Source organism: Ptychodera flava, chromosome 16 (genome assembly GCF_041260155.1).
Source record: "Ptychodera flava strain L36383 chromosome 16, AS_Pfla_20210202, whole genome shotgun sequence".
In the NCBI taxonomy this organism is placed as follows: Eukaryota; Metazoa; Hemichordata; class Enteropneusta; family Ptychoderidae; genus Ptychodera; species Ptychodera flava.
In genome coordinates, this window is record NC_091943.1 from 7,332,318 (window position 1) to 7,443,319 (window position 111,002).

Genomic DNA, 111,002 nt, shown 5'->3' on the forward strand with positions numbered 1-111,002 from the left:
TATACAGTGCCTATCTTCAATACTGTTACAAAATATTGCTGCTTCTTGTCATCAACTGATTAAAATAAAAAAGCCAAACTCTCATATGCTGAAACAATACATTTTATACTCTACGATGTTAAACTGATGTTTTACATGCGATTGTGTTTGCTAAAAGACATGTATTAGCTGTGATTACGCAGCAGTACTATGCAAGGCGTATCGATAGCGCTCAGGTCAAGGGTTATCGCTACAGATGTGTTTTGATGACCCTTGACCCGAGTGAGATCGATCGATAGGCTATGGCCAAAAGTACCACTGCGTAGTCACAGCTAATTGTTGGTATAGCAGCCATGAAAGAAAAAAGGTTTCCTCACGTAGTTAAGCTATTTCAAGGTACAATACAATTAATTTCAAATGACGATAATAAAGATGCTTCAAAAATCTAATACCTTTTACTATTTTGGAGAGGAAACTTACCCTTTCTGGTCTTGCTTCCGCACGATCACGACTTCAGCGTGCGCTTACAAGAAAAATGTCGCAACTTCCGTTTTGATGCATCATGGGATAGGAAAAGGCACCAAACTTGAACACCAAGTGTTTAGAAGTAGAACGCCTCTTGCACGCCGATGTTAAAATTAAAACGTTCATGGTGGTTTTCAGATTTTCTTTTCTAATTTTTGAACTTTCAACCCGTAATAAACGTGTAAAATTATTTTGTATACTTCCTTTTTTAGAAAAAATATGCTTTCAGCAATTGTCGGCCGGAAATATTTTTCACTTAGTGTGAAATTCGTTACACAAAATTCCGTGTACGTTTACCGGACAGTGAAGCAATTGTAAATTTAATATAGTCATTGTAAAGTAAAAAACACAAAAGATTGTTAATTGTTTCACAGTATTGTAAAATTTCTGTGATGCTCAGTTTTTGAACACTTGAAGGAGATGTTGTTAACACTACGTGTTCAGGTTTAGAACATCATTGTTAATAATATGAACACTAGTGTTAACAATATGAACACTAGCCGTTCAAATTTGAACACCGACATGTACATTTTGAACGCGTAAAGACGCGTCCACGGTCCGCTTTTTTTACAGTGTACCTGTATTAGCACTTTGTATAGTCAAATTCCCAAGGCAAGTTCTTTAAATGCATCCGTAAACTTTTTAGATTTATTGGTCTAAAAGCCAACTTGAGTTAATCCAACTCTGGCAAGGTCAATTGCTCCTGTTGAAGAGCACACAAAATGCAATCATGAGAGAGTAGAAAATTGTGAATTCTGGCTAATTGCCGTATTGCACAGTGACCTACCAAAAATTGTTTCAAAACTACAAGACCTATATGAATTAGATGCTACTCAAAATTGACAATACCAGAAGATTAAAATATTCCATCAAATAAATGTTTTAATCTCTGAAATTTGGGTGTGATAATTGAAAATTTGGTTAAAAAATAAATAATTCCATTTGGTCACATATTTTTCTTTTAGTCTTTACTATGCAAAGTTTTACTTCTGTATCATTTTATAATAAAAATTTAGAAAATCAAGCATGGTGACCCCATCTTTTTTCTTTAATATTTGATTATTCTCATATGCCAGAATTCAAAAATTTCTCTGTTTTCTTCCATGTGTTGCTCTCTGGCCTGATCTTGTGTACGAGTGAGTTTCACTGTCATGAGTGTCATTTGACCAAAACTCTTCTTCAACTACCATGTACATCAGAGTCAGAGCTGTCTCTGTCACTGTTCAGGTATGCAGTGACAGTGACACTGCAGTAGCAGGGTAGTATCTGATAGTGACACTACCCGTAGGCAGTAGCTGTATTAACTTTGATAATTTTGGCAATATTTTTGTTCAGTTTTACAACTGCGTTCTTGTTCTACTCCCTACAGCATGTTGAATTGTCCAGTATTCAGCTTGCTATCACAGCCTATGTATGTGTACCATGCATTTGTAATTGTATCACTGACAACTGATTGTCAGTCTGGACTCCAATTAAATTATCACCAAATACATATTTATATTTATATATACAGGCTTTGTCGACAAACTAAATATTGTGTGTTTGAGCATGCTGTAGGGAGATAGCAAGAAACTGTAGTTGTTATATTGCATAGAAATATTGCAGAAATCATTAACAGTTGCAGCTTCTGCCCTGTTACGAGGCTCATTTGTTTTTTACGACAAATCACACGTTTAGATTTTTCGAGATAAAAGTCATGAAATGTGACAAAATGGTTCTAGATTTTGTTAAATTATTACTAACATTACAACATTTTGATGACATAAAAAATGGTATTCACTTTTCATTGAATTACCTACAAAAACTTGGAATTGGAAAATGTAAAACTCAAAAGGGACCCAAAAATTTTCAAGTCCCCCCCTACAGGTAGAGCAAAATTTTCAAGTCCCCCCTCCACTACCCCCAAAATTTTCGAATCCCCGCTGAATTTCTCCAGCCCTCCCCTAACCGTTTTTTGTGAACACAGCCTAAGCTTACAATGTTCTCTAGTGCGTTACGCGCTGGGTGTACGTTTCGAGCGAAGGAAGCCCTAGCCACACACCCTTACGGACATGAGATTGCGAAGGTGTGAAAGACTGTTTGCCCGTATTAAGATAAGTCGTCGGCTCAATTTCGAAAAGCCGAAAAAAGTCGAAGAAGTTGAGCAAGGGGTACACGCCCACCCGTAACTTTTACTTGCGTTTTATGTGGACAAGGGGGGTGATACGCAATGCAAGACAGTGACGTAAGCTAACTTCAAGACCCAAAGAGTGATTTTACGTTTGGTTGTTATGGGCATGTCATAGGCCCTTTAAGACACACCTTTCTAAGTTGGCTTTCTCTATTGATTAGACTTTTTTATGATTTTGCTTGTTTTTAACTTTCACGACAAATTATATTTTTATTAGTTATCCATATTCTTATTGTAATGTATCTTTTAGCGGCTGTGATCACTTTTTCTGTGGAGTTTGTCGCTTTATAAATAAATTATTATTATTATTATTATTATTAAAGACTGTTGTACACAAGATCTGTATACCATAACTTCTTTTAGATTCACTCATAGCGACTTCCATGCAACACTATTTGTACAATGTGGTATGTTAGCTGCCTTGCCTAGACAATCTGACCAATGTTTATTCACCAAGTTTTCACTTTTGTTGCTCATTAGCATTTTAGTAACCCTGACTTCATTTGAACAAATACTAATTTACAGTTAAGAATGTACATGTAGCTACCACAAATACACAGGTAAAATGTGCAACGATTCTCAATCTTTTATGGTGTGTATGTGGCTCAACTTCTCAGATGTTGTAGGGCTTAACCCCTTCAACATTTGAGAAATTGAGATTGTGATTCCTACGCGGATTTTCAAATGAGATACAGCTTATTAGTATCAAAACTAGTGAGACAGGGATATACATCCAAAAGACTTGTGAGGACTTTCAAAAAGTTCTACGGTCGATATGATGACACCTCGGTCACTCAAATGATTAGCGACAGCATTCCCGGCTTTGACTTATAACAGTGATTCATATACTCTATCACTTCATACAATATTTAGACAATTTTGGGACCAATCCTGACGGGTGTAAGCATGCTAGCAGGGTACGCTTACCCATTCCGGACACCTGGTACCACCACTAACTATCAGTGGTTCAGGATGGTCCTACTTAAATTTGTAAATCTCAAATGTCCCATGGACCTGGTAATGTATTACCTTGAATGAAAATGATTATTGGACCAGTTTAATGTTATATTTACAATTGGACCAGGGACTTCAAGAATATCACATTTGGCTTTTAAAAAAAATAAAACATGCAAAACATGGTATCACAAAACTTATTTTAAACACAACATATAGATAGCTCCATGCTAATATTTTTGTAAAACAGTGTGTCAGCTGCAGCTGCACTGCAAACTTCTGTCTTCAATTCGCTCATATTTACTTATACAAATTTCATCAATATTTTGATATATGGTAATCAAATTCGAACTTAAAATCCAAATTTGATACCTGGTATCTGACATGTGACTCTCGAAAACAAGACTTTTGACAAAATATTGGTAAAAAATTCAAAAATACATATATACGAATTTTATGCTTTTCAATCAAAATATCGCATACATTGTTTCTCCTATCATACGTATCAAATAATAAAGTATTCACTATCTTATCAATATAAATTGCAGATTATGAAAAATCGTTTTTTTCTTAGTCTTTTATCAACCCCTACAAGAATCCATTATATTATAGATAACCATCTAAGCATTCCGACGCTGGTCACCGTATTTGGAAATTATTCAGTTATGAGCTCCACAAACTTGGTCTACAGAAAGACTGGCGAATGGATGGACATACAGACAGACTGACATACACAGACTGGCTGTGATGACATTGGCTTCTTAGTGTGCTTTGGCCCAATATAACAAACAGCTGGATGAATTGATGCTGGCAAAGGCAGTGGTAGCATCGTTGGAAACTGGGCCACTGCAACTTGCGTGTTCTCAAGATTCTCCAATAAATGATAAAATAGTTACATATACAGGCATTTAGGGTGAATATTATACATCAATTTGATTAGTTTCTTGTCCCCTTTCTACTTGGTATGTGATGATGTTTAAGACAATCAACCCGATAGACAGTTATGTGTTGGCAAATACAGGCAAGCAGCTACTTTTTCTTGATTTCCATGAACAACAGATAAACTTGACTGAAATGCTTAACATGCAACCAATGTTTACATTTTGCTCATACACCAGATACACAGAGAGATTTCAACATACAACCATTAACTCAGAAACCCTACAGGGGGTAAACATTGTTTTCTTCCAGTGCAACTGGTGCATCCACTTTTGGAATAATTTATAAACCTAATATGTCACAAGGGTGATGGCCCTGAGATCAACTTAAGAATTTTAACTGTGGTGAACTTGACTTTTCCTTTCAAATCCTGACCTGACTTGAAATCTTCAACTGAGATGCAGAGCATTGTAAAATGTGCACACAAAGACATTGGGTGGACCATTTGATATCGTGAGGGGGGGGGGGTGTCTGAAGATTGATGAGGTAGCATTTTTCTACCTGATCCACTGTACAACATTTTTTCCACTATTCCACCTTTTCTTTTAGTTTTAGTCAAGCCTTTACTGACAGATTCATTTTTCACTGACATTTGCTTGGAATCTCTTATTTTGAAAATCTTCCAGACCCCCTCATCAGGATATCAAACGGTCCACCCTTTGGTATCAACAATGTTGATATAAAGAGATACAATGACAGGAAGTGTATGAGCTATTTACAACCTTGATACTCTCAAACATTGAAAAAATTTTGGAATATATTTGTTGGAAACCAAACCTGCTAAAATCACCTTAAGCTGACCTTTCTAATGATTCTTTTACCGCATTTTAACACCAAATATAGTTTATCATATGAAATGCCAACTAAATCACCACATTATGTATTCTTAGTTTCTGTAGGTATAAAATCGCCAAAAATCAGAAAATCTTTTCAGAAATTTTTTAATAATTTTGTTCATATCAATACAGCCTGAAAAAATTATGGAATCAATACAGTTGAATATTTTTGTGAGTTTTAGGAAGCTTCACAAAAATAGGACATTGAAGACGTTTCTCTGAAAATTTAAAACAAGCGACCTGGCGGCTGATAGAGCTGCTTTGTGTTATCTAGAGAACAACTTTTTGCAATACTTGTTGATGAAGGAGGAAATCTTTGACAGCCCACTTCAGGTAAGCCAGACCAAAATGTCAAAAATAGCTGCAAATATATGTAATTGTAGAAGATATAATTCTAACATATTAATTATTTTCAGATCATACATAAGACAATTTCTACTCAATATCAAGCTATTAAAAAAGCAGATTTTGCGAAACAAATTTTATTGACCAAAATGGCAAAAATTGCCCCAAAAATACAAAATTGCAGATTTCATTCTGATTTGAATATATCATATTAAGATAAACCCTAGGAACCTTTATACTAAGCACCAAGGCTATCAAATGGGCAGTTTTTGAGAAATACATTTTTTGACCAAAAATGACAAAATTGCCCAAAAAATACAAAATTGCAAATTTCATAAGAATTTGAATACATTACATTTCAATCAACCTTATGAACCTGCATACCAAATATCAAAGGCATCAGATGAGTGGTTTTTGGAGAAAATAATTTTTTGACCAAAAATTGGGAAAATTGACCCAAAATTACAAATACTAAAATGTCACTACAATTTTTTACAAACTTGATAAGGTCATCCCGAGGAACATGGATACCAACTTTCAAAGCAATCGGAGAGCTGTTTCAGAAAGAACATTTTTTGACTTAAAACTGAAAAAATTACCCAAAAATCCAAACATCCAAATTTCATCCACAGTTGTACACACCTAATTTAGAAAACTTAAAGGAAAATAATCGCAATCATACCAATCCATAATCCAATAACACTAGGTCAAAATTTGCAAGACAATAGTTGTAAACATAGACACAAAACAGCACAGAACAGACAGTAAGTAGACAGTACACAAACAAAGTCAAATTCACGAAAGAAAGATATATGGACCTCTGGCCAAAAGACCAAGAAGTGATGTCAGGTGTTTCAAAAATAGTAAGCGCATCCTGCCCCACATGTGGCACCCGCCATATATCAATCTGTAAGTCAAATAGGTAGTGGTCACCAACTAAGGCCCCATGTCACCGATGCCATCAGTGATCATTTGTCGAAGAGAGATATAGCTTGCGATACCTGCCAAAAAAGCGTTTGAATGTAGAGACAAGTCTTGCTCTGGTGTAACCTTGATTTAACAGTTTGTAAGAGAGATGGCCATGTCTCTCTACAAAATCAACATATGAACTGCATGCTCTTGCATATCCAATAAGCTGGGAAATGTATACCCCATACCTACATAGCAAGTTTCAACCAAATCTGACCAACCGTTTCTGAGTTTTAGCAGTTTGCAGGATTTTTCTTCTTTTCACCTCATTTGCAAATTTTTGACACTGACATGTTCATTTGAACAAATTCACATCTCCACCCCTGGTTGCACCTGTACACCAAATACTAAGATGGTAGCTGCTGCGGTTTACGAGTTTTTGATCTGGACGGACTAACATACATACATACATACATACATACATACATACATACATACATACATACATACATACATACATACATACATACACACATACATACATACACACAGACGATATGCAAATGAGATGCAAATGAAATGATTCACCTTATACCATAAGCTCTCTTTGGTATACCAAATGAGAGCTAAAAACTTTACCAAAACACAAAATTGAAGATATTTCTCTGAAAATTTAAAATTTGCGACCTGGCAGCTGAAAATGCTCCTTTGTGTTACATAGAGAATAACTTTATGTGACACATGTGTTGCTGAAGGAGGAAATCTTTGATAGCCCACTTCAGGTCGGCCTGATCAAAATGGCAAAAATACCATAGCTGCAAAAATACATATGGTAATTAAAAATTTTACCATAATTTGAACATATTTAATTAACATCATCTGCAGGAACATGTCTACCAAATATCAAATCTATCAGTCAGTAAGATTTTTGAGAAACAAATTTTTGGACCAAAAATGGCGAAAATTGCCCCAAAATTACTGATTTCAACCTAATTTCAATGTATCATATTAAGAAAACCCCAAGGAACCTGTTTACCAAATATCAAAGCAATCAGACAAGTAATTTTTTAGAAGAAAAAAAATTTTGACCAAAAATGAGAAAAAATGCCCCAAAATACAAAATTGCAGATTTCAACCTAATTTCAATGTATCATACGAAGATTAACTTAAGTAAACTTTTTACCAAATATAAAAGCAATCAGACAAGTAATTTTTGAAAAAAAATTAACCAAAAATGAGAAAAATTGCCCCCAAAATACAAAAATGCAGATTTCATCAGAATTTGAATACATCACATTTTGATCAACCTTAGAAACCTGTATACCAAATATCAAAGCTATAAGATCAGTAGTTTTTGGATAAAAAAAATGTTTGACCAAAAATTCGGTAAATTGCCCCAAAGTTACAAATATGAAAATTTCAATTCAATTTGTATTAACTTGACTGAGGTCATCCTGTATACCAACTTTCAAAATCAAACAAGCAGTTTCAGAGGAAAAGATATTTTTACTAAAAACTGAAAAATTTACCCTAAAAATAGAAACATGCAAATTTCATCCCTATTTTTACACACCTAATTTAAAATACCTAAAGAAACCTGCATGCCAAGTTTCAACCTAATCTTACCAACGGTTACAGAGTGCATATTTTCGACACTGACAAAATCATTTGAACAAATTCTCATCTCTACCCCTAGGTACACCTGTACACCAAATACTAAGACAGTAGGTGCTTCGGTTTAGGAGAATTTGACGTGGACGGACATACATACATACATACATACATACATACATACATACATACATACATACATACATACATACATACCATAGGGGAAAGATATCAGTCCCCTGGGGTGGGGAGGGGGTTTTTTGTGCAACGGTTTACCTTATTTTATTTTATTAATTTTGACTCTGATATTTCAAATAAAGTTTAAGTCCAAACCGTCTGACTGCTTTCTTTATTACTACAAGTAATTATATTAATTTTGACTGTGGTATTCCAAATACAGATTTCGACTCCACACCGTCTGACTGCTTTATATATACCGACAAGTCCTTATCTCCTCTCCAACTTGTGTATACGCCACTGTAATTGCTCCGAAAACATTGCCAACTTGCTAATCCGCTGTCGGTATCAGCGGATTAAGTGATTGAGTCAACACCACAGCCGTCCCACACGCATTAAAATTCCGTATTTCACTACGTGTGGGACGGCTGTGGTGTTGACTTTATAAGCTAATCCGCTGATACGCTGAGTCATTAACAAGTTGAGAATGTTTGCGCAGCAATTAGAGTGGTATGTGCACTGGTTGAAGAGGAGATAAGGAATTGGAAACACAGTCAGACAGTTTGGAGTCGAAAGCTTTATTTGAAATATCACAGTCAAAATTAATAAAATCAAATATTAGAGGTAAACCGTTGCACAAAGAAAACCTTATCCCCACCCCAGGGGACTTTCATCTGCCCCCTGTGTACATACATACATACAGACATGCACATGGATGCAAATGAACTGGTTCAGTTTTCTGATAACCGCACATTGGTATACCAATAAATGTGAGCTAAAAATACTAGGCCCTAGTCTAATAGCGTGGTAAGTGGACGACCTAAAAAGTTGTGATAAAATAAAACACAAAATTCAACTCAAGTGATATACACACGAAAGTCAACTCAGTACATGAACTGTCACTTGTAATGTATCAAAATAAACAAAATAAAGCAAGAACACACAAGAAATAACCAACAAACTGACATTTACAACAAAAAATAACAAGCATACAAAAAAATCAAACTATGCTATAGGCCTACACAAACAATGATCTCAATACGCGATCAAAAAAAGGTATACCTGTTTCAGTGTTCTCCCCAGGATTTTCTGGAAGAGTGGCGGCCAATTTGCATAACAATAAATGTTATTATTATGGCAATGAGTTCTATTGTTTGTATAGGATAAAGCCCGAGTACGAGGGCTCTTCTGGTATATAAACACAGGGAATTGAGTAATCGTGTTGTTGTTGTTGTTGTTGTTGTTGTTGTTGTTGTTGTTATTGTTGTTGTTGATGGTGATGATGATGATGATGATGACGATAATAAAAAATATTAAAAAACAATGTGTCATTCCTTGCTGTTGTTTGTCGATGTTGTAGATAATTGTAAAAGAAAACTGTAATCGTGACCAAAAAACGACGTAGGTCGCCCAACGTCACTCCCGTCGGTTGTATAATAGGACGGGAGTGACGTTGGGCGACCTACGTCGTTTTTTTGGTCACGATTACAGTTTTCTTTTACAATTATCTACAACATCGACAAACAACAGCAAGGAATGACACATTGTTTTTTAATATTTTTTATTATCGTCATCATCATCATCATCATCATCATCATCATCACCATCAACAACAACAATACAACAACAACAACAACAACAACAACAACAACAACAACAACAACAACAAGATTACTCAATTCCCTGTGATATAAAGTCCAACCCAACGATAATCGTAGGGTTGGACTTTATATACCAGAAGAGCCCGAGTACGAGGGTTTTATCCGACTTAAAAACTATCGCCCCTAACTTATATATTTTCGTTTTCAATGTGTTTACGTCAACCGTCCCCTTTGTCAATGTAACATGTTTAGGATATGTATTAAAACTTTTATTTGTGAAATAGCCCTCCAATGTAATGGAACATCCTATATATGCCCTAGGGCACATTAGTTTATGTTTGTACCACAGCAGATTTTGTGAAATAGCCTTCCAATGTAATGGAACATCATATAAATGCCCTAGGGCAAATTAGTTTATGTTTGTACCACAGCAGATTTTGTGTTGCAGCTGGTTTCGGCTATGTTACCAAATTTGAATATTAAAACGTACCAGATTTCTACAGAATATGACATGTTCACTTTTGATTGGACAGTACTTTACTACGGCGCTGTCATTCGTTTCTGGAATTTGGTGACCATGGCTTTACGAGTAGATAAAACACCCTGAATTGAGCACTCTGATTGGTCAATCAACAGTAGATAGTTTTTAAACAAAAATTGAAGTCTGGTTTTATATGCTTTGAAGCAACCTCGGGATAAAATGCTATTAGGGTGGGTAAAAAATTGTCGCCATACCCATTTCCTCAAGCCCCCCGAAGTCAAATGGGCCACCCCTAATCGGGAACTATTTTATTCAGCAGGGTTCTGGAAGTATCTTCTATCATTGACAAAATTAATGACTTTCAGATTGAGTTCTACATCGTCGTAAACAACAAGGCACACCTCTTTACGGCAGCTGCTTTGCGTACTGCACACTTTGAGGTTGCGAGGACAAACAAGGTGACCTCGGCAAGCCCACGGGCAGGGCAGTTCATTCCACAGATATGTCATTCAGTTAGCCGGGTTTGTAATTATACACTGCTCTTACCGAAGGTCTGGAAACATAAACTCGTTGCCCGGACGTTTACTTCAAGAAACACCGCAAGTTCTCTCAACGCCATCACGCTTCACAACTGTTTTGATCGTGAAATATGATGTAAACATTGTCATCGGCGCCCGGACTGGCGCTCGCAGTTTTGTGCCGAGTTGTACCGAGGTTCAGCCTTCAGCTTTCGGCCTTCGATCGACTGAAGTAACTTACAGCACAACTGATAACGGTTTGACGTTTTGTTGACTTATATAGGTTTTGCCCTGGATGTTTGCGTTTACTGACTCTACGCTTGCCGCATTGCGCGCTGCCCAGTTGGCGTTAGTAGTTGTGCCTGTGCATTTGTACGACTGCTTATACAACTGAAATAGTCAAAGTGACCTTCATGTACTTTAAAGATGCACCGACTCTGTGTCATAGCTGGTCGAAAGGTGTTAATTGACAAGCATGGCCAAATAATTGATATCGCCAGACGTATGAGTTTTTTAAGGGATTTTCGGGCCGGACTGAAAGAGAGCAAGTCCTTCTCACCGTACGACAGCGGACCAGTCGCCAATAACCTCCCCGATCAAGCTGATATCGTTATTGTCGGTGGTGGAATAATGGGGTCAAGCATAGCGTACTTCTTGAAAAGGAGAACACCGCAGAGAGTAGTGGTTGTGGAAAGAGACCCAGCGGTAAGTAATGATAAATTTCCATGTTTGACATGCACGGCCGGGTTGACACTCGGTCTCTCGGGTCATATACTTTGTATGCACCCAGGGCGGTTCAAAGCAATGGGCATCCAAAATATTTGTTACTTGCTTTCAGAAATAAAACATACCTTTAGTAATACTTATACTAAATAGCAGGTCTTCCGCTAATACTGTCCAATGGCGGCAACAATATCAAAAAAATGTTGAAAATTGTTGGAGTGTTAGTGACAAGAATGCTATGGTATCGCCGCCTGTGGCCTGTATAGGGTGCGGGTATACAATTTAGGCTACTGGTTGGAGCTACATTTGCAAGCATATATATTGCTCACTTCAATCCAAAATATAGTTTAGATATGCTGTCATTATGCACATGTTGTGATAATGACAACAATGATAAATATTAATATCTTCAATTATATTTCTTAGTAGAATTGTTTACAAACTAATAGAAATCAATGTCTTATGTTCATATAATTTTTCTTTCAATTGTAACAGCAGATGCATTTTTGGCCAAACACTGGTGTGCTAACTTCACGTGAGAAAAAATATGATGAGTCAGAGGCCAAAGGGGTCATAAGTCAACACTTCAGCTATATGTTGATGGTCAAAAGTCCACAAAGTGAGAAAGCCGGGAGTCAAAACTGCAGTAAACGTGACACATACCCTGTTCATTCTGACATCAAAAGTAGAGTGGAAGATTTCCCATTCACTGAGACGGCTTCTAAGGGACTGAACAGTTTCTTCAGTGGGGGGGGGGGGAGTGGATTAGATTAAACAAAACAGACTTTCAATTTGCAAACATCCAATATCTCTAACATATATTGAAGTTATTGGCTCGCCCGAAGGGCACGTCGAAAACTGTGATTGGTGCAATTATTTGTGGCCGGCATGATGCTTGTTATGTTTTGTGTTGAATGGGGTACATCTGGCGAGTTTTGTTATTTTTAAGACTAAGTTTATTCAAGTGATTATCATAAGTTACATATACAGGATGTCAGTGAATCTCATATATATTTAAGTGGGTAGCCATGAATATCGAGAGTGTGATGTTGCTCTGCAAAACAACTTCCAAACAAACATCCAAATATCTCTGATATATATGTCTGATATATTGCAATTACGTGCCTGAAGGTTGTGCCGAAAAATATACGTCTGAAATTGTATTAAAGTAACGTGCCCTAACGGAGTGCCAGAAAATGCAACTGAATGATGATATTCGTGGCTGGTATGAAGTATTTTGGGGGCTAGTATGACTCCGCGTTGTAATTCAAAACCACACTGACCCACAGGCTCACGGAACGTTTCATAGATCATCGTCGGATGGGAAGTGACTGACACTGTGAGGCCGAAGGCCGAACCTCGGTACTGTATAAGAATACCAAGGTAATGACACGGAACAATCGACCGGTGGCCCGAAACAAACGAAATAAAGCATCTACCTCAAAAAAAATTACATTGACTGGTTGGAAATACCTTCAAACTTTCAAATCTTTACTCTGGTTACAGCAGTTCTTTCAAATCTGCCAGTTATGGGCGATAATTGTGTGATCAACATGTAGCAAATTTCATCAAATTGTGTGCAGTCATTGTCAATATATCCGTTTCTTCTAAAATCATTAATTATGCAAATGAGCAAAAAGTAAGCAAGCCACATCCACCAAAATCTAATCAGTTCTTGCCATTTGCAAACTTAATCTATGTACCAGATTTCATTCTGATCTGATGAGCCGTTTTTGAGATAATGAGTACACAGACAGACAGACAGACAGACAGACAGACATCGCTGCGACATATACTCATGTGTGTCACGTGAGCAAAAAATTGACAAAACTTGGTATGCATATTGAAGATACCATGATTTAACGTTATTGAAAGTCATTAAGCATTTTACTTCATCCAAATCCTAATTTGCATATTTAATGACCTTTTGAAATTAAGGCTATATATTTGAAGTTACATGACCAAAATTGATGAAACTTGCTTTGTACATTAAAGATACTATAATAGAATATTATTAAATGTCATTAAGCATTTTTACATCAGCCAATTCCTAATATGCATATTTTATGAACTTTCCTAATTAGGGGTATTTATCTGAATTGACGAGACCAAAGTTGATGAAACTGGCTATGTACATTAAAGATACTATGAGAGAACATTATTGAAAGTCATTAAGCATTTGAAGTTTAGCCAAATCCTTATTTGCATATTTAATGTTCTTTCATAATCGGGGATATTTATCTGTATTGACAAGACAAAAGTTGACGAAACTTGCTACGCACATAAAAGATACTATGATACGACATTATTGAAAGTCATTAAGCATTTTTACTTCATCCAGCTCCTAATTTGCATATTTAATGAATTTTTAAAATTAGGGATATATATTTGAATTTACAGGACCAAAATTTATGAAACTTGCTATGTACATAAAAGATACTATTATGTAGGCTAACTTTATTAATTTTGCATTTGAGTTTTCATGTCAGCTAATTTATAGTTTGCATATCTAATGAGCTTTCAAAGTTTGGAATATATAGTTTGAAGGACTTGACCAAAGGCAATTACACTTGCTATATGAAGTGGTGATACAATGACAGCAGTCAAAGAAATTAATATTTTTTTTCAGCTAATTACATATTTGAATACTTAATGACCTATAGAGTTAATCTGTGGTGAATTATGTTCATTATGTTGATGATAATACTTTCAATGAAGTTGCAAACATGTGGCAAAGGTTCAAATTTACACATAACTGCTATATATAATGAAACACGTGAGCATTTACAGTTCATATCTGGTCATGCATGTGGTGACGCACACCAAGTAAAGTTTTCTTCAATTTGACTCAAAAAAAAATTTTTCACCTCCCCTTAGAGGCCACACTGACATTCTACCCTGCCACTGAGCATTTCATAAACATGGTGAACCCCCCATCACCAAAGTATAAAACCAGGTCAACCCCGAAGACCCCCCAGCCAAAGACACTGACCAGTCCCTAAATTGGAATTTGAAGTGTTAACAGTCTTTAACACTCTGACTAAGGTGAAAAGGGATGAAATATAAAAATATACAGCAAGTGGGGTTTTAATGACAATTCCTTTCCTATGCTTAATAATTATCCATTTCTTGTGCCATTAACAGTACACTCGAGCTTCAACAGTTCTTTCAGTGGGTGGAGTGCGACAACAGTACTCACTGCTTGAAAACATTCAAATGGGAATGTTTGGATCAGAATTCTTGCAGAATGTCAAGGAGTATCTGACTGTAGATTATGCTGATCCACCAGATGTCCAGTTTCACAGACACGGCTACTTGTTTCTTGCAAGTGAGAAAGGAGCTGACACACTTCTGGAGAATGTCAAAGTTCAACGGTAAAATGCTCAAACTCACCTAAGGGTTAATTCTTATTGGCATATAAAGGGTATATATACTGTGCACAAAGTCACAGAGTCATTGCATAATTGTCAACCCTGCAAACATTGCTTTACTACACGTACCATAACAGTAACTATGTATGACCTAATTGAGATTTGTCCAAAGTGTGATGAAATCTACAATTTTGTATTTTTGAAGACTTTTTCATTGCTTTTTTTGATCAGTTTTTAGGTCAAATAAGGTAATGTAGTGTACACAAAGTCACAGAGTCATTGGTTGATCGTCACCTCTGCAAATCCTGCTTACCCTACGTACCATTACAGTACCATAAGACTTAAATGACATTTGTCAAATTAGGAGGAAATCTGCAAATTTGTATTTTTGAGAACTTTTCCTTTTGATCGATGTTTTCAAAATTCTCTGAAACCAACTCATCATGTATCATCACAGTCTGTATGTCAGTTATCTTTTTGCATTCAAAACTTCATGGGCAGTTTAAACTGCCTATCAAAATTGCTTTTATTCAGGTTCCAAGCGATGACTTTAATCAGATTTGTTCAAATAGTGATCAAATGTGCTGTTTAAGAAATTTTTTTTCTCACTTTAGGCTTAATATTCTTCAAAGATATTCTTTGTTGATACTGAATGCCCAATATCTATTAGTTGATGTGTAAAGTCCCAGTGGTGACCCCTATTGCATTGTTCAAATGTTGAATGAAATTTACATATGCATATGTTGGGAGGTAATTTTCTTCTTTTTCATTAAAACATTGCTATCTCCATATGCCAATAATCCAACTCTAAAATTCTAAAATATTATTTAGCTTGTTAGAGGTACCTTTCAGGTGTTTCCTAAGTTTTGCGAAAATTAGCATAAAAATTTGCATATTTAACGTTTATAGGATTTTTCTTTGATATTTGGCTTAATTTACTTTAAAAATCTCCAGTGCTTGTCAGACTGCAATTAAAGTTTTTAAGTTCTGTTACTTCCTGGAGATGACCTCGTTTTATTATGCCATTTCAAAAGGTTGCCCTTGTTCAGTTTATATATAATCAAAGTTAGAACAGAATTTGCACATTTTATTTTTTTTGTTGAACTTTTATTTCTCATACCTTATGTTTAGTTTTCTTAAAAATCTGCTTCTCTGAAAGTGTTTGTCCAATAGAAATTACTTTCTTTAGATTGCAGGCATATGACCTCATTTATTTCAAATTGTGATGAAATTTTGCATATGCAAATTTTTAGAGCCAGTGTCTGCATTTTTAGTCAAAACATCTTTTTACCTTGTGGCTGCAAAATTTGACATGTAGCTCCGCCTTGAATTTGGCGTCTTATAAACTGTTAAGCATCCTATAAAGTCAGTTTTCTTATTAAAAACACGGTTCTGTGCAATTCTGCCATCAAATTGCTGTGGGATTTGCTTGACACTCATGAGTTGTCTGTTATGTCTATTCATGAAGATCTTAATTTTCTTCTCCCTCATGGCCTACCTATCAGACAAATTTCTGAGAGATTAAGGTATCTTTTTTATACCATAGATAACCCCTACATTATATTCTGTACTACCTGTAGGGCTGAGGTGAAGTTTCTTTATTTTTGTGTTAAGTCAGTATATATCTGTATCTTAATTACACTGTCAAGGTTTTCTCCAACAATAATTATTGCATAATGTATGACTGCCCGCTAACACTAAAAGTTTCATTTTATGTACAGAGAGAATGGAGTGGACACACAAGTCTTGAGTGCAGTTCAGTTGAAAGATAAATTTCCATGGCTGAATACAGATGATCTTGAAATAGGTGGTTATGGTAAGTGTTGCCAAAGTATAACTTTCTGTTTTCAATCCACTCGGCATATTTACACACAGGGCATACTACCTTCACTGCATGGCCAGCGACTCACATTTTTTATATATACACAATCAAGCAGTCATTTGTTAAAGAATGTTTTATGACAGTATTTATTCACTGATTTATCTACTGGCTTAAACATGTAATGCTATAAAAATTAAGCTCAGTATATACAGTACCTGCAAAATATAACTGTACCGTTTAATTTACTTCCCCTTTAAATTAACAACTGGGATATTAGTTTTTGGTGATTCTCAGTGTAATCCTATGTACTGGAAGAGATCAATGTGACAATCTCCATTTAAATGTTCATCCTTAAGTTACAGTTCAAATTACCATGTGATTCTGGGTGATTATGGCTTTGCTACAATCATTGTTAACGTCTGGAGGGACACGGGGAGAAGGGTTTAGACCTTGCTAAGTATGGGTCACCATACACCACTACTTCTACTGCTTGCTGGATGCACTGGAGACGTAACCTTATCTACCAACCGCCTTCAAATTTACCGTTATCTAAACAACTTGCGTCACCCTTGCCACGTCATTATCCATGCGCATATCAGTATGATCAAAGCCACAGATCGTCCATTTCAACTTCTGCCACGCTCAAGTTCACACCACAAAATTCCCACCCACCCTCCACTAGAAAAAAAAAAAAAAAAAAAAAAAAAAAAAAAAAAAAAAAAAAAAAAAAAAAAAGCCTCGCTGCAGGCTAGCAGCTCACAATAAAAGATACTGTATGTCTCTATATCGCTAACTTTACATAATAAAGTTCCAGGGGGGTACTGTCATGGGTCTGCTGCGGGCGACTGGTAGCACGTTGCCCGATGCACGGTACCAATAACCCGGTACCGCCATCCAGGCCGCTATGACGCCTCGTTGCCCCCGCCATGGCAGTACATGCATAACCCCGGATTTCGGCCAAACACTTGTCTCCGTGTCGTTCCTTTGCGTTAATGTTTAGATATGTAAAATTTGGCATAGCCGTCCATTGCATAGTAATTATAGAAATGGTTGATTTATTTTGTCTAATCAGATTAAAATTCGTAATCTAATTTTGATCTTTAATAATTCAGCAAAGCTGTACATATTATAACTCTGGGTGTTTTCTGTGTTGAAAACACATCTACACAAATTTGGCCTTTGATTTTTTAAGGTGTTAACACTGAAGGCTGGTTTGATCCTTGGTCACTGTTGGATGCATTCAAACGCAAAGCCATGTCATTGGGTGTTGAGTATGTGCATGGTGAAGTGACTGGTGCCTCCGTGAAAGAAGAGAAGCTATCGACAGATACTGCTGATTCTGCCAATTCAAGTAAAATCAAATATCTGGAGGTAAAGTGTGGTTCATCTAGGTTATTAAATCCAAGTATAGTCAGACAAAGTTGCATACATAGAGTTCTTACATCACGGGGCAGCTCCTAGTAATATGTTTTGTTGTACCATTCTATACGGTTGACAGTGGTCCGTGTGTTGAGTGATTTTTATTATATTTCGCTTCCTGTGCCATGTTCAAACTTAACACATTACCAGCTGATCCAGGTGACTTATTTTGTCAATCAGAATCAAGGATTAAAGTTGTGTATTAAGGTAGAATGTGCCAAAGGGACAGATATTTTGGACTCTCAAACTTTTCCAATTCTTTTCTGATCTACCACTTGTTGGGACTCATTTTGAAGTCCTTTGAGTAAGAAAAATTTTCATTGTATTAGTTTTTGAAAATAGAAAATTTCATTTGACTTCATAGCGTCAACACAAGGGCGACCATTTTGAATTTCTAATATCAGTAAATCTTGGGTAATTTGTTTCTCTAGTACCAAAATTTGCATGGTGACCCCAAATTTTGTTCTTGATTTTTGAAAGTGAATGGTTGAATAATTCCTTGAGTCAAGAACTGATTTGTGTGTTTGGAGTGTGTGGCTTGCATATTTCATGTTCATTTGCATTATTTATTAATGATCTTAGAAATACGTACATTGAGAACGGCTGCACAGAATGTGATATGCTGCAAATGTTGATCACAGGATTTCTCCGCCATGAAAGACATAAATGGGTGTCATTACTTGAAAGTTAGTTGCTAATTTGTGTATTTGATGAACTCTCCTAATTAGGGATATAAATATGAATTGATGAAAATTGACAAAACTTGGTATGTATATTGAAAATACTATGATTTAACATTATCGAAAGTCATTGAACATGTTTACTTCAGCCAATTCCTAATTTTCATATTAATGAACTTTCCTAATTAGGGATATAAATCTGAATTGATGAAAATTTACAAAACTTGGTATGTATATTGAAAATACTATGATTTAACATTATCGAAAGTCATTGAACATGTTTACTTCAGCCAATTCCAAATTTGCATATTAATGAACTTTCCTAATAGGGATGTATACATGTATTGACTTGATCAAAGTTGACAAAACTTGCTATGTACATTGAAGATAACTATGAAGGTACTATGATGTAACAGTTTTCAAAGTCATTTATGTTTTTACTTCAGCTAATTACTAATTTGCATATTTAACAAACTTTCCTAATTAGGGATATATCTGGATTGACATTTTTGAGAGCGATTGAGCATTTTAAATGCAGCTAATTATAATTTGCATATTTAACAATCTTTACTAATTAAGGATATGTACATGTAGCTGCATTGACTTGATCAAAATTGACAAATCTTGCTCTGTACATTGAAGAAACTGTGATAACCAAAGTCGGTTTAGATTTTTTAGGACATCTAATTACTAATTTGCATATTCAACAAACTTTACTAATTAGAGTAATCATGAGGCAGCCACTGCATTAAAAAAATGAGACAGCAAACCCTACCCTTATCTAATGATAAGAACTTTCTGTGTGTACTCTGAGCGTTACTGGTGATAGCTTGCTGAATAGACTTCCTAATAGAATAGGGAAATTAATATCCTATGTCTTTAATGCACAGTCATTGACACTGGATGTCAACACTGTACATGAAATCTACCTGTGCTATAATCCAAAAAAAGAACATACAGGGATTATAATGCAACCCTGACAAACCCGAGCTGTCAAGAGTAAATTGGGGGTTTAATGGGATGGATGCTTAATGATATCTGGATAGGCTTAATCAATGTTGACAAAACGTGCTATGTACATTGAAGAGGCTGCGATAATTTATTATTGAAGTCATTTAGCATTTTTACTTCACTAATTTGTACATTTAACAAACTTTTCTAAATAGGGATATACATCCCGATTGACTTGGCCAAAATTGACTGAACTTGCTGTGTTATTGTAGATACTATGAGATAATATTACCAAACTTCGGCTTTGATTTTTTAGAACATCTTATTACTTATTTGCATATTAGGCAAAAATAAATTGTGCTATTTTGGTAACATGGTTTTCAAAAATGGGGTAGGTAGGTTGGCAGGAATTTTTTTTTCCAAAATATTTTTATTTTTAAATATGCACTTTTCAGGGGTTCAGGGCGGTCAAACACTGGCCACATAAAGGACATCCTCGTTCAAGCAAAAAATCAAATGCCAAGTAATGAACGCGTGATTTTACAGGTTTTTTCTTTCTTTTTTTACTTCCGTGTTTACGTAGCTCTACAAAGTTTAGGGTCAGCAGGTATAAAAATAGGGTAGGTCGGGTTATCGGAACAGCACAATTTTTTTTGTCGGCCTTAAAGAATATTTCTAGTTAGGGATATATCTTGATTGATTCGATCAAAGTCGATGACACTTGCCATGCACATTGAAGAAATTATGATAAAATATTAATGAAAGTTGTTTAGCATTTTTACATATGCTAGTTACTAATTTGTATGTTTAACTAACTTTCCCAATAGGGATATAAGACTGGAAACTTGCTGTGTATATTGAGGAGAAAATTATTTTTTATAAGTGAAATGTATTTTGCATTTTCATGTCAGCTAATTTATAATTTGCGTTTCTAATATCTAATGAACTTTCACAGTTTGGCATATATAGGTTAAAAGACTTGACCAAAGGCAATTACACTTGCTAAATAAATTGGTAATACAATGACTGCAGTAAAAAACATTTAGTAGTTTTATTTCTGCTAATTACATATCTGTATACTTAATGACACTTTCAATGAACTTGGAAACATGTGGCGAAACTTTAAATTTAGAGACAACTGAAATATACTGAAATAAGTGAGCATTTTCAATTCATATCTGGTTGTCGCAGATCTCCTTGCCAAACAGTCCAGAGGTGGTACCATTGGTGTGTGGGACAGTCATCAACGCAGCAGGACCCCATGCCGGGGATTTTGCCAGACTTCTGAAGATTGGCTTCGGTGAAGGAGACATGGCTGCACCTCTCCCTGTTGAGCCGAGGAAGAGATTTGTGTATGCTTTCCACAGTCCCAACGGACCTGGCATAGAGTGCCCCCTTGTGATTGACCCTACAGGGACATATTTCAGGAGGGAAGGTCTTGGAGGTGTTTATATCTCTGGACTGTCACCGTCAGAGGTAATCACTTGTTCCTTGTTTATTGGATCTTGTCAATTGTTATGCCAATAAGCCATGTCAGGGACTTTTCTATTATTTGGTGGGGAGGGCCAAGGAGTGTGAGGGACAAATGGTGAGGAAATTTCCATAACAACTCCAGAGGTGAATAAACTGCTGATCACTTTTTCCAAAACATGCATATTACCATTGCATGGAGTGATTGTCTCTTTCATACCTACAGATCAAAAACTGGCAAATTTTTCAATTCGTGGGTACTCCTAGCCCTCTCTCTGCTCCATTAAATTTCAGTGATTTTGATTTAAGTCCTATTTCCTTTTGAATTATTTTAATTATATACATTCAGATTTTTTCAAAATTAGTTTCTCAGGAAGTCCACTTCACCCTTATTGTAATTTGACTCCTATAAGTATATGGTAGCTTATACATGTGTGATTACAAGATGTAATTTCTTCTATTTCTTCTGTGCACTACAGTGTTGACTAGCAATATTTCAATCCCAGATATCTGTTCCCTCTAAACTTAAAACACTGAGCATCATATAAATATAGAAATAACGGGCGACGCGCTGACCATTAATGTTTATTTATGGGCAAGGGCGAGAAGGAAGCCAAAATTACAAGCCTCGCCCGTTAATTTTGGCTTTCCTCGAGCCCACGCCCATAAATAAACGTTAATGGTCAGGGTGGAGTCTGTTATTTCCATTATATTATCAACGAACCCAAGAAAACTGTCAAAATTTACAAACATTTCCCACGCGAACGACAACAGGGCCCCAGAACTTGTCAGTGAGTAGTGCGCTATAAAAATTTTGCAAATCTGGAGATTTTTCAAAAAAAGTGTTTAAACTTTGCCCACAAGTGTTCCATTTTATTTTATGTTTGATCATGATCTTTGTACAAATTACAATTTACGTTTTAGCTGAAGAGTTACAATGTTTACGATATTATTCATATTCAAGGACACATAAACGAACCATTATTGCATATTTGTGGTCGGTCACATGGTTCAGGTTGACCAATTAAAATGCAACTGACAGGGCATGGTAATATAATGTGTGTGCAAATCATCCAATTTTGTGCTTTCTCTTTTCTCCGGATTTCAAGATTTCTAAAGAAGTAACTCCACCCTGGCTTGGTCAAATTTACGACTATTTTGTTTGGCAAAAAAGTTTTTACATTTTGAATAAGAGGCATTTTAATTTTGCCAATGATGTTTTCAATCACATTTTTGAGTCAGTCTTTCAACCCTTGCCATTTTAGAATGAGGAAAGATAATGCAAAATAAAATAATGGTTTTTTCGCTACGTATGCTCTTGGTTCAAGTGAAATATTACATTTCAGAAAATAGTATCAAGTTATTGACTTAATTTGTATTATTAATACAAAAATTAAGGTGTTTTACTCCAAATATACACCCCTATCCTTTGAGAAAACTATTGCTATGGTAACCATACTAAATTTTAGACTGTGCATTTTGAAAATATATAGTATGAGGGGGTTTCCTTGTCATCTTAGATGAGAAATATTCCTTTGAAAAAAACTGTTAGCAACGTGCAACGTCCTCCACCTAAAACCCTCATAATGTTTCTTTCACTCTGTCATTGATGATATGAGTATCAGTTCTGTAGATACTTAATATTTTTCCGAGTTTTATGAGCAGTCTACCCTCAAGACCGAATGTACACAATTTGCAGTGATATGTACTAATGCCAATAATAATTTATGTGATCTTTATCTGCATGTCCTTTACAACACAAGATCTCCATTGTGCCAGTTTCACAGTGTTCCCTTCACAGTCTGATGGAAGTTGAATGATCTGGCTGTGTTCCTTCTCTTCCAGGAAGAAGAACCTAGTGCAAATGATCTACAAGTTGATTACCAATGGTTTGATGATAAAATTTGGCCAAGGTTAGCTCACAGAGTACCAAGTTTTGAAAATTTAAAAGTAAGTCATGGAGAGACCCAGGGTACTCAACATTGTTTAAAGAGCGCTATCATGTTGAACACATGGATTTGGCCTTAGTCATAAAAACCACCATAAGCTGCATTTGAGAAAATCCAAAAAAGGAATAAATTCATTTGTTCATTACTACAGCACTCAAAGTAAATACTGTAGCATCTACCTAAAGCCGGCCACCATTTGTTAGACATCGTGCATCTATTAAAAATTTCATTTTTCCCCATAGAGTCAACACAGGGATGGCAGCCATTTTGAATTTCAAATACCGATATATGTCAGATAATTTGTTTCTCTAAGTACCAAACTTTGCTCAGTGACCCTTGATATTTATTCTTGATTTGGTGAGAGTATGGTTGAAAGTTTCATTGAGGAATGTTTGAGCTGAAGTTTTGAGTTTTTCACTTTTGAAGCACATACTGCCTTTAAACTGTGTGACTTCCCACTCAACCAGAAGGAAATTGACAAAAAAATTCATGCTACAACACGACATAGATATTTCCTGACATCACAGCCGCTATTGTGTTGTGGAGAACACTGTGTCAACATATAAAATAATTCATACATGGTGTGTATGCATGGACTTTAGAATAGGAATCAGTCAAACAGCCAGGGATTATGCAATTTTTGCAACATATAAGACTAAGTTTAGCACACAGTGTAGGGGCTCAAACATTGTCCAAAACTCACTTATTTTAATTAAACTGTACAGATGCTAACCTTTATGCATCAATATGGGATTGATAAATATTATAATATATGAGAAGGAAACATTACTCTAAGTTACAGTAACATCAAAAGATATCCAGTGATCTGCTGAAAATGACAAAATGACTACATGATCTAGACTCTCATCTTGTGAGCATTTTATCTTTTGCAGGATCTCTTTGAAATTAAATTTGTACACATAAATCTCAATTCTGATTTAATCTTTCAACAGGTCAGAAATGCATGGGCTGGTTTCTATGACTACAACACACTTGATCAGAATGCTATCATCGGCCAGCATCCAGTTATTACTAATTTGTATTTCATCAATGGCTTCAGTGGCCATGGAATTCAACAGGGACCTGCTGCTGGGAGGGCTTTGAGTGAACTAATCCTGGACGGAAAATTCACTTCCATTGATTTGTCAAGGTTTAGTTTCCAGCGAGTTGTTGACAATCAGCCACATTTTGAACGGAATATTGTCTGATTTTGGGAGGGCTTTGAGTGAACTTATCCTGGACAGAAAGTTCACTTCCATCGATTTGTCAAGGTTTAGTTTCCAGCGATTTGTTGACAATCAGCCACATTTTGAACGGAATATTGTCTGATTTGTGAGGGCGCTGTTCACAACATCTACCAGTAATTCAAGATGGGTTGGATATCTGTCAGTGGTTTCATAGTCCACTGCAGTGTCTGTAACCATTATTTTAGTCATAGATCATTCATAGCTTCAGCCACACAGATACTTAAATTCTTACAGTTGTATCTGTATAGGAATTATTTTTACTTTTATGTGCTGTCAACTGTCGAATAGATGTAAAACCTCTTGTGCAAGATTTTAAGATCATCATGCATGGTGTGATGACAAGATGTTTTCATTTTTGCTTAGTGCTATCGCAGTAGGGGTGTGCAATATAAACTATTATCAGGTAAAAGTTTAAGGAGGGAGCTTCCCTTGTAATCATATTGGTGCCTTGCTTTTCTTAAGTTCGTTGAATTTTCATCCTTTGCACTTAAGAATTTCTTTACACCATGATTCTCATGGTATTAATGGCCAACTTATGCAACCTATGCTAGGCCAAAAAACATCATGACTTTGTTTCTCATCTCAGATGTTTTAGGATTGGATATGGTAACATTTCTTAACTTTGAGCTCACAAGATCCGACATCTTATATGAAAACAACAGAAACATTGGCATGCAAGGGCAAAAATCACCAAAATCGCTTGCCAGATAGGCTTGATACAGGGTGATGTAAGTTAGACCTTTTTCATACGATGATGATATTAAAATTAGATTCCTTTCAGAAAATAATGATATTATCAAAGAATGCAGTTCTCAGGAACTTTTGTTGTTTTTTTGTCAAAAATCTTCTAAGAAATTGCTCATCTGATAGGTTTTTAAACTTGATATACAGGTTTGTGTGGATAATATAAATCAAATTTGTCAAAATCATGACAAAATTAGAAAGATTGTATTTTCGAGGTAATTTTTGACATTTTTGGTAAAAAACGGAACCTCAAGAATCACTTCTCCAATTGGTTTGAAATTTTTGGTCAAAAAATCGATAAAGATCTTCAAAACTGCTGGTCAGATAATTGATATTTGGCTATAGGTCCCTAGGGATGGCCTACTTAAGATTTGTTCAAAATGTGCAGAAATGGGTAGGGGTACACGCCCATCCGTAACTTTTACTTGCCTGTTATCTGGACATGGGCAATATGCAATGCAAGGAAGTGACACAAGCTAACTTCAAGACCCAAGGAGTGATTTTATGTTTGGTTATCTGGGGCATGCCATAGACCCTTTAATATTGCAACGTTTGTGCAGCCTGAAGCCAGCATAATACACGAGGAGAAAGTTAACTTGATATTTCTTCTGTAAGAATTTCTTGCGTGGACAAAAATGCATATCAAAGACTGTTGATGCTTAGACTCCAAGCTTGAATTTACATATTCCAACTCCTGAGAATCGCATTTAGTGTTTGAAATGCTGGTTCATTTGCCAACCAATTTAAATTACTCATGTTTATGAGTGAAATTCATTTCAGTCAAAGAATTGGATTTTTTGCCATTATACAGTAATCCACATTCATGTTAATTAATAAACACTGTGGAGGTTCAAAGGACAGTTCTCCCTGGCCCCATGTATCGAAAATATGATGAAATCTGAAATTTTGTATTTTGGGGGCAATTATTACCATTATTGGTCGAAAAATTTGTTTCTTAAAAACTGCCATCTGATAGCTTTGATATTTGGTAGACATGTTCTTGGGATTATCTTTATGAGATATGTTGAAATTATGATGAAATCTTCAATTTTGTGTTTCCGCAGTTTTTTAGCATTCCTTGTCAGGACATCCTGAAATGAGTTATCAAAGATTTCCACCTTCTTCATCAACACATGTGTCCCAAATACTTATTCTCTACATACACAGCAGCAGAAGGTTAAATTTGATTGTGACAAAATTAATACAGTGAATTTGGGGGGCAGTACTTATTATTTTTGTAAAAAAATTGTGCTTCTCTGAACTTGTCAAATAATTCAGATTGCCAGCTCCATATTTGAATATCAAAAATTATGTATTCAGAAATATATAATACAGTAAAGCATGCTAGTTTTCAATGCTTGTTAAACTTTACATGGAAATACAATAATGCAAGTATTTTTTCACAACTTTTGCTAAATACAAAAGATTCAGATTTTATATTCTTTTCATATTTGAGAAATAGCAAGGTTCAATAGTTTACATTTCAATAACATCTGGCTATTAACCCTTTTCCTGCCAGACAGTAATAACTGTATCACTTCCTCATCAGCCAAATCTGATATTGAGCCAAAACATGACGTATTTTCACACATTTTGCTTGGTATGTTATATATCATCTTTTGTCCAAAAAAATCAACATTACAGTATTATGTTTTCAACAGCCTTCAAATGTACAGTATTATGTTAAAATACATCGTATGGAATATGTTGTGTTTCATTAATTTTAACCATCTTGGCCTGGTGGTGAAATATGGACTTGGCAGGAAAAGGGTTAATAGACATTTATTGGCATATTATAGGGGCAACCTATTGGTGTGTTCTAATAAACTCTAGACATGAGATGGTAGACTCAATTATATTGTAAAGTTGGCAGCGTCTCTTCCAATTGTCTGTAAATGATGGATTTCAGACTAAAACAAGTTTTATCAAACCAGTATGTTGATGGCGCAAAGAAAGTGATCTGATTAGCTGAGATATGAAAATAACCGTACTGTTTTCATGATAAGGCACAGTTGTGATGTGCGAGCTCTCAGCTAGAGAAACATTCCTTCTTTGACGTTTTCCACCAAAATTTCAATATACTGTAATGATGCAATATCAATAAACCAGCCGAGCAACGGTTATACCACTCGGTTTTGACCAGTTCGCTCCATATATGCACTCGCTATTGCTTGTGTATGAACCGGTCAAAATCTCATGGTATACCATTGCTTGGCATTGTTTATTGTTTAAATATGCTACTTAAAGAACAGCCGTGATGGGATAGTTCTGAATATTATTTTGATGCAAAATTTTATTTTCATGTACTGAGAGATAAACATGGCTCACATTTTAAGTGTAAGACCCTTTGAGTGCTGTCATTTTTCCCTCCAAAATTTTAGTGTAACATTTTCCCAATTTTTATATTTCTTCAATTTTTTTTTATACTTTTTGATCAAATGGACACCTATTCATTGGTTACAGTTTTTTAGCAAACTTTTGGCAAAAATTGAATGGTATATATTTTATAGAAGTGACAAAAATTTCCTTTGGTGCTCAAAGCGTCAATGATGGGATACAGTACTTTGTAGATGCACTTATTGGATAGTAATAAAAGTCTCGTAAAATAGAACTTTGGTGTCAATAATTATCAAATGCTGAAATGTGTTTCCAATGGTGTGCGGTTTGAAATACAATTCTTTGGATAGCTTTGATAATTTTTTTCACAAAAAATGTTTTGTAGTAAAATGTACGTTGCCATGGATAACTTCATGAAATGATGGTGAAATTTGCATTTGTACATTCTTGGGCCAATATTTCCATTGTATGTGAATTTTTTCCCCCCAAATTATGATAACACTGGTGTCAATTATAATAAACCTTCGGATGATTTCATTTAGATTTTATTATATGATTCTGCACTTTCCTCTTACTTTCATGGCAAAGTATCTGAAATTTTGCAAAAAATATCTTCACTTCTGAAACTTGTCGAATAATGTATGATGGCTTTCATATTTCTGTGTCAAAGTACCGGACCGGTACTTCTGTTCTCATCAACTGGGAGAACAGTGAGAATATTGACAATAGTTTTTACAAATGCCTATTGAAATTAAATGAGTGATAGAGGGGCTAACTTTTGGTCGCTGCTCGGACGCTTGTGGCTTAAGCACTACACACCGACAATGTTTTCAAAAACTCATTATGAGATTGCCGCTGCCATCACCATTTTGGTCTTACCACCAGAGATCTTATGATATCTCATCCAGTCGTCATTAATTTCTGTGATGTTCAAACAAAAATTTCTCCTTGTGCCATGAACTTTTCTCTGAAATTTTCAATACTACCGGTATTAATCTTTTGAGAAAGAATATTATCTGGTGATATTTGAAGGCACATGAGCTGCAACTTTTGGCAGTATTTTCATGATTTTATTTTGATTAAAGTCAGTTCACAGAAATGTTCTTACCCAAAGATGTTTACTCAAGTATAATTATCCACTAGAGTGTGACTGCATGTGGAGGTTTCAGTAAGACAAATAATAAATCGGTGCCACACCCAAATATGGCATTCTTGCAAGCCAGAGCATGATTTCAGCTCTGCTGTGACTCTTAACGGGTAGCGCTTAGCTATTGCCGTAAAGAGGCACGTGGTTTACGACGATGAAATATAGCCACCTCCATTACAACTACATGATAAACAGCATAAATGGCGCATGTACACATTTGAATCTTTACAAATATAACACAGTGCAACCCACTGAAAGGACGGGAAAGGGATTCACTCCACTTTGATAAAATAATTCTGTTTTTCACATAATATGGCAAGATTTTGAAAATGGTGGGAAATTTAAAATATACAAAAATCTGTTTTTTTTTTTTTCACAAGCAAACATTGAGACATAGTTAATGACTATTTCATTCAGTTTCCAGATTGCAATGAATATCGGAGGAAATGGTGGGTACCTTGAGGTTAGACAAATTTTGCAGAGTTGCAGCTCATGGGCCTTTAACCATAAAATATAAGTATGAAATAATCCAGCAATGTTCAAGCTAAGAGCAGTATCAATCTACTCAAGTACAGGGGGCTATTGGTAGAGGGCAATTAATGTCATGGCAATTCTCTTTTGATGTCATTCTGAGCCTAGTTTTTCAAGAAAACACCTACTTTTTTCTAGACGACTTTGTTTCAATCAATAGACAGCATCTTAGGGGGTCTCGGTGCAGAGATTGTAGTGTTCACATTTACTGCACGCCTTTTTAGAAGAGCTTGTTTACTACATACTGATGAACTCAAGAAATCCTAGGAATTTGAGCGTGAGCTTAACTTGTAAACTTCTGGTCTCAAATTGATATTCAATGTCATTGTGTTAATACATTAACTTAAGTTGATAAAAGTTATGTGCTGCTATATAAACTATGGTCAATGAGCTGTGCACGAGGTTTTTCTCCCTCACACAATTGAAATTGTCCCCGTATGAACTTCCTTTATTTCTTATTGCAGAAGCATGGAAATTAATTGCAGTGATTAGAACAATTTTTACCGAGCGGGACAGTTTATGCTGACAATATCACAGCCAATGTACACCAAAGGACTAAAGACAGACAAAATATTTTGACCTTCAAATCAATATGCCTTTATTACATTACCATACAGAAATTTAATGGCACATAAATTTGAAGTGGAAAAAACTGAAGCAATGATATTGTTCTTGATCAGTTTTATTTCTTCTTGGAGACACCAACAGTTCTTCCTCTCCTACCAGTAGTTTTTGTATGTTGACCCCTGACACGAAGACTGTAAGAAGAAAAAGAAATGTTGGCATATTCCAAACTACACTGCTAAACTCTTCAATTTGAGATGAAGCTGATACCCTGTCACTTATGACATATTACACAAAATATAACAATTATTTTAGACGTTGATCTCGCCAATGTTGTGTTCAGATTTCACTATCTTTGCAGGGATGTTAAGACCAAAATTCATTTCATCCCAACCTTGTTCATGTGTCACCCTGTCTGTGTTTTTTAGTGCCATTATGTGTATTGATAGCTATTGTCTGGAAGTGATCGCAGAAGGCTCCAACACAAAATTTTAATTTGAGGTCTCCTGCAGGTCAAAGTGAAAAAATGTCAGATTTTCTACATTATGGCAAATCTTGAAACCTTTCTTAAAAGTACTAAATTGTTTTCCTATGAAATAGCATGTTAGCTGGGAAACATCACAACTATTTTCTTCCAAGTTCTGTGGAATGGTAACTTTTTGCATAAAATATATATAATGCTTTAACTGATAGAAGTTACCTTCAGCAAAAAGGCTGATTTCCAAATGTCTTTTTCTTACGTTTTCCCTGGTGATAGTTTTGTCCATAAATTAAAAAGATAATCTCTTCATATCACTGACGAATCATACGTATAATCAATCTTGTACTACTTTACCTCCCTTTCTAGACTAGTAGAAGAGAAACAATCTTAAAGGGCCAGTGGCTGTAACTTTATTTTTACGATTTTTGTTTTTAATGTCAATTAGTTTCTTGTTCTACTCCCCAAAGCTTGTTGAGATACACAGTCAGCTTATTAACTAAAACTATACTTTTGTACGCTGCATTGTGAATTGTTGTCAGGACTTGAATTCAATGTAAACAATAACAGTGCATTATAAGTGGATAGACTCTGTGTTGGTAAACTAAATAGTGGGTGTTTCAACTTGCTTTTTGGAGTAGAACACGAACTTGCAATTGACACGCAAAACAACAGGTAAAATCAAATTACCAAAATTTAGAGCTACTGGTCCTTTAAACCTTTCACCACCATGGTTTGTCCCAAATCCATTGTTTTCTATGGTAAAGTTGGACCTGTACACAGGGAACTGGGGGTGAAAGGGTCCTTTAAACATTTGATACTTACCCCCAGTAATGACGGAGTCCTCTGTGTGCACGGATTTTCTTCAGTCTCTCCAAATCTTCACGGAGTTTGTTGTCTAAGCTGTTGGAAAGAACCTGTGAGTATTTGCCATCCTTTACGTCCTTTTGTCTGTTGAGGAACCAGTCTGGAATTTTGTATTGACGTGGGTTGCTCATAATAGTGATGACTTTCTCCACCTGTAAGAATATACAAGTCAATAACACGTGTGAAACTTTATTTTTTGGGCCCTATCAAATATTAACTTTTAAGTACAGTTGTTGCTTGTGAAAGCAAAAGTGTAGCACTTGTACTAATATTGGAGTCTTTCAAATATATATTTTCATGATATTTGCAGGAATATCATATTTAATATTTGAAGACCACCATGTCTCCATTAATAAAGTTGACATTGTCTGTTTGGGATACATCCTGCCTAAACACGTGTTAATCTGTGATGACAATGCTGATTGGTTTCAATATTGATATATAAAGCCATCACATGTACAGGAACATGCCGATACATAATTCAGCCTTTTGGGGTTGACATAGGGGGACCTTCCTGTTGGGGCCATCTCTTAACAGTGTTTGACCTGTGCATGAGAAAAGTTTTTGGGCAATAGCTTACCTCTTCCTCTGTAAGTTCACCAGCTCGCTTGTTGAGATCAACATCAGCCTTTTTGCAAACAACATTGGAATAGCGACGACCAACACCCTGATATGCAACAACAAAATAAGACAGAGTACCATCAATGAGTTTCTACAGTGACAGACACATGGAGTGAGGTTTCGTAGACAAGTTCTTAATTCTAAATTTCTCAACTTATCAAAGTGTATCTTTCAGGGGAGTATACAAATGTCCTTCTGATGTACCAACTCTTTAGTAGTTTACTATATTGGAGTGAGAATTCCTCAGATCCTTTTGAGGCAGTTTTCGTGTAGTATTTGGAAGATGCATCAATATTTAGTATCATTATACATTGATATGCAAAAAACAATCAGTAAAACAATGGTTCCCACAGTACTGGGCAGAGTAAATATTAGTGGGCACGAAACCTGTTTCACGGTAATTACTGAGGGAGTTGTTTTGGATGAGGATAGAGTATTGGTCAAAGGCCCTCAGGAAACCTGTTTTACTTCGTACCCATGTGTTTCTGTCTACTTATCTTTGCATGGGCAGAGTATTGGACCAAGGAGGAAGTTGTCATGTTGTGGAAATTTCAGGATTTCAATAAATGGGCATGAAGTAAATCCCCTGGCTACCGCTCCATGAAATGGTTTACGTAAGGAGAGTGATGATTATGTACAAATGGTCTAAGAAGTCCATCACAGTGGGCAACTTTACTTCCTACTAGATTTAGCATCCTCAATGTCCTGAGAATTATGGATCATCAGCGACAAAGATGCACTTTCTATGTGAGTTGTACAATCTGTGCAGTCGACTACACAGGTTATGCGAGCAAGAACTAGTGTTGTAACCTGCAGCCAAAGCTGTAACCCTGTAAATTGCCAACACAGTGGTGTTTCATCAATTATTAAATTGTATTTGTAAAAGTTTTGAGCTCCCGATTGCAGCCGCCTTTTCATAATACACAAATTGTTATTATTATCAATTTTGTGGTAGTCTCCCACTCTCAAGTGACAGCGGCAGCATTTGTAGTTGGACTCATTATCTTCGATGTACTGAGATTTTTCTTTCCTACACTTTACATGGAGGTAGAAGAAAGACCTCTAGGCTCTACCTCTATATTTTATTTGCAATTTGCGACAACACTTCATGAAGTAAACAACATCACCGACTTACCTTGATGGCCGTCATGGCGAACATAATTTTACGTCGCCCGTCAATGTTCGTGTTCATAACACGAAGAATGTGCTGGAACTTCTCTGGAATGACGAGACTCTATGTTATGGGAAGAAAACAGAAAATCACATTACATACAAATCCCATCAAAGTTTACAACGATACCAGTAGTAGTACACACTGCATAAATAAACGGGGAAACTGTAACATACCGTGTACGTATCATTAAAATTATGTCGCAAAAGTGAAGAATGTTTTTTCTCAGATACTTCACTGGGACCCTTTTTTTAATTTCAACTTATCATTGGGCAGATGCCGTTGGATTATTAGATGACGGTAACATTGACTTACTCCCATGATGGCGGCTGAACCGGAAAAGGACGTATTTCCCAGAATGCATTACTGTGTTGCGTTTGGGTCATCACCCTGTCCTAACCAGATTTATAATTGGCCTATTGTAATACACAATGTCAGCGACCAAAGTCACAATGATGAACGTAATAGCATACTTTGGATAAACGAAGTACCATTAACATATATTTTAGCGAAAAACTCAAATGTCCATGCCAAAAATGGGAGAAACTTTATTATAAAGTGAAGATTACCTTCTCTGCAGATCTGCATTGGCCAATCAAAAGCAACCTTTCATTGATACTTCGGTAGCGTCGAAGAGGAAAATGGCAGACCCAGACGAATTTGTCGTTCAGGGGAATGACGAGGTATAGTTATACTTACAGCTTTGCTTCTTAAACGATAACAGTGGTGAAAAAGCGACTGACAGAAATCATGAAGTGGTATTTTACCTAAATTGTCGTGTATGTACAGTTTTGACTAGACTACAATCATTTTGTTTACACTGAGCACAGCCCAGCCCGGCTGTGCAGTGCACAGTACAGTGGGATAAGGGGTGGACCATTTGATATCCTGGGGGGGGGGGGGCTTGGAAGATTTGGGGAAAAAAAAAGATGCCAGGTGGAGTTGCTCGAAAAAAAAAATCTGGCTTTAAGTGGCTGATGGAAAAACAATTATGGACCATTGCGACTCGGAAAAAAAAATCTTGGCAATTGTTCGATGCACACTGCAGCATCAATAAAAATCAAGCAGTAGCTCTGGAGTTTTATAAAGCATAAACCATTTCAAGCTTGAGGAACAATAACTGAATATGAACAATTGTACAGTATACATGACCTGATGATTAGAGGAAGTATGCTGAAATTGAAATTGCTCACCAGTGTTTTCCAGAAATGTGTAAATCTGAATGTATGGATTTTGTCAAAATACCACAAGAAGAGAGACAGCCTGCAAACATTTTATTATTATCGTTTGCGTATAGAAAACTCATAACAATGAAAAAATGCATAGAGACTTAATCCAATGCGAAATATTATTACGCATTGGATCGACTCTCTACACATTTTTTCATTGTTATGAGTTTTCTATATACGCATGTTTTATTCGTAAATGCGAACACTGTTATAGTGAATTATCTTACCAATGTTTTTCTTAACAAAAGCGAATGTGTTTTGATTAGAATTGAATGAGTTTGATGGTTTTGGGGAAACTACTATGTGGTAATGAAGAATGGGAAATGGGCAATGAAATGAGCAGACAGCAGGTGATTTAAGATTAAATGTTACATCTTCACTGCAAATAAAACCATAAGTGTGTCATAAATAATACAAACAAAACAAAATCATGTTTGTTTGTTTTGTTGTATGTGAGCCACGTCTAAGACACACAACAAAAGTACTGTTTCAGTCTGTAAATGTCACCTCAGATGCCACCAGAGAAAACCATTTCCACTCCAAAATTTCATTTTTCGCGCTCTCGCTCAGTTGCTTCGCTCCCTCGCAGTCCACCCATCTACTTTCTTAAATTACCCAGCTACTTTCAATGTAAGGACAACACTGACAAGTAAATGCCATAAATGTACATGATTTTACAAATATGTTTTTGTAAAGTGAATCAAAAATGTACATGTATTTACATATCTTTATTTAGTTTCTTGAATATAGTCTGTGTGCGATAGAACAGCATCTTGTTACTGGGTGTGAAAAACCAAGCAAACAAACATTGCACCGAAATTTGGTAAAAAAAAAATATATCTCGAAGAAGGAAAGTGAAAAAAAAGTTGCCAGCATATGCCCTGTAGAAAAAAAATAATTCATGGTGAAGCACGTGGAAAAAAAATAATTGCTCTCCACCAATCTTCCAAACCCCCCCCCCCAGGATATCAAATGGTCCACCCCTAAGCCAGAATTCTATTAACGTAAACGTGAAGTCTTCAGTTACCCATTTTATTTGAGGTAAATCATATTGGCTGGGGAGGGGATATAGACGTATAGTGGAGTTGTTGTTGTTCCATGTTTCCGTTACACATAATATATCATAATTCATATCGTTTGCTTGTTTGTAACTTTATCCATGTTCATTCCATTGGTCAAAGTTCAGAATCAATCAGTTTTTTCATCACCATCACACAGAACAGCTGTATCTGAGGTTACAGATCCACTGCATCATTGTCCCTCTATGTGATGGAGGGACCGTGACGGGATTTATCGATAATATCTACTCCTAATGTATTATAATACATGTATATCCAAGCATACAGATGCATTCTCAGGAAGTAGAACTGCTAGGAGCAAAATACCCAGCGTTATAAACACAAGTGCACAATAATGTGTAAATGAACTAAGTTTCAAATTAAAGCATCTCTCCAGTTATCACATTATGTCTCAGTGGTTCAGAGGGGGATGGGGGATTCCCTCTCTGCTGACATGTTGGCACCCTCTTAGCCTAGTAATTTGTCAATGGGGACCAGCCCCTCATAAAATGGTGCCAGTCACACCTTAGAGATACAAGTAGAACACCCCTAAATTTTCTGGTAAAGGGGGAAAATCCCCCCTGTTGATGCCATCCTGGATGAAACACTGATGTCTGTTATACAACTTTGGAGACGTGTGAAACTTATAGTTACAGTATATCAGTGTATAAGGACATTGCTTCACCATTTTACAATTGGTATAGCCACAAACTGATGACGTCAAATCGCCGTACACAATACACAGTGCCATAATAGCACTGATCGCAAATGACGTCACTGTTCTCTCTCATTAATATGCATAAATAAATATTTGTCTGCAGTTTCCGCATAAACAACGAAAATAAAACCTGCAAGTGTTAGAATGGCTATTTAGCGTCACACTTATTCGTATGAATTGATGACTGAGACTACAAGCTGCAACAACAGCCGCGCATACAACAACAAAATTTGTCCGAATTTCAGCATATTTGTCCGAAAGTCGCGTGCGTGCAGCTATATTTAGTAACAAACCCAAAATCGCGATCAACGCTATTACAAGGCATGTGTGTTTTGTGTACGGCGATTTGACATCAGTTTGTGGCCATTCCACTCGTAAAATGGTGCTAGGACATTATATACTTTATATATATATATATATATAATATATATATATATAATATATATATATATATATATATATTATATATATATATATATATAATATATATATATATATATATATATATATATATATATATATATATATAATATGTGTGTGTGTGTGTGTGTGTGTGTGTGTGTGTGTGTGTATGTCTGCACATATGGTTATGAGATACTGATCAGTAGACTGTTAATACCAGTTTTGTGTTGCACACCTTTTATTTCTGCTGTAGGTGCACTCGAAATAAATTATTTTACCTATATGGTACACATAAAATTGATGCCAAGCTTGATGTAGGTACAAAATTGTCCTCTCATGACGATGAGATTGTAGTCAATTTGCAATAAAAATTTTCATTCTCTGTCAAACATACCAAGTCAGAAGATTGACAATTTCCTGCACACTTAATCACACACTACATGTATATTGTTATTGTTATTCCAACAGAATGGAGATTTACCAGAACTGAATCTCGGAGTTTTAGACTTGACTTCAGATGATTTCATTCTCGATGAAGTGGACGTTCACATACAGGAAAATTTAGGAGATGAACTCGTCAAGGAGGCCTTAGAATCAGTAAGTATCTTTCAAGGCTCATAGGAAAGTGTGTGAGCCACAGTAGTAAAATTACTATGCCAACATTGTTTCAACATTTTTGTCATTGTTATATTTCTCTGAGGTGCCCATTCAAAGACGGCCAAAATATTTAACCTGAAGAGAGTAATGTTTCTTGTAGAGAAAGTTCAACATCTAGGGTTTTGACATATATACCTGATCACTTTTGTAACATCCATCTTTAGTCAAAACACGCAACAAATGCTGATTTCAAAACACACAACAAGCATACACAAACCATCAAAAGATAATGATTTGTGTATGTTTATAAGCAAGAAAAGTAATAAACATTGTGCATCAACTATTTTATCACTCACTCACTCACTCACTCACTCACTCACTCAATCAAATGGAAAAGGTCTGTGGGTGAGTGAGAAATGTCCTGGTGGTAAACATCTTGGGATAGCCAGTCCTAATTCCATTAACCTTTTACCTGCCAGACAGTATCACTTCCCGATCTGCCAAGTCAGTAAAAAGCGGTATTGAGCCAAAACTTTCAGCTACTTTTCTTAGTATGTTATAGCAGCTTTAGTCTGTAAAAATCATGTTTACAGTATCTCTGTCTTCAGCGACCTTCAAATCTTCACATTTTTGTTAAAATGAACCATATAGGATATGTTTTGCTTCACTAGTTTTAACCAATTTGACCTGATGGTGAAAAATGAACTTGGCAGGAAAAGGGTTAAAAGACATTTGGTTATGTGTAAGTATAGAATACAATATTTTAATAGTAAAGGACATTTTATTTGCAGTGGATGGTGACATGCAGTAGAATAGTGCATTATTATCTCACTAAAATTCAATGTTTTCCTTTCCCACAGGGTGTTGATCTCAGGCACTATTCCAAACAAGTTGAGAAAGAGTTACAACAGGTGGAGAATGCATCAATACAGGATTGTATCCTTTACAAATGTGTACTTCAATCAACTTGTACAGTGCAGTCCCTGGTGGGTTGAAGTTATATTGACAGGACTAGATCATGTTGCATACAAATTTCCTCCAAATAATTTCTGTAATAGGTGGCTTAAGTTTATGTCCAGTAACTAAACTCGTCTTATATATATATTCTAGCAAAACATTTGTAACAAATCGGTGTATAAAACGATTTAATTCAAATTCTGTATTTAGCACTGTTTATAAAGGCTGAACAATCGCTGTAGTTGAAATCACCTGCAGAGCTGATCTGTAAACTCAAGTTATTGACAGGCGTTTATCTAATAATGTAATGATTGGCAAGTGTGCACTTATGCTGTTATTGTTGACATATGTACATGTATTACTGTTCAAGTTGGTTGAGCATTTCTGTCCAAGCTGGCACTGTTTTGTGTGTGGTCATAGCAAATTACTGACAGTAGAGATTTACTTTGCTATGAATTCACACCACTTTGTTCCAGCTCCCTAATAGGCCAAACCCGGAATGCAAATCAACCACGGTACAAACAAAGCCATGTGCATGATATGCGCAAACGCGCTTAGACGTACGTGTATTTCCATACGCGTTAGTACACATGTGGGCTTGTTTGTACCGGCATCACGTGATTATTTGGGCGTACTGAGTCTGTAGAACGCATCGCGTCCTTTTTATTCCGGAGTAGAACCATTGAATTTAGGTGTTGGTAAATAAGCAGCTTCACACATTGACTCCCCATCATCCATGTTCTGAGATCTGGTGTTATTGACAAAATGAATGCAGTAACATAGAGTAGTATTTCACATATATATAAGTGACAAGAACAAAGTGCAGTATTTGTCTTCCATAACCCTGGAACTCTCAGACATCAAGGAAAGCCAGAATATTGCCAGCCTACACAATCAGATATCTGCCTGTGACACCATCCTGGAGGTAAGTGATACGAACATGTTAATGAATCATGCAGCAAGCCGCTGAAGGCAGCTGAAGTCGGCACACTGATACACATGCTTTACTGCAGTACAACAAGAATAAAATTCCTGACCACATAGTAATCTAGCTACAGTCATAGCTTCAATATTTTTTACTTTGATCACAATTTGCAATTGATAAAGTTATACAGTTGCTAAGATAACTTAAGAAAATGAATAAAAACGCATCAATGCATTTTCACTTGGGATGTGACATATAACAGCTGTCATGACTTGTGTCAAGGGTCACCAGTCTAGCGCAAAGTATGTTGGGTAGCCAGGCTCGGCAAGCTGCGGTATGAAGACACGTAAATTCATTCCCTGCCCAATGGGGCACATTGCTTCATTGCACTGCCATCCTTACCAGTATACTGTATGCCTGTGATGAAGAAGAGTATCCCAAAAATGTTTTTATCAAACAAACAACTACTAGGAACAGTAAACACTACTTTCAATCGAAATTACTTTTCAAATCTTACTTTGCTCGATTTCATGGGCTCAGCCCTATTGTGATATGATTCTATGATGTTAGATATCCTATTAGTACATTTGTTTTTTAAGAGCTATATCTTTGAACAGGGCTTTATAGATTCTTACTGAACTCGGGTCCTACTACTCTTTTTGGTAGAAGCAGTGTTTTATCTTACACTAATGTATGTAATTTTATTTTACTAAATGTGATGGTGGCTGCTAAATGATGAAATTAACCAAAGAAATAATAAAATTGTTAACAGATTACTTTTAATCTTGATATCTTAACCTACCGAATGTGATATATGTCGTTGTGCATTGATAAGTAGAGTTATTCCACAGGAACTACTCACTTACATGTAGTTTGTGTGTTGTACTTTATAAAATAGAGTGAATATTCTTTTGGTTATCCTGGACATTATCACAGTAACATGTTCAGTGACAAAGGAGGTAGGAGTTGATGTGAAGTGTCTGGTTTCCCTTCCACACTAATCCCTGTGATCCCCTACTCATTCCTAGTTTCTGTTTTTCCAGAGGATGGAGCAGATGCTGAGCAGTTTTCAGTCTGATCTCGGAAGCATCAGTTCAGAGATCCAAACGCTGCAGGAACAGTCAATATCTATGAACATCAAACTGAAAAACAGGCAGTCTGTCAGGGGAGAACTTAGTCAGTTTGTTGATGAAATGGCCGTACCTGAATCAATGATCAAGTGAGTTTAACCCTGTGATTAATGTGTATTAGGCTCTTTCACAAAATATCAGAAGTCTTTCCTTTCTGTGATCACAAGGATCATATTTTATTTTTAGATGGACAGTTAATCATTGTATCAGAAGAAGCATTGTAAAAGAAGCAGTGTTCTGCCACTTTGTCTCTATGGTTACTACTCAACTATTCAAAGGCTATGTTTTTTCTTTAAGAATTAAGAACATTTTCATGTTGACTGTACAACAACTATATTTGTACTGCGACGAACAGTTTTTACCATATTACTTGAATGGTATTTACAGACAGGCTGTCCAATGTCATTGAAAGTTCAGACCGTCAATTGACATTGAAATTTCAGACAGGCTGTCCAATGACATTGAAAGTTCAGACAGGCTGTCCTTTGACATTGAAAGTGAAAAGTCGTACTTCAACCTCATCCATGACATGTCATTTAGTTTGTTATCCTAACATTTCTGAAAATCGATTTCAAAGTCAATATCACTTTATGATTTAAGTGACATTTTGATGAAGATTTTTGAGTACAGGTAGGTTGTTTCTTTCGTAGGGTTAGTTACATAAAATTTTCTCTTCCGCAGTGTCATCTTGGACACACCAGTCACAGAAGTTCAGTTCCTTGAACAAATTCATGAATTGAATAACAAGATTAACTTTGTTAAGGAACAGTCCTTCAAAGAAGCAGTGTCTTGTAAAGATGTTGAAGATATCCTAGAAAAACTTAAAATAAAGGTAAGAATGCTTTGGGCCATGTGAGGTGTGCTTGAGTTGTATAGAAGGAAATTGAATAGCAAAATGTGTGAAGGAATATTAAGAGACCATATAATTTTGTTTTAAATAAGTTGGTTTAAAACGAAATCAAACAGGTCAGTTTGTGATGTATTTAAGATACCTCTCAACTTTTTGCTATAAATGAGTGTAAGACCCCTTTTCCCAGTTCTACCAACTCTGTATCAATATTCAAATCAATGGGATTGGACTAAACAATAGTTGTGAAAGGGATGCTCCCATCACTGCAGATGTTTGTACACTGTTCTTTCAACACACATTTTATAATAATACTTCCACTAGCTTTCTCAGATTTATCATTGATTACTATGTCACGGTGCATAGTAATGGGATGTTTCATCTTGTAGCAGGAAACAATCCTGTGTTTCTTTGGTTTGCCTGTAGTCAAACACAAGTGTTCTGCTAAAGACATATCTCCCAAATATCACAAATTATATATCAAAAGTAATGTACAAATATCAAGGGTAATGTTGATAGTTCAAGTAAAGTTCAATGATATACATACCTAGACTTTGGAGCATTGAGTGATTACATATCAAATCAAATGAGACTTGTTCAAGCTCATGGAGTATTTGGCTTGCTTGCAACTAATACTGAGTCTAGATATTGCAATTGTGTATTGTAAGGCCTCATCACTGGAAAAAAGGATTTAGTTTGACATCATCAAACATTTTACTGTAGATCACTGCTTCTCTTCACCAATAATGTATAAATTTTATTCATCCTCTGTCAGGCTATTGCTAAAATCAGAGAGTTTATACTGCAGAAGATTTATTCATTCCGTAAACCAATGACTAATTACCAAGTACCACAGAACACTCTCCTTAAATACAGGTAGGTGAATCTGCAGATCAGGCTACCAGTAATTAAGCCAACTATCGGGCACTATCTTACCATCAGCAAATCTGAGTCAATGAAATAGCCAGCTTGATCGTATCTTAATGGTATCATCGAATGTTCAATTTTATATATGATGCATGCCAAAATATCAAGTACACTTGTAAAAGAGCATTCAGTTTTGAATCTTCAATTACATTTTTAATGTGCAATTAAATGCCAGTGTTGAAACAGTGGGTTGAGAAACTTGCAAAAATTTGAAAGAACTCTGGATTGACAATACACAAAAATATTTCATGAAATATTGCATGACTAAAGCATGATGATTGTTGTGAAAGATAATCTGTTTTGCATAATATTCATTCTCTGGTCTTTTTGTAGATACTACTTTGAATTTCTATTAGCTAATGAGAGGCATGTTGCCAAGGAGATACGTGATGAATACATCGATACCATGTGTAAAATTTACTATTCCTACTTCAAAGGATATTCAAGTAGATTGATGAAACTTCAGGTGCGTATATATAACAAACACTGTACTTTCAACTGTCATTGCTCGTGGTGCCAGTTCCTCTTTGATGTAGTAGCAACCTGTATGATTTCAGTCTGTCTACGGGAGCCCTGCTTTGATTTCAGTCTTTCTACGGGAGCCGTGCTTTGATTTCAGTCTTGCTATGGGAGCCGTGCTTTGATATTATCACAACTGGAAGTTGTGATATAGAGGTGGTTTCAACCGGTGTTTGATGTCGTCCATTTCCGTAAACGACAAAAGTCAAAAACTGCTGAACAGAGTGCGTTGATATTTGATACTGATACATAGACTGGTTCCAAGGTTCCAATTCCGAAAAATGGAGCCAAACGGAGCGCCGGTTAGATAGTTTTGGGAAATTTCTAACCCCCCTTTTTATCTAATTGATTTTAGGGGTCTTTCATACATGTAGTTTTGGAATGTACACCAATCCTGCATTGTGGACTGTTTTATGAGTTGTTGAACAGAAACTGAGGTTTTGATGAATGTTAGAAATATGCAGGATGGCTGATTCGAAGTATAAGAGATTTCTATGGTCTTTTGGGCATCAAAAGCATTAAAAAAAACATATTTCATAGTTTAGATTCTCACTTTTGAGATGACCCTAGGCATTTGTTAAGTAAACATCCTTGAGTCAATATACAGACTTTGACATTCCAGAGATTAAGTATCCACAACCTCACATGTTACAGTCTTTCACTACCATGGTATGGCCCAAACCCATTGTTATCAATGGAGAGTGTGGACCTGTCTACAGGAAATTGGGGTGAACAGGTTAGACAATGACGTTACAAGTTGTAGGTTAGTTATCAAGGTAGCACCAGCATAGAGTCCTGAGCATCTGTCCATGTGTTCTCACAGCAAATTACAGGGAAAAAAAATTATTTGAGAAGTTTCTCTCCTTTAAATAGAAGTATATTACAATTTAAACCTGTCATGGATAGATTCTCTCAAATGATCTGAACACAGTTATTGCCATTAGCAACAAATCTGTAGCAAGATTTATGTAAAGTTCATGAACTTACACAAGGTATTAGACAAAAGATGACCATGACTTTGCAACTTTTCAACATTTATTTCATTCAGATTTCCTCAGTTTAGTGTATAATTTTGTAATCTTAATTATACTGTCAACTTAGCTTTACTAACTTATTCATACCTCATTATTCTTACACTACTGTTATACCTTATAACCACAAAATTTCAAGAGATGCATATATGATTGTCACTTAACAAACAATTTACAAATATGTCTTCTGCTTTCCATATACATATACATGTCTCTTTTCTCATAAAAATGAGCTTAAAATCGCAATGTGAAAAATAATCTTTCAGCTATATGTTGCTCATTGACTTTGTGGTCTGTCTAATTCACAGTGAGTGTGGTTGTTGATAAATGCCGATAATACTAGGCGGTCACTATGTCCAAGCGCCATTGACGGTATTTTTTAACATAATGACCATAGGTCATTATCACAACTGGAAGTTATGATATAGGGTTAGCTTCAACCGGTGTGGGACAGTGTCCATTTTCCGTAAACGACAAAAAGTCAAAAACCGCTGAACAGACTGCATTGATATTTGGTAGAGATATTCAGACTAATTCCAAGTTCCGATTCCGAACAATGGAGCCAAACGGAGCAGCGGTTAGATAGTTTTTGGAAATTTCTAACCCCCCTTTAACTAATTGATTTTAGGGGTCTTTCATATATGTAGTTTTGGAATGTACACCAATCCTGCATTGTGGACTATTTAATGAGTTGTGGAACAGAAATGAGGTTTTGATGAATGTTACAAATATGCAGGATGGCTGATTCAAAGTATCAGAGATTTTCATGCGCTATTGGTAATAAAATTGATAAAAAACAACAAATTTAATGTTTTAGATTTCTCACATTTGTTATGACCCTTAACATTACAGACTTGATGACATAACTAGCTGCTGGACCTGTTTACTGGCGCATTGATTTAAAGACAAAGATCGTTTTATTTTGTAATAAGGACATGTGATTTCGTAAAACATAGTCTATATAGTATTAGCCTGGAAATGTGATTTTTGCGAATATTGCTTACCCCATTGACAAACAGTGTGGTTTGAAAATGGCTGGAATTCGCTACTTCGGGACTTTGTTTTCTGTGTGGATTTACTGACAAACTCCAAACCCGCAGCACCTACCCATTCAGTATTTCATGTACAGGTGTACCCAGAGATAGAGTAGTTTCACAATGTGCCAGTTGTGATCAAGTGCCATTGGCGCTATTTTTTCAGTCTTTCTACGGGAGCCCTGCTTTGATTTCAGTCTTGCTACAGGAGCCCTGCTTTGATTTCAGTCTTGCTATGGGAGCCGTGCTTTGATTTCAGTCTTGCTACAGGAGCCGTGCTTTGATTTCAGTCTCAATATGGGAGCCGTGCTTTGATTTCAGTCTTTCTACGGGAGCCCTGCTTTGATTTCAGTCTTTCTACGGGAGCTGTGCTTTGATTTCAGTCTTGCTACAGGAGCTCTGCTTTGATTTCAGTCTTGCTACAGGAGCTGTGCTTTGATTTTAGTCTCTGTATGGGAGCCCTGCTTTCATTTCGTCTTGCTACAGGTGCCTTTGGTTGCTATTACATTTTACTTGGCTCTAATAAAATTTTATAGCAACCATAGGTCACCTGTGCCCCAACTGCTGCTTGTATAGCCCAAGTGTCTAGCAAAAGTTGCACACTGCTTTTAGTGTACAGATATTGAAGTTGCTGTAAATCAATACCAAAACCAGCCTTGTAGAACAACATAACCATTTACATTGAAACATTCCCTCTGAAAATTCTGCAACAAGTGTATGTTTTTGTACATTTATATGTGTGGGTATGCATATGTATAAATCTCCTTGGCACCTATATACATGTACATGAATACATGTATATATGTGTTAGTGCCATCTTTCACTAAAAAAGGTAAATTTTTATCAAAAATAGCAAGCTCAGACAAAAATCTCAATGTCTGATGTTCAGACAGAGATTGAGAAAACTTGAGTACACACTGGTCTGTCCACAAGTTCATGTTCAAGCTTACACAAAGGTATTTGTGAAGTAAGATAATAATGTTTGTCATTTCATTTGCTGGTAAAATATCTTCTGTCATGTTAGGAAAACTTCTTACCCTTTAACTTAGCTAGCCTTAGTTTAAAGTCGCTGAGTTTTTATCACATTTGTCAAAAGTTCTGTATTTCTTCACCATCAGTGTACATTCCTGAAAATTAATATTTGGTTTTATGGTTTTGTTTTCAGTATGAAGAGGTAGCTGACAAAGATGATTTAATGGGTGTTGAAGACACTGCCAAGAGAGATATCCTTTTGAATTTGAAAACTATTACCGTATACGGTATACACCATCAGCTCCTGCCGATTGTCAAAATGCAGTTTTAGTCACTAAGTTGTCATTTGTAGAAATAATTACCCTGCAATGTTCCATGATGGAAATCCAGGATCCATGATGGAAATCCTGGATCTAAGATGAAAATCCAGGATCTATGATGGAAATTCAGTATGCATGATGGAAATCCAGGATCCATGATGGAAATCCAGGTTCCATGATGGAAATCCAGGATTTGTAATAGAAATCCAGGATAAAAGAAAGTATAAGTATTCAGTGCATTTTTCTTCCCGCTGTCTGAGTTGATTATTGTGGTTGTCTTACCTCAACAGTATCATTTTATTTGACTTTACTGTCCTCCGCAAGAAATCTTACAGTTGCACCACAGTTACCGTGGTTGCACCTTTGTAGATACAGTGCAGTATATTTGCATTTGTATATTGATGTGGTGTCCTTTTGATATACATTATAAATTGATTGATGCTCAATTGCAGTTTTGCCCCTGTTGACCCGTTAGCTGTTTTGTAGACACTCGAAGCATTTCAAATTAATCACTGGTAACTTAGGGAGTTATAAGGGTGCTGATACAGGAAAGATACCTTACTTGAGGCCCCCTAGGAAAATCCTTTTAGTTCATATTAAAATGTTTGTGTCCTGGAGTCCTCTTTTGTAGCTACCTACCAAACCCTTCTCAGTTTATCCTTGACATTCCTGCTACGATTGTTTTCCAAGCCGTCCCTCAAAAACCGTTCCACAGTGTTCACACTAGGTAATCGTGGTGACATCCTGACAACAGAGCTGGAGGCACCTATACTGGTCCCACATGCTGCACAAAAATCAGAACAGAAAGTAAGTAGCAAACTGTATACTTTGTGGAGAAATATTTGCTGTATTTATCAAGATTTTTCATCAGAAGGGAAACTTTTTAAATTAGATAAGTTATAAATTTTTAAGCAAACAGAGATCTGCCTTGTAAGAGTATGTATGATGCATCATTTGTATTTCTCATAAACCAGACTTTGCAATTTGGAGTTTATCATTTTCAGACAGAAGCTCACTCATACACCTTACCAGTAATACTGTTATTACTGCAATGGTGAAGTTGTCGAAGTTGTCAGACCGTGATCATTTCAAACGGAAGTCACAGGCTCAGAATTCTGTGGGAAAAAAAGTAGTGATTTTCTTTCCTCTAATTAAAATCTGTGCACACAGCTCTGCACCACTGTCCTGTTTTGAAGTGCCGTATTCATATTGATATGGACTGTATCAAAAGAAAAAAGTTTTGAACACCATTGTGGTGTGTTTAACTAAAATTTTAGTCAGCACGGGAGTAGATGGATGATTATAGGCAAGATAAAGGATATAGTAATTCAACAATGACTTATCATCTAAGCATTTTGTATTTCTCCACAGTATACATTTGAATGCCTATTTAGGAGTCAACACTATGCCCTTATAGACAATTGCTGCAGAGAATATCTCTTTCTGACTGACTTCTTTATGGTTGCTGGTAACAGTGCTCAAGATCTGTTCAACGCTATCATTGGCAAGACACTCACAATGTTTTTGGTAAGGTGAACACTAGTATAGTCATGATCCATACTTGTCTTTGTAAGCCATATTGCTGACATGTTGGTGTACCCTATAAAAGGGACCTGCCTCAGCATTTACTTGTATTTCCAATGAATTGAAAATTATAACAGCTGCTAGTGTTTGTCATACAGAGTGACTTTTTAATCTTTTTTAATAAAGTAAAAAATTCTCCTTTTTTACCAATCTATCCTGTCTATATTTTGTATAAAATAAAACAGACGTATAAAAAATATGTGGTTTCTCCTGGTAGAGCATTGACAAAAATAGTTCTTGTGTAAATAAAATCTTGTTTCATCATTCAGACTGAAGAGGGAACTGTCTACTGTGAATCATTCCTAGGTGACATCAGTTTTGTCAGATACATCAACAGGGATGTTTTCCACTCCTTTTTCAGAAACACATGGATATGTATATTCAAGACTGTTACGATGCAATTGCTGTCATACTTTCTATTCATATCATACTGAGATATCAAGTCATCATGCACAAAAGAATTGTTCCTGCTCTAGACAAGTAAGTCAGTGGAATTCTAAATTTTCTGTAATATTGGTGACATCACTCCCCCCCCCCTCCCCTCCCCCTAACTTGTAACATGATTGAAAACTGGGTGGGGGAATTAACCCACTGTGTATTGAAGCTTGAATGTGTTTGGATGAAGTTTCAAAGTTTGCATGTAACAGGGACTGTACACTGGGTCTCCATCATTCTTATTAACCTTTGACCTGCATGTCACACCACGTCACTGTGTGTAGAACGAACCATAACAGAAACAAAGCAAAGTACATTTGTTTTAGGTGAGAGAATATTGATTGTATACCAACTAAGTAGAATGGAAGTTATCCTAGGAATATACAAATAGCAGATTACAATATTTCATACTGTACTTCACATCATATTAGAGTATAAGATGAAGGTACAATATGGAAGACATCCAGAGTACCATTACTTGCAGCGTAACTATGGTTTCCTCCTTTCCCTAGGTGGAAATAAAAGAATAAAACAATTTATGTTTAATCTGCATCATCTCAAGTAAAAAATGTACTGGTATTTCTGTGGTACGTACATTCAGTTATAACTCATTCTCCTATAATCTGCCCTATAATCTTCTTTCATACAGGTATTGGGAAACGTTACTTGACATGTTCTGGCCCAGGTTTCAGTACATCCTGGAACTGAATATACAAAGCATCAGGGATACAGATCCACAGAAGTTTGGCACGATTGACACAAGGCCTCACTATGTAAGATACATATTGCCAATTACCATGATTTACGTGTAAAGCCATTAAGTTGTGTTCTGTGGAGATAGAAAACATTGATGACATAATTGTAGGTCACAGTGATCTATATCAAAGAATAGGGGGACTTGTCAATTGATAATGAAAATATTCCTTCTTTATCCACAATATCGACAATGTTTCAGTATTGAATCTGTATCTACAGTTGCTTTTCTAGTTTTAAGGGAATTTTTCTAATACTTTTCTCCAGAATCCCAGTATTTTGGAATCTTTTCATGTCTTCAAATTTAGCAACAGCATGACTAAAAGTCTTCTAAGTTCACATCTATCTACAAACAGACAAGTCCAACTGCATTATTGAAAATAATAAAATTTCAACCATTTCACCTCAAGTTTTATTTCAACCCGGTAGTTTTCAATGTTACAAATCAGGCAATCTAGAGGAAAGTGGGTGTTAACAAACAGACTGTGGCATTATCAAGTTGGGCAATATTTTTGGTGGTTTTAAACATGATTTCTCTTGAACAGTTCTGAGATAATAAAGGTAAACCCCTTGAAAAACACACATATTTAACAAACAGAGAAGAAATATGTTCAGGGTTAATATTATTTGCTCTGGTGCACCTGGAGAACATTTTGCCAAATCTTCCTTATGAAAACAATCAGGTTCATTCATTCATTCTTTATGGGAGCCAATCAGCTTTCTAAAAAGTAGTGACTGTTTTTCATGGAGCCAAAATATAAATCTCTGAAAGTACATCTGAATAGAAACTGATATAAATACTGGAAATTGACAACAAAAATAACAGTACAAAGCTGAGGAAAATAACTTGCGGTACAATAAGTAAAAGCGAATACAATACAATATTACAAAACATCCAAGACACAGCGGGAAGATGCCCGTTTAAAACTTTTCAGAGATTGCAGCTCTCTATGTAAGTAGGAATCCTATTCTAAATATTGACTGCAATATATTTCTAGGAATTTCTATGACAGTCATTGTAGTAAAAATCTCCTCTGTCACTTGCCCTAGTTCTATAATTATGGATTTGATCTATTCTAGTGGACATATTAAGATAGGGAGGAGTTAAATTATTATTTATCTTATACATCAAAACGCATTTACAAAAGTAAAATCTTTGTTTCACTGACATCCACTTCAACCTTTTAAGCATATCTACACTGTGTGTTCTATAGTGACATTTCAATATGATACACATGCCACGGTTTTGCAGTCGCAAAATATTGGCCTCACTACAATGAGACTTAACAGTATAATAATCGAAATCATACCCATAATCCGATAACGCTAGATCAAACTTCGTAATACAATAGTTATAACCACAAAACAGCACAGAACAGACAGTAAATCACCGGTACACACAACAAAGTATTACAATAGTCAAGGTAGGGAAGAACTAGTGTGTGTTATAAGGTAATGCGAATATCTATGGGTCCTCCTATCGTAATTAAAAACAGAACCTCAGCATTACCTTTATTTGTAAAATTGTTCTGCATGGTCCAAGCATTCTTCAGTCTTATCAGTGCTTTTACTGTACAACAAATTTTACTGACATTGCTTACCCCCTAATCTTGAAATTCTCCACAGATTACCAGACGATATGCTGAATTCTCAGCAGCTCTTGTGAGTCTAAATGAGACTTTTCCAGATGAGAGAGTCAACAAGTTACTTGCTCAACTACAAGCAGAAGTAGAAAACTTCATTCTGAGAATGGCTGCAGAGTTCCCTCATCGTAAAGAACAACTGATATTCCTTATCAACAATTATGACCTCATGTTGACTGTCATCATGGTAAGTTCTGATGTATCAGATCTTACTAGACCTTATTTGAGAAACACCTGAAAATGAACATTGCATTAATTCATTTTCGCAATGGTTTTGTTTATCATGTCTAAAACCGGGGTCGAATATATGCATGGCCACCCATTCACTCAGTATCTTTCAACATGTCAAACAATATAAGTAGTATCTCACATCAAACAAAATTGATGAAAAATGGCTGACTTTGTCCCTTTAATGAGGAAATTTCTCATTGTCCTGGTATAGATATCTAGTATAGGTTGTCTAGATTTGAGGAAAACATATTGATTGAATGAAGAGAATGCAGTCTGAGGAAGTATAAAAATACCTTTTGACACAAAATGGCAATGACACATTACTGATCAATGAAACATGGTTTTTATGGACATTAAGCTGAAATCATTCTTGTGCAATAGTGAAGAAAGATCAAACATGAAAAGTTTTTAAACATATCTTGAAGGTTTGATATGTATGATTTATCCAACCAGGAACGCACCAAGGATGATTCCAAGGAATCAGAAAGCTTTCAACAATTGTTGAATGCCAGAACTCAGGAGTTTGTGGAGGAGATATTGGCTCCTTACTTTGGTGGTCTGATCTCCTTTGTCAAAGAAACAGAGTCTGCTTTAGAAAGAGGACATGGTGAACAACTCAAAAGAGAAGAGCGTGAGTAGCAGTTGTTTGATGTTTTTACCTTGTCTCTGAATAGAGAGGTCCACCACATCCTTGGAAAGTATAGTATTTCATCAATATTCAAAATACAAGAAGGTTGACTTTTTACCCAATGGTAAGCTTCTCCAACTTATGTGTTGAACCAAGTCATTCAAACAATGGGGCTCTTGTGCAAGTGAAATCTGTCACCTCCTCACCAATACATGCACTTTTGATAAAAGTGCTTAAAAATATTTGACCATACCACTTCGAGTAGTCGGGCTGTTTGTCAACATAAGTTTGGGTTCAAATATATGCAGTAATCACAGAGAGAGATATCAATGTTCAGGATACCAGTGTGCATATCTGATCAGACAAATACCTGTACTTGAACATTGATTTTCAAACAATTTAGAACTGTTCTATGAAAAGTTAAAAGTGTGTATGTTTTACAAATGTGTGCACTTGATTTGCCTTGACAGAAATTTGAAGTACTGTAGAATTAATTAACAAGATATGCAAAGAAAACCATTGTTTATGATAGAGGGGAAAATATACAACTCAGAAGCAATGAATTAATTACATGAAAAAGCTGAAGTCAAATACATATCTTGTAACAATCTTTGTGTATCGTTTGTAGATTTGCTTTTCTACTGCAGTCACTTATTGTATGATAATGTGGTTTATATTTTGATCAGGTCGTGTGCAGCAATTAGTCAGAGGGTTTGCCTCGGACTGGAAACGTGCAATAGATCTCATCAACCAAGATGTGATGAGATCATTTACAAATTTCAAGAATGGCACACAAATACTGCAGGTAAGCAAGTGAACTCCCTTGGACATGATGTGATCTTCAGATGGTGACATATACGTGGTGTGTTGTGAACTGTTTTACTATATAGCTGGATATGGATATTGCTAGTATCAGTATTTCAAGTTGTACATACATAGCAGTATCAGTGCTTGAATAGCAAGGTTCTTTAACCCTTTCACCCCCAGTTCCCTGTGTACAGGTCCAACTTTACCATAGAAAACAATGGATTTGGGACAAACCATGGTGGTGAAAGGGTTAAACCCACAAAAAATTTATAATGGTAAGTTATGCAAAAGTGAAGAAATTTACAGCCGTAATTATGACATTTGTGGTTATAAATATACATAATGCTATTAAATGTTAAGGTAGGAATAATGTTTCTCATTTTGTTTCTGATTTTAAAATTGGTTTTGCTCTGGCTTGATACAAACCTTAATATAGCTGCAATCCTTTATGCCCTTTTTTGATGTAGTTTGTGGAACTTTTATGTGTAAATTTTAGGTAATATTTATGATGATGTTTTGTGTACCTGTCGTAAACAATGTAAGTCATGTGGAGAAAAAGCAGTACAAATACATGTGGCTGGAGTACACAACCCCACAAATGTATGCTGGTGCGTCTGCTGCAGACAGCACAAATTTAATCTGAAGTTAGGCTATAAATAATAATGGGCTTGGTCAAACAGTGAAGTAACTGTTTTTGCAATCCTATGAAAACTCTTTTGATGTTTCAATGAAGATCAACTCTTTATATGAAATATTACCAGAGTATACACGCAATGCTTTGGACCCTTGACTTCTACTTGTGTATAATCACCTGAATAACTGCTCTGTGTGTGTGCCTAAGATAGAATTTGGTCAAAGAGTATTGAATATTTTTGTTATGCTGGTACTAAGTGCTTTTGAAATAGAATAAACAGTAGGTCAAACTATTTTCTAAAACTTGCTTCAGTAAATTCAAAGCATCATTGTACTGTTGCTGACACAAAATGTAGATTTTTTACATAACAACAGTATATTCATGATCCATGTGTCTTTTCCTATGGACTTTCATATGATATTCATATCTATAATTCCAGGGAGCACTGACTCAGTTGATCCAATACTACCATCGTTTCCAGAAGGTATTATCACAGAATCCATTCAAGAGTATGCCAGTCAGAGGAGAGCTCATCAACATCCATCATGTCATGGTTGAAGTGAAGAAACACAAACCTACCTTTTGAAAGCAGAGATCACCCCTTCCCCACACTGCCCCCCACCTAACGACATCCTCTGACCTGTGTAATGGCTTTAACTTGCCATGGAAGACAATAGGACTAAACCAAATCTTTGTTGCTAAAGGGGGGAATATTTATTATGACATTGTAGATTGCAGTATCTTAGTGACAGCTTAGTAACACTGTAGAAAGGTGAGTCACCATCATTTGGCAAATTTTCAGTTTTCCTCAGAAAATCAGTTATCAACATTCTGATTGCAATGCTGCTTCTTAGCATAGTTCTTCACAGACATGTAGTTTATGCAGCAGAGTGAGAGCTGTGCTATTTTGATCATTAATTCAGCGAATACATATGTAAATCATCCTATAGTCATGAACAAGAGACAGTATTCTTTCGATTATAATGTATATACAAGACCTGACATTCAGCAGACAGCATAGGATCTTCACATGTATAATGTCTTTCATTTGAAACATGTTCATGTTTCCTCTCAGAATCATTGAATGCAGACACGATAAAAGGCAAACAAAGCCATTGAAAGTTGATTCTTGTATTTTGTGTGTATTTATGCACATTCACTGCAAATTTCAGTATAAATTTGATGATGAGATACACAAGTACTTTGCCTTGGTTACATACATGTGTATTGTTTCTACGTGTTTGGAAGCTACTTCAAATAAATAGTAGAGACTCAGAAAGGAACAAATAATTTGTCAAAATGTCTTTCATGTGTAAATACCTGAATGGTTATGTATATCTTGTCAGTGTGGGTATCATACCCATTAATTTTTGGAATATTTATATGGTGAAAGTCTGTGACATCAACAGAAATGTAATGTACACATACACAGGGACTGTATGTCTTATATGTGTGAGTATGCAACATTTAACTGATTAACTGCTTATTTAGGTAACTCATAATTAAATTGACATACAAATTTACACTGTACAATAAGGCTCTAGTCTGAGAGTTGTATGTTGTCATCAGGAACAGTGATTCCTAAAATTGCGTATGTTATCACGAAGACATATGTTGTAAGATTATTAACATCATTGATTGTAAAATATTTAAACCTTGCCTCTTGCATACTTGATAACTTCCATTTAAAGATTAAGTGATCTTACAAATGCATCCATTTAGGAATCACATGGTATGTTATGAAACAGTTCATTCTGTGAATGCCTTTATTTTTCACATACAGGTTACACACTGAGTTTTTCAGCATGTAAAGACAGATTGATACTGTAGCCTCTTTGACAAAAGTGTTGGAACCCAACAAGTACATATATATGGAAAGACCAATGCATTACATAATGAAAATATGTACGGAAGGCAATAATGCGCAAACAGTTATGTGATGCTGCAAGAAGATTGTATTTTATGTTATTTAGTGGGCAGGATTGCTCTGTTCTACAAGAAGGACTATGACCAAACTGCTTCTTGAATTTGTAATTTATATTCATTGCTTTGTACATGTATATAGTAGACTAAGAATATATGCGCAATTAGTGCTGAACAGATGCTCTATGATGACAACCAATCAGACAGGATGTTCTACAGAGACAAGAAATATCGAAATAGACAGTAAAAATATACCCATCACAGATAACATTTGTGGAATTTCTTTATACATACAAATATCACTCACAGATATCTCTGGTGGAAATTCTTCATACATACAAGTCTCATATCTCTTGGATGAAATTCTTCATTCTTCATACATACAAGTCTCATATCACTGATGGATGAACTGATGGAATTTCTTTACAAGTTGGGCAAAGTGTGTCAGTAGTAAAAGGTGTCCATTGGAAGACAGAAATTGCCCAACTCATATGAGGCATTCTATTTGCTGGAATGCATTCACTTTCATTCAGTGGAATAGTTTGGTACCGTTAATTATTGTGTTACACCAGAAACGGGAACAAAGAAGGTAAAATTTTGTCCTAGTTTCCCTGTCAGCTGGGCACAATACTCTTCAACATACCTACAATCTGGTAAAATCAAACATTACTGCCGAATGTTTTAATGTTTGTGCATGGTCTACTTTTCATACGAAGTGAATTTTGTCATTCCACAACACTTGGATAGCAACCCAAGCAAGCTGAAGACACAACTTGTACACAAAAAACCTAAATTTTTGCTGACACTGAAAGAAAAATAGGGCAGTTGGAATCTGGGCTGATGACCTATGAAAGTGGGGGTGGCAGTCCCTGAAAGTTATTTACGCGAGGAAACTTCAGCTCTTCTTGCATCCATTGCATTCTTGCTGTGTCAGAATATTATAAATTGGTCTGTTGCCAGCTTTTCGTAGAAAATAGCAAAAAAAGAAGATGGCCAAGAGACCAACACAAACGCAACTCCATGCAACGCAAGAGATAGAGCCCCTGAAACTCCTTAGTGTACATCAGAATATAATGATTTAAAGGAAGGCAGTCGTCCGAACTGCGTGTGTTCGACTTTCTTGTTTACAAACAATATATTTCATGTATGATATCGAGATGCATTAAGTCAACATAGCTGCAACATTTAAATTTTACGATATTCATTGTTAACAAACATGCAACGTACCTTAGAGTATTTACTTCGCAGGGGTCCCTCGCAACCTTTGGGCAGAGGTGTTCCGACGACTACCTCCCTTTAACAAGGCTTTAACTTTATTTGCGTTTTTCTTGACCAACGGGTTATGCACATGAACCTCTGCGTACGTGTATACAGCGCACTAATACACGACCGTGTTTTAATGCGAGACAATGATCGCTTTCTGCCAAAGGAAATTTTATTATACATAGATTTTCAAGTGTTCTAACCTTTTCCAATATAGGTGGGTCCTTTGTATAGATATGATGATTTGGTTGTCTGTCAAATGTCCCTCTCAGGGAAGCAGAGGCGAGTATTCGGCCGTGTGACGGCGTTTCTTGGTACCTCAAAGAAAGAAGAAACTGTCCGCCTGAATGGACGGAAAGTCCCCAAATGGGCGAATTTTCCCGTTTTTTCTCCCTAACTTTAAATAAATAAACTTACTTTGCAGTTTTAGCTTATATTCAAGCATATAATTGACCTTTTCCGACGTACAGCCACCTAGTACGTCAATTTTTGGATGCAAAGCCTTAACGCAGTCAATAATCTAAGAGTTTTACATTCTTTGTAAGACATTTAGCTACGAAACAATCGGGAATCTTCCTAAAATTAATCGGGACAGCAACAGCAAAGACTTGAAACAGAACGAAAAAGAGTTCCCACTTTACGAAAAAGTCAGGTTTTTCTCAATTTTCATGTGAAAAATGGAAAAGTAGCGGCATTTGATTGCTTGTTTGGATAATTTATCTCCAAAATTGTGAATTCTTGAATTTGTGTTTAATAACTTTAATTTTTCTTTGCATTTGACAAGATTGCCATATTTTGACACAAGATACAATTTCCATTTTCACAGAGAAAAAAATAATGACCATGTCAATCCAAAGTGCAGAAATTGCTTGTTTTGTTGCTTTGTCTGTGTGCCCTGTCTGTTCTTTTTCCAATATGGGTGGATTCTTTGTATAGGTGAGTTGACTGTCGTGCGGAGTTCTTTGGGTACAAACAAAGCAGTACCTAATTTTCAGTTTTCTAACCTGAGCAATGCTTGCCTAACTTAAGCTTCAGCTTTTAAAGGTTGGTGAGAAATCAGCTTTAGCTCACATTATGTGATTCAATATCGATGGAAACTTAGTGCCGATACATTTTTTCACAGTCATGCGGTTATCCATAGGTTATCAATAGTCCGCAAGGAGAGTTACCATAGTCTGAGTTTTAAGGCATGCAGAAATTCTTGTTTAACGTGAGATTTACATGTATAAAAAATACGTATAAAGACCGTTTCATTCTCCTACGGATTTGTAAAGTGATGTCAGGAGTTAGTGTCAGAAAATGTTGTCACTCTCAAGGAAGCAGAGTCGAGTATTCAGCCGATGTGAGAGCGTTTATGGGTACCCCAAAGAAAAAAATGTCCGCCGGAAAGGACGAAAAGTGCCAAAGTGACCGAAATTTCCCATTCAAATAAATAAACTTACTTCGCAGGTTTAGCTTATATTCAAGCATATAATTGACCTAATATCGACATACAGCCACCTAGAAGGCCAATTTTTGGATGAAAAGCCTCCACAGGTAGGTAGCTTTAATGCAGTAAGTTTTACAACAGTACGAAACATTCCGGGCATCTTCCCCAAATTAATAGGGATCAAAAACAGCAAAAACTTGCAAGCCTAAAACTTTTTTACTCCAGTGTACTTGTAAGGTCAATTACCCTAAGTGACCCCAATGTCAATCCAAAGTGCAGGACATTGTTTGTTTTCTTGGTTTGTATTTGTGCCCTGTATGTTCTTTTCCCAATATGGTAGGATCCTTTATAGATGAGTTAGTTGTCTGTCATGCGGAGTGCTGTGGTTACCCATGGAGATACCCGTTTAGAAAGAAGTACCTGATTTTGAGTTCTCTAACCTGAGCAATACTTCCCTATAAACTTTAGATTCAGATTCGAAAGGTTGGTGAGAATATGTTATTGAATGTCGGTGGAAACTTTATGGAGATAAGTTTTTTCATTGTCTTGTAGAGGACTTTGGTTATCCATACTAAGCAGGGAAAGTTTTATCTGAGTTGAAGTTTTTCGACATGCAGAGATTCTTGTTTGACTTGATGGTGAAGAGTTGTTGTCAGAAAACGTATCTCTGAAGGCAGCATAGGCGAGTACTCGGCCATGTGAGGGCGTTGTTGGGTATCCCAAGGAAAAAAAATATTATCCCCAAGAGCAAACGAAAATAAAAAAACGGCCGAGTTTTCCTTTTTTTCTCTCGAAATTCAAATAAATAAATTTGCTTTGCAGATTTAGCATATATTCAAGTATATAATTGACCTTATTCCAACGTACAGCCACCTAGCAGGTAAATTTGTGGATTTAAACATGACAACTTTTACCCACACAGATTTAGACCAGGTGGGTATGGCCTATCTGTTCAAAACAGATTGAAAATCGAGAATTTTATTTGTCATCATAGAGTTAACATAGGGATGGCGGTCACTTTGAATTTCAAATATCGGTAAATCTTGGATAATTTGTTTCTAAAATTTTCACAGTGATCTTTATTCTTGGCTTTGAAAGAGGACGGTTGAAAGATTCCTCGAGGAAAGTTTGAGCAAAAGTTTACGTCTCTCACTTTCGAGGTTGAATAGGCCAGTTGTGAGCCTTGTAATGTTGAATTTGTTCAAATTTTGGATAACAATCATTCAAATTGCACCCTTGCTCCACCTACTTATCGTAAATTTAAATGTATATTTAATAATTAATGATGAATTAATATTAAGACATTTATCTGTAAGGCCAGCAGAACTTACCATTTAGCAAAATATTATGTACAATGGATGGCTCACTTACCCACAATAGTGGGCAGAGTGGGTCTCATCGACAAACTTTTTTACGGACCTGTAATTTCATATTTATATTTCCTTAAGGTAGTATGCGCCTCGAAAATGAAAGACTTAAACTTTTGCTCTAACTTTCCTCAAGGAATCTTTCAACTATCCTCTTTCCAAATCCAGAATAAAAATAGGGGGTAACCGTGCAACTTTTGATACTAGAGAAACAAATTAGGCCTACTCAAGATTTATCGACATTAGAAATTCAAAATGGCCGCCATCCCTGTGTTAACTCCAAGGAGAAAAATAGAACATTTCGAAATTCGAAAAAGTAAGCCGGTGAAAAGTTTTCTTTCACCAAGAGCTTTAAAATGAACCCCCACATGTGGTATATCAGAAGAGAATTGTGAAAGTTTGAGAGTCCGAATGTCTGTACCCGAGGTGCGTTCTACCTTAATATCAGTTGTTATGTCAATACATTTCAATCGTCACCCTTCATATTAAATAATGTGTTTCATAGTGTAATGTAGAATTATCGGACACATACAACGGCAATACTGAATCCAACACATCCTTTATTTCCCACTCCACAAGTGATAGACAAGCGCATATTACATGGTTTGTGCAAGCATAAGACAAAGAAAACATTAAAAATATAAAGAAAAAATCTGAAGAACAACCAGAAATGAATAAGCTTATCTGCATTCCTTTTACATCATTACAGAGTATGGTGTAAAGTTAAACACCAACTCTACGTAGCAGCAAGTGTTTCATAGAGGAAACTTACAATACAAGTCAAACATCGCGGATAAATGCACTAAACTTACGTGACAAGCAATGACTTGTCTGTTCGCGGTAGATAGTCAACACGTACATGACACAGCATAGTAGTACGTTTATACGAATACAGTTGTCTTTACTAAAATACTTTAAAATGGCAAAAATACATCTCACAGATACTCATCTTGACTCTGACAGATAAGGCTTTGCGTGGCAGCAACTCTCCTGTTAATCATCCGGATGTCTTATCTACATCGAACAGTAAACACAGTGTAAGAGTCTAACACAGTACAGTGAAATGTAAACTTCATAACAGTTGCATATTGAACTTTATTACTCCATCAAAAACCGAGATAAACTTGATCTACCAGGTTTCGTAAACTAAACAAGGATCTCTTTAATCGATCAATGTAACAGCCAACTCTGAAATACTCTCTAATGTCAAAATGGAAAACTGTATACGAGTTTTATGACAGACGATGTGTAGGAACTCACGCTATGTGTAATTATGTGAGTGTCCATTAGTCAAAGCAAATCTGCACGAACAAGTGTAAGTATCGCTGAAACTTCCGAGGAATAAACTCCAAAACTGCAATAGGTTAAAGCTTAACATCTTTCTAAATATATCTTTACGTGCATCAATTAAACTCTAATGGTGTCTGACCATAGACGATGGCTCAGACTTAAATTTTATACGCAACTCAGCCTCAGCTCCAAAGAAAGAAAAGCAAAGATAGCAGTCGGTCACATGGCAAATACACTGCGCATGTGCATAATTTGCTCACATCACAATAGTATTTGTTGAGATCGTTAAATTTATGTGAGACGAATACCCTTCAGTTGCCCACTTACCCTACTTTCCCGATGATGTTGTTAATTGAAGCACATAATATTGCACATTCACAAATATGTTGCAGACCTTATCGTTGAATCTCTATTTTGTCTGTTTTAGTATAAGGAACTGCCTCTTACCGACGTACTATAAACACGATTGGAACTAATTTGAGATAATTGGATAGTGAGGTATGTCAGTATAATCTGCAAATGTAAGCTCATCTGCTTTTCTTTTTTAAGTTATACACTTGTTTTTATGAGTAATTTGTATTTATATTGCAACATTCAGCTATAGGACACTTTTGAGAAATTTGAAAAATATAAAGATCCAATTATCCCAAATTAGTTTCAATCGTGTTTATAGATTTCTGAAATTTCCAAAATAAAGATTAAAGGGACAAAATATATGTCATCATTTATACTTTACTTAAATAAAAGAACGATAAACGAAATGGATTTTCCTTTGTGTTTCAACTCTATTCAATAATGTTAGTCTCTAGACATTTCTAACAACATCCCGACTAAGGAAAGCAATAGAATCAAAGTTAGAAAATATAGGCTATTGCCTTAAATTTGGAAATTTCCTCTTCAACGTTGACAGTGCAACTGAAAAATTCCCATGCCTCCTGTGGAAAAAAGGGGGGCTTTTCAATAAAGGTCAAAACACTACCATTTTAGAGCCAAATAAAATGTGTTTGAGTCCTCATTTAATCATCGCTTCCTCACAACAACATCTATCCACTCAAAGCACATGAAAGAAACTCGTTCACCTCAAATGATATTGTTTCACTTCCTATCGGTTGTTGCACAATTGAATGACATGCATAATTGATGACACTGTCTACTACAAATAGATTAATCCCTGCAACAATTTGTCTCTGACAATAATATACCGCTTAGACTGTTGACAGAAATAAAAATATAAACACGATTGGAACTAATTTGGGACAATTGGATGGTGAAGTAACGTCGATTTAATCTGCACAATGTCATGTAAACTTATCTGCTTTTCTTTTTACGTTACACACTTGTTTTTATGAGTAATTTATAATATAGCAACATCCAGCTATAGGGCACCTAACACATTTGAGAAATTTACAAAATATAATGATCCAATTATCCCATGGTAATATGTCACGTTCTGGTGGCTATATGAATCATTTTAAATGGTCTCTCATATCACCTTTACTGATGATGACTCTACTGTTGCACTGAACAAACAAGTATTATAAAACGTTTAATAATATAAAAGGGCGGTTCAATCAGTCTCCAATCTTTTAGTTGATTTGGAAGTCGCCTCAGGTTTCTTCACTTGAGACGAGCAGAGAGAAAGCCCTGGTTATAGGCTGAAGTGCTGGGTTGGAAAGGGGCACACGCCTCGTCTTTTAGTCCACACTAACTACTGCTGATGGTCTTGGAGTGTCCCTTCCCTCCCGTTCATGACATCAGTAGTTGTAGTTGGACTAACCAACCCCCATCCCTTGCAACTTTACTCGTGCTATGAGAATTTCTCACGAAATCACTGAGGGCCAGTAGCTGCAATTTTTATGGTTTTTCTTTACTCCTTTTGTTCTGAACGAAAACAAAGTTCCACAATTTAACTTGTCAACAAAGTGCCTTTACGAGTACAACACACTTTTAACACCCGCGCTTGAGTTTTGTGTTTTGCTCATTGAATTTTTTCCGAGTGATCACAGTCAAAGTTCTACAGAAGAAAAGATTAAAAATATATTGAAGCATCAAACTTTAACTTTAAATGACTCAGTCAAAAAATTCACGAGCGAAACGAAAAATACTTGAGCGGATTATTATTATCGTTATCATTGTTGTTGTTGTTGTTGTTGTTATATTATTATTATTATTATTATTATTTATTTTTATTTATTACTCTTGATAACTTCATAGAATTTTTACAATAGACTTCTTTTCATGGAGGTAAAAATACAACAAAACATATTTCAACTTTGAAATGACTTATTAACGGAAAAAAATACGCACGAAATATAAAATAAAACGTATTAAAATATTGAAAGGACACAGACAAAAAGAAAGCATAAAACAAGAATTAAGAAGACCTATCTTTTAAAAAACTGCGCATATAAAAATTGTGACGAGTTCTTTTTACAAATTTTCCACTTCTCTAAGACAAAGAGATAAATAGTTAATGGTCAATAACAATCATGCACGCTGTTTATCACATAAAGCTAAGAAGCTCCGTTGTAAGTGTTTGACCTGTACTTCACATGATCATAGACACAATATTACGCTTTGAGACATAGAGTTATCATATAACAATTACGATGTCGCTTGAATACAAAAGAGCATAGTTGAGTTATAATTCTACCTGAATCCTTTCTCACAAAAATTCATAGCTAAGTGGAGGTACATAATATATGAAGATTTGTCATAGACTGTTGATTTGGGCAGACGGTAATCATATAAATAAAGTGATATAGGAAGTCAGTGCGTGGCATTTGAAAATTAATGTACTTTTTATCAGAAGCTTAGAAAGAAAACAGCTAATTAGTATATGCTAGCTTTATATAGTAAACATACTTGACGATAGATTAACGAGACAGATGCTGGCAATGTCATGAGGAATATTGTTACGACTATTATGAACCTCACATGGTATCACTGTCAACGCACACCTTGTAAATAAAATTGGTACGCAATAGTTTTACAAGAACAAGGCATGAAGCGTAGACTAGCTCTAAAGTCTATGCATGAAGTGATGTAGAAATCGAATCTCGACTTAAAATGGTCTTAGCAAAGCGTGTCATGCTCGCTTCTAATTGCGCAAAAATCACAAGACGTCGGCCATTAATGCCACTGTAACATGAGCCAATCTTATCGAGAGCGAGTTTGAAAAAAAAATCATTTTTCATTCCATGCACAAAAGTGTTCTTACCCTTGAAATATGACAAAACGTGTTCAGATAATATACTTTCATCCCATTACCTGCCGATATAATTTCCTGTTCTCCTTTCTTTTTACAAATTAGCTGGCACCTCGACGACAGGTCCCAATGTCAAAGCAATCAAAACCAGCTTGATGACGAAACGATTCGTCCACTATTATTTTGAGAACATTTTCAAGGTACTATGTATTTTATAGTCGATGCAATGTTACTATGGCTTTAAAAGTCATAGTAACATTGCATCGACTATAAAATACATAGTACATTTACAATGTTCTCAAAATTGAGCTTTCTGAGGACGAAAGATTTGAATAACAGCAAGTCTAAAATCCAAATCATGGTACACATACACTGTAAAGTTAAGTGTTCAAAGATAGAACACCAATTAAACGCCTTTTTGTAACACTTTTTGAACGCGTCTAGACGTTCAGAAATTTAACACTACGTGTTCAACCAACGTTCAATTTTTTAACACACGTGTGCAGATTTTGAACGCTACGTGTTCATCAGACATTATATTGAACACCATGGTGTTCCATATCTGAACACACGTTGCACATGAAATGTGTTCAAAAAATTGAACGCATTTACGCGTTCAAAGGGCTGTAACACTTTTTGAACGCATGGACGCCGTTCAACGATAAGTGTGTTAAAGGCTAGAACACATAATGCGCGCTTGTTGAACACCTTTAATTTGGGCGTTCAGGGGGTGTTCAAGCCTTGAAATAACATTACAGACCACTGATATTCAGTAAAATTATTTTATTCTAAAAATACACAAAGCATTTCTAGAGTAAAATACAATAATTTACTGTAAAATGGGCAAATAAACATTACCAATCTGTATGTAAAGTTTGTCAGAGGAACATACCAACGGTGTTAACACCCCCCTATGAAAACATAAGCAATAAAAATCCCCATGAACACTGTAGATCGTTTAAAAAAAATATGAACAAAGTAATGACAAAACAGGTTTTACTTAAATATTGTGGATTACGTTTTAAGGGTCAACTTGTTTAAAAATGTACAAAAAATCATCTGAAAAAGCTCAAAATTTGGCTTACTTATTATGTTGAAAATACATATATGTATGGAATAATGCATACTTCATTGTTGTAAGATGGTTTCTTAAAGACATTTCCTCTTGTATAGACAATTGTAAATTTTGAAGAAAAAAAAGTTAGTCAAGGCTTCTCTAGTGCACATGGTATATAGTTGTCCACATTAAAGTAAACACAACATGTCAAGTTGTCAAAGTGTCACAGTAAGGCACAACATGCAGAAAGTGGGGAAAATTGGTCCTTGGCAGGGTAAAACCTATTTCCTTGTCCAACAAAGTCCTTCATAAACAAAAAGGTTTGTTTGTTTGTAATATCTTTAAATAAACAATGAAATAAATTGGTGACATTTCAAAAACCTACTCAGCAATTAAAAACATATTCATAAAGACCTTTCAAATTCTGGTGTACCTTGCTATTAATTTTTATACAAATGTTTGTACCAAAAATGGTAAAAATCATCCTTAAAATAAAAAATGTGGAGTTCATCATAACGTATATATATAACATTCTGGTAATCCCTCATATCTTAAAAATGTCTGAAATGTCTTTAATTTCTTAAAAATACAAAGTTCCAAATTTCTGCATAATTTGAACAATCTGAAAAAGGCTATCAGTAGAGATCTATGTCCTAAATATCAAAGCTGTTCAATTAGCAATTTTGAAGAAGATTTTTAAAGATTTGTTGACCAAAAATGACAAAAATTGCCATGAAATATAAACATTTGAATATTTCATCACAACTAGCACAAATTTGACTAGGGTCATTCTTAGGGACATGTTTACCAAATATTGAAGACGTCAGTAAAAGAGAAGAAGGTTTTTGCAAAAAATAGCAAAATTAGTCTCAAAAATATAAATTTGCATAGTTCATCATAATTTGAACATATGTGATTAGGGGAATCCCTGGGGACCTGTAATCCAAATAGTAAAGGATACGTACAGGCTGTTTTGAAGAAAAACCTTGGGATGTACAATTTTGAGGGCAATGCTACACATCCACCTATTTAGCTGACGGCAAAGCTAAAAACCAGTTGCTAAGAACAAGAGACGTGTTGAGCTACAATACAAAATTCTCTTAGTTTTGGTAGCATGCTATGATCAACTAAATGTTAGAAGGGCATAAGCTTCCAAAGACGTGAAGTCTCCTTTATGAGATGCAAGGGGGAATGAAAAATTGAAGCAGAAAGTGACAGAAACTTCAGAGTGAAAATTTCAGAAAATTCAGTAATTCAGAGTGAACATTTTACTCTGAATTTTCCGTCGCTTTCAGCTCTTATTTTTCATTCCACCCTTGCATCTGATAAAGGAGATTACACGTCTGTGAAAGCTTATTCTCGGCAACATTTAGTTGATCATAGCATGCTACCAAAGCTTAGATTAATTCAGAAAAAAATACAGAAACTTATCAAAATTCAGTTACTGACCCTCGGATGTTTAAATCTAAATTAGAGATGAACTGAGGTTCTCAAGCTTGTTCCAGACAGCTACCTGTACACTCTTTTTCTTCATTATCTGTACCACCAGCTTCTGTAACAACTCTTCGATTTTCAGTTATATCCAACTTTTTACATCCTGAAAATAGTGCAACAATAGGTAATATGGCGAGATGAGACTTTAAATGAAAGACAAGGAGCTGATTAGGTTAAGGAAAAGGGGAGACTTTCATATACAGTGCCTCTTTTCAATACTGTTACAAAATATTGGCTTCTTCTTGTCATCAACTGATTAAAATAAAAAAGCCAAACTCTCCTATGCTGAAACAATACATTGTATACTCTACAATGTTTAATTGATTTTTTACATGCGATTGTCTCTACTAAAAGACATGTGTTAGCTGTGATTACGCAGCGGTACTATGCAAGGCGTATCGATCGCGCTCAGGTCAAGGGTTAGCGCCACAGTTGTATTGCAATGACCCTCGACCCGAGTGAGATCGATCGATAGGCCATGGCCAAAGTACCACTGCGTATTCACAGCTTGTTGTTGGTATACCAGCCACTAAAAGAAAAAAGGTTTCTTCACGTAGTTAAGCTATTTCAAAGTACAATACGATTAATTTCGAAGGATATTAATACAGATGCTTCAAAATCTAATACCTTTTACTATTTTGGAGAGAAACTCACCCTTTCTGGTCTTGCTTCCGCACGATCACGACTTCAGGTGCGCTTACAAGAAAAATGTCGCAACTTCCGTTTTGATGCATCATGGGATAGGAAAAAGCACCAAACTTGAACACCAAGTGTTTAGAAATAGAACGCCTCTTGCACACCGATGTTAAAATTAAAACGTTCATGATGGTTTTCTGATTTTCTTTTCAAATTTTCAAAATTTCAACACGTAATAAACGTATAAAATTATTTTGTATACTTTCTTTTTTAGAAAATCATGCTTTCAGCAATTGTAGACCGGAAATATTTTTCACTTAGTGTGAAATTCGTTACACCAAAATCCGTGTACGTTTGCCGGATAGCGAGGCAGTAGTAAATTTAATATAGCCATTGTAAAGTAAAAAACACAAAAGATTGTTAATTGTTTCACAGTATTGTAAAATTTCTGTGATGCTGAGTTTTGAACACTTGAAGGAGATGGTTGTTAACACTACGTGTTCAGGTTAAGAACACCATTGTTAATAATATGAACACTAGTGTTAACAATATGAACACTAGCCGTTCAAATTTGAACACCGACACGTACATTTTGAACGCGTAAAGACGCGTCTAGCGTCCGCTATTTTTACAGTGTACAAAAAGGGGTTTACAAGAGAATTGGCATACTCGAGCCAGACTGCAACGCTGATAACATTGTATGGTATACACACACCACCACAAGAGTAGTCTCGGTTTACCCAGACTGCAGTGGGGCTCTACTTCCGCCCGCGTGGGCGGGCGGAAGTAGAGCCCCACTGCAGTCTGGGTAAACCGAGACTACCACAAGAGGCGCTTGTTATAGAAATCACAACCAATGGTAGGTAGCACACCAGAAATGAAGCTACAACCATGCAGAAAAGTGCGGCTGCCTTGTTCTCACTAGTACTGCTGAGAGACCGGCTGTTTTTCTTTGACTTGTAACTTTTAGAAATGATGACATGTGTTTTCTGGTCTGTAGATTGCAGATCAATGTCTGACACTGAGGCGATGACACTTTCTGTAGAAATTTGTTTGTCAACACTCTTCGCAACACCACTACCTCCATCAGGCTCTCGGGGCGCTATTTCCTCCAGCTCAAAAAGATTATTCATTTTTCCTTGTGTGGATTCAGTCTTGTATGGCTTGAAGTCGTCTTTTTCGAGCTTACCTCTAACCGGAAATCTGTCACCAGGAGCATTACAGTAGTCTGTTTCCTGTAGGCATATTTTACCTCTAATGAAGGAAGGAAACGAATCATAGACATTTTCCCCGGGTATTGCTGGCTTTGCTACACGTACGTCTCTGTCAATCGGTGCTGTACGAGTGCAGGAGGGTCGACCACTGTCATTGAAACGTTTAGCATCAGATGTGTCGATGCAGGCCCCACTCTTGGCACTGACTGTGACAGTGACATTACCATCGCCGAGGTTATGGGTTTTATTGGCGCTGTGTGAATTTCTTCCTTCCTGACTTCTCTTCATTCGTGTACTGATCATCACAGATATTCGCAGATAAATGGCAATTATAAAGGCACACGGAAATGTTGGCGAAATCAAGTAGATAATCGTGGTGAACACAAATTGATCTTCATATTCCACGTTGCAGTATTCGTCGTAATTGATGGTAGAGTTGCCTGCGATGAACTCCCAAAGAGTGATAGCTGGCACTTCGATGACAAATCCCAATATCCAGGCAGTGGCAATCAACTTGATGACGAAACTATTCGTCCGTACACGTCGGTACCAGAGTGCGTGAAATAGAGCGAGATAGCGATCAAGACAGATTGCTGCTATGTTGTAGACCGAGGATGTGATTAAGAAGTAGTCTACAGCCAGCCATAGAATGCAAACGGCCTTACCAAGCTGCCAATACCCATCTTGGTACCAATCGTATACAGCTAAAGGTAGTGTGCATATACCAAGGAGACAATCCGATACAGCAAGGCTGATGTAGAAGTAATTGGTCGGCTTTCGGAGTTTCTTAGTTTTGCAAAAAGCGACCAGTATCGTTAAGTTGGACACAATTGTCAGTATGCAAAATGAGGAAAACAGAACTGTGAATAAAAGAATTACTATCTCTCTATTGTCCTTGTAACTGTCTCCTTCCATATTAAAATCAGTCGTAGACCAGTTTTGTACGTACCCCAAAGATATCGACAAGCTGCTGATGAAAGACCTATTCTCTTGCAGATGAAAAACTGTTGTTTCCCTAATGGGATCTCTGTACTTGCCTGTTCCATAACTGTTGTAAGTTGAACTACTGCTCGCCAGCGAACTTCCCAGGAAATCCGACAATTCGGCACTTGTTGCGGGTAATGTGTCCCATTTTGAAATATTGTTGACTGAAGTCGGTTCTGTGTTGTTGGATATTATGTTCATAACTTTTCAAAGCGTCGAGCTATGTTGAAAAAGAATACCTGAAGATGTTCATATTGAACTGAAAGAGCAAGAGAGCATCTGAATCCGAAGTTGATTGTTTCTGTCACAGAGGCTTCCTGCCGTTAGTGGTAGTTCCGCTGTCTTGTCTTCATTAAGTATGATCAGTGCTCTGCGACTATAATAATATGCGCTTAGAAATTAGTGTTTGCTTATCGCAAATTAGAATCCACGCAGTCACGTGGTTAGATAAGTAGATGACGTATTGTGTCGATGATTGAATTTTGTCAAAGGAGATGGACATGCAAACCGTACATATACTCATGATATCGATGATCTAGTCTGAAAAATAATCGCAATCATACCAATGCATAATCCGATAACATCAAGTCGAAATTCGTAATACAATAGATATAAACACAGAGCAGAGCAGACAGTAAATCACCGGTACACACAACAAAGTCAAATTCATGAAAGAAAGATATATGGTCCTCTGGCCAAACGACCAAGAAGTGTTGTCAGGTGTTTCGAAAATAGTAAGCGCATCCTGCCCCACATGTGGCACCCGCCATATATCAATCTATAAGTCAGATAGGTAGTGGTCACTAACTAAGGCCCCATGTCACCGATGCCATCAGCGATCATTTGTCGAAGAGGGATATTGTATTTATCTACCAGCTTGCGATACCTGCCAAATAGCGTTTGAATGCAGAGGCAAATCTTTCTTAGGTGTAACCTTGATGTAACAGTTTGTAAGATAGATGGCCATGTCTCTCTACAAAATCACCAAATGGACTGCATGCTCTTGCATATCGAATAAGCTGGGAAATATATACTCCATAAGTTTGTGAGAGTGGAATATTACTGATGAGATGTGGAAAATTGGTTATACTAAAGTTGAAATCATTTTCATGTCATATAGCCTAGTAGAAAGGTGACCATTAGAGAGTCAAATTCAAGGAAATGTCCAGATATGAAGCTTAGCAGAAGAGGCCGTTTCTGTAGTTTCTTTAATCAATCTCCCATTCTTGAGGATAAATCATAGCGAGATAGTCACTGAATTTGGAGTTATTCATTGAAATAACATCGTCTATGTATCTAAATGTTAGGTTGAAAGTTCTAGCTACAGAGACCTTTTTCTGTTTGATTAGGTTCTGGATAAATTCTGCCTCGTATGAGAACAGAAATAAGTCGGCAAGTAAGGGAGCACAGTTAGTACCTATCGGAATTCCTATACACTGTTGGAAAATGTGTCCTCCAAATTCAACAAACATGTTGTCGATGAGGAAATCAAGCATACTGATAATGTCTTTCTCGGTATAAAACACTGTAACGTTAGTAGTATTTTAACAAAATACGTAGAATTATTCCCTAATACCGCATATTTGTAACGGCGTGAACTGTTTTTTGCTCACGTGTTGACACACGTGAGCATATGTCGCAGCGATGTCTGTCTGTCTGTCTGTCTGTGTGTCTGTCTGTCTGTCTGTCTGTGTGTGTGTGTGTGTGTGTCTGTCTGTCTGTCTGTGTACTCAATATCTCAAAAACGGCTCATCAGATCAGAATCAAATCTGGTACATAGATTCAGTATGCAAATGGCAAGAACTGATTAGTTTTGGTGGGTGTGGCTTGCTTACTTTTTGCTCATTTGCATAATTAATGATTTTAGAAAAAAAGATATATATTGACAACGACTGCACACAATTTGATGAGACTCGCTACAAATGTTGATCACACCAAGATATATCAGCTGTGAAAGGTATGAAGGGGTGACATAAAAGATAATGGATAATTTGCATATTTAATGAACTTTCCTCATTAGGGATATATATCTGATTTGACTTGATCAAAATTGACAAAACTTGGTATGTATATTGAAGATACTATGATTTAACATTATTGAAAGTCATTACGCATTTTTACTTCATCAAACTCTTAATTTGCATATTTAATGAACTTTTGAAATTAGGGATATTTATTTGAATTGACTTGACCAAAATTGATGAAACTTGCTATGTACATTATAAAAGATACTATGATCTAATATTTTTGAAAGTCATTAAGCATTTTTACTTCAGCCAAATACTTATTTGCATATTTAATAAACTTTCCTAATTAGATATATATATCTGAATGGACTTGACCAAAATTGATGAAACTTGCTATGTACATTGAAGATACTATGATATAACATTATTGAAAACCATTAAGTAGTTTTACTTAAGCCAATTCCCTATTTACATATTGATGAACTTCACTAATTAGGGATATATATCTGAATTGACTCGACTGAGGTTGATGAATCTTGCTACATATATTGAAGATACTATAAATAATATTATTGAAAGTCATTAAACTTTTTTACTTCAGCCAATTCCTAATTTGCATATTTAATGAACTTTCCTAATTAGGGATATTTATCTGTATTGACCAAATTTGATGAAACTTGGTATGTACATTAAAGATACTATGATACAACATTGAAAGTCATTAAGAATTTTTATTTTAGCCAATTCCTTATTTGCAAATGTTATGAACTTTCCTAATTAAGGATATTTATCTGTCTTGACTAGACCAAAGTTGACGAATTGCTTTGTACATTAAAGATATTATGATACGAGATTATTGAAAGTCATTTAACATTTTTACTTCAGCCAATTCCTAATTTGCATTTTAATGAGAACATTTCAGTCAATTCCTAATTTGCATATTTTAATGAACTTTCCTGATTGGGGATATACACTTGGCTTTAGAATCAATCTGTGGTGAATATTATTCATTATGTTGATCATAACACTTTCAATGAAGTTGCAAACATGTGGCGAAGGTTCAAATTTATACATAACTGCAATATATAATGAAACACGTGAGCATGTAAGTTCATATCTGGTTGTAGAAAAATGCTTCGTTGATGTTTTTAAGCATTCTTTCAGTTTATCATGTGGTATTTGGTATACAATGTGGAAAAAATGTAAGATTTAATAGATGTTATTTCGATGAAACAGTTCTTGATTTCAAATTATCCAAGAGTTCCTTCGAATTTTTTAATATATCCAAATTTGATTTATACCACTTCGAGGAAAGACAACATCACAGTATGCTTGAAGTCCCCGTTGAACAGTACAAAGAACAGAAGTCAGGATCTTCGATAACTCTGTTGTTGAACATGTTAATTTGATCATGATTGATAGTTTTATGAAGGATGCATGCAAGGCAACTAGAATAAAATGCGTATAACAAATCAAAGGCGCAAATATGTTTACATTCAGGAAAGAGTAAGTACACCTGAATAAGTGATGACTTTTTCCAGTGGCCTAAGCCCATATGGACTTTCTTCCTCCTCCTCCTCTTCTTCAACCCATTCATTTATCAGCCTTGATCTGCTGTATGTAAGCTTGGAACAGGCCCGGGGTCTAAAAATAGGAGATCAAGACCATTCCTGTCGGACATGGATTAGTGTAGGGCTTGAATTTGGTCAAAATTTGGTGTGATCTTTGGTGACCTTTAACCTGCTGTTGCGTATTTTGTTAATACAGCTTGCACAATTTTTTCCTTGAAGAGATGTTGCTAGTACTGCTTGGCACTTCTGCTGTCAATTGCTTGGGTCCCGTCAATGCTGCTTGCAGATTTAATTTAACTTGAGATTAACATGTGAAAGATACGTGATAAAAAATTTTTATACTCCTTCGCATGTGCAAAGTGAGGTGAGGGGTTGGTGTGAGAAAATGTTGTCCCGCTCAAGGAAGCAGAGGCGAGTACTCGGCCGTATGAGGGCGTTTTGGGTACCCCAAGAAAAAGTCCTCCGGAGCGGACAAAAGTTCCTAAAATGGCCGAATTTCCCCGGAATTCAAATAAATAAATCTTTGCAGATTTTACTCACATTCAAGCACATAATTGCCCTTTAAGGACATAAAGCCACCTAGCAGGTCTATTTTTGGATGAAAAGCCTCCACAGGTAGGTAAGCTTTAATCCAGTGGAAAAACTAATAGTGTTACATTCTTTCTAGAAGGCATCAGCTAAAAAACAATCGGACATCTTCCCCAAATTAATCGGGACCAAAAACAGCAACTTCCATGCCAATAACTCCTTTACTGCAGTGTACTTGTAAGGTCAATGACCCTGAATGATCCAATGTCAATCCAAAGTGCAGAAAATCAGTTTAGACACTGCAAGCTGGAGAAATCGAATCGGAAGCTTTTCCACCCCAATACTGGCGAAATATCTCTACAAGCCAAGAGGGACCGTGGCCAAGCCATGCAGAAGGACGAAGACACCATGCTTTTATGAAATGCTGCATATAGAAGAATGGCCTGGCTGACGAAATGTACATATATCGATTGTGGCGCAGACTTACTGGTTTCGGGGACGAACTTTTTTGGTTACTGTTTGTGGATGATGGAAGATTGGTCATTTGCAGGATTCAAGACAATGTACTTTGAATTTTTCAACTAGAATCTTTCTGCCAATCTGTGTAGAACACCATCGGTCCTTCCAATTTCGAAATCGAGTTCACAAGTCTTTCGGTAGGGAGTGCAAAACCATGTCGACGTGTCAGTAAAAGGGTGCCCCCGAGGGGTACTGATATTTTCATACTGCAGTGGGCCGCCAAAGTCGAAAACATCTACTTATGTATTTTCCAAAAATATAACCCATTGTTTGGGATTTGCTTGACAAATTTTGGGAATTTTCACCTTATTCTGTTGCATGTGAAGGTTTTACTTAAGATTGGGATATTTGGTTTGTTAATTTAGGGTTTTGCGGATGAAATAATCGACACATTTTAGGGATCATTTTGGTGAAAAAGTGACCAATCAGGGCGGCACATACCCCCCCGACAATTGATGATGCTTGTCAGCCATTTGTTGAAACATTAATATGCTTCAGCGCTCTGGTGATGAAGAACTTAAATCTTGGTCCTGAAAAAGACATTCTTCCGGCGATGGAATCGCTCAAATCTAAAATACTGGCCGAAACCCAAGGTGAAACTTTCGACCAGCGGTAAGAAATAATAGAATATGAGAGATGTTGTAAGAGCTCACAGAGTGCCATATAAATTTGAAAGATAAGCCACGTCCAATTGTGGTCTGATTTCGTCACTTTGATGACATAGATCTAGTTTTCACTGAAAGTTGGCATTGGAATAGGAAATGGAGACATCAAAGAAACACCTTTGCAGACTTGAGACGGTGGGCAAAATCGCACAATTTTTGATTTCCTACTCAAATGTTCTTTTTAATCGACTTTTGGAGTCAGGAACCCTCCTAGAGATCTGGCTGGAGCCATGATTATTCCCTTTCACAAGAGTCGTTCTATTGAACATAAAGAAAATTATAGGGGCATCTCTGTACTGAGCATTTTCAGCAAAATTATTACCTCATTAAATAATTGCTTGACTAAGGCATTCGACGGAGTGGAACTTCAGCGATTATGTACATTCTCTTGAAAGTGGTATTAAAGGAAAATATGTAAAATGCTTCGTGTAATATATCAAAAATCCAACATTGAGGGTTTTGCAGGAGACTGTCATTCTTTTTTGCTTAGCACTTTAGCGTTATTCTCAGTGATACTATAAAAGGCTTTATTAAAAGAAATTTTAACAAGTTGTCACACATCTTGAGAGGGCGCTCTTTCAATCCCATAGAATTGAAAACCTAGAAATAGCTGGCATCCAAAACAAAGTCGTTATAGTAAATTGCATGTAAATAAGCGATTTGGGGGAAGGGGTACGTAAATAACTTAATTGCCAACTGATTACAACGTTTTAACAGCTTACATTGACTAACATTCGTGTAAAAGTAAACATGCTTCTCTATATAATACAGCTAAAGGTTCACACATGTTTGTAAACCACGGACGAAGTTTTGAACAGCGGAAATTTATCGTAGTGGTCACGTGACTGCCAATTTTGGGATCAGTTTTGCAACTGCGATAAATCAATCATAGATCAACGAAACATCAAAAATACACGAAATATCAAATCAAACTCAACAGCAGAAGCTCCTTGTTTTTACGATTTGAAGATTTGTGATTATTGTTCCCCTTCATCTTCACATAATAGATATTTTTACAGAATATTTTTAGTTATAATCAAGTGATACCGCATCTATAAAATAAATAGAGATATAGTAGGTAGCACTGAGTGATTTGGAATCATCGTCATCACAAAATAAGTGTCTGATTTGAGTTTCTTCACGGACTATTCGAGCAGACACTCTGTACCGAAGACAAATATGAATATCTGAAATGCATATCGACATATAGACTTATATATGGCATGGTTACAGCACTACACGATTAGGTTTGCAGGTTTTGCGACCACCATTTAAAATTAATGCTGGTACCCACGGACGTCCGGACGTAAGCATGAGAGAGAGAGAATTGTTAATCGACCAAACCGGAGCTCGGTCCCCGGCGGAATCACGCTACCAGGGAACATTATGTATTATTGCCTGAATACATGGGTTTATGTGCCCGAGAGCAGGTGACAATTTGCCGACGCCAGGATGGCAAATTGTTTCCTGATACGAGGGTACATAAACCCATGTATTCCGGCAATAATATTTTTATTACTTCTCTTCACAGTTGAAACTATATGAAATTTAGTTACATGCAGGGAATTCTCAACAATTTTATCATTTTTGAACAGCATCAAACAAATTTTAACGAAAGTCAAAACAGCAGTGCAGGCATACATCTAGCGTTAAGCGTCTACTTTGACGTCGAAAACGTCGAAAGGCTTCACCGGACTGGGTAAGTATGGAACCCGTCAGTACATCATTCACACGGCCCGATGACTTCCCGGATGTTCCTATTCAAATCAATGCAGTGATTTGTATTCGCATCGAGGCATGTAAAAAAGTTTGTTAATGAAATTGAAGAACACTAATTTGTTATTGTTTCAATCATATTGATGTTGTTGCAGTTTGGGCTGCAATAGCTTAAAATACCGGACAGGTATAATTTAGCATAGGGTCAAACTTCATAAGCTTATGGAAAACAGTGTGACGGTTATTCCTGTACACATTATCCTCCCGGTTCTCACAGTCAATAAAGCAAATTATTATGAATTTCCAATGACAACAATATGATTGACATAATAGCAATAACAAATTAATTTTTCTTTTCATGTATTAACAAATAACATGCTAAATTCATCTGATTTCTTTCGGTAGTATCGAGCAAGATATCACACGGAAAAAATGACAGAATATGGATCATAGGTTGTCGGCGGGTCAAAGCTCAGTTCTGAATCAACCGTTTGTTTGCGAGAAGTTACCAGTTGTGTCTAAAATACATACATTCACAGTTGTCTGTAGAACATGTGATATAAATCAAATCATCGTGCCAGGCAATATCATGACCTTGACAATCACCTGTCTTTAACATGCATCCATGACAGGGTTAAGGAGAGATATCGCTGTAAACAGTCCATCGATTGAGCGCGCGTTACCAAGGGAAATTCGTCGATCCTTCGAGCGGCTAACCTAAACAAAACATGGCTGCAATGAAACCAAAGCGGAACAAAAATGGAGACTCGGTGCTGGATCTCAGCAAGAAAAAGTTGACGACGCTACCTTCGGAGGCACTGACTCACACGGGAATCGACGTGTTGAGGTTGTGCGAGAACAACCTGACCGTACTGCCAGCGGCGGCAAGTTCATTCAAAGCGGTGCGAGTACTCGATCTCTGCAAGAACCACATCGAGACATTTCCCGCACCGGTCCTAGAGATGCAGCAGTTGAAAAGCCTAGATTTGTCATTTAACAAATTATCAAGCATTAGCAAAGGCATCAAAGGACTTGTTAATTTAGCCGTCCTACTGCTATCAAACAACAATTTTAAGAAATTTCCCGAAGAAGTCTGCCTGCTCAAGAAGTTGGAAACCCTTGAAATTAGTAATTGTGGTGTAGACCGCATTCCCTCGTCCGTTGCCCAACTGCAGACACTGAGCGAGCTGGACGCCTCGAACAACCAGATCACCGATATATCCGAAGATATCTACGGAAACAAGCGTTTGAGCTCTCTGAACCTATCGAACAATAAGTTGGAGAGGTTGCCGCCACTGCTTTGTGTCGAACTGTCGAAACTCAGCGAGCTAAGGCTGAAGGGGAATGACATGAGAGAACCGCCACGCGATGTTTGCGAAAAGGGCGCAACTGCCGTTCGTGAATATCAGCTGCGACAACGACAAGGACCAAGAGTCCAGTCAGGCCAGTCACGCAGTTCTTTGAGTGTACATACACATGGCCAAAATTACCCACTGAGAAGAGGTATGGTCGCTGTCATCTGCAACGACAAATTCTCAAGCAGAGAGGCTAGACCGGGTTCTCTTGTAGACAGAGGTACTGTCATAATTCTATTCTGTTCAAGTGCAGACACAAGTATCATTTAAATCAATGCCATCCGAGTATTTGTGCTTAATCTAAGGCAGCTTAGACTTAGAACTATAAGCGCTTGGAGATTTAATTTAATTCGAATTAAACTACATATTTTGCCATGGATAGTCTTTGTTTCCAAATGCAAAAATTGACTTTTACAAGGTAGTTTCATCGGCTGAAATACTTTACTGTAAGTACACGCCACACTGCCAAAGCATCACAAACAAATCTTTTGTTGCCATGGGACGAGCCTTTTATCGAGAACATGTCAGAGCGGTTGCTCCGTTCATTTTGAATTGCACAATATTTTGCCCATTGATGCATCTAATGGGTCCAAACAAACCCTTCCACCAAATCAGACATTCTACAAGGATTATCTAGCTCCAAACCAAACCTTTAACTCTGATTTGTCAGTTGGTTTCTCTGTGAGTGTGGAAACTCTTGTTGTTGTTTGTTACAAAATGATAGTACGCCATTTCAATTCTGTCATTATACCAAAATATATATTTGTCCGAAAATGTTTGAGGAGACTCAGAGATAAACGCCATCGGTAATTGCCATATCTATATAATTGACGACCGCTGATGCCATTTTTGAAACTATGATAGAAATCACACAAGGGATCAGAAAACATTCAAGTGACAGTGGTAAAGACGAAGACAAAATTCTGACTTTTGTCCAAATTTCTGTTGGCAGCGGCAACTGTCAGCAATACTGTGACATTCCTACAGTGATTCGCTTATATTACTCAGCATCTGTCTTAATCAGGACAAAACTATTTGAATATGCGTCATAACATAGTTTATCCAGTATAATATAGAGTTCTGTGAACCTGACGTATGACTTCTTATTCTCACAGTTGCACGTTTAGGGTTTTACATAATTTAAGTTGGTAGCATCGATCAAAATGGATATAGAAAAGTAATGAATTCTATCTTCAGCAATGAATGCTCAGCGCACTTGCCAAAATTGTCCTTTTTTCATTTTTAACAGACCGATTGAAAGACGCCTTCCGAAAATATCCGTTCGAAATGCAAGTTTTCAACAATTTGAACGGCGATGAGATGATGTACACATTAAAACTTCTCCGTAAAATGGAACAGGACTTTGATTGTCTGTTCGTCTTTCTCCTGACTCATGGGACACGGAGCAGTTTTGTTGGGTGTGACGGCAAAATCGTTAGTTTGGCGGACATTGTACAAATCTTTTCATCGGAGTCGTGTCCGAAAATGATCGGAAAGCCAAAGCTATTCTTCCAACAAGGTTTCCAATCTGACGCAAAGGATCCTGGAATTTTCGCACTTCCAAATGAAGACGACTTCATGTTCGGGTCTGCCATGATCGAAACGTATGAGGGATACCGCACAGCTACACAGAAGTCGTCCCCGTACATCGAGTCGATGTGTCGGTTCATCAAAGAGAACGGTTCCACCAATCACATCGCCGAAATCATGACAATGGTGGCAAACGACATGAAAACGAGGGTGTACCTTGTGAAGGGACAGAAACTGAAAATGAGTACGGCTCTGTTGGGAACTTTGACAAAACAATTATGGTTAAAGTAGTGAAATATAAGCAAGCCCTTCAGGGTGAGCTCGTATTGACTTTGTGTACCATCTATTTACTGTCTGTTCTGTTTTGTGTCTATGTTTACAACTATTTTCTTACGAATTCTGACCTAATGTCATTGGATTATGGATTGGTATGATTGCGATTATTTTTGTAAGATCGGGGCTTGTCAAACTTAAAATGTTAACTTCAAAAGACGCTGACTGTCGTGATCAGGAGACTTATTAAAGTTTGTCACAATGATAAAATTGACCTGCCTCTTTACAAAAGATAAGTACTACTTTATCGAATAAAATAATGTTACATCGAAAGCCATACGACAAATAACCCCTTTTAGTATAGCTAGCAACATGTATATGCTCATCCACCGTCCCTCTCATGCCTCGTTCTTGTATTTTCTTCATTTTTAATAAAGCAGACACTAATCTTTGCTAAAATGTTTTAAATCCAAGTTTAAGCCATTATGTAGGTATTAAAACTCTAAGGTTAGCAAAAATTTTTCAGCAACAAGTTTTTCACCAAGCCTATCTTACCAAGAGTGAATTAACGATCTTGCACACCATATATGTGAAAGTTTAGTTTAAATGAATGAGATATAAATAAATAAATAAATATTTAATAATAAATAAATAAATAAATATTTAATAATAAACAAATAAATAAATATACAAATAAATAAATAAATTCAATGTTATTTGCAATGTTATGAAATATGCTTTTTAAAATCCACTCTCCTTTGTACGGAAGCGTATTCGCGCCACATTTTTGAGAAAAAAAAATATTGCTATTACGAGTTTGTAAGTCTCGTAATTACAAGACTTAAAAACCTGGTAATTACGAGATTTTTTTCATCGTTTTCCCTAAAAAGAGGGAATGAATACGCTTCCGCACCTTTGTTGTATCGCATGTAAATAACAAGTGAATTAGATAAACTACATAGTCAATAATGCCGACAAAAATCAACATCGAGACGTCGACGTCGTTACCTTATGATTTAAAGTAACATGATGTGTTAAAGGTACACTGTCACCTGTTCCAATTTTGCCACAATTACCATGGAAAGAGAGAATCTAACCAATCACAGATTTTTAGCGGGTGGCCGCTTTTTAAAAACAGCGCCCTCATATGGGCATTTTGAATACCAGGGAACGCCTTTGATCATACATGGGCATATTTAGATTACAGGTGACTGTATACCTTTAATGTGTTAATGACATCTTTATCGATTGTAGAAGGCAGTTCCATCTTGTGCATTTTACCACACGGTACTGCTGACGACGTGTTAAAATTTTATTAAGTGTTAAGCAATGTCATCAATCTTCTGGACAGGATCCAAAAACGTAAATTCCTCGGCAACGAGGACACAATTTAAGCATTTTCAGTGAGAAGGCAATGATATTGCAGAACATGCTGAAATTATGACAATAGAATTTTAAGTATTCCACATGACTGTTTGTTATTTATGTAGGACACAGAATTTTTTTATTTTTAAATATAGAAATATGCTATTCAGATAAATATACTCGTCTTGCCATTGTGTAAAATAGTACATTTATAACCGTGTTGGCTGGTATTATGATTACCTTTGAAATGGAAATGGCTTTAATGTGGTATTTGTGACTTTACAAAGCCCAGGAGGATGTCGGTTTCCAATTAGACTGAATTAGAAAAACAATGGTGTCGAGATAGAATATAGTTAAAAAAACAGATTAACTAATAGATAGACGGACAGACAGAAAGCTTGTCACCACGTGTGACTGAGATCATCGCAAATAAACATGCCATATTACAAGTACCTTTCCCACACGCATTTATTGCTGATTTTTAAATCTGTAGAGTAGATAATGATATCTGTGAGACATGAGGGCAAAGAGATAAGTCAATACAAGGGTATATCTTCGTCAGCCGCACAACGATAACTTGCCTGTGTGTCTGTTTGTTTGTGGGTTTCAACGTTTAGATCTGTCGATAACATTCGTGTTGCTGTGGTGAATATAAACATGAGACATATTAACCTGTGTGTTATCATGCCTCCGTCATCGGAATCCCAATTTTGCGTGTGACCCCTTCTCTTCCAGTTACTCCGCATTTTGTCCTCACCTGGACAACCAATGTATCCCCTTATAGGCTATTTCATTGACCACTGGCTTTATTCACTGTCTATGAAAATTATTTGATCTAAATAATTTGCAATAACACTATTACTTTATCTCACCTGGAGTAACAGTGACATGTTGATTTTCTTTTGCTTAATCTATACGAAGTGCCTTCCGTAAACGTGCAAGCCATCTTATCTATGATATCATACAACCGATTCATTTAACCCCAAAAGGCAACCTCTCACGCTGCTTAATCTTTCGTATGTGAACCTCAATTGGTAATTCTATCTCTGTAAACGGTAGTCCAAGCCGCGAAAATTGTGTTCCGCTGTCGTTAACATTGTCGTTAAAATTGTTTATGTCGTCAGTAATGACGGTTGGGCAAAGTAATACTCACAAACAAAGGGACCCACCCTAAGATGGACGCGGAAAGGTTGATAGCAGTCGGGAGATGACATACGTTACAGACGACGGTTCTGTTTTTTGAAATATTGTTGATATTTTAATAAAAACATATGTCTTAAACAGAAAGTTTGCTTTTTCTTTATGTATTTTATAGAAAATGCGACTTCAGGTCCAATACATACGTAATTATGACAACAACTGTTTCATTGTAGAGATTTTCCTTTATTTACATCAAATGTTAAACCGAACAAGGTACATCTTAATCAATCAAGTTCTTATCACTTATCTTATAATGTGTATGATATACGTATTATTGTTATTTGATGAATAAATGTGATGTCTGTTAGCATGCTGTATTACCGTGGTATAACACAAGGCCAATTTTTTTCTTATTATTTATTGTGTTATTTCTCAGCTGTGTACTCTTAGGTTTTAATCAACGGCCTGTGTCCAGTGATTCAAGACCATCGGGTTCGTTGTACTATACATAAAAAGCTATATGTAATATATTTATTTTCTGAGTTTCATGTCCTGAGACTTAGTTAAGAGAAATGACACCATCTGTCGCCATAGTCCCAATAAATTCCCTTACAGAAGTACATACTGTGAGACATTTCTCTCTATGATCAGAATAAAATGAATGAACAATTTTGTAGTTATCAGGGGAAGTCCGTTGGTCATATATGTGTTATTTAATCATCCGCTCCGAAAGTGAAGAAAACAGAAAAGATTTCCTCGCATGCTCCCTTTCAACTTCAACATTACTACATTCGCATGAAATATCAGGTGTATTGATGGTGTTGAAAACCGTTTATGTCCTCGAAATGCACTTAAAAATCTACAAAAATGTACTGATATTCTTCCCAAGTAAATGTTTCGAACTGTCGGTGTGCTGACATGAAACTATAATATTACACTTTGGCCTAAGTTTCCATAGAAGTATCGTGTTATCAAGATATATATGTGCATTTAAATGCGAAGATTACTGTCGACTTCTTACCGCTCACCGTTACCCTTCTCGGAATAGCTAGCAAGAGGACGTCGGGATATGGAAACAGAGTAGTGGCTCAAAGTCTTCAAAAATGACACCGTTTATGTCTTATACATGGCTGTGCCATATTGCCAGGTGTTGTCCTTTCTATGCCTGTGTTCGTAAAGAAACCTCCTAAATAATCTATACAATGGTTATTTACATAAAATTGAAGTGCAAACTCGTCATATCATTCGCTATACATGTGGATATAAGGCCTGATTGAAATCCTGTAACACTGCTACGCCAATACCATCACCGTTTTATGGTCTTGTTTACGACTTTCTGAGTTATTGGTCACTAGGCGAAAGGTAACCAGCAATAATAGCAAAGTTGACGTCAAAGTGAATGACCTCCGTAACTACTGTCACGTTTCCTCGGTTACTAGTGGTGCTTACAATATCTAAAGGGATATATTTCAGAATATAATATCATATTGGCGGATACCATAGTCTCCTTTGTGGTGCCTGAACAACAAACAACAACAACAACAACAACTATATCACTCAAGTATATTGATGGCGCAAATGCTGCAATCTTACATGCAGGGCTCGAAATTAACTTTTTCACCTGGTAGTCCACTTTGGCTACCATTTTCTGAAGTTGGTAGCCCAGTGACAATGGCTGGTAGCCCATGCATATTTTAGTTTAGGGATATTGTTTTTCATTAACCAGACAAGAAAATAAAATTTTTCAAGATTCTGCCCGTGAAGTGAATTTTCTTAGTCATTTGATGTGAATAATTACACACCTAATACCCAAGGGAAACAGGTATAAGCCCCCACCTCCAAAAAAATTGTTTCTGGTCCTTGACATTCAGCAAGAGTGATGCGGCGACGCGGTTTTCTTTTATTGATGCAACAGTTATGTGTTTTATCACTGGCTGCATAATACTTCCCTTTTCTGTTTAGCATTTTTGGACATGCAAACAGGGATATCAAGGATAGCTGTACTGATTAGTATGTATCCCCCTAAAAATGCCATGACGCGCAGGTTCTGAAATGATGCACGGGTGACCATATACGGTCTATCTGGCCTTAGGACAACGGTGATACTCAAAAGTTTGGTGACCTATTGACAACTCGTTTCATTCTCAGAGTTGTATGAAAATTTTGATAGTCGTCATGACAACGACCATGACCTTCTCAGCACATCGAGACTAGACATACTGTAGCAGTGCTAGAAAAAGACCATGGACTTTCTGTAGGGAGGAGGCATATTGTCAATGATTGATACATTATGATCAAAATACAATGAAAATGCGTTTTCATTGGCCATCATTTCCTGTGCCTGTCATCGAAATACTTCAGTTGAAATATTGAAACTTTGTTGCAAAGTTCCACCGCACGGTTGTCTTTGTAATTGGCATAAGAAATTCATAGTCTGGTCTTACTGTGTCCAACTGGATTTGACTGCAATTTAGTTCGTCCGAAAGTGACGGACCGGACATGACACGCCAAGTAGTCACTGAATTTTATATCCCGGTCTTTGGTCTTTGGTGTGGGCTACCATTTCATGGATTTTGGTAGCCCCAGGGAATAGTTGGTAGTCTGTGGACGCGGGACTACCGCTAATTTCGAGCCCTGTACATGTATTGTTGAAAAGTGAAAATAAACGTGCTATATGAGCGATAAAGCACGCTTTGAAAACGCACGAGCTCTCCGCCAGAGAAAATTCCATTATTAACATTTCACGCCAGAATTTTAAGATGATGGCATAATTGCAATAAACCGCTACAGCAACGGGTAAGTACACTCAGATCGGATCATGAACGGTCAAAATCTCGCGGTATACCGTCACTGGGCGTGGATTATTGATTGAATAAATCTAATGATTCTAAGGCCAGAGGTGCATCTATCACATGCCTTCTTCGCTAATGTATTGGACATTACCAAAGTCCATGGAGTGTAACAAAGCTGAGTGCCTTTTGAAGCTCATTGTCGCCAGGTCACATCACAAAGATGGCTTCAGTTATAGCACCTCGTCGTAACCAAAACGGAGATTTGATCATCGATCTGTGTCGGAAGAACTACACGGCAATTCCAGCAGATGTCTTCACTCACTCAAACATCGACGTACTAAGGCTGTCCGAGAATAGATTGACCATACTTCCAGCAGGAATTAGTTCATTCAAGACTTTGCGAGTACTCGAACTGCGCAAAAACTACCTGGAGACGTTCCCGGCACCCATACTGGAATTGCAACTGTTGAGAAGTCTTGACTTGTCTTTCAATAAGTTAACAGGTGTGAGTAAGGGTATAAAGGGCCTTGTTAATCTAGCCATTCTACAACTATCCAACAACAAATTCAATAAGTTTCCTGAAGAAGTCTGCATGCTAAAGAAATTAGAAAAACTCGACATCAATAACTGCCGCATAGACGCTATACCAGCGTCCATAGCACAGCTCCAAACTTTGAGCGACCTTGATGTATCCGGTAACCAAGTAACTGAAGTGTCCGAAGAAATCTACGGAAATCGCCATTTGAGAAGCCTCAACTTGTCCAACAACAAGTTAGAGATATTACCGCCATTACTGTCTATCAAACTAACAAAATTGGGAGAGCTGAAACTTGTGGGAAACGATTTGAGAGAACCACCCCGGGACGTCTGCGAACGAGGATTGACGGAAGTGAAGGAGTACCAGCAGCAACAACAACGGGCACCTCGCCCGGTAGTTCCGTCACGTCCACGAAGTAATATTGACCAACAAAGAACCAAACGCTATCCCATCAATAGAGGGCTTGTGGCTATAGTGTGTAACGAGAAATACTCAGTGAGAGAAAAACGACCTGGCTCTCTTGTGGACAGAGGTAAAAGATGATTCCGTCTATCGACATAGCTTTTGTACTCTCGCAGTGCCTTTTAAAGCACAGGCGCTCCTTAGCTGGGTAGTCTGCTAAGTAGATCGATTTTCGGCTCGATTTATCGATCTCGTAGTCGATATGCCCGCCACTGCAACCTAAATCCCAACGGTTACAGTGGCGGGCATGCGACTACGGGATCGATAAATCGAGCCGAAAATCGATCTACTTAGCAGACTACCCAGCTAAGGAGCGCCTGTGTTTTAAAGCACCTTAGGCTCCTACGTGACCGAAGTTCGACATGTCTGCGTGTAGCTCTGCGCACAAGATTCGAGTAACAATCCCCTAGTAACGACAAAATATCATCAGTACACAGAGTCCTACTTCAGTTTATGTTCATGTAAACTACAGTTTTATTTTGCCATGCTAGAACGCAGATTTGTACATACCGCATCGTCAAGTATGAGGGAGGGACTGTGTATCATGTACAATGACATGATTCTGAGGTTGAGTAAAGCTCAAGAGTGACATGAATCGTATGATGTAAGATCTTGTGTCGGTTCATGATCGACTTGTACTTTTTTCATATAACATGAATATAATAACGGATTTACTGTGTGAAACAAGCATGGACAACACTTTCTTGTGTCTAAATACAAAAATCATTATAATGTACAAACTGTGAGTGATGAAGTTCTACAGGTAACTCACTAATTTCGTTTTGTTTCTTTTTATTTCTGAGCAGACAAAATCAGAGACGCTTTCAAGAAGCATCCTTTCAACGTGAAGGTTTTCAGCGACTTAACGGGTGATGAGATGCTTTACACACTAAAACTTCTTTGCAAACTGGACGAGGATATCGACTGTTTGATAATCTTTCTTCTTACTCATGCCACACCCAGTGCGGCGCTAGGAATCGATGGTAAATTCATCTGCTACAAGGATGTCGTGGAGACGTTTTCTGTCGATTCGTGTCCACGACTGGCCGGAAAACCAAAGGTCTTCCTTCAGCAAGGTTACCAGTCAGACGCTAGGGATGTGGGTCAGTTCATGCTTCCGAACGAGGACGATTTCATGTTCGGATGCGCAATGATCCCCACGGTTGAAGGCTACCGGGCAGCCACCAACGCCTCATCCCCGTACATCGAGTCCGTCTGTCGGTTCATCAAGGAATGCGGCGACACAAACCACATGACAGAAATCATGACTATGGTTGCAGACGACATGAAGACGAAATCGTTCACAGTGAAGGGTAAACAGACAAAAATGAGAACTTTTATGCTTGGGACCCTAACGAGACAACTCTGGCTAAAGTAGTCCATTTTATAGAGGGGTGACTTCATTGAACATATACTCAGGACTCTTGTTCACACAGGAAACACTTCGTCCATAACATTGAAAATTGATACTTTTTTCTTTTCTGTCAAACTCTGTATCAGTGTTGACTTTCTACCCATATTCTTTTCTCCTTTCAAATATTTCAGTTGATTTGCATCACCGTCGCACTTCATCTTACTTAACTCTCTCTTTTTTAGTGATTTGGATTCAACGTCGCACTTCATCTTACTTAACTCTCTCTTTTTTAGTGATTTGGATCACCGTCGCACTTCATCTTACTTAACTCTCTCTTTTTTAGTGATTTGGATTCAACCTCTTCTTCCCATCACAGATTATAATGCACACTGGCCGTCTGTCCATTCATTCACTTGTTGTCGTCCACAACACGTTTAGTCCCTCCACACTTGCATATTCCAAATAACTGCAAGTCATCATACGTTGATTTTCTTTATTCCAAGTAACACACATGCACTCAGTAGTATAAGGATTCATAATTCTCATATTTTTGTACAAAATTGTGGCGTTATGTGTGCCTTTGTGTTGATTTTGCCACATTATTCAGAATCTTTATTTGCATAAAGTGATGTAAATTTAGCGACAATTCACACATTTCGGTTGTAGATATCGGTCAGATGTAAATTCTTGTTTTGAATAATTTGGCGTCAGATATTAATTTTTCAACCTTGATACCGTTGCTGTTTTCAGTAACCGCGGTATCGAGTCTTTCAAGGTAGTACGGACGATTATGCTTAAACGTGCTTTCAAAACTGTTGCACCCAGTGGGCCGTCCGTGTCTTCCGAATACCTCGATCAAACGCGGTTCAAAATCGTTTCCACGTATAAGTGGGTCACCACGAGGTGTGGCGATCTGCTACGTGCGACTTTGCGTCAATGGTGACACCAAGATTTGGTACCAAGTTAAACAGTGACACGACCTCTTTATTTCATTATTTCATTAATCTCTTTACGGATCACGGGGAGTTGTTCGAATTGTACGAATGTCACTGTCGGCCTGCGCAAGACGACCCTGACTGACCTTTTAGGAACTTCTCCAAATAAAGAATATTGTTAAACTTCCTGTCTTTTGCTTTAATCAAATCAATTGATTTCATCACTATAAAACCATCCAGTTACATCAATGACAAGCAGGCTCTCATAGCTATTTAGCCACTTTGAGGACACTATCAGCATATCAAGGTGATAACAGTGTTTTACCAGTGGAGATGAACCCCAATAAAATACAGAAATTGATAACAACGCAGTTCTATATCGCTGCATGGTCCTCGCTTTAATTCTTGTGAATCTGACTATTTGAAGTGACAGAGTCGGCCATTTTTCATGAATTTTGTTTGATACGAGATACTACTTATTTTTTGACATGTTGAAAGATATTGAATAAATGGGTGCATATATTAGACCCGGTTTTAGACACGATACATAAAACCATCGTGAAAAAATTATGGATGACCATTAATTCATTTTCACGATGGTTTCATTTAATTTGTCTAAAACCGGGGTCGAATATATGCATTGTCACCCATTTATTCAATATCTTAACATGTCAAACAATATAAGATGTATCTTGCATCAAACAAAATTCATGAAAAATGGCCGACTTTGTCCCTTTAAAGTTTTATCAAATTAATGAATTTGTTTTGACGCAAAGCTGATGCAACAACCTGGGAATTCCAATAATTTTTTTATCGAGACAGACAAGGAAACCCATGCAGAGTGAGACAATGATATGTAAGCTACTATAATACCTGAATCACGAAATGACCCCCGTCTTTTTGTGTTTGTTTATTGTTTGAAATGGATGCACGTTTCGAACTAGATTGAAAGGTTTAATCGTGTATGTGTCTCCTTCAACTCCTGTCATCCTTTTTGGGAGCTTTGTGGGCGATCTTCTTACCCAATATTCTGTCAATAAACTCAACCATGCATGCAATATAATTGGTTCCGACAACATTTTTTGGGGGAACAGATATTAATCACTACACCTTCAGTCGTTGGGGTTGGAGTTGATGGAGATGCCTAAACCATTATACAAACGATTGTGAGCCGATTGACAATAAACAGATCAATAGCTACATAAACGCGTGACTATATCACAAACAACTTTTTTGGTTGTCTAATGACAGACATAACTCATGAGAATTGAACTTTAGATCGGTATTATAATAGTAGTTTTGAACTTTGGGTCAAGGTATAGAAGAAACTTTTATGACATGTAGAACCAACTGTAAGGAAAAGAAAAAGGTCAGTGTCAAATTTGAAGTGATGAAAGCACTGAACTGATTTTAAGTTTCAGCGGTGGCTGTATACGATCACATGAGGAACTTGTCACTGGCATCGCTGCCCTGAGATCTCTTTATTGTAAGAAAAAAAAGAAATCTCGCATATTCGCCAGTTATGAATCACTTTTTCAAGTAATTGAATGACCGACAAAGTAGTTTTCAATATTTTCGTCGCTGGTAAACCGAATTTCGTAAGTACAAAAAGGTGTTCTGCGCCAGTGTGTGCCATGTGATGGATTTTAAATATTATAAGTTAGGGGAGAGGCGTTCAGACCCTTTCCGTTAGCTATACAATTTATTTTTTACAAGAGGCTGTATTAAATGTAGTATGTAAGATCCTGAGACCTGCAAAAGGTCTAGTTTTAGAAAAAAAGGCAAAGGCCCTGGCCCTCTACGTAGCTTCTCCATGTTTAAACGCTGAATGTATACGCAGATGAGTATGTCCTATTAATAAATCACCATGTCTCGTTAAACAATACTTAACGTTGCTACGGGATATGTGTTGATGACCACAAGGTCGAATATTTTCAGTCACGACCAGACCGATGGCTGCCGTGGTAAAACCTAGACGCTTCCAAAATGGAGATTTAGTCCTAGATCTGAGTAAGAAGAGCTACCTGACAATACCAGCAGATGCCTTCGCTTTCCCGCACATTGACGTATTGAACTTGTCCGAGAACAGACTGACCGTGCTGCCGGCGGCGGTGAGTTCATTCAGGTCGTTGCGAGTACTCGACCTGCGCAAGAACTACCTGGAGACGTTCCCAGTACCAATACTGGAACTAAAATACTTGAGAAGCCTCGATCTTTCCTTCAACAAGATATCAAGTATCAGTAAAGAAATCAAAACTCTTGAAAATCTGACCGTGCTTCTGCTCTCAAACAACAATTTCAAGAAGTTCCCCGTGGAAGTCTGCTCGGTAAAGGGATTGGAAAAGCTAAAGCTATGCAATTGCTACATCGACTCGATCCCAGCGTCCGTAGCGCAGCTCCGAACACTGAGCGAACTTGACCTGTCCGGAAATAAGGTCAGGGAAATCGCGGAGGAGATTTGCGGGAATCAGAACTTGGCCACCCTGAACCTAGCGAATAACAAGCTGGAAAAGCTGCCATCTTTACTAAGTATCAAGCTTACAAAGTTAGATCAGTTCAACGTTGCAGGAAACGACATTAGGGAGCCCCCAAAGGACGTATGTGAGAGAGGGCTGGCTGCGGTCAGGGAATACCAAGAACGGCAGCAACGTAGAGCTACAGTACGCCCCAGTAACTCAACCTATCTCTCTCGTTCTTGTGATAAATACCCGATCAATAAAGGTTTTGTAGCCATCATATGCAATGATAAATTCTCCAGCAGAGAAGCTAGACCGGGTTCCCAAGTTGATAGAGGTGAGTTGAATTTCGCAGTGTAAATTGCTGCAATTTTTCACTTTTCACCGAGAAATTACTTCCATGTTAATACTTCTGCTCGTTAAAGCAGTTTCCAACATGTTGGTATGCGGTCATTTATGAAATCCCTCACCTGAATACAGAAAACACCAAAAGTTAACGGTGTGTGTGCTGGGGGGGGGGGGGTCACCAACATTGTTGTTGAAGCAATATTTTCTCCATATACGATATTAACCACACCTTTTTCAGCATAAATATATGTGACAACCATCCTACACGAGAGATGTCGACAAACAGCGTCGTTAATTGTCATGACTTCTTCGTTGTAAACGGGCCCTGTCTGAGCTGACGACATTATAGACATCATCCTGTCTGTTGAACGTGCAATGAATTGCATTGCATTCCCATCAACTTGCCAACTTTTAGATGGTGGGATGTAAAACAAGATCATCTTTCAAAAAAACTATGGATGACTTTGCCAGTAAGGCAAAACATCTGTTTCGTACCCTTTCCCTTAGTCTGTAACAAAAATGTGTGGTGATACTTTTGTATACATTGTTTTCGTTTCTGACACGCAAGAAAGATAACATCCACAAATCACTGTTCAGAAAGAAATGTCCAATGGATAAATGTGATCCTTCAGATATTGCATTTTCTGTCATATTTTTAATCAAGTCTTTTTCAAGTGAATGTGAAAAAAACGGGCTGCCTGATATAGATAGATGAGCTCGAGGAAGAGAAAAATATGCCTTTTCACATTTTGAGTTATTAATGGTAATAACTACATGTGGACGATTTCAAAATCTCTTTCCTGCAAGAATCAGGTTTAGGATAAGAGCTGTTTTGATATTCATCAAATGCTAGTGTAATGTCGGAAGACGTAAGCAAGTCGCTTGATTCAACTAATCACCTTGGGCAACGAAATATATGAAACTATAAAGATAGAACCGAGACTCCTACCTCCGAGCTTAAATGAACGCTTCGAGACAATAATACATTCATTTATTTCCATTTCTTTCATATCATACAGATCTTCTCAAAGATGCCTTCGAGAGATACCCATTCCAAGTTCAAGTCTTCAGCAACTTGGACGGCGATGAGATGTTATACACGCTGAAACTTCTCCGAAAAATGGAGCAAGAGATCGACTGCTTGATAATATTCGTCTTGACACACGCCACCATGAGTTCTGCTCTGGGCAGTGATTGTAAATACATCAGTTTGAGAGATATCATTAAGATCTTTGCGGGAGACTCGTATCCTCGGATGATCGGAAGACCGAAGCTGTTCTTCCTGCAAGGTTTCCAGTCTGACGCAAAGGATCTTGGTCAGTTCGCACTTCCCGGTGAAGACGACTTCATGTTCGGGTCAGCGATGATCGAAACGTTTGAGGGATACCGCACAGCTACGCAAAAGTCGTCCCCGTACATCGAGTCCATGTGTCGGTTCATCAGAGAGAACGGTTCCACCAATCACATCGCCGAAATCATGACGATGGTGGCAGACGACATGAAAACGAAAATGTACGTGGTAAAGGGACAGAAACTGAAAATGAATACGGTTCTGTTGGGAACTCTGACTAAACAAGTGTGGTTGAAATCATACTGATAGTTAAAGAACTGTCACAATATGCATGTGCCTCCTCTCCCCTATAAAACGAAAGTTTAGAAGCGAAGATCTCAAATTTTTTGAACTTCCTAACAACTAGTTAAGCTGCTGAAATAGTTTGTTTGAAGTTTAAACTGTTGATATGTTTTCTCAATGATTGTTTTCTCGATGATTAGATATCACGCAGTTACGTTACCATGACGTAAATTTAGCATTGAGTTCAGTGCGAATTTGCAAATGATAATTAGCTGGACCCTTTCCCCGTAGGCTGCAGATAAAACAAGTTCCACGAAGCCCTATTGGTCCTGTGACATTTTATTACTAGACTCCATACCACTGGTTTATCGCATTGATAATTGAAATAAAATGTAAAACGTTTCAATAGTGACCCTTGTTTTAGAAAACCATAATAAGGATTATTATCGACATTGTGCAACCCTTGACTTATTTATTATCGGTATTATTCAGACATGCTACAACTCTTGGCAAGGCTTGAATAATATGATGGGGAGAAAACAGAAACAACAGCGCATGACCGTAGATCCAGTCAAGTTTGCCAATGAACTCAACCAGTTTTATGCACGTTTTGATCAACATATCTTTACAAGAGAGTACGATCAGATCTGTAACACTCTCACTCAATCATGTTTTGAAGTTGATGAACAGGATGTATCAAAATGTTTTCGAAGATTGAATTTCCATAAAGCCCCGGGACCAGATGGTTTAGGGGGAAGGGTGTTGAAACTGTGTGTCGAACAGCTTAGTCCTGTATTTACTCAGCTATTCAATACTTTGTTCAATTTAAACCATGTACCTCGGTCATGGAAAACCTCTACCATTATCCCTGTCCCCAAAAAGACAGGGGCTAAAGCACTGAATGATTTTCGCCCCGTTGCCCTGACATCGATCATAGCCAAATGTTTAGAACGACTTGTTTGTGACCAATTAATTGCATCTGTAACCAATCATTTAGATCCACTTCAGTTTGCTTACAGGGCAGGCAGGGGAGTCGAGGATGCAACTTTGACTCTTTTTAATTTGATAACAAGCCACCTAGATAACGCAGGTTCATATGTACGAGTTCTTTTCATGGATTTTTCATCAGCATTCAATACTATTCAACCACACCTGTTGCTACAGCGGCTTTTAAATGTGAATACCAGTCATAATATTGTATTATGGGTGAATCGGTTTTTACGTGACCGACCACAGCGTGTCAGTGTAGAAGGCGTTCTATCCAAAGAGATTGTTTTAAATACAGGTGTACCCCAGGGCTGCGTTTATCGCCAGTTTTATTTTCCATCTACACCAATGAAATGACATGCAAGAATTCGATCTTAACCTTGATAAAATATGCAGATGACATGGCTCTTGTTGGTTGCTTAAAAGACGAGTTCACCCTGTCTCAATATTTTGTTCAGATTGATCGACTCAATACCTGGTTCAAACAAAGCTTTCTCAAACTCAATGTTGGAAAAACAAAAGAATTGGTATGTGATAATAGGCGAGAAAGACAAACACCTAAAGTAATTGTAATTGATGATGAGGAGGTTGAGATTGTGAGTTTGTTTAAATATCTTGGCACCGGCATTGACAACAAACTCTGTTTCCAGGAAAACACCGATATTTTTACAAAAATCACAGCAAAGACTATTTCTGCTAAGGAAGCTGAAAAGCTTCAATGTCAGTCAATGTATACTTGAACGAGTTTATAGGAGTTTAATAGAAAGTGTGATAAGCTTTAACATCGTAACATGGTATGGAAATCTCACTATAAGAAATAAGCTTAAACTTAGTAGTGTAATCAATACGGCAAGCAAAGTTATTGGAACACAGCAAATTCCCTTATCAGTTTTATATCACAATTCCATGAACAGAAAAACACGTTCAATTCTTAATGATAGCACACATCCACTTTACAGATTGTTTCAGAAACTTCCGTCTGGGCGCAGATATCGAGTGCCTAGAGCTAGGAGAAATTTTTACAAACATTCTTCATTCCGTCAGCAATATCTATTTTAAACAACACAGAATGAGTTGAACTCAATTTGTAGTTTTAACCACTTTTTTCAAATCACTTTCATGTGCTGTTGATCAGCAGTGTCTTTGTAATTGTGTTTCTATGTGTGCCATTTAACTCTTTGTATTTCATTTTATTGTACGTATTTTACTGCGAGTGATAAAAAGACGATTTTCCAATTTTTGGACAATAAAGTTATTCTAATCTAATCTAATCTAATCTCTTATATATATATATATATATATATATATTATATATATATATATATATATATATATATATATTATGTATGTGTTTATATAGATATAGATAGACTTAGAATAATAGCTGATAATTAGCACATATGCACACTACATGTTGATACATGCATATATTACAAATATATAACTATGTAACATATATCCCTCTATCTATCTATGTATAGACATTGTATTTGGTATATATACACAATCTATCTATCAATATCTCTATACGTATAGCAAGCAGGATTAATATGTTGACGTTTTATATCTATACAGCCATCAATCTCTCTATCTATATAGATAGATAAATGGATAGATGTACGTGCTCTCATTCATTAATACACATACTTGGCTATTGTTACAAAATACGTACAGAAATCATTTTGGCGTTACAGGAATTCGGAGTGAGCCTGAGAGACATAATAGAGGAGAACTTGACTCCGAGTGTCACCATCAGATGACCATCTATTCTGCCACGGTGACATACATTCCATGTTGTTGCATTGTTATCATTGCAATGGTATACTCCGGACGGTTCCATTTCTAGTAATGGTCGTGATTGTCATTCATCATGGAGAAGTTTGATCTCCCAGCAGCATTTTGAGACGCTTCTCAGTCGGTTGTTCTTTCAATGTAGAGTGATTGCGTACTGCCATGATTCCGTACTGCTGTGTTGCAAAACTTTCCCTTTTCCAGTTTGTTTTGTGCATGGTATTGCTTGAAAGACAATGTGCCAGTGTATGCCGTACACCTGTATTTTTGCAGAACAAGTCAATTCCATCTGCGTTTTGAAAATTCAATGACTTGGCTTTGAAATGAAGACAATGGAGCGATTTACTTTGTACACTTGTCGTTTATGTTTGAAGTTCAATCTTTGTGTTAAAACTTCTGTGACGCCTTAGTATGATTAAAGGAATATTTGTTATTCGTTATTTTTGAATGTATTTGTTTTTTCCAAGCTTTCAAAAGCATACAGAATTACAAACTGAATAATCAGTTTTGATCTACCTTTCTAAAGCACTCAGACGCCTGGAAGAAAACTTCACTTAAATTCCCTCAGGAGATTTTATCTCACAAAAACAGTGCATTGAGTGTTACGCATCATTTTGGATATAATGTACCAAAGACTTTTGTGCCTTCAATTAGCCAATTTAATTCACTTCATTTATAAAGATACAGTCACAACAAAAATGACACCATTGATAATATACTCAAATGCAGTTGCATTGACCGAAATTATTTTTTCGATCGATTTAAAAGCAGCACCTTTCTAACTTTTTAGACACCACCTTTCTGTACATCTGTGAAACCGAAGGGAAGCAAGTGCGACCAAATAAAGACATCATAAAGAAAAGCTGTCACTTGAACCTAACAGAAAAAGGAAGGCTGCGTGCACACCAGCAAACACAACCTGCTCGACAAATGAGAATGAAACTCGTCTCCATAATCAAAAGAATCAGAACGTTTTATGGCTGTGTCAAATAGGATGGAGCATTCTCCTATATGCGTGTAAGGCGTTGTCATCTAACTGTTGATGCTGTTAGATTTCGGATGTATCTAATAGGTTACGAGATACTGTTTGGTGTGAGTTCGGGGAGTGGTCATAGGGTAGGCACTATTTTTGCTGACTGCAAATTAGTCGACTATGTTGTCCAAATTCATGTAAGACGCGTATACTCTTCCTTGTAATTATAATTTCTATTTCCCTTTTATGTAATTGAAAGTAGGTATACTTTTCAATGAACCATTCTCTATATACTATGCTCACTTTGAAGTCCCTACTAAGGTACAATGGGACTATCAAAAAAGTGGCAAGCGTTGAGCTCCGCCTCAAAAACAAAACACCAAAAAAACCGAACAACTAAGACAAAAAACATACGAAAAAGCACGAAAATTCCAAACATTTCCAGCAAATATGGTTTGTCAGTTGGCCTCAAAGTTCACGATTACATTCCCTTGGAACACTTCAAAATATCTCAAGACAGACAAAGCACACGACGATGGAAAACAATACTTAAAGCAAACAAGTTTACACCAGCAAATATTCATATAGATGGTTGCATTCATGAGAAAACAGGGTGAAGTGTATGCATGCCCGGCGCATAATAATCAGGCTACCATAAAACGAATACGTTTTCGCGATTGGACGTAAGAAGCGAAGCACGAGGCTTGTATTTATTTTGAAAGTAGAGATTACTGACAGTGTGTGCGATCTCGGTCAACGTGGTTACTGTGACTGGCATAACTGTTTTGGAAAACAATTGTCGGCGTTGCCATGACACCCACTGATGGAGTGTGCGATAAGGTGTCATCCATCTCAGGGTTGATGGCCTACAACAGCACTCTTTGGTTCGAGGTGGTAATAGATATTGAACGTGGCAAAGTGACAATTTAAATTTCCAATTTCATGGACTTGAAATCCCGTGTTTTAAACGAGCAGATGACTGTAAGCGCATTCGAACTTGATGAAGAAGGGCGAGGGGGGGGGGGGGGGGGGGGAAGAAGAGAAATATCTGCACTTCCTGGAGGGGTTGTTCTGCATACTGGGTAGAATACCAATCTCGAAGTGAGCAATCATCCCATTTCCCTGAGCTTCAGACGACTTTGCTTTCGTCAACGTGTATTAAAACTTTGCCATTTTATCATAAAATTCAAGGAGAAACCCAACGAGGACGGAAGTACAATTATATAAGTGCTTTTTATGTTTATGATTTGCTATGGTTACCATGGAAATTCCATGGCAAACAGGGAAGCCCCAAACATCGACGATGAAATACAATCATTTGTTGTTTTGAGAACGCAATAACGTTTCCCTTTAATGTCATTGTAGAATGTGAAGGGATTTAGATTACAAATGTTCTCAAAATACAACAAACCTTATTTCTTATTTCAGTTTTTTATTCTTGTTGGAAATGAAAACTACTTCGATTACGATAAGTCGGGATAGAAATGAACTCTTTGGCATATTTTAATTTCTGTCGCAAAAGACTTTCCGACAGAAACACTACCAATGTATGAGAGGAAGGACAAGTGCTCCTCTGCTGCTCCAGCCAACAGTTGTTCTAACGGTTGCCGTAAACAGGTGGACGTGTTTCATATACAAACACAACTTTTCTCGACAGAATCGATGACATTTCAGTACCCGATGGTGACTGCGCTATTATCAAAGTAAATAGATAGACATGATAACATTGACACCTTCGTGTCATTAATCTTAACTGATCACGACTACTTCAACTACGGTGACAGAGATCAGCAAATATTTCGGTAAAGGTGTAAAGCAAAATACAGAAATTTTATGCATCATGAAAAAATTATCAGAACAAGATATTAGTCTAATATTTGAGTTAGTGTGCGCTTAGAAAGTGATAGACTTAAAACTTTTTGTTCAAACTTTCCTGCAGGAATCTTTCAACGATTCTCTTTCAAGATCAGGAATAAAAATTAGGGATCACCTGGCAAATTTTGGTACTGGAGAAACAAATTACCCAAGATTTGCCGACATTTGAAATTCAAAATGGCCGCCATTGATGTGTTAACTCTATTGAGAAAAATAAAATTTCAGACTTTCGAAAAACTGAGACTGTGTAAAGTTTCTTTTATACCAAGAGCTTTAAAATCAACCCCACCAAGTTTAGATCAGAAAAGAATTGTAAAAGTTTGAGAGTCCGAATATCGTGTCCCGAGGCGCATTCTACCTTAAGGAAACTAAAATGTGATGTAAAATATTGTACAGCTGGCTAATTCGATGATGGTAATGCGTCTCTCAACACGTGGATATGTACGCATTATATGGGTAGGCCCTATTAGCTCCTGTGCCGTTCACCTCGGATATTAAGTTGACATGCGAAAAAAAGCCCTCCCTAAAGCCTATGAGCATGGACATGAGACCGTCCGTATCATCCCGCAGCTGATTGGTTTCTATGATAGAGAGCATGGCCTGCGTAGGCAGTGGAAATAGTAGCTTTCATACTCCACCATGCAGGTCACTATCAAAGTTCAAAACCCTGTGTCACCAATCGTAACCATTGGATACCACCCACATTGGAGAACTCACAACACAGAAAATGGCCGCTGGTGTTAAACCTTCTCGTGATAAAAACGGGGATTCTGTCCTCGATCTCTGTGGTAGGCACCTAATGGCAGTGCCGGAAAGTGTTTTCATTCACACGAACATCGACATACTAAGATTATCTGAGAACAGGTTGACCGTACTACCGGCAGCGGCAACTTCATTGAAGTTATTACGTGTACTCGAACTGCGCAAGAATAGCCTGGAGGTATTTCCCGAACCAATTCTTGAGATGAGACAGTTGAGGAGTGTCGACCTCTCATTCAACAAACTATCGAGCGTAAGCAAAGGCGTAACAAATCTCATTAACCTTACAGTACTGTTGCTGAACAATAATAACTTCAAAAAGTTTCCGGAAGAGGTATGCCAGATAAAGAATTTGGAAAGACTGGACCTCAGTAACTGCAACATCGAACGTATTCCTGGTGCATTATCTCGGCTGAGAGCTCTGGCAGATCTCGATGTTTCCAACAACAAGATTGCGGAAATATCGGGAGAAATTTATGCCAACAAGAACTTAAGCTCTCTTAATCTATCAAACAACAAGTTGGAGAAGTTGCCGGCTTTACTTTGCGTCGAGCTCAAGAAGCTGGATGACCTAACTCTTAAAGGGAATGATCTGAAAGAACCACCAAAAGATGTTTGCTCCCAGGGTTTGGCAGGCATTCGCAATTACCAACAGGAAAAACAACGACAGCTACAAACAGAGAATGCGAACAGATCGATGGACCCGTACAGACCTACACCACTCTCAAGCTATCGTATGCGGCGCGGTGTTGTTGCTATCATGAGTAACATCAAATACAAAACTAGAGAGAACAGACCTGGATCAAAAGTCGATGCAGGTAATGCTGTTACTTTTTATTCCTTGTCCCCAACTTCTTTATCTGCACTTTTCACTGATATAGTATTATCACTGCAGTGATGCGGGATTTAAAATTTGATGTTCTGTGCAATATTGGCGTTTACGGCGTTTATCTTACAGTAGTGGCTCCAACCTTCAACCGCATCCAAATTATATGACTGTATTATTTTGTTAAGATGATCTCGTCATTAAATGGATAGTATAGTCACAAAAGCAAACAAAAAATAAATAAGTAAATAAATAAATAAGTAAATAAACAAAAAACAAATAAATAAATACATTTGTTTTAAATAATGTGTATTAAAAATTTAACATGACTGATCGTGTCTAACACATTTACTTTCATCTTCGAACAGATCGACTGAAGAGTGCATTCAGTAACTATCCGTTCGAAGTTCAAGTCTTTGAAAATCTGGACGGAGACGAGATGTTGTACTCTTTGAAGCTGCTGCGTAAAATTGAGCAAGATATCGATTGTTTGTTTGTGTTTCTCCTCTGTCACGGCACACTGACCTGCTCGCTTGGTTGCGACGGTAGATCCATCAGCCTGAAGGACATCGTGGAGCTATTCTACGCCGACAGCTGCCCGAAGATGATCGGAAAGCCGAAGTTGTTTTTCCAGCAGGCCTTCCAGTCGGACGCGAAGGATCCCGGTCAGCTGACACTTCCAAGCGAAGACGACTTCATGCTTGGATCTGCCATGATTGCCACCGCCGAGGGATACCGGACCGCTACTCAACAGTCGTCCCCGTACATCGAGTCCATTTGCCGATTCATCAAGGAAAACGGCTCCGTCAACCACATGGCGGAAATCATGACGATGGTGGCAGACGATATGAAGACGAAAACGTACAAAGTCGGAGGGAAATCACTGAAAATGAACACAGCGCTGTTTGGAACTCTGACAAAACGTATGTGGTTGACAGATAAAGTTGCAGCCGGTAGAAGATAATGTATAATCATTGATTTGAACTATGAAGCCGTACTGTCTTAATATTGGAATTCAAGGACACTTACATACCCTACCTAAAATGTGTAGCTTCTAATTTTAAAGATAAAAAAGATGTAATTGTTACTTCTTCAGCATCATAAGAGTCCTAAGAGATGTATTTTATTTATGTGAAACGACATTTATATCAGTTTAGGTAGAATGCACCTAGGTGACGAACTCATAAATTCTAACAATCTCTTTCTTGTCTACTGCATGCGGGACTCATTTTGAAGGTCTTGGAGTGAATAAACTTTTCAGCGTCGTAGTTTTGTGAAAATGCAATTTTTTCCCCATACAGTTTACACTAGGTGGCGGCTATTTCGAATTTCAAAGATTGGCAAATGTGGGGTAATTGATTCGCTAGTTTTGAAATCTCCGTTGAGAAAAGTTTATATATTTTGATTTAGAGGCGCATACTACTTTTTTCAAACAATTACAACTGGACGATAGAGTAAATGCAGGATATAAATATCTGTTATTCTGACAGTTTTGATACTCTATCATTGTACGGAAAGTTCACGAGTTTTATGACTGTCGGATTTAATGAGCCACTTGTATTCGTAATATTGGAGTACAGGGTCAGGTATTTCAGCCAACTCTAGTTTATACTATTGTACAATGGATTTTTATGTTATCTTTTCTCTCATGAATTCAAACAGTGATCATCCCTCTGCCAGGTTAATTGGTGATCAAATGTTTCCGTCACTCAGACAACGGGAATGGCGCTAGTAACGATCAGTCTGTAAGAGATCCAGACAGTCGACGAATATTTTATACAAGATAAGTTATATATCTATCGCTGTTTGTAATCCGAAATTATTTCGTCGCTGGTTTCAAAATATACATCATTAATGAACCCTATTTTAGCTGTTAGTTGACCTTTCGCTTGCAGTCCTCTTAGGTAGTGCTTACTAAGTTTATTGAACGATGTCTAGAGTTGTATTAGTTAATGGTTATAAATTTTCACTCAAAAAACAATTGTCTCTTTCGGTACATCGAGTAGAATGTAATAGTCAAAGAGCCAGGCTGGGCGAAGAAAGTACGTGTCAAACAGCTAGTTATACCAATATTACAGGGATTTTGTTATAATGCAATTGTCGGAATTTTATTTATATTTCAATGTGTCCTCCCACACGATCGATAGAAAGTGTGCACCTTGACACATGCACACACGGGCCAATACCACCCACATGAACTTCAGCAATGCTTGACCATGATAGCGCGCCACCATGAATTTAAAGGAGAACCCTGGAGTGATGCAAGCGCAAAATTGTGAACCTATTCATTCGAAGATACCTATAGCTCGGCATTAAACAGTTTTACAATACATGTTGCACATCCGTACAGGTCTTTCTAAATGTGTTTGCTATGTCAGTGCCTGTTGTGCCTGTGCGTTCCTTTGTAAGGCCAAAAAAAAAAAATTGTGTGTTTCCTGTAACATGCTCTTCAGAAATAGGGTAGGTAGGTCGGAAAAAAATTTTTTTTTGGTAATTTTTTTTTCTCTGCAAAAAGAAAATGTGAAAATTTCAATACCTTCGACAAGGGTCAAGGCATCGTCATTGTCAACACAAAAGATTACATACACGAATGCAAAAGACAATTACGCAACACTCAGTATTATACACAACTAGACAGTGCGACACAGAACAAACAGTAAACAAAGTACACGAACTATTAAACAAAATGTACGAGAACAAACACATCGACCATGATACTTATAAGTATCTCGATCCAAAAAACATAAAAATCCGTACCCCGCATTGGTACTTATTGCCTAAAATTCACAAACCGCCGCCTGAAAACTCAACGTTTGCAGGGAGACCAATATTTAGTGGCTGCTCCAGTCCCACTAACAGAATTTCAGAATTGCTGGATTACTTCATAAAACCACTGGTCCAGCAACAACCGTCAAATATAAAAGACACAACAAACTTCATACAAGAAATAGAAAAAACAAATTTCCCCCAACATGCATTTCTTGTAACACTCGACGTGGTGTCGATGGACACAAACACAATTCACGACGAAGCGATTCGGCTAGTCAGTGAAACATTAAACTCACAAACCTCGCTTCAAACAAATTACGGCATCAAAAAACCACCACGGAAGACTTAATAGAAATGATTTCACTAATTCTAAAACACAACAGTTTTGAATTTAACAAGCAATATTTCCGCCAAACCCGCGGCTGCAGCATGGGATCGAATGCCTCGCCAGAGATAGCAGACATTGCTTTTCATGAACTTGAAAAGAAAATAATCGTAAACAACCACAACAACATTCACTTCTGGAAAAGATTCAGAGATGATGTCTTTGCAATCTTTCTGGGAACACAAACCGAACTCACTAACTTCATTCAAAAAATCCACACAATGCACCCAACGTTTAAGTTTTCATACGAAAACTCAACACAAGAAATTACATTCCTAGATGTAGTAGTTTTCAAAGGTGCAAGATACCACAAAGAAAATATCCTCGACATCAAAACACATACTAAACCAACAGACACATTCCAATTTCTACATAGAGAATCTTGTCACCCGACAGCAACATTTAATGGCTTTATCAAAGGTGAAATCCTTAGATACGCTCGCACTTGAAACAACAATGACGACTTTACTAAAAAAGTCGCTTTCTTTAGAAACAAACTACTCGACAGAGAATACAAAAACAATGAAATCACGAATATAACAGAAAAAATAAACCACAGTATTCGTAATACACTAACAAACTGTACAAGTACACGTACAGAAGCAACAAACAAACTCATCTTCAGTACAACATACAGCCCTTACATAAAAACAAAAGATCTTAAGGGAAGTCTTTTGAAACATTTGGCTGAACTGGAGAAGGACTCAACACTAAGGAATCTATTCCCAGAATCACCAATCATTGCTTACAAGAGAAACAAAAACCTAAAAGACACACTAGTCAAAACAAAATTTACAGAAGTAAGAAACAAAAACCAAACAAACCAGACCACCAAACGGACTCACAACGAGACCCAAACATTGATATTCTTGCCTCGCTATTCGAAGAGCAAGACCACTAAAATACATTAAAATAAATTTTCACAAACACAAACTAACGAAAGAATCTCCATTGCGACTGATGAGAAACCACACTCGGGTTTCGAAACGCAAGCGTCAAAGGGCCACCTCATCAACTTTGTAACACCATAGGTCCGGCTGCGTCTCGCCATAAGCTTTCCCCACACAAACAAAACATTACCGTACACACTAATCCAAACTTCCCTACAAATATCCGAAGCGAAACAAACATTTCATTAACACAAACAATCGGATAAGAATGTAGGAACACATTTTTGAAACGAATCAAACACAAACTCGACACAAAAACATTTTGGATAGTTAGGTGGGGAGCCTCTTTCACACTTTTTACAATCGCCATAAGCTTTCCCCACACAAACAAAACATTACCGTACACACTAATCCAAACTTCCCTACAAATATCCGAGGTGAAACAAACATTTTCATTTACACAAAAAAATCGGATAAGAATATAGGAACACATTTTTGAAACGAATTAACACAAACTCGACACAAAAACATTTTGGATAGTTAGGTGGGGAGCCTCTCACACTTTTTACATTTTTTCTTGAACGTGATCGCATTTCTCATATGTTACGGAAAACACGCTTGCACAAGCAGTCGCTATTGTTGTTTAATGACGTCATGAAATCACGCGTGATTTAAAACTTTTCCCAGCCAATCTCGCGGGATTTGTTTTCAAGGTCCAAAAAAAAGTTTAGGTCGGGGGGTTTGAACTAGGGTAGGTCGGGTTACCGGAAACACACAATTTTTTTTTTTAGGCCTAAGCAGGTGGGCTGATTGGCCACCTGACCAATATTCTCACATAAGTTCGAGTATTCTGCTGTCCATCGCTGATGATTATTCTAAACTTATCTTTCAGCTTGACCTTTAGCAATAATAATATCAAGTGAATATCCTAGATAACGATATATATATTGCACCCATTGTGATAAGAAAATGATTGACACAGGCTGTGTATTTTATTGGTAGTTTGGTTACATTTCCATTATCAACTATATCATCAGTGCTATTAATGTTTAATCGATCGACAAACAAATCAATCCACTCATTCAGAGCCAAATTCCACTGCTACATCTTGTTCGGAGGCGTTATAGGGGTAAAGTAAATTTACTGCGTAGTCTAAATCACAAAGAGTGTGTATGAGGCTTAATCATGGAACCATCTCTCTGTGGTCTGTAGGTACATGTACTATTCTTGGGGTTGACATATCAAGTAATAAAGGCTAGTGCATCCTACAATGAAACTTAAAAAAATATACAAAAAACGCAAAGCGACTACTAGGCAAGCATATCACAAATAAACCAATCAAACCAATTCATGGTGTTTGTACGTTTATTTTTCAGAATGTGGCCTGTGGTAAATACATCAAACTAATCACACAATTTAGTATTACTGTGAATACTAGTAAGGGAATGTTATTAATAACAAGTATCCAATATACACAAAACAATAACAAAATTGGAGGAACGGGTATGATTAAACAGCATGCTTTAATATTAAGATGAAAATGACCGTATATGCTGACAAGCAACTTAAGTTGGAATTTGTGTACATAATTACCGAAAGCGTAATGATAAATCAAGTAATTTTAATATTTTGGTGGTAGTTTTACCCGATATTTGAACAGTGAATGAACTGTGTATCAGTGATTTATATGAATATACATTATACTGTTATGTGGTAAATTCACCATACAATTATTTTGCTACTTTGATGTTTGCAAAAGGAAATGCACCATGACGTTAAGAAGAACAAAACAGAGACACAAAAAGTTACATATATTAACTTCACCTGCAGTTTGCGACTAGTACACATAATTATAACGTGTAAATCATTCACAAATTACTTGAACTTACAAGTAATATCGAAAGATATGCCAATACACATATTGCCAATGCGATATCATATTACGGCATGAAGGATAAAAAGTACGTTAAACACTGGTACCACCCTCGAAAGTGCGGAAACAGACTGACCCTAAATTTTAAGATGACGGAACCGAAGTAAAGAGTTAAAAGAGTTAAATGTGCTAGAGTGAACGCCAATATTGTTTTAAATATGAAAAATATGTACGCTAATTTCATGTATTACGTCACCGTCGTGACGACAATCCATTTTACATGAAAATATCTTTTGATGACCGATAAGACACCTAAAACTCCAAATTTGGACGGGTCAGCTGGGTTTTCCCTTAACAATCTACGTAATGACAAAAGAAATAATGCCCTGTCATTGAAATTTAACAAAAAATCAGCAAAACTTGTGATCCAAATACGACAAAGAGCACGAAAATGTAAGTATAGGTTATCGTACGAGTAACGGTGCGTTTATGGTTGTTATCACGACACTTTTGGTCATCAGTTTGTAAAAGTCGCGAGGCCGCAGGCCTCATGATAACAACCGATAACGCGCCGTTACGAGTTGTGATAACCGACTTATACCACGACAAACACAGTAATTTGGCCAGAATTGCGACGGTTGCCTTTGCAATCATTTCGATTGTCACTTGAATGACGACCGTTCATTTACATGTGAATTAGCACAACTACTGAGCATCTGTGTTGGAGGAAACTGTTTTCTGATTGGTTCGTTTATACACGTTCCCTTCTTTTTTTTCTAATCGTCCCTGGCAAGCGCAGGTGGTGCTAAATGAGTTACGTATTCTGATTGGCTTATTTATTTAAGTTTCATACGCTCAGAGACTCGTGTGATTGGCTCAAATTAATTAATTGTTCATGAAGTTCTCACCACGTGCACTGTCCTTGCAAACGTTTCCAGTTTCCACTTGGCTCCTTGAGTGTAGACATGGACGCGGCTCAATATTCCGATATTTCCGACTATGATAGCGATACTGAACGTTTTGTGTCACAATATGATAATAAAGCAAATACCAACGAGGAAATAATGGAGGACGCAGCATTCACTCTCACAAAACCACAAGAGCGGTCACGTTTTGCAGCTCCAGTCAGCGCGGAAGATTTCGCTAAAATTCAACATTCACGTGTGCCCCAGAATACAAGGAGAGCGACCAACTGGGGTGTTACAGTCTGCGATACCTGGGGTCGGATGAGAAATGAACGTATCAGTAAATCAGGCTGTGGAAGTAGTGAAGTGTTCACATTTGTGCCTGCACTATCGTATGATATCGACGCGAGGGAACTCAATTCTGGCTTTGTCGTTTCGTGGTTGAAGTTCGTCGAGTGGATGGGACAGAATATCCATCACAAAGTTTGAGAGCTTTGTGTCGTAGCATTCAGCGGTATTTGCGTGACGAATGTCGTCGGCGAGACCTGAATTTTATGAACACCAATACGCACATTTTTCAGGATTTCCACGATACAATTGACGGAATTATGAAAAACATTGATAGACGTGGTATAGGGGTTGACAAAAAACAAGCACAGCCGTTCACACGAGAAGAAGAATGTAAGTTGTGGGAGAAAGTTTTCTCAGTCAATACTGCCAAGTGTTTAAGTTACGCTGTTTATTTCTACGTCTCTAAAGTCTTTGCTTTGAGAGCTACAGACGAACATTCCTCTTTATAAGTGGAACAGTTCATTCTGGGATCTGACAGTGATGGCGACTTTGTAGAGTTCCATGGCAGACCATGTAAGAATAACCAAGGAGGGATTTATTCACGTAAAACCCCGTACAAGAATATCCGCCACTATGGCAATTCATCAAATCCGCGTTGCGTGGTGAAACTTATAAAGAAATACCTGTCGCAAATACCGCCAGGAAGGCTATTCTATTTGCATTCCCAAATGCTAAAAATGGAAATATCAAGTTCTCTTCGCAGAAAGTTGGGGTGAACACACTACGCCAGTATACCAAGCAAATGTGCGCCATGGCTGGTATAGAGGGATATCACACTGGGCATTCAGGCAAGGTAAGTTTTCTGTTACTAATGTCACACTGAAATGCGCCATATTCTTTCTGAGACAGTTTTGTAAACAATACAATTCACAATTTGGCAATGCATATGCTCGTGGATAGAATGGCTCAGTAGCCTAGTAGGCATATTTGCGATGCAGATTTGATGAATTGCCAAAGTGGCGTTCATTTTCAATATAGTTTAATGTTTTCAATAGGCTATTTGATTACTTTTTCAGGTGACTGCAGCAACCTCTCTTTACTGCCAAGGTTTTGATGAACAGTAACTGTTGATAAAAGTAGGGTGACCGGACGATTTTTAATAAAACTGGAATTTTTTGCCAAAATTTTGATGGTACCTGTTGAAAGTGTTGGTACAAAGTCCAAATCTGAAAAAAATAATTTGGCTAATTAGCATGATCACAATTTGGCAGCCTCTGGAAAATCAAAGTTTCCAAATTCTTTCCCTGAGAATATTGTAATGAGGAATAATGAGACAGTGTGATCATAAATCGGTTCAAATATTGTTAAAATGGCTGAAAGATGACTAACTGTACAATAATGGGTCAGGTAAAAGGTGCATTGATAGTTTCCAAATCATTTCTGTGAGAATATTGTATAGGTTGATAAGTCCAGTGAAAGAAAATGGAAGATTGTCCTCACGCTGACCTTTGTGTTTCCAGTATCATGGATACAAGCCATTGTTTCAGGTCAGAGACAGGTGCGCACTGGTGAAAAGCACGTTGTTAAAGTACGGCACTTTTGCGAACCTTACTTCCTGCTTTGGGAAAACCGTGGGCGCTAATTTGCGATGCATAGCTGAGCCTTTTTAGGGACTGGTCAGTTTCTTCGGCCTGGGGGGGGGGGGGGGGGGGGTGGATTTTTTTTTGCCGACGTCAAAAAGTGGCTGCCCCCCTTTTCAAAATTTTGAAAACAGGGTGACCCCCCTATTCCAAATTTCGAAAATAGGGTGACCCCCCCCCCCGCGCGACATAGGTAAAACAAAAGGTGGACATATATATATATATATATATATATATATATATATATATATATATATATATATATTTATATATATATGTATTATATATCATATTTTACGTTTTACATATATTCTAAATAGTCATTCTATGTTTAATGAAATTGTTGATATGTCAGTTGTAAGATAGGAATTTCAAAGTGTCAATCTTAAAGTTTGAATACAGTACATTTGAATGAGCTGTATTTTGAATAAGCTGTGAATGTATTTCACACTTTCTATGCTCTTTAACCAGATGTCCTGAACTGTTGTACAGAAATGGATGTCAATCATTAATATCAAAGAGGAAAAAGCAGTGAATCAAAAACTTTGATGGGTGTTAAGACTTGCCAACCATCCAATTAAATCTCCTGAGGAGCCATAGAGAGCTTTTGTAGCCAAATCTGATGTGTACAGTGTCTGAGAGGACCTTTGAAACCATAAAAGCACAGCTAATAATGACAAAAACTGCCTTTTTAACTGTTATTTTGTTCATAAAAAAGCATCTTTCTACAGAAAACCTGAGACACAAAGGAAAATAATTTCATCAATGAGAAAGAAAGATATCCTGTCATGTTTCTATCTCTAAAATAAGTCACTGTATCAAATATATATTGTGAAATAATAGTGCATGTTGCTTTCTCATACTGAATTCTCATAGAGAGAACAGAAAAGTATCAGGAATTTGTCATGCTTTTCATATGAACTGCAGATTTCATAATGGTACACTTTCACTCAGCAAACATCAAGATATCTCTGGCATATATCTCTGATTTATTAAAGTATGGCGCCCAAAGGCGCGCCGAAAAATATGAAACATCCTGATATCTCTGATGTATATGCCTTGTATATTAAAGTCATGCACCTGAAGGGCGTGCTGAAAAATGTCTGATATATTAAAGTAATGAGCTTGAAGAGCACGCTGAAAAATATTGAACATATACAGATATATCTAATCTATGTATGCTTGATATGTTAAAGTTGGGCGTGCTGAAAAATATGACTGATTATTAAAGTTACGCGCCCGAAGGTCGCGCCGAAAAATACAACTGAATGATGAAATTTGTGGCTGACACTAGCATTTTAGGCAATGATGAGCCTGTGTCAAAATTCAAAAACACACTGACTCCCCTATTGGGCATTTCAAAACATGGTGACCCCCCCTATCACCAAAGTCAAAAACAGGGTGAACCCCCCCCCCCCATGAATCCACCGGCCCCCAAGGCTGAAGAAACTGACCAGTCCCTTAGAGCACAAAACAAGTAGAAAATTATCTAAGGTACAATTTGCCCGCATAGCCATTCCTTCCCTTCTTCGGAAAATAATGCCAAAAGTCATAGCCGTTTTAAAGTAAAAATTTCGTCAGCAGTTTCTCGGAAGAAAAAAAAAGTTTTAAAAAAATGTTTGCACTCATCTTGACTTCCTAGTCTTCATAACATTCACTGTGAAATGCAACTGTTTCCGTTCACGTGATCTCTCATAGTATAGCGACCGTTCGCGTGCGAGTGGACGACTTCCAAGATGGCGTCCCCTACAACGTTTGTTGACAAAATGTGTTCGTAAACTTCAAGATTTTCACGTCATTACCTTGCTCACAGACAAATGTGCACAACTGCTGCATACTTAAGGTAAATTTGTACAATTTATCACTACCTGGGTCCCCCTTTAAGCCTTCGATTTCGAGCATTCACTCTCAGAAAACTCGTGTCAGCCCCATTGTAGGGAATAGGAGGGCCTCTCGTCCGTCACCCTAATAAAAGAGCGGACAGGGCATAGATCCGACGAAGCATTACGCGCTTACAAGCGTACTAGTACTTCCCTGCAAGTGAAAGTATCGGACGCCTTGCAACCACGTTCCCAAACGAAGCTGACCAGACACCAAAACCAGTTAAAGACGACCCTGAACAACCAGATTCTGGAGAAGGCACAGAATCAGAGGGCCAAAATATTTCATCTGCAGGTTGTATTCTGATTCACATTGAACATGGTTCGAAAAGATGAATATCCTGTTTTAGACAATGTTTGTCAATTATATGCCTTTCAAAAATAACGTGGCTTTTTTGTGTTCATTCAGTATGCGTATGAATGGTTGGAATGTTGAATTTTCAGGTGGTTTCTACTTGCACGCAGATTTTGTTATCAGCCATTCTTTTTTTTATATGTTGATAAGTTATCACCACCTTTTTCCATATGTTAACTATCTCTATTCATAAAAGTGTGGTGATATCATATCAACAAATGAAAAAGTGTGGCCGATAATATAATCAACATAAATACAATAGGAACCGTGCGAGTTTAGGAGAGTAAATGCACTGCAAGAACAATAGGTCACATGACCTAGGGTGGTATAAACACAATAAATATGTTTTTTTCCACATTCTCTCCTCAAATAGTTTGTTTTTAAAATCTGTCCTCCGATTAATGGAAGAGTATTTCCTTTCTCAACACTATAGCGATAAATATTTTTGAACAGTTGTTCAAATGTACGCATGTTTAGGTTCTATGTAATATTATAGCATCTCTTAGATACCTGTAAATTAAACGTCGTTAAAACTATAATAGTCGAAACTTGGGCTCATAAATAACACTTTCTGTCAGTGACTCCATACAAATACGATTACGAAAATAACTTCAGCATCGTCCTGCGGTCAACAACTCAGAGACTCTCTAGCTAGTTTCGCACTACAATCTGTTTGTGGAGATTGAGTCTGCCCGTAACTATAGAGTATATCTCAAGTTTTGAGAAAAGTTCTTCCTTCCTGTTCATTATTATTCATTTGGCAGTGTTTTCAGTAATTGATTACAATAAAGTTGTTCAACCTAAGTAACCTTGTTAGCTTGTTTCTAGTGGACTGTAACTAACTTTCGATGACATTTCTTTAGCATCCCCTTTATGTATTACTACATGATTTGATAATAAATCATGGATAATCATAAGACCATGATTTATTTGTCAAGAACTTTAACCGCATGTTGGAACAGGCTATACTGACAAGCTGAAAGATAAATATTTCAGTGAACGTTAAGGAAATATAGGAAAAGAAACTTTTGAGGAACCACAGGAAATAATAGTTGTACTTGTAAAATTGTCAAAGCTCCGTCTCCTGGAGGGAACTTTCTGCATTGTTATCTGTTTTGAAAGTATGCTCCGTGGCTCCACTTTTGACTTTTTCCCTTTTAGTCATTGCCTGTTGTTTTCCTGGAAAGTAGAAATATGTTTTGCGAGATGACGTCGATTAAGTGTATCAATAAGTTAGTAGCGTCAGGCTTATAACCGCAGGGGCAAGATTTCGACATACGAACTTCGTTTTTTACTATTTAGCCATCAAAAGCGTTTGCATCGATGCTTTCAG

The 111,002-nt window shown here is 36.9% G+C and overlaps 7 protein-coding genes and 1 long non-coding RNA gene across 8 annotated transcripts; 5 read left to right on the forward strand and 3 right to left on the reverse strand.

Annotated features, from left to right (window-relative positions):
• The first annotated feature begins 10,958 nt into the window (after positions 1 to 10,958).
• Positions 10,959 to 24,796, forward strand: LOC139152666 (FAD-dependent oxidoreductase domain-containing protein 1-like). The gene is made up of 7 exons (XM_070725950.1): positions 10,959 to 11,750; positions 14,913 to 15,142; positions 16,861 to 16,955; positions 18,154 to 18,332; positions 21,203 to 21,487; positions 23,327 to 23,431; positions 24,384 to 24,796. The coding sequence occupies exons 1-7, from the start codon at positions 11,472 to 11,474 to the stop codon at positions 24,636 to 24,638; spliced, it is 1,428 nt and encodes a 475-aa protein (XP_070582051.1). The 5' UTR covers positions 10,959 to 11,471; the 3' UTR covers positions 24,639 to 24,796.
• A 5,213-nt stretch (positions 24,797 to 30,009) lies between these two features.
• On the reverse strand, positions 30,010 to 33,539 carry LOC139152668 (small ribosomal subunit protein uS13). Its single transcript, XM_070725952.1, has 5 exons — positions 33,453 to 33,539; positions 33,102 to 33,200; positions 31,926 to 32,012; positions 31,304 to 31,497; positions 30,010 to 30,194 (listed from the first exon to the last, which is right to left on the reverse strand). Exons 1-5 carry the CDS (start codon positions 33,456 to 33,458, stop codon positions 30,119 to 30,121), a joined length of 462 nt encoding a protein of 153 aa, XP_070582053.1. The 5' UTR covers positions 33,459 to 33,539; the 3' UTR covers positions 30,010 to 30,118.
• Positions 33,508 to 53,822, forward strand: LOC139152667 (vacuolar protein sorting-associated protein 52 homolog). Its single transcript, XM_070725951.1, has 17 exons — positions 33,508 to 33,820; positions 37,013 to 37,141; positions 38,002 to 38,077; positions 38,956 to 39,023; positions 40,067 to 40,242; positions 40,835 to 40,985; positions 41,776 to 41,876; positions 42,261 to 42,393; positions 45,677 to 45,734; positions 46,480 to 46,610; positions 47,175 to 47,330; positions 47,749 to 47,867; positions 48,472 to 48,595; positions 50,202 to 50,405; positions 50,903 to 51,080; positions 51,764 to 51,882; positions 52,958 to 53,822. Exons 1-17 carry the CDS (start codon positions 33,779 to 33,781, stop codon positions 53,102 to 53,104), a joined length of 2,112 nt encoding a protein of 703 aa, XP_070582052.1. The 5' UTR covers positions 33,508 to 33,778; the 3' UTR covers positions 53,105 to 53,822.
• On the reverse strand, positions 48,262 to 50,264 carry LOC139152669 (uncharacterized). The gene is made up of 3 exons (XR_011556680.1): positions 50,177 to 50,264; positions 48,619 to 48,651; positions 48,262 to 48,330 (listed from the first exon to the last, which is right to left on the reverse strand). It is a non-coding gene; the product is annotated as an uncharacterized lncRNA (long non-coding RNA).
• A 13,121-nt stretch (positions 53,823 to 66,943) lies between the features above and the next one.
• On the reverse strand, positions 66,944 to 68,314 carry LOC139114915 (muscarinic acetylcholine receptor M4-like). The gene has a single exon (XM_070676840.1). It carries the CDS (start codon positions 68,312 to 68,314, stop codon positions 66,944 to 66,946), a length of 1,371 nt encoding a protein of 456 aa, XP_070532941.1.
• A 15,587-nt stretch (positions 68,315 to 83,901) lies between these two features.
• Positions 83,902 to 87,272, forward strand: LOC139152670 (leucine-rich repeat-containing protein 1-like). Its single transcript, XM_070725953.1, has 3 exons — positions 83,902 to 84,874; positions 85,611 to 86,399; positions 86,452 to 87,272. Exons 1-2 carry the CDS (start codon positions 84,025 to 84,027, stop codon positions 86,180 to 86,182), a joined length of 1,422 nt encoding a protein of 473 aa, XP_070582054.1. The 5' UTR covers positions 83,902 to 84,024; the 3' UTR covers positions 86,183 to 86,399; positions 86,452 to 87,272.
• Positions 87,273 to 89,024: 1,752 nt separating this feature from the next.
• On the forward strand, positions 89,025 to 93,728 carry LOC139152671 (uncharacterized). Its single transcript, XM_070725954.1, has 2 exons — positions 89,025 to 89,886; positions 90,917 to 93,728. The coding sequence occupies exons 1-2, from the start codon at positions 89,046 to 89,048 to the stop codon at positions 91,492 to 91,494; spliced, it is 1,419 nt and encodes a 472-aa protein (XP_070582055.1). The 5' UTR covers positions 89,025 to 89,045; the 3' UTR covers positions 91,495 to 93,728.
• Positions 93,729 to 97,805: 4,077 nt separating this feature from the next.
• Positions 97,806 to 101,085, forward strand: LOC139152673 (uncharacterized). Its single transcript, XM_070725955.1, has 2 exons — positions 97,806 to 98,673; positions 99,050 to 101,085. The coding sequence occupies exons 1-2, from the start codon at positions 97,824 to 97,826 to the stop codon at positions 99,643 to 99,645; spliced, it is 1,446 nt and encodes a 481-aa protein (XP_070582056.1). The 5' UTR covers positions 97,806 to 97,823; the 3' UTR covers positions 99,646 to 101,085.
• The last annotated feature ends 9,917 nt before the right edge of the window (positions 101,086 to 111,002 follow it).

Coding starts and splice junctions, on each gene's coding strand:
- LOC139152667 (XM_070725951.1), top strand. CDS start 33,779: ATGGCAGACCCAGACGAATTTGTCGTTCAGGGGAATGACGAG. Junction 46,611..47,174: donor CACAAAAATCAGAACAGAAA/GTAAGTAGCAAA, acceptor ATTTCTCCACAG/TATACATTTGAATGCCTATT. Junction 51,883..52,957: donor ATGGCACACAAATACTGCAG/GTAAGCAAGTGA, acceptor CTATAATTCCAG/GGAGCACTGACTCAGTTGAT.
- LOC139114915 (XM_070676840.1), bottom strand. CDS start 68,314: ATGGAAGGAGACAGTTACAAGGACAATAGAGAGATAGTAATTCTTTTA.
- LOC139152673 (XM_070725955.1), top strand. CDS start 97,824: ATGGCCGCTGGTGTTAAACCTTCTCGTGATAAAAACGGGGATTCTGTC. Junction 98,674..99,049: donor TGGATCAAAAGTCGATGCAG/GTAATGCTGTTA, acceptor ATCTTCGAACAG/ATCGACTGAAGAGTGCATTC.
- LOC139152668 (XM_070725952.1), bottom strand. Junction 32,013..33,101: donor TCGCCATGACGGCCATCAAG/GTAAGTCGGTGA, acceptor GTTGCATATCAG/GGTGTTGGTCGTCGCTATTC. Junction 31,498..31,925: donor GTGAACTTACAGAGGAAGAG/GTAAGCTATTGC, acceptor ATATTCTTACAG/GTGGAGAAAGTCATCACTAT.
- LOC139152670 (XM_070725953.1), top strand. CDS start 84,025: ATGGCTTCAGTTATAGCACCTCGTCGTAACCAAAACGGAGATTTGATC. Junction 84,875..85,610: donor TGGCTCTCTTGTGGACAGAG/GTAAAAGATGAT, acceptor ATTTCTGAGCAG/ACAAAATCAGAGACGCTTTC.
- LOC139152671 (XM_070725954.1), top strand. CDS start 89,046: ATGGCTGCCGTGGTAAAACCTAGACGCTTCCAAAATGGAGATTTAGTC. Junction 89,887..90,916: donor GGGTTCCCAAGTTGATAGAG/GTGAGTTGAATT, acceptor CATATCATACAG/ATCTTCTCAAAGATGCCTTC.
- LOC139152666 (XM_070725950.1), top strand. CDS start 11,472: ATGCACCGACTCTGTGTCATAGCTGGTCGAAAGGTGTTAATTGACAAG. Junction 15,143..16,860: donor GAGAATGTCAAAGTTCAACG/GTAAAATGCTCA, acceptor TTTTATGTACAG/AGAGAATGGAGTGGACACAC. Junction 16,956..18,153: donor TCTTGAAATAGGTGGTTATG/GTAAGTGTTGCC, acceptor TGATTTTTTAAG/GTGTTAACACTGAAGGCTGG.